The sequence below is a fragment of the Tenebrio molitor genome, chromosome 1, assembly GCF_963966145.1.
Source record: "Tenebrio molitor chromosome 1, icTenMoli1.1, whole genome shotgun sequence".
NCBI classification, from domain to species: Eukaryota; Metazoa; Arthropoda; class Insecta; order Coleoptera; family Tenebrionidae; genus Tenebrio; species Tenebrio molitor.
Genome location: NC_091046.1, coordinates 19,324,245 through 19,459,503, shown reverse-complemented (window position 1 = coordinate 19,459,503; position 135,259 = coordinate 19,324,245). Strand labels below are relative to the sequence as shown.

Genomic DNA, 135,259 nt, shown 5'->3' with positions numbered 1-135,259 from the left:
CTTGCAAAATAAAAGAAACTATTTCACACTCGCCTGGAGAATTGAGACAGTTGTAGATTTAAAGTAGCATCTGCACTTTCTGAGAAGCTATCGACGTGTGTGCAATATAATATCTACTTGTGTAGCAATATTCACTCTCGCCATTCTTTCCAAATATTGCATGTTCAAATTTCCGGATTTTACTAAACGATTTCAACAACCACCTTAACTAAATTTTAAACTTATTAGTAACAGATACAAATTTTCTAAACAATAATAGACAGAAATTACGTTTTCAATTTATTTAACTATAACGTTTTCACCGCAGTAATAAAACGAAATCTAAAATGTGGTTTAAAGTTTAATAGTTGTGGTAACACGCCGCATGACTCCAATAAATAATAGCGCGAAAGGAGGAGCTACGGCAATTATTCTTATATTACAATAACCATAAATAAAATCAAGTGGATACTGGACTCTATCATGGGTGGGCACTATAGCAGACAATTCTTTTAAGTCTTATCATGATATCTTGTCTCCACCCACTACAGATTAACTTGTAACGAATTAGTCAATATTTGTTTATACACGGAATAGAAAGGCTAAGTTAATAGATTTACAAAAATTGTACATTTATAAAATAGGTTTTGCAAAATAAATCAAATACTTCAATAGTATTTGCTGAACATATGATATTCGTACTTAACCAAATAATTGTACTCGTGAATTTTCTGTTAGACAAACAGAAATCACAGTTAAAATAACATTTTATTTATAAAAAAGAAACAATTTGTAATAACATCAAGGAAATTAATGTTTTAGATTTCATTACTTCCATGTCACGTAGAGGTAGGGCCAAAAATTCATGTCCGAAGTAAGATCAAATTCTGATTGTCCTTTAGTCAAAACGTAAATAGATCGAAGTGGTTTTACGCATAGCGGTTATACGAATAGGTACGTCTGTCTCTCTGTGGAATTTTATTTCATTCGTGACAACTTCCGCAAGATGCACCTATGCAAATTTTTCTTAAACGAAAGGTTAATTTCTAATTTGTGATAAAATGTCTTCTTTATTCATTTTGTGCTCTATTTTTATAAAAAAAATATGTACTGTCGCGAGCAATAAATTTTGGTCGTCAATGTCATTTCAAAATTTGGTTAGATTATCACAAATTTAAAAAATTTCCCTGCCTGGTTATGCCCATGTCAACAAAGTGTCAAAAAAAGAGAACAAAATGACAATTACTGTCATACAACATGATGTTAGGTTATGACATTTACGACTGTTCTACAATGGAGCATTTTCGATTGCGTCAAAGAATGACCTTGACGACCAAAATTTATTGCTTACGACTGTACAGTTGCGGACACGGAATTTTAGACGTCAAATTTATATCAATTCAAAAAATGTGCACTTTTGCACATTTTTTTTCCCTTTGTAGTTTGTGCCTTCAAATATAGGCGCACGGAAATGTCATTATTTGATGGACAGTTTCCTAAAAGAAATAAAAATTAACATGCCGAGATATCTCACACCAATTCAAGCTGCTAGAGCCACTGCTAAATTGCATGTCAGTAAAAGTTGTATATTTAAATTAAAACGACGATGGCAACAAAATACAGTACAAAAGCCAGTGCGGGCAGGAGTAGGAAGAGTTTCTAATGTTCAACAAGACAACAATTTGGTGCATTTTGTAATTAAAGACATTAATAATATTACGTAACTACCGTGAAATCGAAAAAAAATAAATTAGAGTTGGTTGTGACCAAAAATTTCAGTTGACAATTCATTAAGATTTCAATTATCAGATGTCAGTCTTAAAAGTTAGGTTAGTGATTTTGAGAACGTTGAAATCTTGATTTTCATAAAGGTGTGCATTATGTGTGACCTGTCGGTTGTAAAGAATTTTTCTAATTTGCTGTTTTAACAAAGCTGTTAACGCATTTATTTTGAATATGTTAATAAACTATTTTGTAATTTGCCTCCATTTTGATTCTCTAATAGACATATTAACGAACGCGACGTCATCCTCTGGGATGTCCTCTAAATCGAGGAAAGTAAACATTTTTATTTAAAAACGGCTTAAAAAGGGCAAATTACAAAAAATAGTATAAAAAACTCATTTCATAAGACCTTGAAGCACTCATTCTTTAAAATAACTCGTGGCTACGCCACTCGTTTTTTAATCTTGAATTCGTGCTTCAAGGCTGGTCTTATGAAACTTGTCTTTTAATATACTATTAACACATCCGAAACCTAGGAAATTTTTTCAGTTGGTAACACACACTAACTCTGGTATTCTTTGCTATTTGCCGCATTTCTGGATAATTCATCTTTAATTGCAATTTCACTTGCGAAAAATGACAATTATGTTTAGTCTAGATTCAAATTTAGAGTTTTACTTTAAGTATTAACCATAACTGTCATAAAATTCCCTAAATTACTAAAATTGATTTTATTTGTAAAAAACGTTTATTTAATATACAAATTAGAAAAAATAGCATAAAAAAAAACTCTTTTTATAAAACATAAGAGCACTCGTCATTTACAGGCACTCCTCCTGCCTGCAACAGTCGTGCTGCAAATCTGACTCGTGCCTTAATATAATATTTTATAAAACTCATGTTTTAATATACTATTTCTCACCTAGTGCAATGAAACAATGAAATTTAAAACTCCCGGGCCTTTATTCAACGGTGAGCACGCAACTTGTTTATAAATCGAAACTAGCGAATTACCGATCCACCGATCAACTTTCAAATGACCTTCGGAAAGTCGGGACATCAATTAAATTGCAGTTATCAGTAATTACTGCATTAATTCGGGAATTGTGCCAGGCCTGTTTTTGAACACGTTGTTTTTCAGGTATGGAAAAACAAACTAATCAAGGCAAGGTGTCGGTAAGTGCCTTGAAAGTACGGAAACTTTTGTTGAAATTCCTCAAAAACTCGAGGTGTCGAATAGGACTATTCGTCGTTCTCAAGTCTGCACTGCACAATGAAAATGTTTTACTCTAAAGTGAGCATATTGTAATAGCAAATTTTAATAGTCAATAATTAATAATGACAATTACTGTTATAATGACATCTGGTTTTATTTTATTTAAATTAAATTTTCACGTGCTGCCAACTGAAACGTATTAATCACGGCCATCTCGATTTTTTTTATTTTCGATCGCACGGTATTATATTTGACTTTTTAAACAAAGCATACATTTTTGTCACTGGACACTGGACAGGTCCGGTTTCAATCTAAAGTCCGACCAACGAACAAGATAACCGTTCACTGTTGAAATGTAAACAGCTGTAAGTTGTAATCGTTTGCTATTCACGTTTTGATAATTTTTATTATATTTAGCAAAAAAGTCCGGTAGTCCGGTGCCGATATGAATTTTACTCCCCGAAAATTGACGCAGATCGCGGCAAACTACCTATGTAGGATCTAGTCCCACCAAAGTCCCGAAAAGTATATGATTAAATTGTGTATGTATCAAAAGTAAAATTTCTGAGTTCCCTACACGAAGAATTATACTCGTAAGTTATTGTAGATTATGTCCATAGAGTTATGTCTGATCGGAGCTTGTGATGCGATGAATTCACCAATTAGACAATAAGAGATATCGAAGATTTACGCTCTGCTATCGTAGTAAAATTTTGGGAAAATTTTATGTGGAAATTTGCAGAAAGTACATCGGATAGATTGAATAGCATTGTAGACTTTATTAATATTATCGAAACTTCAAGTACCAATAACAAGGGAAGTAGAAGATTGTAACTGTAGGTCTTTTTGTGCCTCGCCCAGTTGTCGGCCTCAACTGCGTTTCGACCATCAATCTCTGGGCTAGCCACAAAAAGACTCACTTCAACTCTTAATGATATAATATACTATTATTTGGTTGCCTCGGGACGATGTTAGGCTCATTATTACTTGTGAATACCCCTGTACATTCAAATGTACAGTTGCAGCCGTTGAAAACTCAGACACTTTGACAACGCCAAACTTTTAGCTTTGTAAATGGTATTGAAAGTGACGTTTCTCAAAATGTCACTCAAACATTATCCACATTAATTTCTCTCGCAATGGCTCTTATACTCACACCGTCCCTCAGTCAAACACATTTTTGCAAATCAGATAATTGCGGCATTTCAAAAGTTACGCGCGATTCTGACCTAATATGTCAAATACTGACACTGACTTTATAATCCTTGATGAAAATCCTGTTTACGCTAATCCAATTTCGGAATTTATACAGAGCGTTTAAATCTTTCCTGTCTGAGATTTCAACGGCCGCAACTGTACAGGGTTATTCACGTAAGATTAAGAGCCTGACCGAGTAAAAATTCCACCCACTATTTATAAAGTTATCTCGATAACCTAAATTATCATAATACACATAAAGCGTAAAAAGCTTCTAACGTCAGCCTAGTGAATGTCAAGTTCTGACAGAAAAATACCTCTCTCAACAAAGTATGATTTAATAACAATAATAAGCAATTAAAATCACAAAAAATTACAAAAATCACAAAGTAATGGGTAACTAGGATTATGTCGGTTCTGTCATCGTTGGAAAACATTTTCAAATAATACATATGAACGAAAAATGCAATGACAGATATACTTCGTCCACTACAAAATGCACTAGAATACATCAATTAGAGCATAATTTCAGGGCAAAAATGTTACGGTTTAAAGGATATATTTCAAATTTTACGTGCGCTAGCTACTACTTTCTCTACGTAGAATTTGGTGATTTTTATGTCAACCAATTTCTTGCTGTACAAACTATACCTGTCAAACTAATAGAATACCTATTCTATTATACTTGTATTCTTGATTTAATTTTTAAATACCAAACCACAATGAATGCTTTGTAAAATGTATTTTGGGTAGCACTTACCTAGTTAGGTCTGGGGTTTTTGTACCCATGACTGCTGGATTTATTTTAGTTTTAATGTCTCTTCAATTTTCTGTCTAATGGAATTTACAACCTGTAGTTCAGTATTGATAAAAACTGTTGCATATGTATCAGTTGTGTTTACATTTACATGATCTACTTCTGAATGATAAGATTTCTTCGCGCAGATTTTTGACGTCTTCGATTACCTCGTTTCTTCATTTCTTCTGTTATTTTCCCTAAATTTTTAATCAATTACATCTCATATACGGCTCAGATGGGACGTCAATGAAAATGACGTCCCATCTGAGTTACGCCCGATTTAATCTTATTCTTATCATTCTATTTAACACTTTTCTGCTCCTCACCACTTTTAAATCAATTTCATATTTGCCATGATATAATTTCTTACACAAAACAACAGTTTTAGTGCAATCGAATCGAATTTCATCGAACACGAGTTGCATAAAGACGCGTGTGACACGTTCACTGCCATCATTCTAATTTCTTATCTTACTAGTTTTTTTACATTTTATCTTTTGACAGTGATTGAAGAAAAGTAACTTTATTATAACCAAATCTTAAAAGATTTAAATGGCAACATTGTAAACGGAAGCAGTAAGTATTAGTTAAAGCGTCTGTTTGGCTGGTCTTTTTCTCTTCAAAATCAGTCACTAGTTTTAAAGATAAAATACAGTGTCATAACATTTTGGGGTAACTTTAAAAATGTAAGCAGTAACTGTCGAAGTTAGAAGCAGTAATGTAGAATTAAAATGCAACTGTGCATTTTATTATGTTTAATAAGTTGTTTTCTATCTTTATAAGACCAAATTAGTCATGTGTGCTGCTTGCCGTATAAAATAAAACAAACAATTAAAATGTTATCTTAAATAATGTTTGCAGCCATTGATAACAAATTTCAATGTATTAATTAGTGAGGTCAGTGTTCTGCAATACAATTGAAGAAATTAATATGAAGATTCTCATATTCACTTTTACTTAATAGGATTGGTACCGTTAGCTATGTTTATTGGTTAATTAATAATTCCTTATGATCTCCAAGCAAGCAGAGTTTGTTCATCAAACATAAGAAAAATGCAATACATATTTCCCATGTTTTTGTTGTCCAGTTTAACAAGCTGCCACCAGAATCATTTTATATCACTTTAAATTGTAATATTGTCTTATTCCTCAAAATTACTTTGAAATGTAATTGTGAAGGAAGTAGATGATTACGTTACTAAAAAACGTAATATTAGATCACGAACATAGATATGTCTCGGAGATTCACACGTAGAATTGTACTTAGGTGATTATTTTCCAGAAAAAAATAATAGAAGATTTAAATGTAATCAAGGTCTGTGGGGGAGTTTTTTTTGGAAACATTACAATTTCAAGTAACAAAAAACTATTTTTTTGCTAAGTGCTCTCGTTTTGTGCCATCGTTATTTTGCCTTATTGCCGACATTACTGTTGTGATATGTTCTCCAATTTCAACAATGTCACTGACTACGTGCCAATCTAGATAGCTTTCACAGACTCGATAACCAGACTAACCCAGATTATATTTAGATAGAATCAACGAAAAATCTGCATGCACAAGATTCCCACGCACGATGATGCTTTAACTAAATTGCTTTTTACCCAGAAACGGTAAAATATTTAAATTGTCTCTGTTTCAAACCTAGTAAAATAAAACTGCAAAAAACGTAAGTTCGGTCTTTTCTCCAGAGACGTCACTATTTTGAAAAACATCATTAAGTATATAAAATGTGTCATAAAAACACAATATTTATTATTGTTTACATTAATTTTACCATTTACCTCAACTGGAAACATCTTACTTAAGTCAAAATTAATACAGTTTAACTAATTACATACTAATTAGAGATCAATGTTATAAATTAATACCAGTTAATTTTTTTTTTCAAAACACATTTACTTCTGCAACCATGTATAATAATGTTTCTAATGTTTTGTGCATTTAAATATCGTGCTTCCCGATGTATAATACTGACTCCGAGTTTCAAATGAAATCGTTATGTAATACATTTATAATTAAAAAATTTAGAAAATTTAGTAAAAAATGCGCGTCATACACGGACAAATACGGCGTAATTTTAACATCTTCTCACAGTTTTTTTACAAACTCTTTAAATTTTCATGACATTACCTTATACCAAAAAATAAAAAATATGTGAATATCTTTATGTATACAGTGTATTTCACGAGTGATAATGAGCCTGACGGAATTGAAAACGCAATCCACAATAAGTACATTTGCAAAGTTAACGTGGATATTTATTTTTTGATTTAAAAAACATAAAACATAGTTAGCTGTGCAGTTTCAAATGTCATTCGCTTGGTTAAATGAAACTGAAAAAACGAAGAATTTTTGGGAAAATGTTTATCGTCTGCATAAACGCATAAATACAGAAGCATTTTTAATGCATTGGCCATAAATCAAGATCATGTCTGTTTTCTCAACGTTCGACTACATTTTAATCGTCGGTTTTTAACTTTTTCGTAAATGTCAGTTGTGCCAAATAAAATTATTATTGGAAGCAAAGTCATCGTGAATTCATAATTTCATTTTGCCTTAAACAATACGATATTTAAAATAGCCACGTTAACTTTGGAAATGTATTGTGGGTTACATTTTCAATTCCCCCGGGATCATTATCTCGTGAAACACCCCGTATATATGCTTTTAATTAACATAATACATATACCTATCTATTGAGTAAAAATTACTTTTTTATACATTTAGGCATTTTAAAATTAATTTCTTATAGCCTATGGATTCTCAGTTACAGAGTCATAAAGAAATGAGTAATAAATAATGCAGCTCGCAAATGTCGTAAAGCCTTACCGGTTGCCATCGTGTTGGGTGCTTACATAGCAAAATCATTCATTAACAGCCATAATAGTAAATCACGATAAATACATTTTCTTAGCATAAGAAAGTCAGTAATCCTTCCTGAACATTAACATAGATTATTATAAAATTAAAACTTCGGTGGAATGTTAGTAAAAAACTGCCATAAAATATTAAGTAAAGTATCTTATCATTTACTTTTATCCTTTATTCTCTATGTGTAACGTAAAATAAGCAGAGGATGATAAATTTACCTTTTTGGAGCGAAAGCATAGACTTCAACGCTAAATCTCAATTTCTACAAATATTGCACAGTTCCATCACTAGGTATTTGTATTCATTTTGACGAACATGGAAATGTTTCACTAAATGGGTAATGTAGGTATCTAGTGGATGAAGTGATCCGTATTAGATACAATAATAAAATAAAATTACACAATCCAGTTTCAATCCGTGAACATGTCTGTTTCCTGATTTGTTTGGTTACATTATGTGATTGAAATATACTATACTACTATACTCGCTAAAAATTAATCACATCTTAGTTTCAAGATTTTTTTTATTCGAAAACATACTAATTAATATTGAAATTTTTATTGAGTGCAAATCAAATGGTTAAAATTTAATCTCCTTAAACAGACCAACAAACCGGCAATTTTATTTTGTACTACCACGCTTACGAAATCATTATGCCGTGCTCGTAATCATTTTGTTATAAATATATTCATTTTACACGATTCCTACTTTAATTCTAAATTCAATTCTGAATACTAGACTGTAAATTGTTCAACTGTTCATCAAATCCTACAATTCAATTCCGTTGCATGATTGTGAGGTTCACACAGTGAACCGCTTGGCGTGATCTTTGATATTTTTCACAAAAAATACTAATGAGCTTTTATTTCGTAGTTCAAGTGGGGCACTTCTTATTTGTGTTACACAACAGAATTTCAAAGGAAATTTCATCATCTGTTTAATGTAAAATGAATAGCATTCATAACTTTACGCATTTTAATATAATACATACATACGTACATCACCCTTGAAAATATAAATACCTAAATTTGAAGTAACGTTAAATTAATACATATGGGGCCAGTTTACAGAAACGAAATTAAGTTAATCGTAGTCAAATGCGTGATTACCTGAACACGTGATCAGATTGAACCAATCAAAGTTTCGGATTCATGGGTTAATCGCGCATTAAAATTTAATTCGAATTAAATATTTAGTTCTCTTTCTATAAACTGTCCCATTATGTAAATATTAAATTGTTTTTTCAACATTTATATTCCGTATTGTCACATTTACTATAATTCTAAACGATTATTTTATTTTAATCCAAATTTACAAGAATGATTTGCGTCATAATCTCTGTACAAAAACGGACCATTTAATTTCTTCCTTCTATTGCGTATTCTCGAATTCTAATTTTCATCAAATCTCGAATACTGAGAATTCGAACACCTCAAGTAATTATTTAAATTTGTTAATACACCAATTAATATAGCAAATATGTAGTAAAATCACATCAATATCAAGAATAACACTTTGTTCTCTAAATTTTAAAGATTTTTTAATAACGTTTTACGTTGAGTTATTACTGGGACCTTTTTTAAATTTTGTTTAAATTTTGATTAGACGATATTCGATGTTCGAGTTGTCGTATATGTCAGTCAGGACTCAGGAAACATTACATGTAAAAAAGAATGGAACCTACTCTAACAAAGTAACAACACGTTAAATTTAGTTCATGGCAATAATTTCGTAATTTAGGATTTATAAATTTAAGCGACATCATGCTCCAATTCACAATAATGGCTATTGTGTACAGACCTTGTGATATCCTGTTGAATCACAATAAAATAAAATGATTTAAGGCAAATAATAATAGATGTGAATATTTTTAATTACAGCAGCAACACTTATGGATTCCCTACTAGTTACTACATTTTTACACAAACTAACATTTACATAAATTAGTAGTTTCGAATTTTCTATAGGTACGCGTTTACATTTTTGAAATCACAAAATTCGCTTTAATTACCTAATTGGTATTAACAAAAATATTACTTATATTTTCTTGCACTATTAAACAAAAGAAAAAGTAAAAAAATTAATACACTTGGAGTTGTTTCGATGGTGTCGCGTCGTTAGCATTTACTGCATTTAATTTTCAAGTATCTTACGAGCCGGCAATGAGCGTAAGTGCGGTAGTAATCTCTCTCCTGCAAGTAGGTTCAGTCACCCAGCATTGTTTCCTCTATTTATGATCCTAGACGGGATTTATTGCTCGATCGTTGTCTACGAAGAAGCATCTTCGCATAACAGTTGTTCCGATAATCATCCCTGGTTTATGTACGCGGCGGGCCCCGAAGACCAACCAGCATCCAGAGCAGGAAACGTGCAATTACTAAGCAATGGACAAATTAATTGGTGACTGGTTCGTCGCAATTCAGCAATAAATATTACGGCGACCGGTCCAGAGACATTCAATGCAGATTTATACCCTCAAGCATTATGCACCTCTGCCACCACATGCCATAACTGTTATATTTCGCTCCTGTTCCAGTTAAAGTTCAATGAAAAATATTATAAGGTAAAGAAAATAATTTATAGCTGTTATGAAATAGCCCATCTAATTTCTGTATTTGTTTATTGCGGATGAAAAAGCACATTTTTTTTTTCATTTCAATAAAAATGTGTTAAATATGTACTTAATAATAATATGTTACGTCCAACACTATTTTGTAACTTACAAATATTTTTAAATATCAACCAATTTACATGTGTAGATATGTACAGGGTGCGTCCTAAAAAACGCTACAAGCCATATCTCCGTTATTTATGGTTCGATTTCAATAAAACAAAAACTAGAATAAATCAGTTTAAAAACACAAAATCACAATGTAGATTTTTTTTCCAAAAAGTGATTCAAGGTCAGATGATAGTTAATTTTGTTTTTTCAAATAGATTGGTATATTTTTTTATTCCAATTTTGAAAGATATTATTTTTCTGATCCAACGATATGCCACATACATATTAGAATGCATTTAACAGTAACCGCGAAAATAAATAAATAAAATAGCATTGTTGGAAATTTTTTCTTCGAAAAAAATCAGGTATACAATGGAAAACAATCCTGCTATTCATAGTTTTATTTTTCAAAGAAAAAACGAGCAGAAACAAAAAATAATATGACAGAACGTGTAATAAATATTGCGCTTAGGATATTATATGTAAATATAAGATAATATAAGTTTCAAGATATTAATGTAAGCTTTTGTGTTTTTGCATTTTTGCACCAATGAAAATGAATGAAACAGGAAACAAGCTTGTTTCCTGTTTCAATATGCAAGGAATCACTTTCGCTGGATATACTATAATTTTAATTAATTTAAAGTGAAATATTTAAATTTGTAAATTACTAGCCATTTTTAGCTGGTTTATTTTTCTTTAATTTTCTCTTACTTTAATCAATAATTCCATTATCCGAGGTAACCCCATAGAATATTCACATTAATAATATAGGGCGACCCAACAACTATGAAAGTATGGCAACTATGTACGAAAATGAATGTGGCAACTGTGTGCGTGCATTTGATTTTTTTTATACCATTGCACGTTGACTTGACAATTTTCAAAATTGCGCGACTATGAACTGTCAAAGAAGTCTTAACTCTATCCTACTCACGCAGTTGCCACATAAATTTTCGTACATAATTGCCATACTTATCCACAATCATTTTGAATCACCCAATACATTACTGAGTCCTCGAAACTATGTAATTAATTGGAAAATGATAATGCTTTGACAAGAAAGCCTAACCCCAAATATTATAAAGTCCTCGTCTAGAAATAGTCAATTTTGACAATTTACAATAGGACAGCAAACCGTCTTATATCTACCATAATACCCTCTAACTTTATTGCCCCTTTGTTGTGCAGTGCCGACTCAAAGAAGAGCAAACATCAGGTAAAGTAACAGCCCCTATTTATTTATGGAATTATTTATGGTAGTTATAAGACGATTTTCTCTCCTATTGTAAAATGATTTACAATTTAAGTCAAAATTGACTATTTTTCGACGAGGACTTTACATGATGTACACTGCGCCGCAAAATTATCGCATAAAGTAAAAATGAACCGTAGTTTTTTGTATTTTACTTCTTCTGCGATTTCCTTATGCTGAATCACTTATTTTATCGTATTTCTTTTGTTTAGTAGCAAAAATCGCCATGTTGATAACTTCTAAAGTTGTTTATTATGAAAAGTTTGTATTAGTGTTATTGGTCAATTTCGTAAAGCATTTTGATTGTGGATTTGAGAGACGGTTAGTAAGAAGTTTTGGTTCCTTCAGTCATAAATTTCGAAAATGAATCCCTACGAACGTTTAAGTTGACATACAACAGCCGAACAATGTGCACAAATTGTTGTACTAGCCGAAGACGGTATTAATCAACAAGATATTGCAAATGGTCTTGATCTGCACCAGTCAACGGTATCTAGAGTTTTGCGTCGTTTCCACGAGACAGGAGAATACTCTAGAAGACCTGGACAAGGACGCAGACGAACAACAACAGCTCAACGGGATCGTTTTCTGCTTTTACAGTCGTTGAGACACAGGACTCTGACTGCTCCAGCTTTGCAAGTTATGACTTTAGGAAGATATCAATTCCAAATTAGTGCAAATACTGTTAGAAGAAGACTTGCTGAACACGATTTAAGGCCCAGGATACCAGCAAGGGGCCCACAGTTAACAGCGGCTCACCGAAGAGTACGATTGCTGTTTACCCAAAATCACGTTGATTGGGAATTGGATCAATGGAGGTTAGTAATGTTCTCTGACGAGTCCAGATTTTGCCTGGATCAAAGTGACAGACGTGTCCGGGTGAACCGATGCTCAGGAGAGCGATATGCTCAATGTAACATTATCCCGAAAGTCAATTTTGGAAAAGGTTCCGTTATGATTTGAGCAGGTGTCACTTTCGACGCTCGCACAGAGTTGGTGGTGCTAGAAAGAGGAAACCAAAATGCGGCGACGTACATTACCAATATTCTGGAAACTCATATTGTCCCATTCCGACCATTTATTGGGATGACTTTATTTTTATGCATGATAATGGTCGACCGCACGTTGCGGGAATAGTGCAGCATTATTTCCGTGAGGTCGAAATTGGGCAAATGCAATGGCCAGCAAGGAGTTCAGATCTAAACCTCATCGAGTAATTGTGGGATCCTACAGATAAAAGAGTTAGAAGGTTACCAAATCCACCAACAACTCTTCATCAGCTGTCTTTGGGTCTAACTCAAGTTTGAGAAGAAATTAAGCAAAGAGTTATACAAAACCTCATTTTAAGCATGAGACAATGTTGTGCAGCTGTAATAACGGCACGGTGTGCCAACACGCACTATTAAATGTTAAATTTCTTTGTTTTCTCCGAATTTGAATTTTTTTATTTTTTTGTTTTCTTGATTTCTTTGTTGTGTTCTGATTATTGTAGTGTTTACTTTTATAAATCTACTTCTTTAATACTTTACATTTCGAAATGTTGTAACTGGAAATAAATTTGGCTCAAAAACACGACTTTTGAAATTATGCGTTAATTTTGCGGCGCAGTGTATATTGTCATTCAGCCAGACTCTTACCATACAACATTACAACTCATAGCTGCTCTCTAAAACAAAAGTGCTTGCACTGTATGTATTCACCACCATTTTTGTATATTAATAATCAAACAACAAAATTTTTTACATTATACATATATAGTTAATGATAATGGCTTTTAAAAGCAAAATTAAATTTTACATAGTTTAAAAAAATTGATATACTCGTAGCATAGAATATTGCAGTAAACTATTATTTCACTTTTTACACATTAATTAAAGCGTTGTTAAGTAGATTTTCAGTTCAGAGTTTATGGAACACACCACCATAGACATTGTAACAATCTGCAATCCTTGTCAACATTTCGAACAGCGTGATGTGGAGTGGCTCTGCTTACAATGGTGCAGCAGCATGGATTTGTATGGATGGTGGAAGCGAACAGTGCGACAAGCTGCTGCACTCAGCGGTCTTCGGTACTTCAGGAAACGTGAAGAACGGTGAACAAGCAGGCTGCAGGCTACACTATCACTGCTTCTTGTTTTGGGGACCTTCGATGCCTACTTGTCAGCATTGTCTTTACCAGTTGCCGGCATTCTTTAACTGTTCTATCTAACGGCTTACGTTGTGACACCAAACTGATAATAAAAAAGAATGTATAGTACCGAAGCAAACTGTAATAAGCTTAACATAATATAGGAACACAACGAAATATTTTTGCAAGTATGTAATTTAAAAAAAGAATATTTAATATATAATTTGGTAGCTATTAAAAGGAGGAAAAATAGGTGTCTAAGTATATTCCAGATAAAAAAAAAAATTGAGTGCAAACAATTTTTGGAACCTAAGCTTGTTATCTCATTTGAATAGTTTGTGAGCATCGACAATTAAAATGAATATATGAAATGCCTTTTAAAATTCATGGGACAGCTCTGTCCAAACAAGAAGAATGTTTTATTTCATTCTCGAAGTTCTGCCCTGTAAGCAAGATAAATGTCCTGAATAATTTTGGAATATATACTTTTCTTTGGCATAATTCAGATTTCAGCCGTTTTTATTTGCAGAACATGCAGACAGGAATTGTTTTCTATATATCATGTAGTGGAGTGAAACAGGTATATAATCAGTGGGCCGAGCGTTTAAGATTTCGAAGCAATTTATTTCATCTGCGGTATAAGTACTTTGTAATTTACACACCTTGCTCTATTCGGGTTGAATTTATACGTCAACGAAAGATGTGCAATGCGGCTTTTACGACAGAACTATGCTGCAATTAGACACACTGATCAACTGAAGACACAACGGTATTCCATTCGGATAAAAAAAAACATGTTGATTCAATTAGCAATCAGGGAACGCACGGTAGCTGTCGTGTATTAAAGATTACTTTGTTGAATTTTCCGACAAAACGTTGTACTAAAGTACCACTTTAATTCTTACATTTATTCACAATCTTTAAAAAAATAACACCTGCCACTTTCATAAGACATTCACAGTAGTTGAATGTTCACCAATATTACATGAATCATTTTATTATAATCAATATCAAATAATCTTTAAATTTTATTGTAGTGCATGCTTCTAGGTATAGGTAAGAATAGGCTGTAGATTTTTCTGTAGAAACAAACGCTGCTAAGCAAAACAAAAAGTACATCTTTTGCAAACACAAGAATATTTGTTTTTAAATTGCCGCCCCTCATAATGCGTTTTTTGTAATTTTTAATACATTACTAATAAACAGTCAAATATGAATTATTCTATAGAAGTAGAAGATGCTACAAATTCTGTTTGTGAATAACACAAAACCGTCAAATAAAAATCAACATAATTTATTATTTATTTATAACATACATAACATTTTTGTTTTACAATACAAAAATTTCCGATAATAATGCGGAATCTGGAAAAGTGCCCCGAATGCTTGAAGCGTTTCCACGTTGAATGGCAAGGGAAATCCTCTCAAAAAGGAATTTCTTTGATTATGAACCGCCTGATTCTGCAATAAGTCGCTTTCCGATGACATTAATGAAATCGATGGCTTCTTTGCACCAAGGGCCTTCAAATAATTGAATTATATTTGCTATGTTTGCGTCTGCAAGCCACTTCAGCGGCAAAACCTGAAACTTCAGAAGTTTTCAAAACGTAATTGTCTGCAATATTAGGAGAAGGTATTGCATGTAACCAAGATCCTGATTCTCTGCATTGCAAAGCCTTAAAACGAGCCAAGTCTCTAGGTGAATTAAAGATTAAGTCATTAGCAATTATTCGTTTGATATTGATATTATCCCAATTCTTCTGAAATTGTGGGATTGTTGGTCTTTCGTTCTCATTTTCTACATCCCAGACTGCTAAAGCTTCATCATAATGGTGAATAATAAGCTCATTATCCTTTGAATTTAATAATAGAAAAACAAGCTTTTTAACACTATGAATTGAAGATAGGAAAGCAGGGAGGCAAATATCGGAAATGCGGCGAATTCCCAGTCCACCAAATCTACGAGTAATCGGTAAAGTGAACTGACACCATTGTAAATCAGTTAAACGTAAATTAAGTATTCTTTCTAAAGAAGACTTTAAAGAAGAATCAATTGAATTAACATAATTAGAAAATTTCCAAAATGGAGTTGTTCTTAATAAAATAAAATACTTACCACCCTAGAAATTTTCTTATGATTTACCACCTTAACAACCAACTTTGGCGGGAAACTGACCTGGTAACAGAATTGGTAAACACGCAAAATTTCTCGATCGTGAATAAAGTTATTTTTTGAAATAGTATATTATGCAACAAGATTTATAAACGGCATTTTAGACACGCGTTTTAAGTTAGGCACGAGCGAAGCGTAGCGAAGCGAGTGTTTAATAAACAAGTGTCTAGAGAAGTTTATAAACGAGTTGAATACTATACTTTTTCTACGACCAAATTAACAAATGGAACACACAAACGAAACAAGCAACTTTTTTATTAAACGTTAATTTAAACATACAAACTAAATGAACATACCAAATAGGAATATATATATTTCTCAGGACACAAACTGTTGGTGGCTTCAGGTCCATATTTGAAAAATACAACGAATTATTCCACTGCAATGACGTTTTCTTTCACGCCGGATGCGAAACTGATAAACGTCAAAATAACAACTTGATCTAGAGCTAAATATGTCTAAAAAATTCAAACCGTGTTTAAAGAAACTTCGAGCGTGTTTAATATCCCGAAAACGCCCGAATGGACACCAAGTTGTGACTAATGAACAATCGTTTTTAAAGTGACGTTTTGTACACTATTTGTCAGTGCAAAATGTGACACTTTAGAGAAGGAAGTAGAAAAAATACTTTATCGACACATACTAATTATTATTAGTAGTCTTATCGATTTAAAGAATTAACAAATTTTAAAAATGTAATATGTTTCAGTTTTGAAATTATAACTTTAATAAGCATGTGAAATTTATTAAAATTTTCAATGTTTGTTTGATTCATAATGAAAACTCCTGAGGAAATTTTTTGAAAAAGTACATATTGGCTTAGGAAATACATAATTTGTTATTTCTGTCGTGATTTTTCTATCTTAGAAACTAATTTTAACTGTTGTTAGTGAAAAAACTCTTAATTTAATGAACATTTTTTACAGAAGTCAAGAATTACAAGAAAATTAACCTTTAAACTAGACCCTCGGCACATGAATTTCGTAAAAAATTGTTCTGCAATTTTCAACACGTTAATATGAACCACATTAATTTATATAATTTTATGGCATGAAGATCCTTTATTTTTTTTATAAAACTGATTCAAATTCTCTTTTCCTTCCGTTACAGAAAATGCTCTTGGAAGCCTTTGAGTAAGTAATCGTTATCAGTAAAAGTGTCTGAATATCGCCTACCATCATTTTAATTGACTGATCTCTAGGACACACCTCGACTACTCCCAGTATTATTAGTATGTATTTCAAATTTCAAAATTCTCTACAAGATTTGCTTTGTTCTTTTTCACACCTTTCTCTTTATTTTTGAAACAAGAAACCATGTCCGCAATTGCTGCAACTTCCGGTGAGTCTCCCGTACTGTAGCCCCGTCTTGTTGAAAATACCCCTGAGCATGATTGCTATGAAAATGAAATGAGCGACAATCTTTCGTTGCTAGGTGACGGTTGTTCATTATTAACCCAGGGTTAATGAAAAATTATTAACCGTGGAAGAGAAATTCTACTTCTGGGCTCGGTTCAGAAGTAAATAATGACGCCTTCTGAGACTAGTAATGAAAAAAAAATGTATTAGAAACATGTGACTTTAGCATTAAAAACCACATCAAGAATTTCATTGATTTCAAAATGATGCCAACTGAAATTGTACATATTAAACATAAGTTGAAATATGTATCTACTAATGTCGTCTTGTAATTAAGGACCTACAGTCCTTTGTAGATACTATTAATTTTATTAAATAATTTTGGATATTATAAGTAAATATAGCAAGAAATTCACATTTAAATGCATTACATGCACTTTTACCACTTAAAGAATAGGGTTCAATTTTGAAACTAATTGAACTCTATGACTCGTCATGCTCTTGTCTGATTTAAAAAAAAACAACTTAGCTTTATATTATATTACCGACTTATTGCGGAATCAGGCGATTCAGAATCAAAGGAATTCCTTTTTGAGAGGTTTTCCCTTGCCATTCAACGTGGAAACGCTGCAAGCATTCGGGGCACTTGTCCAGATTCCGCATTATTATCGGAAATTTTTGTATTGTAAAACAAGTTGATTAATCTTTAATACTGAGCTTTAACGTGGTAAGCTTTTAATCAAGACCAACGACCACATTCGAAAAGTATATACCTCCCGGTTGAAAAAGTAAATGAATATCTACTCAGACAATTAAGTGAATATTGACTAAATACACTGCCCCAAAAAAGTTAAGGATATTCTCGATATGTGAATGATAACGCTTGTCTGCACAGGATACGATTGGTTTTGGAAACCTTAGATTTGCAGGAAATTCAACATTTTCAGCTACCTGCACGATCTCCGGACTTCAACCCCATTGAACCCGCCTGAGACCTTGGAAACACTCTCGCAGAATATTTGCCTTATCCAGAGAATATTCGGGAATTGAGTAACTTGTTCCCTATTTTGTGGCAACAGATCACCCAGGAAGAGATTGACAACTTAATTGGTCGTATTAAAGAAGAATTTTATTTAATTTCAAAGGTTTTACTTTTTTTTAGTTCCATTCTGTATTGATTTGACTGAAAATGAATGGAATTACACATGTGTATCGATTATGATCCCTGTTCTTCCTCTCTTGTTCACAAACACCAATATCATTAGCTTTTTTGGGGCAGTGCAGGTATTTAATCTCAGTGATCTATAGTTGCGTGTACTTCATTGATCAATTTATTTTACCACTTTAAATAAATTGAAAATCATGCAACTATACAATTTTTATTAAAAAAAAATAGTATAATGTACAAAAATGCTGTAAACAGTTTGTCGAGATGTAATTTAGTCCAATGATAATAACACGGAATTAATAATTACCAGAATCGTTGTTTTGTTTGTGTATAAAACTTTCTCTTTTGTTGAGATACGTTGTTGTAATAAACTTTTACTAAAGATATTCTTCAGTTCGATTTCAAATAAATCTGATCACGTAAAGTATAATTGCTGAATTTATACAAAAAAGCAAAACACATTGACAGGTAACAAATTGACAAAACAAATTCAAGCTTAAATATAAACCAAGGTTGTCAAGGCGGGCGCATAATTATAATAAAATGAAAAGTTTATATCCATAAAACAAAACCTCTTCGATATAAAATTTCATTACAAAACACTTTTGTAAGCTTCAATTTAAAGAAATTTGAGACTGTCAAAATAAAGAAAGTTTACTGTCACAGACTCAAATATAATACCCTGCTATTTCCAAAATTCTAATTTTAAAACAGTAAAAAACTAGAATTATTGTTACATTATTTTTCCAACATAGGAAAACATCTGACTACCTAATGAAAATTAATTTTCTCCCCTGGTCAAATAGTTATGTAAGGCATATGTGTAGTGGCCACGTCTGGAGGACCTGTGGGTAAGTTAAGTCGATGAGTAATGTCGCCGCTCCTACAGATCGGGCTGAGAGAGCAGAGCAGATCTTGTAGACCACCAGCATCGTCCAGCCAGACATGGCGTATGTCCTCTGACCCCGATACCATTACAAATACCCGAACATATCTCACGCCGTTATGTGCACCGGCTGTCACCTATCGCGCCATCAAACCTTCTAGAATCGGTACCATATAAAGAACAGATCGACCATGTATAATAAAAATTACTATGGTGGAGGTATGCTGAATCCAAAAAACCGAGATAAAAACGACAAATCAACTATGTGCTTACTATGCTTACGATTATTAAAGTTAACATATTGACATTTTTATAAGCAATAAAAAATTAATATGGTTAGAGAAAATGTTATAAGAACTCTAAAGAGAATTGAAAATAACATTTTGCAAGGAATGTAGAAGTTCGTAATCAGAAAAGAATTAAATATGAAACTTTATGAATTAACAAGTTCAATAATGAAAATATTAAATAATAAATAAGTACTTCGATTGAAATGTGTACAAGTGGAACAATAATTTAAACAATCTTTAAATCTTTATTAAACGAATTTCTAATTGAAATTTTCTGTACGTAAAATAGTCATATTTCGTCACACAGTAACACTGCAAGTGGCCTGAATATTCTCCAAACCATTGTGGTGTGTAGATACCAATTTAATCGATTACAACATATTAGAACCAACTGGTATTTGTTATTTTTATTGTTTATTTATTAATATTTCGGATGGCACAACTCTCACCTAAAGACCTAGTAGGTAGGTATTTTTGATGTTTTTATAAACAGGAATCGTAAGAATGAGAAGACATCTGAAAGATGTCAGTGTTTTGAATCTAAGGTGATTCTATAGCTGGAATTTATGTATCAGTAATTAACATTTTTTGATAATGGAAACATAACTCAAATTTTATTTTTTGTGGATGTTGCCTTTTGTGAATATATTTAACACAGTCTATTTATCATGTAAGCAGTGATAATGTAACAGTACCGCTTTAAAAAGAAAAATTAAAAGTGCTACAAAAAATTTGGTTAAAGCGTAATTAATTGCAGAGCAATTTATTATATCTGTATCATTATATAGTGGATAAAGCGAACATCTCGCGAACTGTATAGGTATTTTACGCTTACGGTAACATAATCGCAATTTTCTACAATGACGAATCCACAAGTGCAACGATCGGTGATAATAAATTATATACATCGTCGGTGGTGATATATAGGCAACAGTCCTCAGGAAAGACAGTAATTATCTTTAGAAAGTCAACCACAAATGGTAACGTCGAAGATGCTACATTTAAATTACTGTACCATTTCAGAGAGGTGAAGTCACAATGCACTCGTGACACTTAAATTACCCACTGATTTTTAATTGTGAGTTAACACACAATGTTTATCTGATCGGTTAGTTTTCTTTTTAATTAATATTCTCAACACGTATGGAGAATAATAAAGTTGTGACGTTTCTTCGTTCTATTGGCAATATTGTTGAGTCCACAGTCTAAAATAGTCATATGAATAAGTAATAAATCCGGCGGCGATTTAGACGCAACGGATAAATAAAATGCTTAGTTACCAAATAGTGTAATCCCACTGAATAGAAACTGGCGTACCTATAAAGTACGGTCGAAGGATTATCTTTTATTGCTTTATGAATACGGTAATATATTACAATCAAAGCGATGTGTGTATGTGAGAATAGGCCAGTCCACCTTTGGCTATAATATGTCAATCGAGATGAATCTGTGGTTAAAACAGCTCTCCTTAACTGGACACGCACGTTCTCCGCAACCCGCGATGAATGGAACGAAACGAAAGTGCACACATGCAACCATAAGGAATGAATGATATAAATTGCATATTGGAGATGTGCATCATCCTAGTTAATTGCTTAATCAAGCTTGATCACTTCATTACAAAGCACAATCAGTTCTTCATTTGAATCACGCACGGCTCGAGAAAAAATGACAATTATAATTGATGAACCCGTTTATTATATAAATATTTTTATAGTCTTTTTTTCTAAAATTTAACATCCTTCAGTGTCAGTACGTACCAATTACTCAATAACATGTTAGTCTTTATTCAAGGCTTCTAATAATAATTATCACAGGCCGAGGCTCAGACTAACACATCTTTAAAATATCTCATTAAAATGCGTCATGTAATTGTGGTGGCTACTACACATTTATCTAATAAATACTATGTTATGTAAAGACAATTTATTGAAATCCGTATTTACTGTTAAACTGTTAGCAAGAAAAAAACAAGTGTTATCACAGTCTTTTAATCAGTATCAAACATATCGATATCATAGATACTTCTATTAAAAAAATTTACCTATTTTTAAATTATTCGGAACGGAACTTAGGAAAGAAAAAATTCTTGCAACAAGTAATTTCTGAATTTTTATCATAAAAGTTCCTTATAATTTTTTTATCAGTTGAAAGCTGAAATCGGTGCTTAAACATAACGAAATAAGCGTGTTTATCTCCTTAGTTTTATTATGAAGAGAGAAAGTCAATAAAATGTGAGATTTTCAGCTTTATTGCACTTATAAATTTAACTTTTGACTAAACAGTTAACCAAGGTTTTTATTAATTAATTTAACGATTGTTAGACTGAAGATATTACGAAGGAGTGGTTTCAGTGTTTTTGTTGTTTAACAAGGTTTGATGTACAGTCGATTGCAAAAAGTCGAGTACATTATAAAAAAATAAAAGAATGATTTATACAATGTGTAAAAAATAGGAATTCCGTGCTCTTGATTTTTATGATGTACTCAACTTTTTGCAATCAACTGTACTAAGTTAAAACTTTAGGACTATTTTTAATTATGTTAAAGATAATATTATTGGCATCAACAACTCGACTATATTAAATTCAATAAACAATTTCTACTATAAAAAGTTTCCTATAAGTATTACATATACATATACGAGTATCACTTACATTTATAAATTTTCAAAACAATTCTTACTCTTAAATATTTAGAAATAAAAATGGAAAATCCTAATATTTGCTCAACAATATATTAATGATCTCTCTTATTCTGTCGTTCATAGGTGCTTTAAAAACTAAATTCTTGATTAGTATACAATATAGCGGTGCTGTATTTTTCTAAAAATGCCAAATATCCCAAGAATAATGGTAACATCTTTCTAAAATGTTATTGTTTATTGTTTTATTTAGCTTGTAAGAATCTTTCTGATACTAAATATTTTATGTAACGTAATTTTACTCAAATCAAATAAAATTATTAGTTATTCTAAGAAGGATATTCACAATAATAAAAATAATAAACCTGACTGAATTATCACGCTTTAACAAAAATTTAAAAAAAATGATAAGAACCCATTTATTTTAATCTGGGTATGTAGTTTTTTTTTAGATCTTTAGCTATTTAACAGTAAAATCTAATTCCAAAATGAATATAATTTTTAATGTATTTTCAATTTATTTTAACTTACCGATTTGTTTCGTTATTACCGTAATTGCCATGACAGAATGTAATGCGAGCTCATGAGTTCATTTTTATATAACTACTTGCAGGAGCTATAAATAATCCCGGAATTTTTAATCCGTCTTATTGTAATATACAACAATATGTCGTGCTAGCAAGTGGTCTGAACTCATGTTGAGAATATTACGGTCAATATAATAAAATGACTGCGTTATCGGCCACCGTATAGGCACCTTGTCAAAGTCTCCTTAAGGAATAATAGAGAACATTTATATAACTAATTAAAAACACATGAACGTATTTATTTGCGATCAATTATAATCTTTAATAAAATACTAAACAAAAAAACTTTCCTCTAGGTATATGTGCGATGATAATACCTACTAGTAGATAACTTAATGAGTGACTGTGACTTACATAGTTTCTTTGTTCAAATATGAAAATCAAAATACGAATTTTGCGTTAAAACTGCTAAAAGTATATGGGTCTGAAACTGTTTAACAATTTCTTCTGATAAATTCTTTGGATATTCCGAACGCAAAGTAAAATATCGCGAAGTGGTCGCAATATAGCTAGATCGCAGTTGGCTGGGTTTACAACTTACAGTTAAGGACCTAAAAAAGTGCAAAAATTGAAATCTCTAGTCCTACAGATAACGAAAATATCAGGTTCCCTTAATTTTAAATGAAATACACTAATGTTATCGACTTTTGAGGCCGGAATACGAACCAAAGCTCCACCGCAAAAGCTTATGGTTGTCGTAACACATATGACAAGTGATGATTTTTATCAACACAACAAGTTACCAAGTATTCTAAGGCAGCTGTACATGAGATGACAATTTAGAGTGTGTACGACTCTTTTTTAACGTCAATAATGAATGTGGAATACCTCGCAAGTCAACAATAGAATAATTTGCGAAATGCATGTGGAAAAGTAGATGCCAGGATCCAAAACTATTTTTCTGGAATTATTTGTAGTCGAAAGAATCAATCGGTAATAAATACAACAAATTAAACTAGCTTATATTTTGTTTCTCTCCAGAATGTCCGAGTATACTAATTAAGGTATCTAATATAACTTAAAATTCAATATGAATTTACTACTGAACAGGCTAATGGAGAACAAAAATATTTTCTGTTGTCATTTTTTTTGTAGATAGTAAACATGTTACGTTTGTTTTAAACTTTTCTGAAACAAATAAAATATCTTGGGTTTAGTTTAGAAAGAAATATTATAATATCGGTGCTTTCATTTATGTTTACAAATATGAATAGGAGATAACAATGGTACTCGCAATACCGGGTGGGGCATCGTATACGCGCACGCCAGAAATCGCGACTTCTAATTAAAAAAAATTGGGGAAATTTTATATACCTGACTAATTATTGATAAGGTATATTTGAGAATGTTTTAAATTTTTTTTGTTAATAAATAAGGCCGTAACAGTTTTATTAGTTTTCTGAAATTAACTATTAATTTACCTATAAAGTTTTTACGCTAAATGAATCTGTATCTGCTAGCCCATCAAACCCTGGTGGCACAATTACAAATTTTGACTTGGTTAGCTAAATAATTCGCTTTTTTATTTAAACGTAAACCAGACGGGTGATTTACGGCACAATGGTATAATTTCCCAACAAAGGTATAGCCGACCGTTTTAAACCTTTTTGCCATAAAATTGACAGTTTCCTTTGTCACCTAAATATACGACAGCACAAGTAGCAGGTCATAAATAAAAATGATTTTGAAAGTTGAAATGTAAAACTGCGTTTAATTCAAAATCTAATTGGTATTTTTTCCGTAGATTTCGTAAATAATTATAGGAAGTGAATCTGGGTAGGTTAGTATAAAAATCAGAATTTGACTTTTTGGTTGAAATTTACATTTTAATTTTTTTTGGCTTTGATTGTAAGTGAAAAATTATCAAAAAATTATGAAATGTACCTTACCAATAGTCAGGTAAGTCTGAAAAATTTCGATAATTTTATTTAATTAGAAGTCGCGATTTCTCGCGTGCGCGTATACGATGCCCCACCCGGTATAGTGGACGTTAGCAACATAGACTTAACTGAAAATCTGACATTTTTGCACTTGTGACACAATTAAGCTGAATGTGCAATTTCAGGAAGTAGATTTTTCAAAAATATTATATAAACTAATTATTACCAATTTACTGTTACTAAATATTCTACTTATAATGTTTACTTTCAAAGAAGTGCATAAAATAAACATGTAACATGATTTCATAGATACGTAATTTTAAATTTTTCTTGGCGAATAATAATAATAATGTAATTTTTAATATTTTAATGAAAACATTAAAACTTTATTATCTATCTTTTTGAATTTAGGAAGTATGTTACATAAAGTGTTGAAAAAGTAGTTCTTAACACTTCGAAAGCAATGTATCACACTAATTGCTACAGTATTATTTAGTTACAAATTATGGTATTGAGAATTTCTTTAACACTAGTATTTCACAAAATAGTGGCGATTAATATCCTTAAGGTATCCCGACTATTGGCAGCGGTTGTTCAGACATGGTCACTAACAGCTCGCGTTGAATAGATTACCAATAAAAAGAGCCGTGAATAATAATACGAAGCGCTTTTTTTAATTAAGCGTTTTTCTGGTCGTTTCGCAGATTAAATAATTCATAGCACGTGTTTTAGCTCATGTCTAAACAGATATTCAACGTGCCGAGATGGTAGAAAGGCATCTGGGGACATTATAGTCAGTTTGTTGTCGAAGCACGGTGGTGGTCTAGTGCCAAACATCCATGTATCCAAGTTTTTGTTCTAAATAGCGGTGTCTTGTTAAAACTTTGTCAGTTTATCGGGAAATAATTGTGCAATAGATCAAAGACGGAATTCGATGCGCAGACGAACCGTATGATGCTTTGGCATTTCAATGTCAGACAAAAGTAGTTTCTTTAAGAAAAAATTTTTTTACATGTTTCATCGCCTGAATACTAATTGTAAAAGTTTTGCAACTGCCTCTGGAACAAGAAATTTTTATTGGAACAGATCTTATTAAGGGCCCGTGTATAACAAATAAAATATCTTACAAACCATATTAAATATTTAAATAAATTAAATTGTTTTATACAGGTGCCTCAGAAGTACACCATTTCCTTGAAGGTACATACGTCATTTAGGGATGTGATAGAGTACTGGAAAATATATTTTTTAAATTCTAACCCTCTATACTTATACGCAGTATACCCAATTTAAAAATATGAAAAAGACAACGCTGTAACCTGAAAATTACCTCTACCTAGAAGTAGGTACGTAATATCATTGTATTATTGTATACCTAGGCAACGATTTTGATGAACTTGAGATAATACAACAATCCAACACTTCAACAATAACAGCTTTTTGTTATAATAAATGTTAAAAAATTTTATCATTTGGACGGCGCGGCGCTGGCGCCGGCGCCGGTGAGATAGCGTAGGGAGTATTCGCGCAGCATGTCGGACACATTCATCCAAAATAAAATGCATGTCGGCAGCATATTCATTGAATAGTACATACAGGGTGTCCCAGAACTGGCTCCCCAGAGAAAACAGGCATGTGCCGACAACAAAAAAAAACTCTAAATTGACTAAAATAAATTTTCTGCTAGCTCAAATTACCGAGTTACAAAGTTTTTAATTTCACCAATCCTGGAAGCTCGTCCTCAGGTATTACTAAAAAATCCGATCGGTTGCTAAACAACAACAAAAAATCTCTGATATCGCACAAATCAATAAAATGTTTGGGCAACTGGAATTTTGACGTTTTCCGATATAAAAATTCGTTCACGTTTATCTGTCATCAACATCAAGACTTGACAATTGCAAAATTCGAAATAAAACAATAAAAATGGCGATTCTAAAAAGAACCATTTATTTAAATAGGTAACAATGTTAAAGCAGATGTTCGAAATGACCACCATTCATTTATATGCACAATTGTGCTCTACATAACAAACTTCTTGTAGTAGCGTTAGTTATCATTTCTTCAGTAACTGAAACAAAGCCTCCTGAATTCAAACTCTCAGATCAGCCTCTGAATTTATGGGCCGCCGATAAATGATTCAGATCTGGAGACCTGGCAGGCCAATGATACGGTCCTCCTCGACCGATCCAGCGCTGTGGATATTGGTTATCAAAAATTTCCCGAACGTTTCTGCTAAAATGTTGGAACCAGTCATTTGTGCGATAAGCAAGAGGTACAATTTCAAGTAAATCAGGTAGCTCCGTTCCAATGAATTGAGCATATCTTGCCCCCGTTAATCTTGCGGGGAATTCAAACGGTCCAATCTAGAGCCGGGGATTCGGAATTTTAACAAATGGAAGCATCCACCACGCTTATACTTGCCAAACGATCGCCCAATAGCCCAGTCCACAAATCAACAGAAAACCTATGTTGAAAACCTCTGAGAAATTATTCTCTTGGATTTTCCTCTGCCCAGATATGAAGGTTGTGATAATTGGAACAACCTTACCGGCAAAATAGCGACTCATCAGAAAACAGTATCCGTGACAAGAAGTGTGAAGCATCGTTTTGGTTTATTAACCATAGATAAAAGTCTCGCCTAATTGGATAATCCTCTGGCAGAAGATGTTGTACTCGTGTATAGTGGTATGGATGTCTCCTATTATCAGCTAGAACTCTCTGCACCGAACTCTTGGATAAACCCATTTCACTAGAAACTGTTCGAATACTCGGGGTGCCGTCTTCCTCAAAGACATTCAGTACGGCTTCCTCGTGTTCGACAGTCCTTACATTTCTTGGAGCACCCCTAACTTCTTCTTCGAACTGGCTGCATCTGACCCGTTTCTCGACCCCGAGCGATTAATTTCAGGATTGTTTTGTCTTTGTGGAAATTGTCACGGTACAACCTTACTGCTTCACGTGCATTGTTCCCACATCGCGCAAAAGTAAGAATCATATCTACGTACTCAGAGGAAGAATACATGTTAAATGATACACCTGAATTAAATATCGCAGCGAAATTCTATAACAAATGTCAAACTGACGTAAACAATCATTTTAATAAATGTAGTGGACCAAATCAAATGGACAGAATTATAGAGGTTTACGAATAAAAAGGAAACCTAGGCAACGCAAAATTGCGATTATTCCACCTTAATGATGCTCAACTCTAATTGGTCAACTTCAGAATGTCTTTTCTCGGTTATCATTTGAGATAGGACTTTTTTCTTTAAAATACACGTTAATATATTCGCCCTAAGGCTCCCTTTTTTCTCTGGGGAGCCAGTTCTGGGACACCCTGTATATTAAAGTATAAATGGATATTAAAATCTTTAAAACACGCGCGATTTTTCGGGCACGACGGCGCAGCCGGAGTGTACGAAATAGAGCAAATGTTTTAAAGACCAGTTATTATCCATGAATACTTTACGCTATTTTTTTTTATTGGTACACTTTGAAATAATAAATAGTGGTATTAATATTACAAAAAAAGGAAATAAGAACGTGAATACATTAGTGATGTGACATGAATATACCTTTCGTTGTCATGGAAAATGAAAAAAACTAAAAAATAAAAACAGGGTTGTTGAATATTTGATTAAAGCTTTAGAAACATTTGTTAGTAGTATTTTATTTGACGTTACAAGGTATTCCTGTCAGATAAATCATTAAAAAGTTAACATTTAGGCTTCACGTTTCTCAGGTCCTCTCGGGTTGGAAACTTTAAAAAACGCGCGTTTTTGAAAGTTGGATTTATACACGCTAAGGCGTGCTTTAAATAAGCAAAATAGGTTACCAATAAAAAAAAGTATATATTGTAACTTGACTTTGACGCTTTTTTCAAAACAACAGCTGCCAATAATATAATTTAATATAATTTTTAACCATGAAGTAACAATCCGTCGTTGTAACCTCAGCTAGGTGCACCGACTACGTTGCCGAGTAGTCCCAATAAGTGAAGATTTTATTAATGATTTTAAACCCCAATGAGAGTAGGAATTTTTTCCATTTTTTTATCTCAAAACTCTTCAAAGCGATGAGTTGTACTATTTCGGCCAAAAAATTTCGTCCACCCTGTTCTTTCATTTCACAAAAATTGGGTGTAGTTTAACTTTTATTGTCATTATGATTGATGTTTGCAAATTAAAATTTGAAATTTATTACTGTCACCCATAAGAACATAAACACAATTTGATTGACACATGTCAACATGTGAAGTGAGGTCATTCGTTCCTAAATGCTGCTTTACAGCTTACGTGAGTGGAATGACAGTTGTGGACGAAATTTTTTGTCCGCCATTGTCTGTACTATCGAATTCATGAAAACCTAATACAGCAAAATTTTGTTGGAGTAAATTGGGCTACATGAAAATGTCAAATGTAAACGTCTGTCATTATGACAATTCGAATTTAGCGTGGCTCAATCCAACGTCACACGTATTTAGTTAATTAACATAACTGCGACGTTTTGCTGTCCTAGTTTTTCATGAATTTGATAGTACATAAAATATGTCCAAAATAAATATTTGGTATGAACTAAACTCGTTTACTTCTCAATAATTTTTACCTTGATTGTGGAGTTTTTAAAGTCCCATCTCTCCAAAAATAAAAGATAATGGGCCGTATCACGACACCGTTATTAAAGTTGCCGTTAACTAGAGCCGTGATCAAAGTAAACATAAAACGATATAGATTTATGGAATTATAACCTGCCAGAAAGAGATGAATTCGTCACCAAGGTAATTAGAGTCATGATTAAATTTAATAAGGGTGTCGTGATACGGCCCATTGATTTTTTAAAATATTTTTTATCACTCCATGACACTTCTAGATGACCCACCTTTGAGGAAATGCGATACTTTTGGGACAGCCAGTTTAAATTTCCCAAGTTTTCAATTTCATAATAGTTACAGTTGTCTAAATATAAAATACAACACCCTTTATACAGGTGTCCCCAAAAAAAAGACTAGTCCATAGCTCCCTGATTAATGATTTGGATTTTAATGATCTATACACCAAATTAAATGGTTGTGAATAGGCTATAATGGCCTAGTAAATTCACATACAGCCCCAAGGGCTCCAAGGTAAACTGTCAAAATATTTTTTTTTCAAATGCGAACACGTACTTTTTTTAAGTAACACGAATTTGCAAAGCTTAAAATCTATACAGAATTATTCACGTAAGATGACGAGCCTGACCAAGTTAAAATGCAACTCAAAATACATTTTACAAAGCATACGTTCTGTTTTGGTATTAAAAAAATTTTTGGTTTGAAAGGTATATCTGTCATTGCATTTTTCGTTCATATTTAGTATTTGAAAATGTTTTCGAATGATGATCCTACACCGACATGATCCTACTTACCCATTACTTTTGTGATCTTAATTGCCCATAAACTACTAACCCTCCACCACCCGGCAGCACGGCAATTTTGCCGGTGTACTGTTGCGAGCAAAAAAAAACTGGTCGTCAAAATCATGCTTTGACACAATGGAAAATACTCCATTGTAAAACGGTCGTAAATAACCTATCATCATGTTATATGACATTAATAGTGATGTTTTTCTCATTTTTTTGACACTTTGACAATTGTCTCTAAACACCAAAGATTTCTCATAGCAACGGAGAGCTCTAAATATTTATTTATTTTTGTATTATATGTCTGTGTTATATTATGTGAATTTGGAACAGCTATATCTAAAAGATATGCTTGCTTTTGTTGTTTTTAAAATAATAATGTCTGGTCTGTTATGTTTAATATGAATGTCAGTTAAAACTGTTCGATCAAAATATAATTTGTAATTGTCATTTTCCAAACAACTCTCTGGTTTATAACTATAATGTGGTTCTGTATTCTTTAATAAATTGAATTTAACAGCTAAATTCATGTGTATAATTTTAGCGAATATATCATGCATGACGTTTCTTATATTCGCTTTGAGCCAAAATGGTGCAAGAAGAAATGATGTGTTCAATTGTTTCCCCTTCAGTTCCGCAAATATTTTTTATAATTTCTTGTATTTATATCACGATCTTGTATTGCAAAAATATAAAACCCTCCGTCTCAGGGTGAACATTTGATTTAAGAAATCATGAGAAGCCTGAATATTAATTTCTGGTTGTTCCAATCCTTTAAAATATCTCCCATGTAAAGACTGTTTTATATTTGCCCATTATTGTTATTAAATCATACTTTATTAAGAGAAGTATTTTTCTGTCAGAAATGGTATGGTGAAAATAAAATGTAAAAATGATATTTTTACTTTAAAATTTCTCTTAATTGGGAAGAACTAAATATTGAGTTGAGTTGAGAATGAATATTGGCGCACAGATAATTATTTGAAAGGCTTTAATTATGATGACACTGGAATACAATCTGGAGTCTGGAATATTACAAAAGAAAAAAAAATCATCAAATGTACATACAGGGCAGGTAACGTAAGGCATAGTTCTGAATTTATTTTTACACGCAACCAAAAGTACCAATGACGGTGACCACTTGATACCGTTTATAATGTACTTTAATTTAGTAATCACCGTAGGTATGTAATTTAGCTAAAAATGTCAAAATGACGCTATCCTGTTCTGATTAATGAAATCAAAAATTAAATTCATCGACTGTAATTTTGACATTTTTAGCCAAATTACATATTATCTACGTTGATTACTAAATTAAATCACATTAAATTCAGAAATAAGCCTTATGTGACTTGCCCTGTATTTCATAACAATAAATTAAATAATAAACAAGACTTTTTTAATTTAAATTTAAAAAACCATTGATGGACTTTATATCGTGTTAGCAGTCAAAGTACCTACTTTGTCAATGGCGGAACACAATAAAAATGTTTCTAAATTTCATTTTTAGTTAATACTTGAATGAGTGAGTGATTTTAAAATAGTGACAACTTTTTTTACTACCTACAAGACATTTAACTTGCTTCAAGAAAACGGGCGGACGCCAACCCGGCACTTTATTATACCTAGGTAAAATTTGCAATAAAGTACAACAGGCCATCTCGGCACCGGTAGCCCATGGATAACCGGCCAACTCGGCACCGCGATCAAGCCAACTCGGCACTGTCTACCTGGGACGGTTTAATGCCAGGTTTTATGTTACGCATCCACCTCTATATTTCTATAAGTACTGTTACGTTATAAATTACGCTCCCGAAACTGGGCAACCCTGTTACCGGTTACAAATCCGGAATGTTCAGGGGTATAACGAACAAGTCGTGGCTTCGACTCGGTTTACAATGCGAACCACGAGAAACGCCGACTGAAGCTGAAAAATTGGTGAGAACAGCCCGGAGTACGGGAAATGATACACAATCTTCCAACTAATCGTTTATTCAGATGTCTACAATGAAAATAATGATATAAATGAAAAAGAAAACAACGAAGCCTGACTAGCCTAATGGCGTATACAAATTTCAATAACCTAACTCCTCGGAGGGTCCTCCGGGTCCCAGACGTTCAACAAACGAGTACCGGCAAAACAATAAAAAAAAAATCCTTTCTTTAGCGAAGGAGGAAGGCCGACTGATCCTACGTAACGTCGCTATTCGGCTACGCCGCCCGCATAAGCGGAGAGGTCCTCTAAGTCTTTCTTCGCTCAAAAAAAAAAAATTGAAATCAAGATGTTTTTCTTCGTGAAGAACCACGCGCAAAAAAATATTCGGTGAGCGCGATACACAATTCCTGGCGAGGTCGCTCACGGATTGATAATCGTTCGTGAATATAAAAAACCCGACGGACTTGATAAGGAAATTTTTTCTTAAGTTAGTACAATTATTGAAATCACGCGCCTTATGACAAAACTGGAACTTTAACAGTCGAACAAATTATAAATCCTAAACGCGATATACAAACTAAATGAAACTGATGGAAACTATTCACCCGTCGAAATAATGAGTTGACAATGGAAATTTGACAACAGTTAAATACAAACGCTCAATTAGTTCGACGGAGTGACAAATTATACAACCAAAACTTTGGGAATCCACGGCCTGTGGAAAATGGGGTGTCACCACTGCTCCTGACTTGCTGGAGGGTAGATCCGGCACCTTCCGGTGAGTCCGGGGACGACCTGGACTGTCAGGACTCGACGAGATCCTGATCCGCAAAAGCGTTCGGTCTGGAACCTTCCGTAGTGAAGTCCGTGATCCGCTTGGCGATGTGGGCGGTGGTACTTAGACGAATCGTCTCCAACGACCCTCGTGAACTCCACTACGTCGTCTCGTCGGCCCTGCAAATTCACTCGATCACTGTCCCCTTGACTCTCCCCAGGCACTGACAACACCACCGGCAAAAGGTCGTGAAAATCCCCCGTTCCGTCTCTGGTTCCCCCGATTTATAGCTTCCACCCCCTCTATGCGCAGATTTTTCGGCGGAAGTCCGAGTACGTTTCCGTCGCGATGGATTCTAGAACATTCTAGAAAAATCGCGAAGATTTAAAATCGCGCGGCGATTTAAATCGTAACAGTACTTAAAAATTTTCAAACTGATATTTATACAGTGTGCCCAGGAATTAATTAATTAGTTCCACCAAATGGAACTATATATTAAGAGAAAATATTTTTGATATATGGCAACATTACAAAACATTGTCCGCATCACTGTAAATTAGGTTAAGCAAAAGTCAAAAATAATGAATACCTAAAGATTAAAAAATGTATTTAAAATAAAAGTTGTCACCACTTCCCTGGGCACAATGTATAAAAATACAAAGTTTAAATGAACCAGTCGATTTAAAATAAAATAGTGCGGAGCAAACAAAAATTATGAAGTGTCTATAACGCACCCCTTAAGAACTTAAGTCCAGTTTTTCGAACTCCTAGTGCGAAAAAGCAGTATACCAAAATTGTACCTGCGGTAATAGGGGTGTTATAAGCAATGGTTGATGCGGAAAAGACGCCTGCCCTTCAGGAAATACCCTCTACTAGGGGGCATCATATAGACAGGTAGTGAGTGGGCGCTTAGTGTCGAGTTGGCCTATCTCTTGGAGTGTCTTTGAAAACTACCTGCTTTTTTTGGTGTCGAGTTGGCCGGTCAATGTTTATTGCTTCTAAGGTTTGGTGTCGAGTTGGCCTAGACCCAAGAAAACACAACAAAATCCAAACAATAGATCATGTATTTTTTTTAAAGAAAAGTCAAATAAATGTTTTGTTTTTTAAATGCAATTTAGCATGTAATAAAACATTTAGGGCCAGTTTATAGAAAGAAAATGAAATATTTAATTCGAATTAAATTTTAATGCCCGATTAACCCATGAATCCGAAACTTCGATTGGTCCACTCTGATCACGTGTTCAGTTAATCTCGCATTTGATTACGATTAACTTAATTAAAGTGGACCTTAAAATGTCACTGATATCAGTATTACGAATAGCTTTAAGTCAGACCTAGATGTTTAACAAAAATGAAACTAATTTACATTTAAAAATTTGAAATATAATTCCTTTTAAAAATAACAATCAATTTTATGATGTTCATTAATTTATTTTGAAAATGGTTGCGTAAAATGGTCTGACATTCGTACAGTATCATAATCCTAAAATGACGGTTTTATTTTTCAACGAAATGTTGCAGGTCAGCTTTCAAACGTAAAGTTCAGTATTTTTATGCGAGGCCTGAGATGAGTATTCCTAACATCGCGTGAGCACAGATATGTAGTTGATATAAAAGACATGTTGGTATCGGTCGGTGTGGGCGCAGAACAACTGTAGCGTTCTGCCACCCAAGGTGTTAGGGTCACGCAACACCACTGACCCTTTATTTGGTGTCACTTCACACCCAAAATCGAAGTTTTTATTGAATTTCAAGAATTTACCGGTTATGTAAGTGGAATGCGGATGACATTAAAGTTTACTTATTTATTTTTTATCTACAATTTTACTCTCAAACACTGGAGGGATGCTTTATGTATTTATTACTGTTTACCTTAATATTTTAATCACAAAAATTACTAGTATCTTTTCTTAAACACAAAAAAAGTTTTATGAATACGAAATGTATTTCGATGCATTATTCTTAAAAAAAATCAGTTTCTTTTGTTACTGTTTATTATTGTGTGAGCTCTTCTGACACTTTGTTGATGGCAAAAAATACAGATTGCTATCATGATGTGGATCTAAATATTTTCGAGAAAAAATCTATCAAAAAGAATTATTGTGAACATTTAATATTTTGTATTGAAACTTCAACTTTTGTAACATCAGTTTTAACGTTGATATTAAAAAAAAAAACTCGCTACATTTTTTAACATATACATTTAAACGTATTAAATTGATTCTAGAATTTAATAATTTAATTAAGAATCAGAAAATTTTGCTAAATAAAATGAAGTAAGTACTTAATGAAATTTTTGAATAATAATATTAGGTACCATAAGCTTACTTTTTTCCAATTTTATTTTAGTCTTGAGGAACAGGAACAGAAAAAAATATCGTTTTTGTAAAACATAACATTTTATTTAAAGCAAAAAATATAAAAATTATATAACATTATAAGGCACATTATTACTGGCCGGATACAATTTAATACTTAATAAATCTCCATATTGTATAAGTAATCTAGCTTTTTATACAACATCATTATAAATAAAATGTACAGAAACATAACGCTATATGATTTGTCTACCCATAACTGACCTTTAACATAATATAAATACATACTTCAATAAATATACTATTCACAATGAAGATTTACTGGTTCCTACCAATCAGTTTACAAAAATAATTCTGAAATTGCAGAGATTATCTGTATCAGGTACTAATTTATCATAATATCGTTTCAATTGGTCCTGACATTTGGAATGTTCCTAAATGGAAAACTAAAAGTTGACATTTTTTCATAATACATATTTCTAACAATTAAAAGCAAGTTCTTTAACTTTCAGTCAAACGCAATTATTTATTAGTGGACGCAGTTGACCAACCTGTTTTAATTGCACACCTCTATACTGGATATCGGAACTTGGTGCGGGCGGCACTGTACGAGTAATAAAAACAATTAATCATATTCCCAAAATATGAGAGAATCTTCGTCGTTCTACTGATGCCACTATCGTTGGCAAGATACGTTAAACAACTAATAAAAAGTGGGGTGTCTTTTGGGAATATAATTAATTATTTTTGTTGAATTCAACATACCTATTTAAATTTACTAAAAATATTTTCAGAATTAAAATTGCGTCAGTTTTTCAATAACTTCCATTAAATAAAGAACTTGTTTGAAATCAAATGAGTTATAGTTACATTTACTATAGAAAAATACTCTCTCTACGAAGAAATTATCAAATACATTTTAAATATTATTTTGATATTTACCAAGACAAATAAATATTAACAAATTCCTTTTTATTTAAAGAGTTACTGATAAAGAAACAGAATTTATATTTAATTGAAGCAAATATTTGAAATAAAATTTAAGGTTTTTTTCAAGAAGTAATAACATAATATTCATTGACAAAAATGAATAATTGTCACAGATATAACACAAAAACAAATAAAGTAGTTTAAAATGTATGCAAAGCAGATGGCTGCGTTTTCAACAAATTTTTGTTAACCTTCTTTACAAAAATAAAACCATTAAAATTTAATATGAAGAAAAACTTAAAGTAAATGTAGAATACTGCACCGTTATTGATTTTGTCGTTTAAAATAAATATCAAAATAAGTACAAATACTGGCTTGATATCCATCAGTAGTCGCAACTGATTTACTTGATATATAAAAATAATTTAAATCACAAATTGTCTTCTAAAACTGGCCTTATTCGAGTAACTTCTTTAGTTCATAAAAATAGTTCAAATTCTTGCAAATACGCCGACAAATCTATTTCTACTAATGACTTGCCAAAAAAAAAAATGAAAATCGAAATAAACAACCGACAGAAGTTTTATTTCATGAAAAATTCTTTAAATAATGCAATCAGAAAAACTTTTCAATTTACGATTACTATAACAGTTTCAATCTAAATAAAAATAGATTTGAGTTTCAAGTTTTTAATTTAATATAAATTTTAAAGGAACTATTATTAAGTTACACAAAATAATATAACAAAAAAGTTATAAAATCACAACCTGTATTGATTGGAGATTCAATTAGTAACATCAGTAGTTTGCCTATCTAAAGTCAAGTCTAAAGGCACAGGTTTCAGCGGCTCATCCACACCAACATCTATACAAAGTTCTTGATCACTATCTGACGACGGCAGGGTCGTTCCCAACTGTGGTGATTTCACTGACAAATCAATAGGTTCGACCTGATCAGGGGCAGACGGCGCGCTCATGAGAGGACTCCTTGACCATAGATCTCTCCAAGCCCCAGGATCACTAAAACCTTGTAACGGAGGTAACCACTTAGGAAAACCTCCACTGGGAGAGATCGAAGGAAGTGATGCAGGAGACACCGAAGGCGCATTCACTAGTGCACTAATGAATCTTCGCCGGTCGAAACATTCGCTGTCACTTGCCGGAGACGGTAGTTTTTTTACGGAAAAATAATCACGATCACTGGACGGTTTCAAATAACTAAAGGCACTGGATGAACGGACGTCATCTTCGGGATCGGCTGATGAAGCACCGCTGTCTGATTCTGAACTTTTGGTGTCTCTAGAGACGGCTCTAGTGGCCGAATTGTGAAATAAAGGTGTTAGGTAGGGATGAGGACGAAGCAAATTAGCCGCCGCAGCTATATTGGCTCCAGCTTGCTGCTGTTCCTGTAGGAGGCAGTGAATTTTGAACCAATTTGAACGACGACCGTAGCGAGAGCCACTTTTTGACATGCCTACCAAGAGGCATTTTCGCAGACGACATGCTTTGCACGCAGTTCGATTTTTCTTGTTGATCACACATTCGCCGTTGTTCTTGCACTCCGAAATTGAGCTTATGTTGTTGTACGTCCTCCCAAAGAAAGACTGAAAAATACAAAAAAATAAGAGTTAATTTTATTCATATATTTGTCTATTAAACAGAAACATTCAAAAAGAATATTACCTGTTGGTAAGCAAGTGTTGCTATAGGATTAAACAACTCAATAATTAAACATTTTTTTGGATTGTAAACAATGTTGCAATCAAGGCTGACATTTAAAAGCGTATCTTCTTCAACAAGTAATAAAGTTTATGCAATATTTTTTACCATTATTAAAAAGATGACAAAACGTACCATCAGCACTTTTCTTTTCATTAATTTCGTTAACGTAACGCCGGCGTTTTGAAGCATTAATCTCGATAATTTAAAATTTATAATTGTTAATACATCGTTCATTGTAAGCACATTTTTTTCAATTCTTTATTATAGTATTAACAGCCAATTTAAAAAAATTAATCTTTACAATTTTGCATAAATTAATCCTGTAATATAATTTTTACGTGCCCGAATGTTATACCAGAATGTAAAAAGAACAATTTATGGTTGTCGTTAATTTGGTTGGTCTTCATTAAATTTTTTGATCGTTTAAATAAATTTCTCTCGAAAATAAAAGTAATTGTGCAATTTCCCGGTATTCGCGGCCACACTGGCACACAATTAAACTGTAAAATGTAATAACAATGTTAATTTTATCATATATATTAAATAATAACAAGATGATAGATTTATTAGTTTTAGATTTGAATATTTGAACTAAAATAAAACTTTATTCATTGAATAGTAAATGTAAATACCATACATACATAAACGCATACGTACGCCACGATAACATCTCCACATCATTAGTGAAGGCAGTTGACGTTGGGTAATAATATTTTTAGTAGATATATACTAAAATAAAACTCTTTCTTGCCTATCTAACATGAATGTCTATGTGAGTGGATTCGCATAAGTCACGATGTGCTGACCGAATTAGTCGCTTCTACTTTCTAGACTCAAGAATCTGGACCTAGATCGAAACTAAGCATAGGCAGGTACGTCATGTATTTACCGAGACAGGTGGATGAGTATGAAGAGACCTCTGAAGAAAGGTCATTTTTGCTTTGAAATCTGTATTTGCATTTTTAAGGTGTGTAGCTGAAGGAAGTTGTCTTCTTTCTTGTTACAAGTTGTACGCGGTGAAGTGTTAACATTAACGATGACGTTAACTGGTCTCGAGGGATTGCGTACTTTATAATGTCGACTTAACCACAACACCCTATTCAAATCTTTTTTAACTGAAAATTTCAAACCTATAAAAGTTGCTCTTGTCATTGTCAAAATCAAGTAGCGAACTTGCTCTAGCTCTAAACTTCCGAAATGTACCTGTAATAAAGAGCGATCAAATTATGTAATTTGTAATCGAGTTATCCATGAATCCATGAACTCCACGCTACATGATGACTCGATTACAAATTAATTTGACAGCTAGATATTTTATCAATTACATTTTTCTCAAAACAATTAAATGTTATGTTTTGATGCTGATAAACTATATTTTCTATCTAAAGCAATGAAACCAAGTAGTAAATAGTTACATTATCAAAGATAGATATACGAATTAATTAAACTCAGCGTTACATATGTACAGAAAAATATACAATTTATACATATATACTGTATACATAGTACATAGACGAGAATCGATTTTGAAATAGAAACATGGAGATCAGTTTTATGATGGCAAAACGTGGCTAGATACGTACATTATGAAACCAATATTTAAGCAGTTAAGTGCCAACGACATAAAAGTATGCTAGAATTAAATCAAATTTATTAAACAATCATAAAAATGTATTGGAAACGTGGGTACATTATCGATAATATGGCGCAATAAAATCTGAGTAAAATTATAAAGCATAATGTAAGTCATGTGTAAAGTTTATCTGTAGTGCGCGTTTATCACTCGTAAGCAATGTAAGAATGATTATAATATATCACAGGAAACACATAGTTATAAAATAAATTATAGGACGAGTTTAAAACACAATTTTAGTACATCTAAGATTTTACATTTAATGTCTCTTGTAGCTTACTGCAGCGACCATGAATGTCAGCTTTCCGGATGAATTGTGGCTGAAGATAATTGTCGTTGTAGGACACAAACGCATGCAAGACTTAGATTATCTTAATATACTAAGCTTTTAGCTTTCAATGTTATGATTCATAAAGCAAATGCACAGCCGTTGTAAAACGCTAAATATCTGCGAACACTATCCCACAAGTCATTAGTCTCTTTCCAAAAAACACTAAATGAAAAACTACCTCAAAAAATTCGTTTTCTATTCTTGCTCATCTCACATCCTCTCACTTTTGCCAGTACAAATATTCAACACAGATCAAATGCGACAGATGTCTTTTTACATTTATACACACGCGATTATCAGTTTTAATAAATTAAAAGTACACACTACAAATATAGTAATTATGCAGTTGTATAATACATAATAATAGTGTTAAATCGAAGATAAACTGATTACAAAATCATACAAACTGTTGTAATATCAACGGGGCTGTGGCCCGTATAAGAGCCTGCACAATACGGTTCTTTCACGCCAGTTCCCACGACCCGAACAGAGACGGCTTCATTCTGTTTTGCGTGGGTCAGACGGCAACGACACAAAATACTTTCATTTCCACCTGATCGGTCACAATTATAAAAGTTTTAAGGTCAATTACAACTATTTGAAATAGCAAGCAGATAACAAAAAATGATAGTCTGTTATCTTTGAATCAAACTAAAACCGGAACCTTCCGGATTGCTTCTTCTCTCCTACCATTGTGGACAAGAAATTTAGTCACCTGTAATTTTATTAAGTAATGTTTCTTTATAAAGTTCAATGTGATATTTAACAATAAACAACAAGTAAAGTTATCGAGAACATTAAGATTTTATTTCATTTTTACTGTGTTAATTAATTTAACATTAAATAAGAGAAAGTTAATTTCATAACACTATGAAAATTGTGTTATGCATTTGCTATACATTATATTATTAATGGAATCCTATTTAATTCAAATACTGTATTTTTTACATGCAAACATTAAAAGAAAGACATTTTATAAATTTAAACATCAACATTTGTAAGAAAAATCATAATTTTTTTTTATTTAATTTAAATTAACTAAATCTCTTTAGTTTTACCATTGCTGCAAAAATCCAATGATTATATTTTTTTGTGCTTAAGAAAGTATAGTTTTATTATTTACAGAAGAGTATGTTAAATTTTTGTATACAAAAATTTCTCCAGTCCAAACAAACCTCAGCTTGGAACAAAAGAATAAGGCCAATTTGCTTCAAAATTAAACTTTTTTCATTCGTTTTTTGTTAGTACTTAGTACTTTTAGATCATCCAACGAGTGTTCAAACAAAATGTGCTCAAGCAGACTGTGTTTTCCTCTCTTTTTTCCACAAGCAGGTCGTCTTTTTAATTGGTGTTCTTTGACTTTTTCTTAAGATACATAAGCTTAATTTGATCATCATTTCATTGGAAAATAAACCATTAATTAAAAGTAAAAATAGTAGTTTATTTAACGAGTTTTCACTCACGTTTTCAACTGCTCCACTCATGCCAAAAAAAGCCCAATTTACACACGAAAAAGTTGAGTACAACGTTTTTTTGTTCGACGAGCCCCTTAAAGGCTCCAAATCGCTTAAAAATCTTTAAAATTAGCTTGACGTTTCGTTTTGACAAGTTGTGACATTTATCAAAATCCGTTTACGCAGGAGAAAATTCTCAAATTCTGACAGTGTCGAACAAAAAATGTATTTAAAGTCAAGTAAATACGGTAAATCACGTAGCTGAATAAATGACATTTGGCATCTATCATTTGACAGCTGTTGAAGCTACGTCATAAGTTAACGAAAACAAAAGCAAGTAGTGGGCAACTTGACCACAATTTTTTGCTTTAAAAAGTTTTTGGTTTATAAATAATAACTTTAAATATTTGCGGTAGGCATGTAATTAACTAATTATTCATAAAGTAGATTTATGTCTTATAAAATATTCCGAATAAAATTTAATTTTAATTTCAAGATGAATATCTAATTAACCCTCCCACAAACAATTTGGTAAATAGTAGAATATACTAATTCTTGTTCCATTATCTTCCCACAAATGTTTTCAATAACTATGTTTTTCAGATGTCGCGCAAATTTAATTAAGTTGATGTACCACTCGATAAAAGCTTGCTCTTATAAAACAGACCTTAATCTTTTAACTTTCACTATTTTATTATAGCGTTTAATTGCGCTTCTGGTTCTCAGGATTATTACCCGTAATCTAATCTTTTCTAAACCTTTATCAGGTTAACTATTCTGCTGCAATGCAGAATTTTATTTTTGTGTTACGACCTTATTTTGACTTTTGGTATTGTATATTAAATATTTTGCCGGAAAGAGTAGATACATAAATTTCATTTATAATACATGTAATCGCATAACCAATTATTGGAAATTAATAGTAGATACACTTAATTTTTTGAAATCGTTCAAAAAGTAATAGGTTGTCGTCACGCAAATAGTATCTACTTCAGCAGAGTTGATCTGCTTGTTTGTTACTGCGATCGACTTTCAAATATTAAATGCAATCAATCCTAAAGTCATATTGCAGGGCGTATATTGTTAAAAAGTTAAATAAGTTAACGAAAAAGTCGATACTGGACATAAACAAACAGATATTTAAAAGTCGTCCTTGATCTGGAGTATTCAACAGAACTGGGCTAGAACAGTGATTCATTTCCAATATTCAAATCTAACTTCAAATTTTGTTTTTTTTTCTTAATTGCTTCTTTTGTTAGATTCGTGACCCCGAACATTTGGTATTAGTTATTGTACTAATCTATATTTACTTAATTTAACCTATTTAAGTTAAGTAAATATAAATTTATAAGTAAAGCAGATTGCTCGGCAGTTTTTAAGTACGATTAATTCTCACGTACATCAAACGTGCGTGTTCAGCCAATCAGAAACGTTTGCTTTCATCCAATCAAAAATATTTATTGTGAATAAAATAAAACGTCCTACTACCCTACCATCTGTCAAAAGTGATTAAAATTGCATGCTCCTACTGTCAGATTTTCAAATTCTATTTAATAATTGTATTTTGGAATTAATTCTTGCCAAAAATAACACGACCTAATTTTTTATATGTGATAAATATCCCAATTTTCACTTAAACATGTTTGCTTTAAGCAATTTTACTCGTGATATTTGGGCATTTTTATTCGAAGGTAAAATAACAATACCTAATTTTTTTATCGGATAAATTTTTCAATTTTACGAAAACTTTTTGTTTTGACAATTTTATGAGTTGAATTTGGATATTTTTATTCTGGTTAGGCCCGAGAGCTTCAGTTCGACCTGACCTGACCTAATCTTTGAAAAAAAATGCCCAAATATCAACGAATAAAATTGTCTAAAGCAAAAATGTTTAAGTGAAAATTAGGAAATTTATCAGATATAGGGCCAGTTTACAGAATCGAGATTAAGTTAATCGTAATTAAATGCCAGATTAACTGAACACGTGACCAGATTGAACCAATCGAAGCTTCGGATTCATGGGTTAATCGCGCATTAAAATTTAATTCGAATGAAATGTTTGATTCTCTTTCTATAACCTGCCCCATAAAAAATTAGAAAGTGTTATTTTTGGCAAGATTAATTCCAGAATACAAACTTTAACGTGAATTTATTTATAGTACCTACAGTTATTAAAAACACAATTATTAGAAGTAGCATGCAATTTTAATCACTTTTGACAGATGACAGAGTAGTGGACGTTTTATGCGCGATAAACATTTTTGATTGGATGAAAACAAGCGCTCTGATTGGCTGAACACGCACGTTTGATGTACGTGGGAATTAATCAAAGATTATTAAAAAAGAGGACAGAGGGTACCGAATAGTCTATGTTGACCTGAGCGGCTGTTTATTAGTACTCGTAGAAGTTGTTAAATAATAACCTCCTTATTTTTAATGTAATATAGCGTTAGGTTTCTTTGACGACTATACGTAATTATTTTGCGCCTTCTGCCACTGTTTATGGAATTCAAAGATCGGAGAAGCCATATTATGTGGTACAAATGGATTCTAAAATAGTAGTTTATTTAATGAGTTCGTGTGTAAATTGGGCCTTTTTTGCGCAAGTGGGCCATTTTAAAACGCGTTACTATACCGGGTATCAACCACCAAACCTGGCCATAGGCACATTACACATATTAAAATTATATATGAGTTGCTATGAAACATATTATTGTTTCGTCAAATTTGTCCAATAATTGAGCATAATACTGCTCTGTGATCGTTCTTCCCTTTTCCAAATTTCAAAATTATTTCTACTTTCTACGTTACCTACATCAAAAGTTTCCTGATGGCATTGTTTGTACGGATGATAATTATAGCCGCCAATATGACATTACACAATAATATATTTCATAGCAACTCATATATTATTTTAATATGTGTAATGTGCTAATGTGCCTATGGCCAGGTTTGGTGGTTGATATCCGGTATGTATTTTCAATAAGTCTAACGTAAAGTACGGTGCGATCAATTAAAAAATAAATCGAGTCGGCGTGTTACCTATGGCAACCCATGCTATAGCATAGACTCCAAAGCAAACTCGATTTATTTTTTAAATGATCGCTCGGTATATATGCATTTTTTTTTAGCCATTTTTGGAACAAGGTTGGAAGATTTTTTAAACTATCGAATAGATTTCACAATCCTAAACTGGCGAAAAAGTTGTGAAAAAATATTTTAGTAAACGTGTTTTTTTTGCCACCATCATTTTTAGCAGGCTGAAATGTTACATGACTTTTGTCAGTTTCATTTAAAAAATGAATAGCGAGACCTGCACGAGGCTATGAATAAAAGAGATCATAAATAAATAATAAATTAAAATATAAAACCTAATTTTTGTTCCTATTTCGCCCACTACATTTTTTGTCAAATTATTTACATTAATTAATTTCAACTTTGAAGAGTAAAAACTGCTTTCGGTTCAAACAGCATGGATTACGTAGTATTATTAATGATTTATTACTAAAATAAAAATTAGCGCCAAATCTGCAGCGAATCATAAGTTAACAGGAGGTACAAGTTTTACCATGCAATTCCCTATGGCCACAGTTAAAAAAACGCACTGTATACGTAAGTTGATATTTACGAAAGACAACCAATAAACTAACAATTATATTTATGTGTAGGTACTACCTAAGTACCTAATAAATGAATAATCTAACGTCCAGTAAAATAAATTATTATAATATATGAACTATATATTTCATGTTAAAAATCTGGAAGCCCTCTAAACAAAGAAAAAACTTTTTTGTCAATGAATGTCGTAAAAATGTAATGCCTAGGTGTAGTAACCCCAATTTGAGAGTTATTGGCCAAATATGAAATAAAAAATTAAAGAATAATTAAAGCAAACATTTGAAAATTAGATATGTTCAAATTTGATACTGCACAGTAGATTTCTCTTAGAAAACTAAAATAATAATTTGAAATAAATGCAACTTATTCCTTCTGAAATCTGATTTAATACAATGCAAATCGTCTTTTTAGTTGGTAAGTATGCTCAAAATCGCATTACTGCTTTTTCGCGTTTAATTAATAATTATACAAAACATATAAGTCGAAAAATTACCTTTTGAGAGAGATGCATTTAAAGTTTCCATTGTAATGGAAACGTAGCAACTTCTTCTGGGATTCAATTCTGTCAATTCGTGGAGTAGGCGCTCAAAAATTGATTTTTTTCTATTTTGGTATCATAAGTGAGTCTTTGTCAAACTAAAAGTAGTGTCACAAAGAAATTTTTTGTGAAACTGTTTTTGGCTTTTGAAAATATTAAAGAAAAAGGAAAAGCAAAATGTTTTAATTCGGACAAAATGTAATACAAAGTGTCTACAAAGAACGTATATCAAGAGTCCTGTGGAATTCTGTCGAACTCTGTCGGACCGTTAAAGCCGTCAAATCAGATGTCAACAGTCAAATGTCAAATTATTAAATCAGCGTCACTTGCGAGTTTTGCTTGTGATTTTCTTCAGTTTTTCTATATTTTAATTATGTACTTTTTATCTTAGAACAGTCTATTAAAAAATTAATGGACTTACGAGTACATATTCTATGTTTTTCTATTTGGTACCACAACACGCGACAGAACGGTATCAAATATATTCGAATTCCACAGGACTTTTGATATACGTTCTTGTATAAGCACCTTGTATATAAAAAACCATATCGATTAACATATCGATCGTCACGATGTGATCTGCCATAAAAGCTTTACAGCTCGAGGAGGATTTTGTCATTCACTCTAGTTACAAAGCGTCATTTAAGACGATGACAGAATTCAATTTTAACTTCTTGTACTGACCCGCTAATTAACTGACATTCAGACTGAACTTCGTCATTGCGATTCAAGCTGAACTTAGTCATTGCGGGTATTGATACCAAGTAATAACAAGCAAGTAGATAATTATGTAAAGCAATGATAACACCAAACCCCAGTCCAGATTAACTACTGACCATCCACCACACTACTACTGTTAGTCAACTAATAAATATTATTATTGCCAAACTGTCCAGGAGACTTAAGGACAATAAGACAAGTCTCTATTATAGTTTTTGTATTTATTTTTGAGGAGTTGTTTCATTTCTAAGTATTTAAAATTGAAAATAAGAATTCAGATTCTACAAATCGTTACTGAAACAATCAAAATGCAAATTTTGGATTTTAAACAACCTTTTTAATATCTCCAACAAAAAGCAAAACCTCCCTATTCGCGAGGTTGGATTTACAACTTACAGTTCAATTGAGTACCTACCTCAAAGAATGCTCCTTCCGGTGAAGTTTTGCGATAATAAAAACTCAAATCTCTACTTGTGTAAAAACGAAAATAGCAAATTGTCTCATCTTAAATCCGACACATAGGGTATGCTAATTTATCAAGATTATATCTACGAAAGGCGCATAAAGTTTGACGACAATAATTTCATTGGTTGTTATTTTATGATGTTCGATATTGTGGTTATAAAAAATTTTATGTGCAGAAAGCGTTATACGAGTAGAACACAAATTCTGATATGGTCATCGGATTAGACTCTGTGTGATTATTTTTCATATTCGATGGTGAAAATTCTACTGAAAGGATACTCTTTCCATTATTGAATACCATACATTTTTACTAAACATCGTCATTTCTAAAAACTAATTATTATGGGTTTTTAGATTCAGAAGAAGATTATATTAAATAATAGTAGTTTATTTAACGAGTTCGTGTGTAAATTGGGCCTTTTTTGGTACGAGTAGACCAGTTTAAAACGCAAGTCAAACGAGCGTTTTAAAGGCCCACGAGTTTTTTTGTTCGACGAGCCCCTTAAAGGCTCCAAATTACTTAAAATCTTTCGTTTTGACAAGTTGTGACATTTATCAAAATCCGTTCACACAGGAGAAAATTCCCAAATTCTGACAGTGTCGAACAAAAAATACAATTAAATACAATATGGAAGTTTGACAAACTGCAACGATTTATGTTGTACTGAATAACAGTAGTCACAAACTTTTTTTTGTGCCTGGATTATTTCCTAATTCCTTATCCTCAAAAGTATTAAAAATACAATCATTCGTCCCCACAAACTATGCTTTTGTGACCAGGACTATGATACTCCCAAAGACAAGAAAATTGACCAGTTAGGAAATGACTCTTTTCGATAATGTAATGGGCGTCTAGAAGCCCTATGTACTACCATTATTATTGTTGCATTTGTTTTTTTTTTTACTGTTTGCTACGATGATAGAAGAACCTGTTTAAACTTCCACAATGCATTATTATTAAATTTCCTTGCAATTATACAATTTGGGGAAGAATGCAAGTGGTGTCAACATTTTAGGCCGAAAAGGCCTCGAAAACTTATCGCCCGCAAAACACCCACTTCGATTGCACTATGTAAGGAATTTTATTTTTTCTGTTCCTGTATTATAACGGTTATTTCCTGATTGTTGATTCCTCTAAAGTATAGAAAAATGTACTATTCCCCAAAACCTTGCTTTTGTGTGTATATTAATATACATTTTAATATTTACCTATTTTCAATAACAAAGAAAACTTAAGTTCACTAGTTCATTTTAATTTCAGCCACAATAAATGTTCTCTGACTATGGATACGAAAATATGCAGATTTATTCGTTTTCCGATAATAGTAAATTTCAGAATACATATCACTGTTATTACAAAAGCACAGTTTGTGAAAAATTTTTAAAAATTAAACGTCTGAAAGTGTGAGGCATAGTTTAATCATACCAACAGCGATGATGAAGAGAGGTTTTACTGAAATTCACAAAGTTGTGTGGTAAACCTAGTCACCATTTTTCCCCATTTGAAAATATGATTCTGTAATGTATATTTTTGTTTTTCACAGCTTGTAATTTTTTAACATCTTTTATTTTCTCAGTTGATTTATTTAATTTTTATTGTCAGCGAGTATAAACGCACTAACTGCAAATTCTCGTCGAAGACCTATAGAAATTTAGATATACGTTTGTGTCGTTTGTTTTTCTCCAACCGTCTTAAAAGGAGATACTTCTAATACCGTTTAAATTGATGTTTTTGTAACTATACAAAAAAGTTACGTGTTACACTTTTACCTCCTAGTATTAAAAGTACTTTTAATCCTAGGCTATGAGTTTCGGGCTTTTCATGACATGGGTACCAGTTTTAGTCCTAATAAATAAGAATATAAGTAATAACACTAATAACACAATCTACTATTGTTTGTGCACACACAGATAATAATAGGCAAATTGAATTAAGCGTTTTCAATAATGAAGAAAATATAAAAGTTATTAATGTTGTAAATAGCATGCAAGCTTGACTATTAGTACCTAATTGTACGGAACAATTACAATATATTTGATGCAATGATTTAAAGGTGCGTAATTAGAAAATAATTAGAAAATTTTAATTTAACTTATTGTTTAAGCTAAGTATATTAAATTTTACGATCCAATTTTCGTATCGAAACAACCTGTTTCATGTAAACAGATTACCTGATTTATTACACCCTTTCTCCTAACGACATTGAATAGTAGAATATAATTAAGTCAGATCCTCTCTGTTTATATGTATAGATAGGTATTAGGTATTAATCAAATAACATTCTAAAAAAGTTGATTCTTTCATTCATAACATTATTTTTTAACATCGGATAAGCGTCATTTTGATTGTCGATTTTCTTCGTGTCAGGTATGAATGGCATTGCTCCACTTAAAGCGCTGTGTTAGTCAAGAATTACAGTGAAATATAAATTATTGCTGGGAAGCCGTTAGTGAATGATTAATGGCCGGGAGTTGCATGTGTAATATTTCACGATCGAAAAGCAAGTGCAAGGACTTGGGTTTCTCATGACTCGTGATGTTAAATCGACCACGGATACATGGATACATCATACATTTGTCGTGTTCTGTGTTGGATTCCTCTTCCTCTGCATGTATTATAAAACACGGAATAGTTACAACCTACAAGTTGCAAGATGTTCTGGCAGTCTTCTACATGAGAATACATGAGTCCCGATGATACTCGCCTCTTGATTCACCACTACCGGGCGATCACTAGATATATGTATACCTACTCGTACATACAGCGTGCATGTAGATATGTATTCCTGTACGATTGAAAATGTGATGTCCGGTCCAATACGGAGTTCCAGAGAAGCTGTAATAATTAATGAATAACGAAGCGATAAATAATAGTTAAGAAGAGTCGGCGCAAAAGAAACGAACTTAAGACCCGAATCAACACGCATTAAATCAAATTAACATTTCCAACATGTGCATCTGACTCGAGGCGCGATAGAAACACATATTTTGAAACTCGTTCGGTGAACTATGAAATTGACAGGTTCACCTTTCACGTCAGCGGTACCTTATGTATAGGCGTATTAGTAGTTTACAGTTAATTTTGGCGCACAGCTGAAGATCTGCAAAGAAAGTTTTTTCTTTCATTTTCCATGATTTATCGAAAACCAAAGATTCGTTTCTATTATATTTCCCATGTTAACGATGACGGTGAGAGGTGAGAGTCTAACCTTGGTGACTCGGGTCAAAATGACCGATCCTAAATACCATATTTTTATTAGAAAGGCTTATTTTAATGAACCTCATATTTTCACCAACTTTAAAAACGCACAGGCCAGGATGCCATGTGTCTTAAATATATGTGCTCATTTTGTGTTGTCTGTGATAATAAATTTTCGTGTTTTTTTTTTAAATTTAAATTAATAGTTTTAAAAATGAAGCTAATAAATACATATATGAATCCACAAAGATATTATAATTTTATTAAAAATAGCTGTTCGTTCTAAATTTTCAGATTTTCTAAATCAATAAAACAAATGTGTACTTACTTCTTAGCTTTTATATTTTGATGTTTTTGAAATTTGTAATTAATTGAGCCGTTATTCGTCTGATACAATTCAAACTAAAACAAATTTTATTTATATGCTGTACTCCTATACGGAAACTATCTACATATATCAATTTTTTGTACAATTGATGGCAGTTCATGTAGCTGTTTGTCAATAGCAATACACGACAATTTACTTATCATAAAAAAAACCGTTAAAAGTTTTATAAAGGAAATTTTTATCGTGTAATAAATATTAATTTGTATGTATTATTTTCGTTAGTCTAATATCCAAGAAAAATATCATATTTATACATATTTCAGTTTTCAAAGTTAAGGTAAAAAATTTTAATCATTGGGTAATTAATGAATAATAAAATTTTAATCAAACTTGGTAATTTTAATCAACATCGATTATCAATTATTTTGTACATGTAAATATGTACTGCATAAAAAAGTATAGTTATCCACTTCCCGACTTAATAACAAGTAGTACCATTTAAGTGAAGGCCAGAAATCATCCTAAACATGTTTACGTAAATAAAATCAAACCAAGGCAATAAATTGACTGACAATATTGTGTTCTGCAAAATTCATGTTTAAATTGATTAGTTGGTATAGGTAGATACTTATATAAATAATTTGACGGACATATTGAATTAAAAATTAGAAAAGTTGTTTTTTGAACAAAGATAACACACATTCATGGTCACATTTACTACAATCCTGTGACTAATGTTCAACCTCAAGATAAATATTCAGCCGCATAATAATAATTATTGGTCATCACTTTAAATATTTCTGTTTTATACGATACATTACCATTATATTATACAGCGTTTTCAAATATTTCCACTCAGTTTTTACATGGGTAAATACTTATCTTCAATGTTGTTATTTTGAAGCGAAACATTTTTAGAATAATTTGAATACTGGATAAAATCGAACCAAATTGTCAAAAATCAATTTAAGTTTTTTTTAATGACAGCAAAATGAAAATTCACGTAATATGAAATACGAATGGACAAAGTTGACCGTGATGATGGCGCGTCACTAATTTACGACGACCAATTAAAATTGCATCGTTGTGTTTAACTATCTGATAGCAACCGTTTCGCAGTATACAAAGAAAATTCTTCCTAGATCCGAACACGTAACTAAAGCCCAGAGGATTCGTTAATTTAATACAAGTACAATTAATCTTAATTAGTATCAGTTGTCAACTTAGCAGTGCACTTGACCATTAGAAAGTGAATAATTTCCTACTAGCTTTATAGCGATTTTATTGTGCAATTGTATTCAACTGGTTGCTCCGCGTAGGTGTCTCTTTTTCAACATAACAAAAGGATTGATCTCTGCTTATTATGCATCGCCATAGTTTCTTTCTTATGCACATTATCTAAATTAAAATAAATATAACACTTTCGCTCACGTGATGAATAAGAGTAGATATTTATGAGTCATTAAATCCGCAATTATCGTAAAACATAGGTTTCCAACAAATCTTAGCGATAATTTGATCAATGAAAACCGTTGGCTGACCCCAAAATATGCTCCTTGGATAATTATTCTGTGTAATCTAAATACACTTGTGAAAGATAGAATAATAACACTTGTTTAGTTAGATAGAGATTTATTGACAAAGAAATGTTCTAAATTCTTGATTAGTCTAATTTCACATGGTGTCCTCGTTTCGATAAATATGGTACTACAGGATAATAGCTCCTTTCTACTAAAGTAGCATTGTTTTATTTTTATCGCTTAATAGTGATCGACATTAACAAATTGTTAATATGTTACTCCTTCAACTCACTCCAGAATATTGACAGTAGTGAAACGTACACTGTCATAATTACATTAAAATAACAAAATAATGACGGAATATTATTTATTAGTAAAATTTTAAAATACATACCAATTGAGATATCCTGATAAGTTTACAATAGCGTTTTAATTTTTTTATTTCGAGCAATACTTAGTTCTCGAGAAAAATCAGTCCAAAAATATACGAGGGGATTACTGTACCCCTAGAACCTAGTTTATTTATCTGCACCTCAACAGCAAATTTTTTGCAGGGGTTTTACTTTGGTATGGACTACAAGAAAAAAGCAATCTAGATTCCGTGGATACAATAAGATAACCCTCCTACAAAGTACCTACTGTTTCTTCGCACTGCATTTTCACGGGAACTATTGTTTCAAATACAAAACTAAAAACACTGCTGTAAAAGAAATTCATGGGCCTGTCAAGTGATACGTCCTTTGATACCCATTAGCATTGAAAATTTAAATGCACCCCTATTTTCCAGTTAAAGTTACGTAAACGGAAATAGCCGTATTACATACATACAGGGTGTCTCAGCTAAGTCTTTCCAGCCTAATATCTCGGTTATTTGCCAACGGATTTTTATATAATTTAAAATACAGATATTTTAGACGGCGAAGGTTCAATTAGTAATAATAAAATAACCTCAAGTCAAAAAATGTAATTTTAACACATGCTTCCTTTATCGAAAATTAGGCGCGATTATTATTAGATTGTTAAACATTAAAAAATAGGGGTCTACACAAACAATTAACTAAATCACTCGTCTGATTCAACGAAAAGATTAGATTTTGTTGTTAAAAATTTAAGGTAAAATTTGAAGGTATTTGAGCAGTTACCTTTTGAAACAATTGATGAAAGATTGCCAAGCAACATTTTGTACACCCTTTAAAATCTGTCAAAATTGGGCGCGCTTTATTAGAAACGTCAAATTCTGTAAATTAATTGAAAATACTCTAAGAATAAACTACAATGGCAGAAATTTCAAACTTGTTGAAAAAAGAAACAATTTTTGCCTATGGAGTGTCGTAAGAACTTCAACGACACAGTTCATTTTCTCGTGGAACACTATCCAAATGTAAGCTTTACAAAATGTAAGGTTAAGAGAGTCGTCAATTTATTTGAAGACACAGGAAGCGTACGTGAACTAAATTACCTACTTTGCTAAAATATCCCGATCGTGTTTTAGTCCTTTATGGAAGAATTACAGCATCCAGTATAATAAATTACGTCCAAATGTTGTCTTTAACTTTGTAAATGTTTGTAAAGTTAGCAAGATAAACGTCAAATATGTCACCTGCGTTTGTACGAAAAGGGGTGACCAAAATTCGGCGATAGTGCGCGTTTGTTTCATAGGCGTCTACGTTTTTGCATCTGCAGCTACGTTTAACACAGTTTTGCTTTTTTCTTGCAAACCAGACGTCTTTCTAGGACGAGTTTCTCCCTACAGCATTTTTAATTGACGATCAATTTTTTTATGTAAATTTTAAGTGATTCAACATTTTAAAAAGGCATGTAAAAATTACGTTTTTAAGACTTGGGTAATTGGATTAATGGGATTTTATTCTTCACCGTCTAAAATATCTGCATTTTAAATTTCACAAAAATCCTTTGGAAAATAACAGTTATTAGGCTCGAAAGTCTTAGCTGAGACACCCTGCAAATATACAGGGGGTCTCAAAAATGACGCCCAATCTCCTAAGGGTCTTAAAGAATAGAAGTCTGGGAAGGTAAATCTCAATACAAAATTGGATCGGACCAACAGACCAACAGATTTTGTATAACTTGCTCTTAAATATGGTAATTTCAAAGAGATGTATCTCCTTTATTACCAAATTTTACAGCTGAATTATAAATTACTTTACAATGTTACTTTTTCCAAGACCAAGGTAGTGGAACAACACCGAAGTAATTCTTTTTAGACTAATGACCTACCAAAATACGCTAAAATAACAGTGGCAACATTGACCTCAAAAGAGAATTGGTTTAAGCGTCGTTTTCATGGTGGCTTTACAAGCGTGGCTCGCTCGGCTTGGAAACCGCTCGACCAATGGGAGCACAGCTTTTAAAAAACGCCGCGGCGTGGCTCGGACTTTGCTAGAATAGGAAATATTTCTATTTTTCAAAGCCACGCTCATGCTTTGGAAGCTTGCGCATGCGCTCGAACTCTCAACTACATAATCAAATCAGCTGATGTGACAGTTCAACGCTAGCTCGCTCAATAGCGCATGCGCGTTGGCGTGGCTGTCTTGAAGTAGCAAGTCACCATGAAAATGAAGACGACTCTTCTAAAGCCAAGCTAGCCGAGCGAGCCACGCTTGTAAAGCCACCGTGAAAACGACGCTTTAGTTGATTGTGCATACCAAACCGATGTTGCCAAATTTGCTTATTTTAAAATGTGTATAACTTAGAAAATAGTCAAAGGAAAAAAATTCACAACGAAATTGAACTCAACTCTTCAAATAGTTTAACCCCTCAAGAGATTGGGCGCCATTTTTGAGACACCTGTATTTGACCTGTCCGGTCGTTTTTAGAAAAATTGAGATTAAGTGACACAAAACACGCTAGGGCCACTCTGTAAAATATGCAGATAGCGCCTAGTAAAAGAAGAAGAAAAGACAAAATAATATTAAACATTGCAGAAATTAATAAGAATACATAATAATGGTACCACAAATTGTAAATTTGAAAAATGTGAAACAGTTAGACAATAGATACACATTTTTTATTTCCATGTTAAAATGCTAATGACTTAGATACAAGATGTCAATCTTGTTAACGATTGACGCCGCATTTTAAACGATGGTTGTAGATTTTAAAAATATAATATAATAGTTTAATGGTTATGTGTTATCGCAGTGTGAGGATGACTGATCATTATCAAAATAATAAATTAATTTAAGTTGAACGACGATTAGGTTTTATTATTGTTATAACTTATAAGGAGGTAGACCACAATTTCGACGCGGGTAGTGGTGTCAGTCGTAACGTAGTCGCCACGTATATTATGATAATAGTCCATATAGAAGGCAGGCAACACAAGTGAGTTTCTAATGAGGATTGATTCATAAACAAAAGGAGCGGGGTTAATTACAGACATTAGTGAAAAGGTTGAACTCTACCTGCTGCTCATCACTGCATCACTACAATCGACAGGTGCCATGACATGCAATCATTTAGGATCTACAACTCCGTTATCCAGAAAGGTGAAGAACGATGAAGGAAACGATTCAACAGCATTTAATATTAAATACAATGTATTAGAGACGCTGCGGTAATTACAGGGCAAGCGCGCTAAGCGAAAAATTATGGCGATCCCAGCGAATGATCAAGACGGATTTCGGGTGTTAACAGAAGTTCATCAGGTATCTATCTATTCCCGGAACTAATTCATAAAGCATATGTTTCATTGATGAAAGTGGCCGAATCTACGTTTATGCTAATTTATTCTAATTCACGGTGACATATTCGATACAATCTGTACAATGTTGATAAACATGACATTTCGGAACGTGTTCACGTTACTTAATTACTAGATATAAATTTTCATGTTAATTTAATAATATGTGTACACATGTGTAAACAGTGACGGACCGTCTGACAAGCTCAAATTAATGTTAAGTTGCTATTTCTAAATTGACTGTAATAGACCCCCTGTTATTTCCTCTTAAACTATCATGAGCTAAAGATTTCGACGATGTAGCGGTAAAGTCTGAATTATTAACATCTGTGACCTTTTGACTTTTGCGAACTTGGAAATTCTTATAATTAATCGTTATCGGGTGATCTGTGAAACATAATTTTATCGACTCTGGCTAATAAGGTAAATTTATAGCCAGCAGTATTATTGTTAGCAGCACAAGCCTCTAATATACCAATATGAATAAATCATGATTCTATCTGCAGCTGTAAATTTCTGTTATGATATTCACACAACTATCGCACCAGATACATATTAGCCCGCAAATGTACTTTTATGTATATTTTTAAAATACTGATCGATCACAACGTACTAGGCCATAAAATCTGTTCTCAGCTATTAAATGTTAATTATCTATGTTTTAGGTGGAACTAACAACCAAGTGGAACCATCTGTAATTGTCAGAAGTTGAGCGAAAATCTGTTAATGAAGAAAGACTGGTACCTTAATAAAGTCGGGAACGTGAATTAAATTCTATATGCAGTCCTAACAGTAAGCTTTTCAACAGTGAAAAAAGAATTTTGAATAGTATTTGTCTATAATTTAACAAGGAAATTGATTATGACTGTTGAATGAACTTTAACGGTTAACAATATTTATAAGGAACGTAAAACCATATACAAGTGAGGGAATAATTTAAAGTGTAGTGTTTCCATAATTGCCGTAATTAACACAGCGATATCCGTGAAATATGCCTGTTTTATCGTTATTGAAACGATTATGAACGGAAGACGGCCTTTATGCAGTTGATTCGTCTTGATTTTTAATAGAAGAGATCATGTTGCTCGTTGTAATAAGCAATTACTCAATATATTATCTGTTTGTATGCAAATGATCAGCTTGCATAACTTTGCAATTAAATATATTGCATTCATGGCATATGCTTTTATAAATTGTCTATTGAAACGTACATCTTGGGGTCAATATAGCGTGTTACGAAATCATAATTCAATATTGCTCTGAAATTTATTTATTGTTGTCTGATTATTGATGATATTATGAAAAGTCAAGAAAGCTAATTCGATAACGTTAAATAACTTTGTAAAATGTTTTGCAAGAGAACCTAGGCAACTATTCATTTCTTCATGATTGTGTATGTGTGTTTCAGTGGATCACGTTCTTTTTAAAAGGAAAATTACAATAACCTATAAGACTTTTACATTTTTTTAAATTACGTTCGCACTACGAAATTTACTTTTTAACCACACTTTTGATTATGGACTAATTGTGTTATTTTAATGTTTAATGTTTAATGTGCAGATTGAGAATTTCATTTACGACTATTTTCAAAGTGAAATTGTTTTTAAATATTTTGTACCCAGTAAGTTGTTGCCATTCTGAAAATATATTTTACGTCAACACCAAAAGTATTATTATAAAATAATTTCCAATTTTTAATTATAACTTTGGCGAAATAAAATTTAATAAATAAACAAATCGAATCAATTTAAATGAACTTAACTAGCATACGTGTAATTAAAAAAACGTATTTTTATATCATTATAAAATGTTTTAAACACTTTGTGTCTTATATTTTACATAGAAAAATATGAATTCAAAAATTAAATTTATAGATAGATATCATTTCATTAGACTTGCACATACATAACAGAATGCTCCAAATAGGATAATATCGTTATTGTATTGAACATGATTTAGACGTTTTTCTCAAGTTTGATGATCTGCAGTTTAAAACTGTACTTGCTATACCGAAAGAAATGTAATTTAAATCATCATGAAAGTGATCAAAATTAAGTGCAACAACTAAGAACTAAGAACTAAAATAATCCATGGTCCATGGTCGTATCTCATTGTCTCTATCGTAAATGTTGTCGATTACTGCCATTTTAAAATGTTTATAATTGAAACTTTTGTGAGGGATGTCAAGATCATACAAAAGTTTAAAAATCATTCCTGTTTTTGGATCAACTTGTGAATGAAAAACGTATTACTGGCTGCATTTAAATTTCGTCAGGGTCGGAAAATTATGTGAATCAGTCTGTATACCGGGTGGGGCATCGTATACGCGCACGCAAGAAATCGCGACTTCTAATTAAATAAAATTGTCGAAATTTTATATACCTAACTAATTATTGATAAGGTATACTTGCGAATTTAAAAAAACAAAATTTGTTAATAAATAAGGCCGTAACAGTTTTATTAGTTTTCTGAAATTAACTGTTAATTTACCTATAAAGTTTTTACACTAAATGAATCTGTATCTGATAGCGCATCAAACCCTGGTGGCACAATTACAAATTTTGACTTGGTTAGCTAAATAATTCGCTTTTTTATTTAAATGCAAACCAGACGCGTGATTTATGGCACAATGGAATAATTTCCCAACAAAAGGTATAACCGACCGTTTTAAACCTTTTTGCCATAAAATTGACAGTTTCCACCTAAATTTACAACAGCACAACTAGCAGATCATAAATAAAAATGATTTTGAAAGTTGAAATGTAAAACTGCGTTTAATTCAAAATCTAATTGGTGTTTTTTTCCGCTGATTTCGTAAATAATTATAGGAAGTGAATCTGGGTAGATCAGTATAAAAATTAGAATTTGATTTTTGGTTGAAATTTACATTTTATTTTTTTTTGGCTTTGTTTGTAAGTGAAAAATTATCAAAAAATTATTACATGTACCTTACCAATAGCCAAGTAACTGTGAAAAATTTCGACATTTTTATTTAATTAAAAATTGCAATTTCTCGCGTGCGCGTATACGATGCCCCACCCGGTATTTTATGGTAAAATTTAAAAAATTCTATTTAAAAAATGTCTGATTACAGAGTACAGACTAAATGGGTTTCCATAATAATTGTAAAGACAGAAATATCTGGAAGTGAGTCCAGCTTTGAAAACATATATCTATAACAATAAACTAGTCAAATTCCAATAACCAAAACTAAACTAAAATAAAAAAGCTTTAATAAATATTTAAAAAAACTGAACATGAAAAATCCAGACAAAATTTAAAAGGTCTCTTATTTAACTTTGTATTAGAAAAATTAGAGATTATTTCAAACCGTTACTAAAATTTAATATTGGTACATATTGTTCCTAATAAACCATACACTAATTTGATGTAATTGATTTAATGAAAACGGTATGTTCCACTTGTACAGTAACTACCGATGCCTAATGTAAGTTTTAGACGTGAAAAAACGAACTGAAAAAAGTTGCCTGAAGCTGTAATAACATGTGTTAGGAACGCGAGCATGAATATGAAAATGTTGCATAGTCAAAGCTTGAGATGATCTGCTAACCTATTTCTCAGGCTAACTTTCTTTGGGTGGGTGTACGGTCGTTTATCGGTTTTACACTATTATGTATGATATGTTGTACTGGTAACAAGGACGTAGGCAAGGTATGGGTGTGGAATCTGATTATCTATGACTTAACTCGATATAATATTTTATTTATATACCTATCTGCTCGAAAGGTGAATAATGCGCCATGTTGAGAGCTTTTAATTATACAAAACTAATTTGTATTAGCAGTTTCTTTCGTGAGAACGTAGCACATCGCTACACCCATAAAAGTCCTCATTTTGTCATAAACGTAATGGTATGCGTCTCACAATATCAAGTAGTTAACAACCTTTAATTACCTCTTACCTTAGTTCCGTGTTTAAGTGATCGAACAGGAAAGGGATAAGAGAGCAAAGTTATCTTTCTGAACCACTTTAATCGAAACTTTTATTTTTGAATATGTTTCTGGTTTAAAAGAAAAAAATGCCTTATTGACCATCCATTCTAAAGACCTTACACGAAATTCGTGTTTTCTGTATACAAGAACCGTGACATTTAAATCGCGTAAATAACGTTAGTGTGAATGTCAGAGATGCACCTCTTATCGAATCTTACAAAGGAACCGGTTCGATAATCTAATACGGAATATAGACTCGTGCCGACAACATCTCAAAGAACTATGTAAATTTTACACTTTACTCATTCAAAAAAAAAAAAAAAAAAACATGCTACATTAAGTTCAAACTGACTAAAAGTATTAGTTAATATTTGATGTCAAATAAATTAAGTAAAAGGATGTTATTGATTATGAATTAATTTAGTACAATCAAAACAAATCACAAACGTTGTATGTAATACGTTTTAGCTTTGTAAAAACGAACAGTCATTAACTATAACGGGTGTTTTTTTAAATTTGGCGTCGAAGTAGGCATTGAACTGTCGATTGTGAACGCACTACACAGGTTACGGATCACGGATCAGCTGTTCAAATCTTACGTTTTTACACGAGTGGTGCGCTCTCAATCGACTCTCCAATGCCTACTTCGACGCCAAATTTAAAAAAACACCCTTTACACGCACATGAAATAGTTATTTTTATATTAAGTGCGCGAAGAGAGTGTTTTTTGTGCATGGTCTTTTACGCCGGGACGAAGGTCGAGGCAGTATAAGCCTTTGAATGCACAAAAACATCTTCGCGCACGAAATATAAACAATATTTTTTCTATAAATGATTCAAAAAATTGAAATTAAAAATTCAAATTTTTGAAGGAACTCTGAAGTTTCAATGCAGTGACCATGTTGCTAGGTAACTAATAAAAAACAGTGCGTGAAATGAAAAACAGAAATAGTCGTATGCGTGAAATTGCATTTCACACACTGTTTTGTATGGTTTCTATGGTTTCGATCTTACTAACAATGCAAAAAAAAATACACGTCAGAAAATGACCCACTTCAGGCACAGATAACTATGCGTGAATTTAAATTTTTTGAATCAATTATAGAAAAAGTATTTTTAGACTGATATATTATTATTAACAAAACTATAATACAAAAATTGACGGAGTTAACTTAAATAATGGCTATTTAAAAACAAACTATAAGTATGTACAACTGTAATTTATTACTTAATCAAAATGTTAAATTAGAAATATTAATTTGTTTATATATCCGATCGGGCGATTTTTGCCTACTTATGGACTAGTTTTTAGTGCGTAATTCAGTATATTATAGCCCAGAGCTGTAAAAGTTTTTGCCGCCCTTGTTTATGCCGTTACTACAGTAATATCAATAACTGGCTTATTCCACCTTCCTGATTTTTGTGTCGTTATTTTAAAATTGAATCTACCTAAATTATTATAGAATTCAAAACTTCGACCGGATATAAAATTTTGTATGTACCACGGGCATAATTACGCCCTTAATACATAAATAACTATTATTCTATTTTAGTCAATAATCGTCCTTATACGCCCCCAAATGAGGGCATAAATTGGCCTTTATGGCACAGATCTGTCAAAAATCTGCGAAGCAACGGTTGGTTTAATTATTCAAACAATGGCATCAAACATTATTGTATTAAAGAAAATCATACATTATACAGGGTGTTTTCGAAGTTAAGGCGTTCCTTTTAACATGTGATAGTATGCGTTGTTCTAAAGAGTTTTAGCCAAAATCACCTTAGTAAAATGTGTACAGCAATGAAGATACAATAAGATAATTTTTTTGAAATTGTTGAAACCGGTCCTGCTCAAATTTGCACTGATTTGTTAAAAGTTAGAATTGACAAAAAAAATCAAATGAGCATGGACGTTAATTAAAAGTACTGTCAGAGTTGTCATCTAATTAGTCGGAATGGCTTTCATTACGAAAATAATGACCTCACAAATATGTTGCTAAGGTATGAGCAATGTTATCACGTTATCAGAATGCAGCTGCGGCGTCCAAAGAGTACGCAGAGTGATTTCCAGAAAGACACCAACTTGGGCCACGTCTAGTAGAGCGGAGAAATAGACAGAACCGGACTCAAAATTTTAGAAAACAATAAAAATATACAATCAATTAGCTCCGTTGATACAAACATTTTACTAAGAAGATTTAGGCTAAAATTCTTGAGAATAATGTATAGTACCTCGTGTTACAAGGAACGCCTCAACTTCGAAAACACCCTGTATACACAGTAAGGGTTACTGTGTATACATCAAAATAGCTAACTAAATTTGCATGGACACAATTTTTAGTTGATTTCCTTTAAGGAATACTAAAAATTTGCTTGAATCTTTTAGAAATTGTAAAATAGAATAAAACGTTGTATGTACCACAGGCATAATTGTCGATAATGGCCCTCGGTAATTTAAAAGCCCTCGTTTCTCGGGCTTTAAACATTCCCTCGTGCCATAATCTCCTGATTATGCCCTTAATACATAAATAACAATATCAACACATAATCAACCATAAAAAAATGTAAAAACTTAATAGACTATTATAACATTATCTATTCAATAATAATTTGGTTTATAATGTTTCATTAGTACATAATATTAACAATTAAGTTTTCACCGTACTATACTGTACACACTATAGACACAGTGATACTGTACTGAATAAATCACTAGATACATTTAATATTTATAATATACCTATAGCGTGTCTCAGAACGGCCTGCCCAGAGAAAAATGGAAGTATTTGGGTAAATGTGGTAATCTTAGTTTTAAAGAAAAAAAAAATAATACAACTGCCAATGAAATTATTTTGTACGTAGTAAATTCACTTCTTTCTAATTGCGAGAGAAAAAACATTTTTTCGGCCTCCATCTAGAAAAACTGATTTTCTATTCGTCTAAATCGTCTGAAAAATAGCATTTTCCTGCCTAGACAAGAAAATCGAAACAGGAATTTTTAAAGAAAGATTTTAAGTCCGCAGCACAAAATGCCAATGTCATGTGGAATTTTTGTACAATTTTTAATGTGTGAAATATTAATGTCGGGCAAATTTGTATCCTTTATCATAAGCTTTACATTGTGTATAGCAGTAGAGGTCGAGGGGTATCAAGCGATGGGTTAGGGTACGATTATGTTGGAGCTGCGATGAGCGATATCAGCGGCGATAAGAGCGAAGTAACATTGTTTTTGTAATATCTAGTTGTTAAAGGTGGATATCCGGACTGTTTGTCACCATGTAAACAACCTCATAACGGCCGGAGTCCGTTAAGGGTGTCCGTTATGAGTGGCAGCGGCCGTTATGAATGACCAAATAACTATAGCAACGTAGATCTAAACTTTATTTTTCAACTTTTTTACAATTGGTACAATAATTAATGTTTAATGTTATGGGACACACCTTGAATTAATCGAAATCCGTAAGTCACTAGCAGCTGTAGACGAGATCGAAGATGATGCTTCAGAATTTTAACACCGACACAAGCGCGATTTTCAGGGAATAACGATGACCTCATTTGCTCTGCGGCCATCCGGACATCGGGAATATCTTGATCGCGATTTTTTATTGATTTCAGTCGTTTATTTTCAACGGAAAGTTAAGTGTTGAACAAATCTGACAAACAGCAGCAAATGGAGACAAGATCGAAGATGATGCTTCACTAACACAAGCGCGATTTTGCAGGCAATAACGGTGACCTCACTTCAGGACATCGGGAATATCTTGATTGCGGTTTTTTATTGATTTCATTCACTTATTTTCAACGGAAAGTTAAGCGTTGAACAAATCTGACAAACAACATTGAAACAATTTTTTTTCACAAACAACGGTCGACATGACGACGTCGTCCGCACACTTATTAATCATTCGGTTTTTTCGATGGCGTTGAAAAAAATGTATTTCAAAAAGATAATTGTGAACCAATCGTAGAGATATTACAAAAACTATTGTACAATACACGTCCGTTAGGGCCTTTACAGCCTTGCCAGTATTATTCGACTCGCTCTGCGAGCTCGTCTCACAAAATTTCTGGCTCGGCAGTAAAGGCTATCCTAACGGACTTCTACTGTAAAATACTATTTCAAATGGCAGTTCTGTCTTATCGCCGCTCTTATCGCTCATCGCAGCTCCAACATAATCGTACCCTTAGGAATAACAGAAACGATGACGGTTTTGAATATTTGAGGAATTGGTTGACTTTTGTCATGACTCATAACAGTCGCTTCTTAAATCCTTTATGTTGCCAATGGGAGAAAAATAAATTCCCTATCCAGTAATATTTTAACAAAAATTATTATATTTTGCTTTAAATAAATTGTCGACCGAAAAGGTTTTGTGTATTACACGACTAGAAAATGTTTTACAAGTGCTCGCCTCGGCTGACGTCTCTGCTTCACAAACCGTGCTTGCACTTGCAAAATGGCATTTTCTAGCCTTGTGATAGAAATTTCATAACCCTCCACTATTGTCAATACTCTACCTTCTTTTGAATATAGATTAAATACTATGAGAAAACTAATAGGTAACAAATTGTCAACAATTTATTCATATGCACAAGGTCAAATTGAAATGCATCATAATAATACGTGTTTCACGTAAGAGTACGAGCCTGACGAACTCAAAATGCAACCCAATATTCAATTTTCATGAGTACCTAACTACGTGTAATAAATCATATTTTGACAAAAATTAGTTTGGACACCCCTGAACATTTTTAGATTTCCCTTTCTTCTGACATTTGCGAAAAAGCTTCCCAGTGATTGTGTTAATTAGGAATGTCCAAAACTACAATTTATAATTTTTAATGAATCTAGTTCCCACCGTCAAATAATGTACTTTGAACACAAAGTACATTATTTGCAACAGCATTTAGACTTTGTCAGGCTCGTGCTCATACGTGAAACACGTTCTACCGGGTATCAACCACCAAACCTGGCCATAGGCACATTACACATATTAAAATAATATATGAGTTGCTATGAAATATACATATGAGTATTATTGTGTAATGTTATATTGACAGCTATAATTATCATCCGTACAAACAATGCTATCAGGAAACTTTTGATGTAGGTAACGTAGAAAGTAGAAATACTTTTGAAATTTGGAAAAGGGAAGAACGATCACAGAGCAGTATTATGCTCAATTATTAGGCAAAGGAGAACGCACACTTTATATGTAATTCTAAAGACCACTCAAATGGGAATATTTTGATATCAATCGACGCGTCTTGAAATGACGAATATTTGATATCATTGCGCCAAATGTGTAACTCGATTAATAAAGCGACAAAATCGATAAAACTTGATATATTTTCCAACTGATTTCTGTCAGAACACTTCATAAAACTGTCATTTGTAATTTATGGGGGATTACGGATTCGGCTATTCCCTTTTAAAGGCATTTTACTGGTTCAGTGTCATCTTTGCAATTATTTTTTTTTATATACATCCTACTGTGAACCCTCTTAAGAAATCAATTGCCCCCGTAAATAACTATTTTTATTTATGGAGTCCCAAAACTAACCCGAGAAGGGTATCTACCGCTCTCTTTCCCACTCATATAAAGTAAATGGAAGTTTTTGATTTTCAATTATAGATTGCGGCTTTATTTATAGAGTTAGCGTTTTGGCGCAAGGGTATCAAATATTTGCCATTTCAAGACGCGTCGATTGGTATCAAAATATCCCCATTTGAGTGGTCTTTAGAATTACATATAAAGTGTGCGTTCTCCGAAACAATAATATGTTTCATAGCAACTCATATATTATTTTAATATGTGTAATGTGCCTATGGCCAGGTTTGGTTGTTGATACCCGGTATGTAAACAAGGATATCTTAAATAACTGAATAAACCGAAAATGTGGTTAAACATTTTAAATTCATAAAGTCCAGTTTAACTTAATTTCATTTTCGAACGAAACGGTTCTAGAAGTTCTAATAAATCGAAACATGAACAGTCGCAAAAATGTTTTAAAAACAGAAAGTCACAAAACCTTACTATGAATGAAATAGCCTAAAAATATTTTTTTCGAATTTGCGTCTCTGATAGGTCTATTATTGTATTCAAGTTGGAGTCATTTATGGTTATCTATAAAAGCACTCATGGTTTAATAGATCTCTAAGAAAATTTTTATCAGTGTATTATTGTCATTTACACCAAAAAACTTCCAATATTAACATTCAAACTCTACTTTGTAACATCTGTTGCAGATGTAATTGCATCTGTTACCTTGAATTACCAATTAATACAAAATTCCCTATAATTTGAAAACTTTTTTTTTATTTAAAAATTTAAAAATGGGTACAAATTCGAAAAAATAACATAAAAAAACTCGTTTCATAAGGGCATTGGCGCACTCTCCTACGGCTCGTTTTCTACAGTAAATTAACTGCGTCAAATCAACCCTTATAAAACTTGTTCTTTAATATACTATGGGTCCGATTTCAAGTCATGGTCGCAAATAGATGGTGCAGCGCAAATGTGTAGCTATGTTTGTCCTACACATTAATTACCAATATGCGTCACCTTTCTCTCTTGCGCCGTTACCATGACAACAACTAGTGCGACCGTCGCAAGTCAACTTGAAATCGGCCTCTATAAATACACAGAACCCCAAAAACGTGTAAGAATACTATCAATGCAAATGCGGTACTAGCATCCGCGATAACAAAACTTTTTGCACCTTTTTTACGTTGCACTCGATAACTTTTTATCTTACTATTCCTCCTAACATGAGTGGAGAACACAACTTTTGTGCTTGAACTGTACATGGCATTTCCGCCCTCATGCGGAGGTATAGCGCAAAACTGAATGCACGTGATTTTCACAATTGGTCTGAAGATTCTAGGGTTTTAATAATCTGATGGATTTTGATTTCAGCCTGTAGGCTTGTAGCCTGTAGCAAAAATTTTTCTTGAGACTATATTTTATACAGACTGATTCACATTACTTTCCGAGCCTAACGAAATTTAAATACAGCCAGCAATAACTTTTTCATTCATAACTTGATCCGAAAATATGAATAATCAAAAACTTTTGTATGGTTTGGACATCCCTCACAAAAGTCTCAATGAAAAAAATTTTAAAATGACAGTAATCGATAATATTTCTTTTTATTTAAGAAACTGACTCATCATATATCAATATCATATCGATCCTTTCGTCATTGGAGCACATTTTAATTAACAAAAATTATTTGAAAATTATACAAAATGGAACTGCCAAGTGATTGTCAATAATCCCAGGACTGTCCAGATTTCATAGTAAATAAAGGTATGAAGTTATTACTGGCTACATTAAATTTAAATTTTAAATTTCGTTAGGGTCGTGAAGTTATGTGAATCAGTCTGTATTTTATATATTCCTTTAACAATCTAAATAGTAGTTTATTTAACGAGTTCGTTTGTAAATTGTTTTTTTTTTTTGGCACGAGTGCCAAAAAAGACCCAATTTACACAAAACCGAGTTGAATACAACGTTTTTTTGTTCAGCGAGCCCCTTGAAGGCTCCAAATCGCTTAAAATCTTTAAAATTAGCTTGAGGTTTCGTTCTGACAAGTTGGGACATTTATCAAAATCCGCTCACACAGGAGAAATTTCTCAAATTCTGACAGTGTCGAACAAAAAAATCCCTTTTAAAATATAACGTAGCTGAAATTAAACTTTCATATTTTTAGAGACACTTGAATTGTTGATTTTCGGTTGTTAATAGGAAATTTCCAAATTAATTAAGTGTACTACAAGGTGATTCACCAGTAATAATGAACCTAACAAAATTTGTGATGCAACCAACAATACATGTTCCCCCATAGTTTTTAAGTTTGTGTTTTTATTAATCACTCCACATAATGATTTTGATGTAATGTCGGGCATGTTGACTACATACGTTGAATAAAATACAAATATATATTTTTTAAATCCACATAATACGTGCGAATGTAATGTTGGCTGCATCACAAATTTCGTTAGGATCATTATTACTCGTGAATCACCTGTATTTTGTATTATATTAATCATTATAAATACGAAATACCTGAATAGCTATAATTGAAGTTTATAAATAAAAAATAAGAATATGCCCAAACGTATTTACTAATTTCGAATAATTTAAGAAGACATCGATAACCCAATAGAGAATATTACCCAAGCGGTTCAATAAACAAACGTAATCTGTGATCAGTTTGGAACAAATATCCTTATTGGGTAGACAATAACTCAACGGACTGATCTGTTTCATCTCAGCGCTTTACTAGTGTATCATGGCCAGATCTGATAGATAATGTTGATGGACAGTGTTTACCTCAAGCACGGTAGTGGTTTCAGTACTCAGTCTCGAATCTTCTTGGCGTTATATCATCAACAAAAATATAAAATATAATTAACCTTATTTTACAGATAAAGCTTTAACATCCTGGCGTTCCCTTTGTAAACTCTATTTGGGGATCATTTTTTATTCCTTTTTGTATAACCGAATTTGCCTAATTCTCGCCCAACCAACCCTTTCGCTCATACTGTACTACGTGTAGTACATCAAAATATTTTTTTTTACTACAAATCCATAATATATTGTTCAAATTCTTGTTGTTTGCTAACCCACGATATCTATCCCTAATGTAGTTCAGTTGGTGTCGCCATTTCAGCCTTGGAAGTCGAATGAGAAAATTTAGAGATTGCTGTTTCCCTAATGTCAGGCTACCGTAGACACTTCATAAAATTTTGATTTTTTTTCGGCTGTTGTTTTTGGTTTACAGTTTTGCAATTTTTTTATGGAGTTTTTTGGTATTATTGGAATTCGTAAAAAAAATTATTTTTACATTTACTGTTTATTTCTTCTTTGATGTGTATTTTAACTTTATGCTACAGGTAGTACATTGTGATTCAAGAACTAATATTTTAGCAAACAATCTAATCTAACTTTTTTGATTTTATTTGGCATTTTTGAATTCAGTCGTTTGAAATGGCCACCAAACGTGCTCTTTAGATTTTATTGTGGCTGAAGGGTTGAATTAGGACAGTTTCGTGCGTTCCCATTTCGTGCGCTAATGAAAATTTTCCCGATTCGAGCGTCCTCCCAAGTCTTTATTATACCTGCTGCGAGTGCTGTTTCGTGCGTTGGTCCGCTGACAATGCGGGATACGGTCATGTACCCAATATTTACTTAAGATAGCACATTTTTAATGAAAGACATTATACATATATTTATTTCTCGTATTTACTATGGTTCGCTGTCAAATAATGTTGTCCAAAACTCTTCAAAGTTGGGATTGATTTCGTTCACTTGACTGTAGACTTATTTCTTAGGCTTTTGGTACTTGTTTGATTTCGTTTAGAATAAGGTACAGTTGGTAGCGAAAAAATGGCAAAGGAAAATTTTGCTAATGTAAATTTGGTTTTGTCTATTTGTCGATTAATTGTCTAGTTGACAATATGTACCTATCAAATAATTTTTAAAAATGTCATTAAATTTTGACCATAATTCTAACCTATCTCTCGAAAGAAGGTTTCACACTATGAAAAAATTGTAATTGTTAATTTGATTGTGACAGTTCCCGTTTTTTTGCAACCAACTGTATATACTTTGCCGAAAAAGCTTTATCACAAGCTCCTACTTATTTTATACCTACCTATCTAAAGGGCATTTAAGTGCAAAATAAGTGCGTTTTTCACATTAGACGTGAAGATATTTATAATAACTTTTCCCTCAGCTAGTACCTATTCAGGTACAGATATAAATTGGACTCCATTAGTACCATTGCGGAGAAAGCCCTATAAAGGACGACGCATGAACTGGCACTACCTAAATGTACAGCAAATCCTTAGCGCCCGAAACGGCATCGGCACTAAAACAGGTAGAAACTCAAAAACGCACGAAACGGGAAAAGACGAAAGGGTTGATCTTGGGGAGAAAGCGACGCCGAAAAGACGCAGAAGACCGTCTACCACTCCAGATGCTTCCCCTTCAAGATCTCCCACAGGAACACCACCACCTATCCAGAAAAACAGACCAATTAGTAAAGTTAGGCTGAACGGAATTGGGCACTTCCCTGAATTTGATGACAAGATATCTCATTCCCAAACTCGTTGCAAATTTCCGAAATGCAAAGTTAATAAGACGCTTTATTATCACATGAGCGTGTTTAAAGCACGACGAGCGTAGCGAGAAGTGCTTTAATGGAACGAATGTGATGATACGTCTTATTAAACGAGTGTAATATACATATGCAATATACTATTTTATCTACTTTGCTTTACTAATTCCTGAAATTTCAGCTGCTCAAGTTTTCATATTAGACTAAGGACTTTCGCGTGGGTTGGTAACACAAGAATGTAAGGTTATATTTACTAAATTTACCTCATAGCTTCACTCGTTACCTTGACGCCTGACGTCAAACGGCTGATATTGCCAATATAATAAAAGCTAAAAGTTACCAAAAACAGTTTAATAATATGATTCATTATTAAACTGTTTTCGATATAATTAGGAGCCCATTTGTAACGCAAAGTAGAAAAATTACTATTGTCACCCGCTATTAAGGCTGCCTTACACCAAGGCAACAATAGGCAACATTTTGCCAATTGTTGCCTTGGTGTAAGGCCGCCTTTATAGTTTATACCTATAAATGTACAGCTGGTTGCAAAAAAAACGGAAACTGTCAGAATAAAATTGACACATTTTTACAATTTTTGCATACTGTGAAACCTTCTTATGAGAGATAGGTTAGAATTAACGTCAAAATTCAATGACACTGTTTTAAATTATTTAATAGGTATTGTCAAGTAGACAGTTAATTGACAAATAAACAAAATCAAATTTACATTAGGAAAATTTTCGTTTCCCGATTTTTTTGCAACCAGCTGTATGTACTCTTGTTTCAAAATTTCTTGTCAGTCTCATTTATCAAAACTGACTGGTTACTGTTAGAGTGGAAATTATAGAAATATGCCATTATTCAATTGTAAGCTTTTCTTTATTTTTAGTTTACAATAAAATTATTATTGTATATGTTTTAGATTTGAAGATATGGGGGGTCAAAAGGTGTAGCTTTGATCTCTCTTTGCAAGTCTTACTGCAAAGCCACAGCAGCCCTAGATGTTTGAATCGGAGTGAGATGTCATGGCATTTTTAAAAATACTTTCAACGCTAGTGTCAAACTGTGACATTTTAGGACGCCTATGATTTAAAGTAAAAATCATAATACACTACTCAAAAAATAAAAGTACATAGTCACTTTTTGAACTTCGATATTTTTTTTATATTTTAAGAGGTTTCATTCAAACTTGGAATATGTAAGGAACCATTAATTATTGAACTTATTTTAACAAATTAAGAACAGAGAGACACTTGAGCAACCTTCTACTAACTTTTATGTACTAACATGTGCAAAAATAAAGAGTTTGAAATCAAATTGGATTAAAAAAAGTCTGACAACTTGGCTAATTTGTACCAATTGTGATGTTAAAGGAGAGATAAACTTTGCAAAAGCAATATGCCGGTATTACATTATTATAATAACACGTTTTATTGTGAATATTTTCGCGAAAAAATTTCTCGTTTATCCTAAGTGATAAGAAAGTTATAAATTTATTTGTAAATGGCTGCATGTGCGAGTGACGTCACTACTACCCAAGCATCGCTTCGGCTCCAGCTGCCTTGCCTGCATTTAGTTAGTGCATTTGTAGTCTGAATCTATCTTGTTATGTTAGACATACGGCTCGTTACAGTAATTGTTTATCATATACCTATTGATATTATTTTAATTATGGCTACGCAAAAACCTTATCAATATGAACCAAGATATGAAACTGAAGAAGGCCCTCAAGATATTGATAATACCGAGGCGATGGGTAATAATCGAAAAGAAGGATTAAATTGGTGCAAATGTGGCTGCTGTGTGCTGATGTCTTCAGAGGCTGAATGTCATTGCTGCCAAGATTCAACAATTATTTCAAATAGGATTGAGCCAAATACTACCTGTATTGTTCATCACAGCTCTTTTGAGAACGTGGTTATAAATATTGAGGTTCTCAACACGGCCCGCCATCATATGATATTACACGAGAAGGATGTTATAAAAAAGAAAATTTACATGGAAACCAACAACAGAATCTGGCGGCACGTAGCGTATAAACAATTCGTTTATTGGATTAATTCTTGGGTCACTTTAGGAAAAAATAATAGAAAAGTAATACCATCATGTGTAGTTCATGTGATTAGAGAAACATTTCCTGATGAGGAAAATAATTATACTTACAGGATTTAAGCGGTCTCAGGCTACTAATGGTTTTGAATATTTTGATTAAGAAAATACTTATACCTATAAACACTTTATTGTTATTGTTTTACATAATAAATTGAAGAAAACTCTTTGTACATGTTGATTTTTACAAGATTTTTACCAAGTCACTCTTTGGAAAATCTGGAGAAGTTTGCTTCTGCCGAATCGCCTTCCGGTTTTGGTATATCATAAATATTATCAGGTATATCCAGTGGAAATCTAAGACTATCTCGGAAAGCAGGTATTGTTATCTCTCCTTTCACATACAAACCACTGTATCTACTAAATGCATGCGCCAATCGTCGTAATGGACATATACATTTTTTTTAACCCACTGTTTTGTTGATTTGGAAAAATTCCAATAAGAATGCATTACTTGTCTTTCGCTATTTGCATTAAAATTGTGGTCTAGAACTGCAATTTCAGACCTATAAAGCATTTAATAGTAGGAAAAGTGCAATCGTTTGGGCATGTATTTCAATCGCTTATTATGGTAACTCTCTAAGCTTCCAGTATGACAATAATTTTTTATACGATCTAGGTCTTTCAAGAACGTTTTATCGGTAATAATTTTGTTTAAAATAATATATTCCGGTGAAGTTTTCTGTATCCACTTTGTTGTTTGAATTTTTTCCGCTGTAAATTCACCGTGTGCACATTTTTTGAATATTTTTTTGGTGGAATCATTTTCCCATAAATGCTGATTAGTTATGTGATACAAGATCGAAGTAAATTTTTCAATAAGAAGCTCTCCACTTCCTTCACAACTTTCAGCACACCACCATAAATGGTTTATAATGCTGCATTTCCATGCACCAATCACCTCATATTTTTTTTCGTAGACCTGTAAAACATGAAAATTGTCAAACCACATTGTTTAATGTGGTAATACGTAGATATACATAATAATGTATATGTATGTAGGGTGGAAAGGAATCGCCACCCGCACAAGAGCAGCGCAGGCGCGGACGTCCGAGCTGCGCACTAGTTAGTCGTTCGCCAGCCGCCAAGAAAAAAGCCGGCTATTTTGTTCAAATATTTTCCACAGTTACTGTTTGTTCATTAATATAGTTTTTACAACTTTGAAGTGCGTGTTAACTACCCCACATCCTACAACTTTGGGGGCTCAACCGGGATGGTTGGATAGTTAGTGTGTCGATGGATAAATTAGTGATTTGTGCGATTCATTAATCCAGCCGGTGTCAGCGTCACATACGGACGGCGGCAACGTGGTGAGGCAGCAGTGCTATTTTTAGCGATTCTCCAGCTGGCGGCATTGTGTTTCTTCCAAGAAAACAACGAGGCCAATACTGACGAATTCCAATTTAACGACGGATCAAGACGAAAGACGTGGAATTTTAAAAGTTGACGAACAAAACGGAAGTAAGGTGATCGCTATAAAGGTAACGCACGAAAATAAATAGTGAACGACTCGGACACGACGCATAACATCTGTGACATTCGGTGAACAATTATTGTCGGCAACTAGTGAAAAATGATTGAAAACCTCGGTCAAATTGCATTTATTGCGGACAATATTAAAAAAGCCCCTAAGAAGATAATTCAAGTGTTGCATCAAATAGTTTTCGAACAGTTGGGTGATCGCGACAATCGAAAAAGACTAAGGGAATTTAACGGCTTTAAGTTCGGAGACAGTTCACCTGAGCATAGTGCGAAAATTGTGTACATTACGGCTAATTTCGGTGTAGCTGATCTTGTGTCTGTGGCAAACATTTTAGGCATAGACTACTACGGCGATATCGAAACTTTGACCGAACGAATTTGCTCGTGTCTAATGGACATTGACAAATTGGTGAAGAAGAAAAAGACGACGAAGGCGAAAAAAATGAAGACGACAGAAAAGAAAAACTGTGAAGACGAAGAAAGAGAAGATGACGAAGAAGAAGACGACGACGAAGAAGACGAAGATGACGAAGAAGAGAGCATCAGCGAAGATGATGAAGACGACGATGCATTTTATGACGATACTGAAGAAGACAACGACGAAGAAACGAACAAGAAGACACCGAAGACAAAAGCTCTGAAAAAAAATGTAAACGATGTTAAATGGCGCAAGAAAAAACGAGAAGACGAAACTCAAAGGAAAAAAAGGAACAAATGGGGTGACTCTGAAGAAGAAACCGAAGATGAACAGAAAATCAGAAGAAGAGTAAAGAACGCCAATCGAAAACAAAAGAAAACAGCAGAAAGACGGCAAAACTACGAAGAAAGCGAATCAGAATGTGAAGAATCACCTGTAAGGAGAGAACGTAGAAGACATGTTCGAGGCGAATTTACACCAAGATTTAGCATGAGTTCAAGAGATATAGATGATGCCTTACAGAAGTTTAGTGGCGATGACGGTTATACTATCGCAAAGTTTATTGAAGACTTTGAAGAAACAGCTGAAATTATGGAGTGGACTTCAATTGAAAAATTTGTATACGGGAAAAAGTCACTAAGTGGTACTGCCAGACTATTTCTGCGTTCTGAACATGGAGTTAGGTCATGGAAGATTTTGAAAAAAAGACTATTAGAAGAATTTGGAAAACACACGAACAGCGCAGAAATTCATAAGAAGTTGAGTTCACGGAAGAAAAAATCTGACGAAACCTTTCAGCAGTATTTGTTTAGTATGAAAGAAATTGCAAGCCAGGGGGATGTCGAAGAAAGTGCTTTGATAGATTACGTGGTACAGGGAATTCCAGATGAAGAAACAAATAAGTCAATTCTGTATGGTGCTAAAAGTATTAAACATTTGAAGGAAAAACTTTTAGTATATACAAAATTCAAGAGCAGTCAAGAAAAAAGAAGAGCCGAAGTAAAACCAAAAGATGAAAAGTCTAAACAACCGGCGCCAATGACGACAAAAGATCGATGTTATAACTGTGGCAGAAAGGGACATAAGTCGAAAGAATGTAAAGATAAGTCGAAAGGGACAAAGTGTTTTTCCTGCAACGAATTTGGTCATCTTTCTAACGCTTGCCCGAGTAAACAAGAAGAAAAGAAAGAAGGATCAACTGACAATAAAAATCATAAGAAAGCTTTACGAATTCAAGAACAAGAAGCAGAACTCGATCATGGTATGAATAAACATTTAGAAGTTAACGGAGTGAAAATGATGGCGTTAGTCGATACCGGAAGCGATTTTAACTTGATCACGTTGACGAGTTTTCTTGACCTGGGCGCGCCCAACTTTGAAAGAAAAGAAATTACTTTCACTGGGTTTGGAAAGGGATTGGTGAAAGCCTTAGGACAATTTGAAGCTGTCCTGAAAATTGATCAAGCGTCGTTCAAGACTATTCTACATGTCGTACCTGACGGGGAAATGCCTATAGATATGACTTTGATTGTAGGTAAACCGATTCTAATGCATGTCACTTTGATGGCAAATGCTGAAAAAATAGAAGTCGTTCCAAGACCGAAGTTTAAAGACGAAAAGGACTCTTGTGATGAGCTTCTGACCGAAGAAAACGCGGTCATGTTGCTGCGACCAGAAGAAGAAGAAGAACTGGATATTGGCGGATCAAAGCATAAAGAAGAAATAAAGAAGATGGTCGAAAACTATACTCCTAAAGCAACAAAAAAGACCAACGTGACTATGAAGATAATTGTGCAAGATGAAAAGCCCATTTTCCAGTCTCCCAGGAGGTTATCAATATCTGAAAAGAGAGAAGTCGACGAGTTAATACAGCAGTGGCTCGAAGACGGAATCATAAAGCCTAGCTCGTCAGATTTTGCAAGTCCAATCGTATTGGTAAAAAAGAAGAATGGTGAAACAAGAATTTGCGTTGATTTCCGAAAATTAAACAGCAAAATCATTAAAGACAGGTATCCATTACCCGTTATAGAAGATCAACTCGACAAGCTTTGTAGCTCCAGGGTTTTTACAACCATTGATCTCAAAAATGGATTTTTCCATGTTCCTATAGAAGAATCATGTACGAAGTATACGTCGTTTGTCACACCGTCCGGTCAATATGAATTTTTAAAGGCTCCATTTGGCCTATGCAACTCGCCAGCTGTCTTTCAACGATTCATTAATAATATTTTCCGAGACCTGATTCAGAAAGACTTGGTTCTAGCCTACATGGACGATTTGGTTATACCAGCAGAAAATGAAGAAGAGGCTATAGACAGGCTGAAGACAGTGATGCGAAGAGCTGAAGAATACGGTCTACTTATCAATTGGAAAAAATGCCAATTTTTGAAAAGGAAAATTGAATACTTGGGACATGAAGTTGAAAATGGTGTTATTCGTCCATCGCCGGGAAAAATCGCCGCAGTGACAAAATTTCCGAAACCAACAACTCTTAAGCAAGTTCAAAGTTTTTTGGGGTTAACTGGATACTTCAGAAAGTTTGTCAAGAATTATTCGATTATAGCAAAACCACTCAGCGACTTGTTAAAAGGTGAAAGAAAGTTCAAATTCGGAGAAGAAGAGAAGATGTCGTTTGAAATGTTAAAGCAGAAATTATGTGAAGAACCTGTACTGAAGATCTTCGATTTCGAAAAAGAAACTGAACTCCACACTGACGCAAGCAGGGATGGATACGGAGCAATGCTTGTGCAACGAGATGATGTTGACGGCAAATTTCATCCCGTATACTACATGAGTCGCAAAACAACAGACGCTGAAAAGAAGTATAGCAGTTATGAATTGGAAGTACTAGCTATAATTGAAGCCTTGAAAAAGTTCCGCACGTATTTACTTGGTATAAAGTTCAAAATCAAGACAGATTGTTCAGCTTTTACCATGACCATGAAGAAAAAAGATTTGGTGACCAGAGTGGCACGATGGGCTCTACTTCTCGAAGAATTTGACTACGTGTTAGAACATCGTCCAGGAAATTCCATGAAGCATTGCGACGCTTTGAGCAGGAATCCCATCGTAATGAGCATAAAAAATGCATTTTTAGAAAAGTTATCTCTGGCTCAACAGAACGATGCTCACCTGAAGGTCATAACAGAAGTCCTAAAAATTAAACCATACAAAAATTTTGTGTTTGAGAAGAGTCTACTGTATAAAGATGAAGATGGAACTAAACTTTTGGTCATACCAGAAAAAATGGAAGAAGAAATTATAAAGTCGGCGCATGAAAATGGACATTTTAGCGTTAGAAAAACTAAAGAATTAGTTCAAAGAGAGTATTGGATATCGGGGTTAGAAGAAAAAATCAAGAAAATAGTATCCAATTGTGTGCCTTGTATTTTGGCTGAAAGAAAATCTGGGAAGCAAGAAGGTTTCCTGAACCCTATTGATAAAGGTGACAGACCTTTACAAACTTACCATGTGGATCACTTAGGTCCATTGTCGCAAACCAAGAAAGGATACAAATATATTTTTGCCGTGATAGACGCGTTTACTAAATTTGTTTGGCTATACCCAACGAAAACCACAAACTCAGAAGAAGTAATTCGGCACCTGAAAGATCAGCAAAGTATCTTTGGCAATCCGAAGACTATTATATCAGATCGAGGCGCGGCTTTTACGTCAGCCAAGTTTGAAGAATATTGCGCTGAAGAAAAAATCAAGTTGGTTCACATCACCACAGGTGTTCCTCGAGGAAACGGGCAGATCGAACGAGTCAATCGAACTATAGTTCCATTATTAACGAAACTGTCGATGGATGACAGCGAAAAATGGTATAAGCATTTGAGAAAAGTTCAAGAAGCCCTAAACTCAACTTATCATAGAAGTATCGCGAGGTCGCCTTCTGAACTCTTTTTTGGGGTGACAATCCGAAGAACTGAAGATCTAAAATTGAAGGAAATGATTGAAGAAGAATTCGTCAATCAGTTCATAGAGGATAGGCAAAGTCTCCGGGAAGAGGCGAAGAGGAAGATTGAAGAAATTCAAATTGAAAATTGTCGAACATACAACAAGAAGAGAAAGTCGTCCCTGAAGTACCAAGTTGGTGATTTGGTAGCTATCAAGCGAACTCAGTTTGCTCCTTGTTCAAAGCTTTTGCCAAAATTTCTTGGTCCATACCGGGTTACCAATAGGACGGGAATCGACAGATATGAAGTTGAGAAGATTGGGAACCATGAGGGTCCGAAGAACACCACATCAAGCGCGGATCAGATGAAACCATTCGGGGCGAATGACGGAGAGGATGGCCGAGATGTAGGGTGGAAAGGAATCGCCACCCGCACAAGAGCAGCGCAGGCGCGGACGTCCGAGCTGCGCACTAGTTAGTCGTTCGCCAGCCGCCAAGAAAAAAGCCGGCTATTTTGTTCAAATATTTTCCACAGTTACTGTTTGTTCATTAATATAGTTTTTACAACTTTGAAGTGCGTGTTAACTACCCCACATCCTACATGTACGTATATGCACCATACAGGTACCTACCTTTATTTTTTTTGCTAAACTTTTAGCGAGATGCCATACATCATATTCGTGAACGATATCCTTATAATTCGTTCTCATCAATAAACCGATACCGCGGTGGCGATCGGTGACCAACATTTTGACAGAAACATTATCTTCTATCAAACGACCTAGAACCATATTGCAAGCTTGCTTTTCTAGATCACCAGTGACAATTTTTTTCTGAAGTAGAACAAAATCCACAATTTTGTTGGTATTGACTTCCATTAATGTATAGCAGAGATATTTTGCACAATGACCTGGTGAATCAAATTGGCCGTCACCACAAAGCCGCAAGTCAAAATTTTTATTTTCCTGCAATGTTCCTATGTACTCGTCTCTTTCATTATTCCATGTGTCATGAATTACTGGAGCCACATATTCGTTGATAATTTTGTAATACGTTGTGTGTGAAATAAATTTTAGTTTTAAACATTTGGCAACATTTTGCATTGTTGTATAACTGGAACCTATAATAATGAGATGAATAATAAGCTGCAAATATTTTAGCGTCGATTAACCTGATAGTAACATCGCGCTTGCTAGATTTATGTTGCCCAAAGGTTGTTTCCTAATATAAGGCTGCGATTTCCAGGCATATTTGTGATTATTTTCGCAGATCGAAGTAATGGACAAGGCACTGCCACAATGTCTCTTGTCAATGTTTTTAATAATGGACCCACATTTCTGACATAATTGAAATAACTTGACAATTTCATCCATGTAAACCAAATATACTTCAGAAGTGTAAGAATCCTCGCCGTTTCGATGTTTCGGCTCATTTTTTCCCGCACTAACTCTGATGTTTTCATCATCGATATCATTCTCCGAATCGCTCTGATTCAATTTAGATGTATAACTAGGATCCTTATTATTATTAGTATCATCAATTAGCTGTTCAGTATCTGATGCTGACGTACTCATACTTTCCTGTATCAAAACGGTTTTAAACGTTTCGACACCTAATTCACATTGAATTCCAATATCCGTACAGAGGCTGACATCACTTACGGCAGTTGAAACATCCTCAAACGTTTTTTTTTTCGGGAGTTTTTAATAGTGAATGGAGAAAGTTTTTCCTCACATAATTGGACGTTTTTCGTTTTTTATTAATAGTTCCGGTTCCGGAAGTCGAAGCGGTAGTTCCATCATGTTCTTGCATCTCTTCTTGATGTTTAGGTTTCAATAATAATGTTGGGGTGGCTGTCTTTTTTAGGTGAATTTTATTAACATTCAAAAATCTTTTTTTCAACACGGTTGTCTCATCAAATTCACAGGCGGCAAAATGTTTGGAACAAACACAGGCACTTTTACTAGGATAGAAGTTTTTTCGATTAATTTGTTTAAGCCAAGTCTTGAATCTTTTCGGCGACTTTTCTCTATTGGGAAATTTATGATAACTCACAGTTTTATTATTATCTGGCTTATTATTACACCCAAAGACACAACATTGAGGCATTTTGCTAAAATCAACACTTCGGACACTAGACCCACCCCGGACGTAATAAATATCGAAGCCGACAAGCAGCACTGAAGAAAAGCAAGAAGTCGGCTGGGTAATTATGACGTCAGCGCTGTGATGCCAATATTTAAAAATCTCGTGAACGGCTTTGAATTTTTAAATACGCTTTGGACCTATGAAAATCAGAGTATATAGCGGTAATAACGCGACACTTAAAAAAAATCGATTTTTAAAGTTTATCTCTCCTTTAAATGTGGTGCGGCTTCCTCTTGCCTGCCAAGCGTCGTTGCAGGCTTCGAATAAGCCTTCGCAACCCATCTTGGGGAAAATTGACCCGTTCTTCAACTAAAGCCTATGCCAACTGTTCAGTTGTAATTGGAGGATTTGGACGTCCTCGAACACGTTTCCCTAATTGTTCCCAAACCTGTTCGATTGGATTTATGTCTGCACTGCATGCGGGTCAGTCCATTTTACGGATATTATGATCATCAAGATAATCAGTGACAATGTGAGTAATGTGCTGTCTGGCATTACCTTGCATAAAAACAAAATTTTGATCAACAACATTTGCTCTTGGGATCACTTGACGTTCTCAAATCTCATCAATGTACCTTCGAGCTGTTAGGCCACCATTGCGAAAAAAAACAAGGTCCTTGCGAGTGTTTATTGTTATTCCACACCACACCATTATGGATCCACCACCAAAAGGGACGGTTTCATGCACTGTATTTGACATGAAATGTTCTAAAGCCCTCCTCCAGACTCTTACACCTTCACCATTACCTGACAGAACAAACTTGGACTCATCACTAAACATGACAGGAGTCCAATGACGAAGTTGCCAGTTTAAGTGTTCTCTTTCAAATTCAAATTTCCTTTAACGATGTTGTCTGGTCAATTTGGACAATTTTGCAGAACGTCTTGCTCTCAATGCAGCCTCTCTTAACCTATTGCAGACTGTTTGGTCGCAAATTTTTGTTCCTCTTGTCCTCACTAGATGTTTTTGCAGGTTCCGCGCAATATGTGTGCGATTTCGAAGGGCTTGCAATCGCAGAAAACGCTCATTACCTGCCGTAGTTTTACTTTTTGGACCTGTACCTGTACCTTGTTACGGTACCTGTTTTTCGGTATCGTTTCGAAAGCTTCCACGCAGTTTCCTGCACAACCCCAAGCTGTTTGGCAACATAAAATTGTGAATGTTCTTCTTCGCGTAACGTTACAGCTCTATTAACTTCTGTCGACGTTAATTGCTGAGCCATTGCTTCTTTTAAATGTTAGTGAACTGTCAGAATTATCTAATATTGTTTAAGACTAAAATGGTCCAAAGCCTGTTTAAACATTTCTTCTTAAGTGATTTTTTTCATTTTAGTTTTTGTATTGTTCGAACATTTGAAGCTCTAATTTGATTATACCAAGGAGCATTCGCGTACAATTTTGTAATTACTTTAATAAATGACGGTTCAATAGACACTCCAAGTATGATTCAAATCCCTTAAAATATAAAAAAAAAATATCGAAGTTCAAAAAAGTGACTACTTTTATTTTTTGAGTAGTGTATTAAAAAAAAAGTTCACTTTTGGATGGCCGCGATTGTACATATTTCTTTTTTCTACTGGAGTTTGGCAAACTTTAACATTGTAATACTAATTTGAGTTAGGAAAAGTGAAACATTTCCTACTAAGGTCGGAATAGTAGATTACATACCGAGGTGGGAAGTGTTTCATTCCTGTCGAGAGCTAAGATAGTTTACCAAGGCGTAGCCGAGGTGAACTAATGCTCGAGACAGGAATGAAACACATTCCCACCGAGGTTTGTATACTATTTTATTCGGAATCATTACATTTTTAGCAAATAAACAATTACATAATTTGATGCAGTTTCATTTCTACTGTTTTTCGACTTTCATTAAGTACGCCACTGGAAAAACCTTATAATAGGGTGGAAAGTGGCCTATTACTGACCACGATAGGGAAGTAAAGATTAAAAAAAGGGAATGGTTAACTTTCCGCCCTCGTGTAAGGTTAGGAATGTATATATTACAATACGATTCCGAATAAATAATATTTCAACACTAAAAGTTCAATTTTGGTCGTTTCCTGGGATACGTAATGTAAAAACTGGTATTTAATTGAGAGAAAAGCTTAAACGCCTTCACAATTTTCGCTTTTTAATTTAGAAATAATTAATAGATAAAGAGCTTATATTAATAACATAATTACATAAACATTTTTGTTTTATAATACAAAAATTTCCGATAATATTGCGGAATCTGGAAAAGTGCCCCGAATGCTTGCAGCGTTTCCACGTTGAATGGCAAGGGAAATCCTCTCGAAAAGGAATTTCTTTGATTTTGAATCGCCTGATTCCGCGATAAGTCGGTTTCCGATGACATTAATGAAATCGATGGCTTCTTTGCACCAAGGGCCTAAGGTTTCAAATGCTAAACCTTTAAACACGTAGTTTGACGAAATGATTGAACTATATTTGCTATGTTTGCGTTTGCAAGCCATTTCAGCGGCAAAACCTGAGACTTCAGATGATTTCAATACGTAACTGTCTGCAAGTGTATCTACAACAGTAACGTCCCAAACCAAAGGTTGACCTTTAATCCACGGTACTAAAGTCATCCCATCTGGGCGTTTTCCGTCATCCCGAGACAGTCCGTTTGGTTCTAAAATTGAATTCACATGAATTGAAGTTAAAGACCGATTGATAATGGAATTAATTTCAGTGTGTCTTGAAAATCTACCACTGCTTTTGAAACAACTTAGACCGTGGGTGCCAATTTCGTCAACTTTCGCATTGCACTTGCAATAATAGAACATTAAAAATATCCAAATTTTACGTATTTTCCAAACTCCAGTAGAAAAAATCATGTGTGCAATACGTAGGAAATCCATTTTTTCCGTACACGGCATGTTTTTGATTTCGACTATCATCTCGGATCAACAATCCCATGCCTAATACGGAAAAAAATTGAATTTCCTAACTTATTGCACAAATAGCTATTTTCACATTATAATTCATTTATTACTTTTCACTGCATTTCTGGATATGGATTAAAATATTTAGGGCCAGTTTACAGAAGCGAAATTAAGTTAATCGCAATCAAATGCTAAATTAAGAGAACACGTGATCAGATTCAACCATCGAAGTTTCGGATTCATGGGTTAATCGCACATTAAAATTTAATTCAAATTAAATATTTAATTTTCTTTCTATAAACTGGCCCTTAGTATCCTATCGTTAATTAAGGGGTTTACTTTCATATTCACACCTCTAGTGCAATGGTGTCGTATATGTATCTACTTTCATCAAGCAAACTAATACTTAGTAACTTTTTTAGAAAAATAAATAGTAAAAAGTCAGCTTCCATGCCAATTATTTACAGTTGTTGGTAAAATATTGTCACAATACCCACATTTTCACCACATTCGTCTAACATTGCAAATTACTTTGTTATGTATATGGCAAGAGACTTACGTTGTTATTAAACCCACGCTTCAGACTATATCAACGATTATACGAACAGAATTATATTAAGTTCAAACAGTGTATCAGGATTAAACAATAAATAATACCCTATTAATATTAATGTATTCCACAAGTTCTTATTCGATAATACGATTACGCTTACAGAGGCCGACTGTGAACTGACTTACAGGTTCACCCATAATATTGCTAATCAGCTAAAGTACTTATACATAATATATCCAGCCATCTCTACTGAAGATTCTATTTTATTTTAACTTTTAACTATTTCGTTAAAAACGCAACATAAAAACATATTAATTTTGAAAGTCACCTAATAAAACTTTGCAAATACTAGGGAACAGACTTTTTCACTAAATCACTCAGCCATATTCAGAAAGCTAATTAAGGATGACATTTGTCGAAATTAAAGACATAATAAAGATATAGGAAATACGTTGCCGTCAGCAAATTAAATGAATTCTTCTACAAAAATGTATCTAGAATAATATAAACGGTTGGTAGAAGTGGACATATGATCTAGATCTAAGTACAAGGTGTCTAACAATGAGACGAAACTATTAGATATAAACGAGCGATTTTTAAATTCCTTTAAAGAAGAGCCACCTGTGGTTACGGCAACGTTACCGGACTTTTACCGGTTCCTATATTTTATTGTGCAAAAACCAGTATCGTCATATGGGATAAATCATACATCTTCAAAGAGATGCCTGGTCAACGACTTCTAAAATTATTGGGCTTTTAGTAAATAATACTTTCAGTGGGAGTTCGCAATTTGAAATATGCGTCGTATTTGATATTTATGAGTTAATACAATATCATGGTCAGTATACGCGTTTAGCCGTTATTTATTGAGTAATCCTCCTAAAGTTGAATCAATCACGACCAAGACGAGTGTTAATTGCGATGCCTTTGAACCCACAGGACGTCGACGTAGTGTCGTGTTTTATGGCTTTATGGCCGTTCGGTTGCGTCACGGATATTAATAATTGTTTCCGTGGTCGCCCGCATACTTAATTTATAATCCAGCGGTTCAGAATTGGGAGCGGTCATTAACGATACATTGTTGATATGTGGGAGAATTACCAATTATAATTGAACTTGCACATTCCAAAATAAAAACGTGGCACACGTTTGTTTATCATTTACTTACGAATATTTACTTGCCAATCGTCGGTGGTTGAGTCTATTGTTACCCACATTCTTATGTTTATTCAACAAGTTTTCATAAATTAAATTTGTATACCAAAATATTGGAGTCCATTCCCAAGACCGCTTTCACTGTTTTTAAGTGACAGTCTGCTCTGTTAGATGAGACATTTTACTGTCTCGACAAAAGGTGAGATCATCTGCCCACTATCAAATTTTACCAATCTTTCACAGAAGTGACAAATCATTCGTTGTATATCCCAAAGCTTACCTACTTCAATTGTGAAAATATCCCACTCACATCTAAATGGTTGTGTTCAACAAGTTTAATTTTGATAATGTTAACATTAGATGTAGATACTGTGGGATTTTATTTTCGAACATCTAGTTTATTTTTAATATGTACATACATATGAGTATATGAAAACAGTAGGATCCTGTATTGATAAGAGAAGTTTAAAAGTGTTAGCAAGTTTATTTTAAAAGTTGAATAAATTATTAATTAAATACATAATTAATAAAATATCAAAATAAATATTCTTTTTTTAAATTCGCTGTATCATTTTTTAAAACAAAAATAAACGTTAAGATCATGATATTAATGTTAAAGCTACCACTTTTTGAATAAAACAGTAGTAAGTGTACCTTTGTATTTTTGAATTTGTAAAAACATCACGTACGCATTTAAACAAAAACAAATGAGATGTGTTACCCTTTATTTTTACTGTTTTTCATACATTAAAAGAAAGAAAATAGAAAGAAGAAAAAGAAAATCATTATGAAATTTACAAACAAGCAATTACTCAAGAAAATTATTTAACGATAAATTAAATTCGCATTTTCCTTAAAAGTACACTTCTGTTCACGGAAAAAACATACAAATCTTGAGAGATTTTTGCGATTTTTTGGTTGTGTAAATTTACTTGATATTTGTTTCCATGTTTACGCATACCTATTAAGTCATTAGGTAAGAATTTACAAACGAATTTTGATTTCAGAACCAACAATAAACCTTGAAAATAAAGAATAATACCTATAATGTTGATAATAGTAACATTAAGAGGGGGCATGAAGTACACTTTTACTGACTGAAATCGAATTATTTCAATTACCTGCCACTGACATTGGCAGTGACATCAGGTAATGGTAAATCTGATTTACACATGCAAAATGTAAGTATGCTTTTTCACTGAACAAAAGTGTACATAAATATGTAATATGAATCTACATATTCAGAAAAAATAAAATTTATATAAGTTTGTCTACATGCTCAAATGAATGTATAAATTCTAACTGTCTGCAACTAATTTGATCAAACTGTAACATTCTCAGTCAGTAAAAAGTTCTTAAAAAATTAGTAATCCTGGAATTCCTGACAATTTTTTGCAAAATTTCTCAGTAGTTTTTCACGTAAGAAATAGCTGCGTTCATTTATTTTTTGCCCAATAAACTCTTCATAATTATTTACTAAGAGAAGAAAACTGGTGACTTCAATGCTGGAATAAATCACAAGACTAAGACATATTATAGTTTTCCATATATTTTGTAGTAATTGCATCGTCACAAACACATTGTTAATAGAGTTAACGGCTTTGATTTTTATACAGATACTACTATAATTAGTAATACACTTGCAAAACGCATAAAAACAAATTAATTTAAGCATTTTCACAACACAAAAATATTAGTGCAAATCGATATAAAATGTCGTAACAACAACCTCATTTTTGCCGTTACAAAATTCAGATAGTACTTAAAATTATTTTGGAACAAAAATAACATAATCCAGATCACTTTTAGAATACTAATTTGTACGTAACATGAATAATAAAACAATATTAGCAATACATTTTTGCAGAGAAAATTTATAATTTCGCAACTACCTGTTTTAAACAGCTCCAGCAATAACAACGCATTGATTGCTATTAATGAATTAATAATAACACATTAAGGCCCACCTTCGCTATGACCAGTTGGACAATTTCACAAATGGTGGACAAACTAATATCTTCAAAATTAATGGAAGAGTATTACTTTGAATACTTTGGATCTAAATTGTCAATCAGAAGCAACAAGCTAAGTGAAATATAGTACTTCTATTATATTGAACTACCTACCTAAAACAGTGTAAAGAAGAAGTATGTTATGATCTTAAGGAAACAAAACCACAAAATAAAGCAATTTGTATATTCCTCAGTACCATTGAAAATCATTTGAAGGAATCAGACATCCAAAAATATCTTGTCTGTATTTACAACAATTTTTGTAAAGCGATTAGGCTAACGTAATTCTTATTAATAAAGCAGCTAACACTACTTTGATTATTAATAAATTAATAAATTATAAATAAAAAACAACAGGATCAGTACTTGACTCTGTTTTGAATAAAAACGACAACATTGCTGCAATAATTCTTGAGAGTAAGAAATTGTTTTGAGTAAATCTGTTTAATTTTCATATATAATATACCAAAGGACAGATATATTGCCGGAAATTTTTTCGAGCAGCCCTGACACACGAGTGTTTGTAGCAAGAAAATTACACGAGGGCGCCAGCCCGAGGGTAATTTTGAGCGACAAACACGAGTGTTGGACAGCAAGAAAAAATTTCCGGCGATATATATCTGTCCCGAGGTATATTCGAAAGAGAATCGCCCGAAAAATCTTTTCCCTAGGTAAATTATATCGGAAATTTTCCCTAGGGAAAATTTCCGCTTAATTAAATTGTGATTGGTTGCTATTCAAACAATTCGTAGTTGTGATTTGTCAATATAAATCATGTGACATTTGAGGGCGATTCTCACCAAAACAATGGCACTAACATTACTTTTTTTAAATCCTTCTTCAACTGAATATAAAAAGGTACAAATTTGTACAAAAAAAAATTTGTCGTCTTGTTTTAATTAATACCTCCTAACAGGGTTATCACAGAATCCTAAAAAAAAAACGTGCATACAATGAGAGGGCACCACACATTAAATTTACCACAAAAAAATTTCAAATTATTCTTTAGTTTCTGTTTTATACGACTGACCTGTTTTAGCTGACTCATGCCGCATTTATCAGCGAGGAAGAAAACTACAAAGTGCGTAACGTAGAATATTATAAATATTTTACCTTTATTTGTGAAAATGAATTTATTTTGCATTTAATATACGTTAATGATATATAGGTATATTATTTCCAAAGTCGTCAATACGTTTTTATGGAACAAATTGTATAAATAATGGTTCACACAATGTTAAACAATGCAATAATAGGCATATATTACCTTTATTTTAATTTACAATATTTTAAGATTTTAACCAACGATTTTTTATTTCCAAAATATGAAATAAAACAGTAAAAGAAAAGCAACCAAAAATTTATTGTGTATGTACTTGTTTTTTTTTTTTATAAATCTTTCAGGTTGATTTTGTTGTAATGTTGAGGATTGGTTAACAAATTTAAAGCAACATTGCTCATTAGAAGAAACTTAACGAAACACACTTTTCAGTTCAATGTATTTTAGAATGGGAAACCTTCGAATAATAAATAAACCAGTTAAAGAAGATGATCGATAAAAAGTTCAAAATACGAAACAAAACGTTGTTCTTTTTGTTGTTAATTAAATCACCATCTGTTCCAGCTGTATTATTTTACTGTCATCTTTATGACTTCAGTTGAGTGTATTTTAATTATACTACGTGCTTAAAACACCTTGTTGGTGTTGATTATTATTAAAATATACTTCGTGAAGATGACAGTATAATTCGCTATTCTAGAAACCGGTAGTGATTTAATTATGTTAATTATAACAGCAGTAAGAGGGTGTTAAAATTTTTACACATTTATTAAATATTGCCGCAGTTTAAATCCTCTATTTTATAAAATTAATCTGCATCATATTGCATCTATTGCATCTTTTGCATTTTCAACTGCATTTTTATCGAATAAACAAATTAATTGATTGTATTAATATATTCATCATTAATTAATTATATATGTATATATACAAGGTGTATCTGAAATACGTTGTTAATTTTAATCTGTGGAAGAACTCCCCAATTAATGAAATTTTCTATACTTATAACATTTTGCAAATTTCGCAAAAGTTTTCCAAGATTTTTTACCCCCAATTTTTATCAAACGAGTAACATTTTTAACAAGTCTCAGTTTCTATCACTACCGAAAATTTTCGCCCTTACCCATGGGCGGGTGTACGTACATCTTCATGGCTAATTTATTCTAAATTTTAAATCAATTTGTAACGCTTTTTCGTAAAAAATTCAAATAGAAAAAACGTTTCATTTAACAAGCTCTACTACGTGTTAAAATTACCACACCCATTTTGGATACACCCTGTATATATATTATATATTTCATATACATATCATTTCATAAACAGTGCTAACCTTGCATCCCTCGCAGGTAAAGGCACCAAAGTGGAATCCCGCCGCTGGCTCTCCGCAAACCTTGCACAGCTGGTTCATCTGAAATTTGCACATTCTAATTACTAATTTTAACATCATTTAGCCACTCGTGTAAAGATAAATTACGCAAATACATAAAATGTCATTCCCAGAACGGGAACTATTATCCGCATAGCGTTCTGCTAATAACCGAACAAATCACATTTATTATTAAACACGTTACATATTCATAATGCTTCTTGAGCAGTCCGGTTAATTTTAACATATGAATCATTCTTTATTTAACTGAATATTTACAACATATTACATTACCTGCACAAACGACACCTTGTCAAATATCTGCTCGATCGTCATGAAAATTTAAATTCTATTTCGTCATAAATTTTATTTACCCATCTGTTCAATGTTCTTCGTTAACAATGATATTCAAGTATCTATCTGCAACAAATTGATCTTAGGAATCATATGGCATTTTTCATCAATTAAAATTAGGGTTGATTAAGTCAGCTGAGGTTTTCACAAGCACCTCAAGGGTGACAGAGATTTATGATACCACTGTCGGTTGTATTAGTAACGTTATAATTTTACTGAAATTTTCACCATGTCCTGAGTATATCTGATTAACATTATTTACTTTAATGGTTAACATGTCCTTCAGAAAACAAAATGACAGATCTTATTCAGCAGAAAATTTTTAAAGGTGCCAATAGGTACACTTTGTAGTTTTAAAAACGAGTTACGGATTTATTTAAAATTCAAGTGAATAATCACAATGTCTAACAATAAGACAAATACTCCAACAATTTAAACGCTGTGTCTAGGAACATTTTACCTGTTCAATAGAATTCAGCTGCTAATTTTAAAATAATCTGATATCCACACACAGTCTTTCATTGCACGGATGAAAATTAAATATACCTACGTCGAATAATAAGTGAAAGTGTGGTTTTTACCTTCAACCGAGCAAATATTTATTTATTATTTGTTCGAGAGAACCTGTCATTAACAATTTCATTTAATAACGACACAACAGTGATTCAGCTGCAAAAAGAATTAGTAGCAGCTCGATGAACTTCCCCTTAGGCTTAAGAAAATACTAGCATCTGTAGTTTCTCTTCGATCATAATAATGTGCTAATAGGAGAAGTAGCATCTTCTAATTATAATGTAAATAAATTTATGTGTAGTAAGATTTAGTAAGAAAAAAACCAATTCAGTAAGTTTAATTTCTACATTTAACACACATTGCAGTAATTTCTCAATAAGTACTTAATTTACATAAAATTGTATTTATTACAATATATTGAACAATTAGTGCAAAAGACTTAATGTATAATCTTTTTCGATGCATTTTTAGAAATACCTACTTAATCAGATGGAAATTATAGAAATCATTCCGTAAATTAACGTTTTATAACTAGACACATATTTCGGGAAATATTTACCCAACCTCGTGATAACAAATTACAGGTCTTCACAATCACAAATAAATTCTTTCGTTTTGAAATTACTTTCTCTTATATCAAACTGTTTTTGTTGCTCAAGGCAACATATAATAAAAAACATTTTCATATTACTTAAGATTGTTTATTAATGCATTAACTAAATATCTTCAAACAAAAAGTCGTTATAAACATTGGTGACAATAACTTGTAAAATATCGACTCGTATTAACAAAGTTGGAGAGGCATATAAGAACAAATTAGTTTAATCGGATTAAGGTCTGGATGATCTAAGAACAACATCCCCGTTTGCTTCTACAATAAAATCAAATCTATATTTTACATATTTCTTTTTTTAATTTTTTATAATGTCATGCATCTGGGGTTTTAACATATTCGCGTTAAAACAGATGTTCTTTTCTAACAACCAAGCAATCATATCCGCTTCTTTCGAGCACTTGTGGGAGCACGGTTTTCTAGAACAATGTGATATGGAGCATTGTCTAATACAAATATTGAGGACTAAGGCTGGTAATCGTATTCGAATTATTCGATTATTCGAATAGCTGACTATGTAAAATTCGAATAAGTGTAAATTCTAATATTCGAATATTCGAATAAATGAATAAATATTCAAGTGACTATTCGAATACCAAAATCCAAGAAAGTTCTAGCCTCATTAGGAGGACGAAAGTAATGCAGGTAATAACTTTTTTGAACTCACTAACTTCAAAATGACATTTCGCAAACGCAACAGTTCACCGCGAACGTAGATTTCACGGACTAGTGCTTCAAAATCATCCAAAAAGCCTTGGCCTGTTTGAGCATTCTGAAAATAATTTGACTTGATAATAATAAAATTTGGTTGACAAAACGTCATTTCTCCAATGTGGATGTTGAAAATATCGAAAGAATGAAAATAAATCGCTATTAATTCGATTGACACATAGAGACAAGCGCCATCTATTCACGAAATTGGAAACAATTGGGTAGTAATTTAAAAATGCTAATGTTCGTTTCAAAAAATATTGTACAAACCTCGATGCGCGAAGACGTATTCGACACATTCGCGCAAATAAAGCACTGGTTTCTTCGTCGCTTGTGCCTCAAATAATGCGCTCATGTGCGAAAAATGTCTTCTCGCACTCTACTCGGTTCATAAATAACAATTCTAGCAAACACGTTTCAAAATTTTCTCAATACATCTTGTTGTGGTAGTCGCTAATTTTCGTACCTGATTTCAATATTAGCTTGCAATTGGGAAGCAATCCCATTTCTTCGCCAACATGTATGATATTAATAATTAAACGTGACCCCTTTAAAATATTAATAAATAAGCCATTTCTACTGCTGTCACTCCAAGATCTTGATTGCGTATGTCCTCTGTGCATCCATGTAGATAATGGCCTTGTTTTTAGCTCTTTATTTCCAATTTTTTGTGTTACTGTTACTCTTTTCAATTAAAATTTGCCTATTATTGTTTGTGCCCCGCCACTGAAATCCCAAATCTTTTAATATTAATTTCAATGAAGAATGAATGAAGAATCTTTAATGACAGATTGTGTTTAATGGTAGGGCGCTGAGTGCAAAAATATCATTCATTTTTGGTTATCAAAATATGAAGGCAATAAATATAATTATCATAAGTGATAACTAGACGTGATAAAATAAAACCGTGTAATTTTAGAAACATCAAAAATCAAAATCATTGTAAACCTGTGTTATCAATGTTTGCATCAAAACTGAAATAATATAATATAATTTTGAACAATTTCAAAATTAAGATATTTTCAAAATACACGGCCTTGAAACTTTCTCCCTCCCGCACAACCAAACCTGCGCTCAACATTTGCTTTTACCAACTAAGGGCGTCCCGACTGTCTATCTAACTTGGTTGTTATGACAACAAGAAAACAAGCTCAAACTTATCACTTATTTGGTACATAATAAAGGGTGTTTCTTTTACTTTGGCGTCGAAGTTGGCGTTGAAGAGTCGATTGTGAATGAACCACTCGCATTAAAAACACTGATTTTGCAAACTGCAGATTAAAAACACAAACAATGGAAAAAGTGAGACTAAATTTAAACCGCTGATGGACAACTTGTCTTAAAAAAAGACGGACTTTTCAAACTGCATATTAAAAACACGCAAAAAATGAGGTTAGATTTAAACAGCTGATCAGTTTTAATCTGGTGGTGCACTCACAATAGACTCTTCAACGCCAGCTTCGACGCCAAGTTTAAAAAAAACACCCGTTATTTAATATCGAACGATCAAATTAATTTGTACCTAATCGAGTCAGCCATGAATCAGAAATCGTATGTCATTACTTGAACTCCACCCTCCAATAAACACAGCGTAAAACAGGTTAGGTCTTGACAGTTGAAATCTTTAAAATGACGTAACTTTAGATCTCATAATATTCATATCAAAAGACATGCGGATTCAAATCCATAGATGACTCGATTACAAATTAATTTGATCGCTCCTTGTATTGTTAAAATAAAATACAATTTAACTTGCCAAAAAAAAAAAAATACAAATAATACAAGTAGTGGTGATCAATGAACAAGCATTCATGATAAAAGTGTACCTAATTGAGAAACAGAAATTTTGAAAATGGTGAATGGAATTATTATGCCGAACCTCGCTAGCAGGCATTTAAAGGTTGCTTTTCAAATGTAGGTACAAAATGCTTTTTACAAGACACTTGATCACATTTAGAGAATCGGGCACCATTCAGCAGAAGAAAGGCAGTGACAAGAACCATCTTTAATGATACTAAAGATGAAGATGAAGATACTTGAGATATCTTTTGCAATAATTCAGTTTGTACGATAAAACTCGTCGCAGTATTGTCAAAAAAGCTTTGAAGTTGTACCTCCATAAAGTTTAAGTGTACCAGGAGTTATTGCCATCTGATTTTGATAAGCATGTGGTATACTGTCAACGGTTCCATTTAACAGAATATGTAAATTCCTAAATAATACAAATATGAAATATGTCAATGTAAGTGCCGAAAAGTCATACTAGACGGTGGAAATACCTTTGCATCCCATCAAAATTGATATCTGGTGTGCTTTATCACGCAGAAGGTTAATTGGGCCCATATTTTTGCATCATACAATTAATGGTGAAAGATAATGAAATATGATACTGGAACCGTTCATAAACCAAATATACGCTAACAAGACAACTACTGTAGGTTACGTCCAACAAAATGAAGCAACAGTACGGATACTCAGGAATGTATAGTCCTACAGAAACTCTAGTGGAATTCGACTTTGGTTGTAAATTTATGTTTGTCACTTGAAGAATAGAATTTTATGCTGCAGCAATAATCCTACTGATAAATGCTAATGAGGTTCGTCCGTTTGAGGTTCGCAACGTTAGCTTCAGGCAGGGATGTTACAGGTAGTGGTAATTGTTGTTGTTAAATTTACAACCAAACGCGAATTCCACTAGAGTTTCTGTAGGACTATAATCAAATAATCAAAGAAAGCCAAAATTGAAAAACGAAAGGCTTTGTGCTTGGAAGCCAGGAAAGGCAGTTTAAATTAAATTAAATTAAAACAAAAAAAAAACTTTCAGCGTGTTGTTAAAATGTTTCTAACCTCAGATTACTAATAAAAAAGGAAAACTTCGCTGCCTAAAATATGTCATACATTCAAATAAAATTTCTCATACATTCCAAGCAGCAAACCCCAAAAATAAACATAAACACCGTTCAAGTTATTTTGGCATAATGGGAAGTCCTAATTTATTTTTTTAACGTTGAACACGCTGTTTAATTTCCGCCAATGAAGTGCCTGACATGCAGACCTATCAAAATGAACATAACATGTTCCAAATTTCCCGCGATGTCCGAGTATTCTTCTATTGCAAACTAGTAAAACTGACAACAATTCAGTAGACATTGACGCTATTTATAATCAGAAAATTAAAAAAACATAACCTAATTCAACAGACAGCTTCAGGTACTACCAAATTAAATGCAAAATTTTCATAGCCTCCCATTATGCCAAAACAACGTGAATGCCTTTTATATGAAAATTGACCTCAGTTGAAATCAAAACTGATATGAATTCTACATCGAGTGAATCGGCTTTTGTATACGCCATAATCAAAAAGTAGACACAACTTCAACCTATTAGAACTGAAAATGAAAGTTCGTAAGATAGCTGGAACTTCACTTAGCAGCTGTAAAACAAGTGACGTGTTTGCAGATTGTGAACTAAAACACGTCAAATTGTAAACCAAATTTTGAACAATTTACGAAAAATATACCTACCCAATTTCTTGACTCCATTTATTGCAACCACTAATGAAATGTGGATATATTAAATAAGTCATGGCATCAGTTTTCTGCGGTTTCAAAAAAATAATCATGATTGAGTATTTCTTAAAGGATGAGCTTATTACAAAAGAATATCGTGCTAGTCGACTAAAAATTTACGAAAGAAGATCTAAGATGGCCACGAAGAAAGTATTGTTTCACCATACAACTCATTTTACACGTCGAAAATTTCCATGGCAAAACGTGAAAGTAATTAAATGTTTAAGACACTTACTTAAAAACAGTTTAACCAAATATTATAAGTCTGGGGCGTATAAAATGTATATAATTTTCAAATACATACATATAAGTTCCACCTATGTTTTAACTGACTGTTTACACCTATTATTACAATGTCATTTAAAAACCCAAAATGAAAACCTAAAGATGTTAATATCATTTTGAAACCCTTGGATTGGAATTTAAAAATGAAGCAAGCAAACTAAATTTCACAGTTACTAAATGAGCTTGCGACTTTTCATCAGTGATTATGGATGTAAATAATATCAGTTTTAATACAAACTATTAACGTATTTCTCTCTGTCCAACACCATAGTGTCACTAAAGGATTAGAACAAATTGCACTGTTTGCCGTGATATATAGTCATCATTTCAGAAATTTATTTTAGTTTGCATGTCCCGACAAGTCTCTAGTTTCACCCTCATAAATTATAGATTACATTTCAACACTGTAAACTCACGACATTGAACTTGAAGCTTTTCTGAACATACGAATTTTAATGTCAATAAAAATAGTATAAAAAATCACGAATTCTATATATTTAAATGTATATTTCAATTCTCATATATTTCTTGCATGTATCTCTGATTATTTTTCAATTTCGTTTTATGCCAGTAAAACTTTAAAACTATAGTTTACTGAAAGATGCAACTTTTTACGTTTCAATATAAATTCCAGTTTTACAATTCTGATCATATTGGATACAAAACAGTAATAAGGGAAATCTAGGAAATAAAATAAGGACTATGGAAAACAAGACTTTTCATCTTTATTTGTTGTTCATATTGTATAACCTAGCTGCACAATGTTTTAAAGAATATCTAATCTAAATGAATTTTTAATAAAAGAATTTTTTCAAACTCGTTTCTTTAAATACCGATAGAGAATCCAAACACGTTTCCTGTGCAACAAATTCAATCGTATTATTTAAGGAACCGCTCTTGATCACAATCGAAAGCTTGGTTTTAAAAAGTGACACACTCATTTATCTATGATTGGAAGTGAATAATGTGAAACACTGCATAATAATGAATTAAATTCCATATAGGAGCTGTTTTTAAAAGTATTACTGCCATAATCAATAGACTATTTCAGACACCAATGTACTTAAATAGTAATGATGGCATATGGACAAGACTTCATCAAGATGGCCAGCGGTAAAATGGTAACTATTCGTAGCATGACCATTAGAGATCCACAAGACGCGACTTGAAACGTCACTAAATGAGTCGCTTAAAGCCTTTAATGTGCAGATTCGCTAGCTTTGAAGCCTTCTAACTCTTTAAAGTACAAATACAAATACAAATCAAAAACTGGTATTCATTTTTTAACATGCCTCAACAATTCCTAAGAGATGGATGTTGATATAAGAAAGTAAAATGCACGGGGAATCGTATTTTTTTAAATATACATTTTTAAAATTCATATCGGATCAAAGAAGAAAAGTAACTCAAAGTTATGGATAGCCATAAAATATTAGAGGTTAATTAATTTGCATCACTGAGGCCACCATTAAATATGAACGGAGAGATAGTAGCGACGTTATAATTTAAAAAACAATAAAAGCAAGATATATTCGTTCCTAAACACTAAAAATGCTATTAATTCTTTAGCTTTCATACCTAAATCATGTCTTAAATACATATTTTGTTATTATACGTATCCAATAAACTTCTCTCATAAGTCAGTATGGTATTTTTTATGTGATGAATAGAATACAAAAAATATTTTTCTGGTCCGTTTAAGAGATATAAAATGTAAATTTTAGTTAAAACCAATTTATGAAAGCATGTTTACACATTAAAAATTAGCAGTTTATGGTTATTACATTCTACGTACGTTAAATAATTTACAGAGACATTTATTGGAAGGCTTCTATTTACGAAATATTGCAATAAGATGTTGATGTGTAGAGCAGAATCCATAAAATATTCCACTTCTGAATTATTCCTTTTTTCAATAACTAGTTAATGTACGGAAACCTGTTTAGAGTTTAGACCGTTTATTCTGTTTTATGAAAACCAAATATAAAAACATTTAAATCAAATATCTTCCAAATACCTACCATATAAATATGAAGTTAGTTTCAATAAACTTTATTTTTTTGTAATAGTAAATTGGAGAATTATTATTGAACCAATATTAAACCTTAAAAATATCACACGATTATATGAATATAACAATAAATAAACAATATAATCTATCAAAAAATAAACAAGTATCTTGTAAAATAACGAAGACAACTATTTATTTTTATAATGAATCCATGATTTTCTTTGAAATGTTTTTGGCTTTTCGTACACAAATTCAATACCGGAAAAAATAGTAACGGGTGACTATTAAAATTTTCACTTGGAGTTGGCTTTGAACGAGTTTTTATTTTTTCTGTTACTTTAGACACACGCAAGAACGAACGACAAATGTCAGTCAGTACAATTGAAACATAACCAAATTAAGAGAAAAAACATTTATTGAAATGTCAAACTTGTCGGTGTCTAAGGTGCAACGGAAAACAAAGAATGATTCATAGCCAACCCTAAGTGAAAATTTTAATAGTCACCCGTTATAATTGTATCGAGCGATCAAATTAATTTGTAATCGAGTCATCCATGGATTTGAATCCGTATGTCTTTGCGATTAATATGTAGAGATCTAACCTGTGTTTCAAGCTGTGTTTATTGGAGCGTGGAGTTCAAGTAACGACATACGATTTCGAATTCATGGATAATTTATAACAAAAGCTCGAAAAGTGTAAAAACGCGACTACGTCTCATTTTTTAAAACCTTTCCTCGAATCTGTTATATTTCACTTACCAACTTGCTTGCGTAATATACTATTACTTATATCAAAATCAACTGGATCAATAGTAATACACATTAATCACTTTTGTGATTTATAAATAAACTTTTCCAAAAACTAGTTTTGCTTTACCTATCTTATAGATGTCATGCTTTATTTACACTGACGAATTAAAGCAAACTAGTAAAACTGAGACATCCTTAAATTTTACGAAAAATCAGATCTGTTAGGAGCAACAAATCAAAGAATATTAAAAAATATTTACTATTCGCGAGAAAATTGTTTTTCGGAACTCATCCAATACATATTATATCGGGTGTTCCTTAAAATTTCTCCCCAAAATTGCCGTTGAAGAATCGATTGTGAACGCATAACGGAATACGATCACGGATCAGCTGTCAAGTGCTGCGTTCACAATCGACTCTTCTGCGCCAATTTTGATGAGAAATTTAAATGAACACCCGATACGTAGACATATCTGAGAACTAAAAAATATTTAAGGATCTTCGAAATCGTTTTATTTTTTATAAGAATTCACAAAGAAAATCTAAGCACATTGTATGTTATGCATTAAATGTACTGAAATTGATGCAAGAATGTTTTAGCAATGTCCTTATTTGTAGTTAAAATTTAAGTCAATTCTTAATATCTACAATTTAAACGTAAAATGTTGCAAGAAAACATTCGATGATACAGAATCATGAATAACCATTTACCTGGTTATTTGGTAAACTAAATATGTAGAGGAATAGTGAACATCCAAAAAATTTGAGACATATTAATCAATAACTTAATATTCCTATCTACATGACATGTAAGTTTCAGTCGTCATTGACTTACTGGTTTTATTGTTAGTCAACAATATGAGAGATATTTTTGCATAATACTTGAGGAAAAAATCAAAAATTATATATTGAGTAATAGTTTATATTAATCTTAACTTGAGGAAATTTTGGAAACTGACTTTTTTTGTGTGTGGGTTAATAGTTTGTCCTGCGAGAGATTGGTTGACATAAAAGTCACTAAATTATACGTAGAGAAAGGAGTAGCTAGCGCACCTAAAATTTGAAATATATCCTTCAAGCAGTAACAGTTTTGCTCTGAAATTAATTAGAGCATTCTAATTAATGTACATATTCTAGTGCATTTTGTAGTGTTGGGTTAATTTAATACAATTTACAATCTCCCAATCTCTGGCTGGACGAAGTTTATCTGTGTTTAGTGTGTATTCTAATCCTTTGTACAACTTTTTTTATTCTTTCTTACAGTAAACTATTTCTATTCTATTCTGAGTAAACTAGAATATACAAAAAATACAATTTTTATTATGTTGATTATTATCAATCAACAATCATTCTCGACCAACACAGGGTTTGGTAATTAATAGACCTTTCAACTAATACTGAACCTAGAACATTTTTGTTAAAACTTATTTTGATCATGATATAAGTAAGTGTTAAGAAATAACATTAACAAGTCACCCTAAAGAAATTGTATTAATAGCAAAAAGGTTGGTCATGACGATTATCAAGACCTGACGAGCATATTTTAAATGATATGATCCACATCTTGTAATGATTATTCCAAACATGTCTGACGAAGTTAAGCTCGTGCTGACTCAGATTTTGACATAATTTTTTTTAACTATTTTTATAGAAATTGTTTTATTGCTTCATAAGGTTCCCAAGGTGTATGCTAAAAATAAAAATCAGTAACGTGAATAAATAGGCGTAACAAACTTTTTGTTCTTCAGAATAAATTTATTCCCAACAAAATAATTTTTAATCATTCTACGACAGCCAGAGGACTGCGTACATGAAAAAGGTTGTATAAACAATTTTAGAGTTATTAAAGTTATTTGTCAAAAGTTCTCTTGACCACGTAATTACAAACTAAAGACTTCGATTACCAGTTTTTTACAACTCGAGTTATGTAGGTATCTTAAAAGATGCAATTCCTAAAGTTTTACAGTTGTATAAAAATTCAAATTTCTATTCCTAAAAATAAAAATATCCAACTGTCTTCATCTCAAATCCGACAGACTATAGTATTACGTATATGAAATTTGAATATGTTGAATTAATGAAACATTTTCAATGGTTTTTCGGTTTCAAAACTTAAAAACAATAACACATTTCAAAATGGTTTAAATTATGATCAAAATGCAATGTTTTCACCGACTTGAGTCTGTTATCGTTACGGCATTTATATTAAAAACTACTTTTACTCTTATCTGTAATATTTTTACAGGCATATATACTTGTATTTACTCGTTTAATTCTTTTGCAAAGCCACGAAAGCATATAAATGGAAAGTGTCGTTTACTAAACAAAACAATGAGCTTTTAAAGTCTTAATAATAATCAATTCTCTTTATACGACAGGTTTAGAAGATAAATAACTTTAGCGTCATAAGTTCTTGTCAAAAAAGTGCACTTGAAAAAAATGTCTTATCTAAATAAAAACTTAACTATATCGTTATTACTTTTTAATTTTAAATGGTAAGATTCAGGAATGAAGTTAATGTATATTGCGAATGGATAGTAACTATTTGAAACCTAACTTATAAGATTGAGTTTTAGTGTAGTCAAAGCTATTAATACAAATTTCCAAAACAATGAACGTTCAAAACAAATTTGCTAGGAAATATCATTTTACATCAAAAAGATAGGTGACTTTTACCTACAGTTATGCAAATCCTGCGTCAGAATCCATAAAGCTAAAGAACTAACCTTTCTGTAACGATATGTGGATCAGGCAGCGCGGCATTCCGAACTTCACAGATCGCGATTCATCTCATCAGCGAGCAGCAGGTAAGTCGCACACACAGGTACTGATCAGCTTCTCTACACCTGTACCACAACTATAGTTCTAATTCAACATAGTACCGCAAGTGGTCGCTACCTGCCAGCGCTTCCCCTCTATTTCCCCCTCAAAACCTTTAAACAACACCTACCTGTACATTTATTGGAGCCGCTTTAATTCCCTTCACTATTTCAACTAATCGTGGCAAGAAGGAGGATCGAGAAACGCCCCAAGGAGTAGTGATAAATTTATCACGTGCATTTGTTGCTATTTAGAATTTTTGCAAAATGATCCCACTATTATCCCAATTGTGTAATTGTTCATTCGTTTTATTTATTATGAATTTTACCCAAGATACTTTCAGTATTATTTTACTGCTGAGATTCAACTTCTTTAATATTGAATTCGATTTTAATTCAAACTAATTAATCATTTTTTATGCATTATGTTAAATCATAAAACAAAGGTAGGTATATATCCATGTTGGATGACAAATTCCGTCCGGAACTCTAGATCCTGTATCGCGACGATTCATATTTCAACTGAAATGGGTTAATTATTATTAACCGTTAATAATATTTATTACATTTTCAACCCGGGAGGCAAACACCCGACCTTTATAGTGTACATTCTTTTAAATCAAATAAATCCCCCGTCCTAAAAATTCTCTTACATCTTTGACCATTCCCGAAATTCTGACAGTACCTATAACATCCTGTTACATCCTTATAAATCAAATGAATGTATAGATCTTCATATACTCGTGTTATGTTTACTTGGTTTAAGGAACACTTACGCCCGTTTGCACTGCATTGGATTAAGCATAACATATGTTAAGAACATCTTTCATTGAAACTTACCTACATTTATTTTGAAAAACGTGCATTTTTAAAAATAAATAATAAATAATAAATCAATAAAATCAAGTTGCTGTCAGCTAGAGCATTTGTTACGCAAAGAATTTGACAAGGACACGCTGTTTCCGTACCTCGAATGGAGTTTAGATCTGATATATACCTAGCATGTCGGTCATTTCTTCGAAGGTATTCATTTTTACTCACGATTAGCTCTAGCTGACAGGTCTCACAAAGCAACTTGATTTTATTCGCTTTTTCATTAAAATGTCTCAATTATTATTTATTAAACATTTTTATTTCATCAAAACTTTTCAAAAAACAAATAATATTTTTATAGAGCAATGTTTAGAAAAATAGTGACTTTAAAAATAAGCAATGAAAAACATATGTCACAATTTAAAATAAGAAAGTTAAATGTCACCCCACTTAAACTGCTTCTTTAAAAAATAAATATTATATGGCAGTTCACAGTTTCTTAAACGCCTTTTCATTTGATATATCGCTTATTGAAATCGGAAAAGAAATAAAGTTGCTAGAGCTTTAAAAAAAAAAATTGGGTCACCCTGTATAAAGAGTCTTATCAAAAAATGCTATTCTAATTTGCCAAATCATAACCATTTTTTTAACAATCATGGTTATGAAGATTGTTATACAGGTGTCCCCAAAAAAGAAGACGAGTCCATAACTCCGTTATTTATCGGAAGATTTTAATTATCTGTACACCAAATTGAATGGTTGTTAATAGGCTACAAAATGGCCGAATAAATTCGAGTATAGCCCCATGGGGTTCAAGGATAAACTGTCAAAATATTTTTTTCAAATGGGATTACACATTTTTTTTAGTAATTCTGATAGAGATTTTTATTCTGAAAATAACAATGTATCACAAGTGTACACTTAAATACCAAAAATTTACAAAAAAAAATGTAAAGAAATGCTATCGTGTGTTCCAATAAAAACTCACTCGCAGTAAGCCATGACTATAGAGATAGATAGACTGGTCATGTCGATTTTAGGATCATTGGAAGTAGTTCATTTGTTACTTACAAATTTTCATCATATTGTGAGTTGTGACAGATAACCTATAAATTTACTTTAGTAGTTCATTTCACATCTGGTACTAGAGGTATTTTCATATTTAGTGGCGGAAACAAAAGACTGAGAAATGTCACAAAAATGTATTGTCAGTGTCAAATTTCTCATAAACGCCGTAAAAAGGAATGTCTAGGTAAATTTAAATTTTCGCTAAATAGATTGAAAAAACAAATTCTAAGGAAACCAATTTTTGTCAGTGCTTCAAAAGGAAAAGTTATTCTCATATAATCAAACGTATTACAAATTTTGTCTCTAGTTCGACGATGAATAACTTTCTTATTGGCAATTTGCTGCATTTCTGTCGAAATCACGAACGTCTTTGAGAAATTTGACACTGACAATACAAATTTGTGACATTTCTCAGTCTTTTGTTTCCGCCATGAAATATGAGAACATCTCTAAGACATACTTCACTTTTGTCATGGCTTGCTGCGAGTGAGTTTTTTGTGGAACACACGATACTATCGTCTATGTTCCATTTTGCGCTAAACATTGGTGGCATATTTGTGCAATCCTACATGTTATTATTTGTCATTTGTTTTTCCAGCTACCTTAATTTGGTTATTACATTATAACGCAATGCATTTTGATAGCTTTTCGCTTGGTGCTCGTCATTTATTTCAAAAGTTAGTGTTATTTTCTTTTATGTGAAGTTATACTTGTGATACATTGTTGTTTTCAGAATTAAAATCTCTATCAGAATTACTTAAAAAAATATGTAATCCCATTTAAAAAAAAATATTTTGATAGTTTAGTCTTGAAGCCCTTGGAGCTATACATGAATTTATTAAGCCATTTTGTAGCCTATTAACAACCATTTAATTTGGTGTATACATAATTAAAATCCTCCGATAAATAAGGGAGCTATGGACTCGTCTTTTTTTTTTGGGGACATCCTATATAAACGTGCGACAAATCATCTTGCTAATTTGAAAGATGGACTTGATTGCAGAAATTTTTTTTTTAATTTTCAACATAACGTGGAAAATGCTGAAAATAATTGAATAATATGCACTCTTTTTGGTATTACGAAGATCTGTTGTGCTTTCAAGGCTGGGTTGAGATTAGAATATAAATAGATAAGAAAATAATGGATAATAATAAATATGGTCCTTCTCCAACGTTTGGACCATAATTTCCATTTGCTGGAAATTAGTCTTCTTGTTCCTTTTTTTAACGTTAGCAGAAGAAAGGCAAGAATCAATTACCTAGGAGAGCTTTCGTGTTAAAAATCGATCATTTCAGAGCTCTCGTGGAATTACAACCGATAATTTCGCAATTATTTGTGACAGATGGCTTTGATTTGCAACTTGCAAAACTTATGCTATTATCTGATTTTGTTAGTGCTGTCAAAACGTACAGCGAAGAAGTACTATGGCAGCCAAAAAATTTTAGCCGTCACTATCTTGACATTCATGTAAATTGTAAATAAACCTTTAGGAACCGTAACCCCACTTTCGATTCCTGTCATTTTGACATGCATATTGTTATTCTGACAATCAATTTAAACTGTTTAAAGCTCAGATATTCCAAAAATCCGATATGAATGAACAAAATTAGAGCAGTCGGACATACGAGTAGACAACCTGAGGTGTAGTAGAAAATTACAAAATAATTTCGAGTTTTGAAATTTACCGCTCAAAAAATACCAATCATAATTAAGACGGTAATCATACTGACAATAAAGTATGGTTTACAATTTTTTTTTTTTTTTAAGGAACAGAAATTGACGGCTAAAATTTTTTGGCCGTCATAGTTGTTAGTGTATATAATCTCGATCCCCGCGCCGCCCCTGGTGTATTGTCGACCAAACAGTGTCCGGTTACACCGACCGAAACGATGACGTTGCGCATGTGCGGTCGGAGATCGATGACTGAAGAAGTCGACCATAATTGTAACGCCGTACGCCATCTTGTCTTTTGTCTCACGTGTGTCTTGTATCTGTTCATTAATGTAGTGTAGTCTGTAGTAGAATTAAATATACTCCTGTTGCTCCCGGTGCACTGCGTTTTACTCGAACACCGCTAACAGGTTATGGGACCAGGCCAGTGAACGCAAAAATTTCGTTGCTTTGTAGTCCGTCTCCGCCAAACGATACGATGGGTTCAAATCAGTTGACGAGGATAGAAACCCTAAACAAGGAGAACTACGACACGTGGAAGATGCAGATGGAAGCATTGCTGATCAAAAATGACGCGTGGAGTTACGTGAACGGGGCAACGGTGAAACCAGCGGTGGTAGTCGGCGACGTCGAATCAGAAGCTGCTGCACAACAATGGGTGAGGAACGACAGTAAAGCTAAATCCGACATCATACTGGCGATCAACCCCTCTGAGCTGAAGCAGATAAAAGGATGTGGGTCATCGAGAGAAGTCTGGCTCAAGCTCGAGGGTATATACCAGTCGAAGGGACCTGCGAGGAAGGCCACGTTACTGAAACAGCTGACACTTCAGCGCATGGAGGAATCCGGTGATGTGCGAGAACACATCGATATGTTCTTCGATGCGGTCGACAAACTCCAGGAGATGGAAGTTGAAATCAACCGAGATTTGTTAGCGATCATGTTGCTGTATAGCTTGCCTGACAGCTTTGAGAATTTCAGGTGTGCCATTGAGTCGCGGGACCACCTCCCGACACCTGATGTCCTTCGTGTGAAAATAATCGAAGAGAGTAATGCCAGGAAAACTGCAGCGAGAGGAGCTTCTCAAAATGCATTGTTCAGTAACCATAAAGCAAATTGGCGAAAGAAGAACGTGAAGAAGACTGAAAAAACGACGAACGGCGAGAACTCGAAATCCGGTACCAAGAACGACTATGGAAATTTCAAATATCGGTGCTACAAGTGCAAAGAAATCGGACATAAAGCAGCTGACTGCAAGAACAAAGACTTCCGTGCCTCCGCGAAAAGTGCAGAAGATACTTGCCTGAGCGTATCTGAATGTCATCTGACCAGTTCGAACAAGAGAAACACGTGGTGTCTGGACAGTGGTGCAACTTCTCATCTGTGCAATGATGAAAGAGCCTTCTCCGAAATGAAGTCTGAACCTGGAAAGTTAAATCTCGCAAATAATGGCTCTACAAATATCACTGCCCAAGGAAAAGCAATGTTCACCGCCGATGTGTTTGGTGAGTCGAAAAACATTTCTTTGAGTAAGACTTTGCTTGTTCCAGACCTACGTACGAACTTGCTATCTGTGGGAAAAATCACCGAAAAGGGTTGTGAGGTCATATTTAAAAGAGACAACGCATTCGTAGTCGGTAACGACGGTAGCGTAAAGCTGGTTGCTGACAGGATTGGCGAATTATATTACGCGCGCGAACGAAACAAAGAGAGATCAACGGGATCGGTTTTCGCAGCGGGACTTCCCTGTACCAAGACGTTCGAGGTGTGGCACAGGCGATTAGGACATCTAAACGCGAGAGACATGTCCGAAGCCATAAGCAAAGGGACCGTGCTTGGATTGGACGTTTTAAAGCCCATGAACTTCGCGAGAGACTCCATTGAGTGTGAGGTGTGTCTTCAGGGGAAGATGGTACGCACACCCTTCCCGAAACGGTCTGACAGAACGAGCGAATTGCTGGAACTGATACATTCGGATGTTTGCGGGCCGATGCGTGTTGAGTCGATGAGTAAAGCACGATACTTCATCGAGTTCATAGATGATTGTTCCAGATGGACTGTTGTTCGTTTCCTCAGGTCGAAAAGCGAAGCGATTGAAGCCACAAAAGAGTTCATCACTATGGTCGAAAATCAACAGGGCAAGAAAATAAAAACGTTTCAAACTGATAACGGTGGAGAGTACACCAGTGAACAGTTCGACAACCTTCTGAAGGGACTTGGAATAACCCGACGATTCACCATTCCGCATAATCCTGAACAAAATGGGATTGCCGAAAGAAAGAATCGAACTTTATTAGACATGGCTCGTTGTCTGATGTTGCAGTCGGGTCTTCCACCCAGTTTTTGGGCCGAAGCGGTCAACACGGCGAACTACATTAGAAATCGATGCCCATCCAAGAGTATCGGTGGCAGAACACCCTATGAAGTGTGGACTGGCAAGAAACCTAATATTAGTCACTTTAGGGAATTCGGATGTCGTGTATTCCGCCTGGACAGACAACCCAACAGAGGAAAATTCGACTCTCGGGCAAAGGAAGGTGTATTCCTGGGCTACTCAGAAGAAAGCAAGGGATATCGAGTGTGGATGCCTAATGAAAGAAAGGTCGAAATCACACGAAACGTGAAATTCCTAGAAGGTACTGAGAAAAAGGCTGAGATCTTCACTGAATTTGTGCCAGATGATCTGTTCAAAGGCGAAACAGACGAAGTGGAGTCGCCTAGGTACGTGGGTATCGAAATGCGATCAGCTGAAGAAGTCGAAAACCCAGAAGAAGAGGTGCAGGATGAAATAGAGGAAGAGCCCGTAGTCAGAAGAGAAAGAGGTAGACCTAGGCTTGTTAGAACAGGAGCGAGGGGAAGACCTCGAAAAGTCTGCAGATTTCAGGAAGCAGGAACTGCCGAAATAGAGGAAGAGGCCTTTATATCTGAAATTCCTGCAAGAATAGCAATGAATTCACCAGAAGTCGACGAGTGGTATGACGCGATGGCCGTTGAAATTAGGTCCATCATCAAGAACAATACCTGGAAACTTGTCAAACGTCCTGATGATCGTGAAGTCATAGGCAGTCGAATCGTACTGAGAAATAAATACAACGCGAACGGTACATTAGAAAGAAGAAAGGCTCGACTAGTGGCTCAGGGGTTTAGCCAACGACCTGGAGTTCATTTCAAAGAAACCTTCGCACCGGTTGCGCGACTGAGTTCAATTCGACTTTTAGCCTCTATAGCAGCTCAATACGATATGAACATAAGACAGTTCGATGTAACTTGTGCATATCTGAATGGAGAACTAGAGGAAGAGATATTCATGGAACCTCCGAAATACCTGTTGCAAGTGCTCGAGATGATCCAATCTGAAGAAGATAGAGAAGTAGGAGACAAGGCTAGGAAGATGCTCAAGCAACTACGAGAGGGTGACCATGTTTGTTTGCTGAAAAAATCCTTGTATGGCCTACGTCAGGCTGGTCGGAGTTGGTACGCCAAACTGGATGGCATACTGAGGAGATTCGGAGCGGTTCCCACCAAGGCCGACCCCTGTGTTTACCAAATCGGGACTGGTGAAGAGTCAACCCTGATAGCTATCTACGTTGACGACATCATCGTCGCTTCGCGTGACCCAAGGATGGCCGATAGGTTGTTTAGTTGTCTATCTCAGAAATTCGAGACCAGTGACCTCGGCGAGATTGGTTACTGCCTAGGTATGGAATTTAACAGGACTCTCGGTGCGATTAACATACTTCAGACGGGTTATATCAACGAGTTGTTGAAGAGATTTGGAATGTTCGACTCAAAACCGGTCTGTGCACCGTTGGATCCTGGAATGAAGTTATTGAAGAGTGAAGAACCTCCCGACGAGAATTTGCCTTACCGTGAGTTGGTCGGAGCTCTGACGTACTTGTCAACCGCTACCAGACCTGACATCAGTTTTGCTGTCAGTTACCTGGGACAGTTTAATAATTGCTATGGAAAGCCTCATTGGACTGCCGCCAAGCGAGTACTTCGTTACCTCAAAGGCACAACGAAGCTTGGGCTGACCTTTTTTAAGAAATCCCAGTTCTTGGAAGGCTTCGTAGATGCGGACTGGGGAAATTGCCCCAACGACAGAAAATCGTTCACCGGGTATGTCTTTACGTTGGGGGGTGGACCTGTTTCGTGGGATGCGAGAAAACAAAAGACTGTCGCATTATCGTCCACCGAGGCTGAGTACATGGGACTGGCCGAAGCCACCAAGGAAGCTTCGTATCTCCGGTCTTTTCTCATCGAGTTGGGCCTGGATCACTTGTCCTCCGTTGTTGTATATGAAGACAACTTGGGTGCCTTGAAGCTTGCTGCGAACCCTACGTTCCACAACAGGAGCAAACACATCGATATAAAGTATCACTTTATCAGAGACGCTGTCAAAGAGAAGATCCTTAGTCTCAGTCATGTTTCGTCTACGGAGATGGTGGCCGACGTCCTTACCAAGGGGCTTCCTGGATCTCGACACCAACGTTGTGTGCGCGAACTTGGCTTGTGTCGCGCCGCAGAAACTTATCGCGACTAGTGTTTATTACGAGTTGGCCGGCGTTCGCGAGGGGAAGTGTTAGTGTATATAATCTCGATCCCCGCGCCGCCCCTGGTGTATTGTCGACCAAACAGTGTCCGGTTACACCGACCGAAACGATGACGTTGCGCATGTGCGGTCGGAGATCGATGACTGAAGAAGTCGACCATAATTGTAACGCCGTACGCCATCTTGTCTTTTGTCTCACGTGTGTCTTGTATCTGTTCATTAATGTAGTGTAGTCTGTAGTAGAATTAAATATACTCCTGTTGCTCCCGGTGCACTGCGTTTTACTCGAACACCGCTAACAATAGTACCTACCATATAATGAACAAAAAAGAAAAAAGGGGCGTTTATGAAAAATAAAATATTTGAGAAAGTACCGCATAAGTTAATGAAATTGTGACGTGTCAGTTTTGACATTTGCGTGATTTTAAATTTAAAGAATGAATTTGACAAAATCCTGCAATTTTCATCCTCTTGAATAATATCCATTATTATACGCTCATTGAAGAATGTAGTATTATTTTAGTTTAGTTAGTTTAGTTTATTCTAAGAAAAACCCAAATGTCATTATGAGTAGGTAATAATATATTACATACCGAGGCGGAAAGTATTCCATTCCTGTCGAGAGAACAATAGTTTACCGAGAGGCTTGCCCTCGAGGTGAACTAGTTTTGGAGACACAGGAATGGTACTTTCGCCGAGGTTTGTATACTATCGCGCGTTCAAATGAAATCCTGGGCTGGGAAGACGTTGGAAACCGTCAATTGTTGTGCTTTTTTAAAGCGTAGATTAATTGGAGCATGTTGACAGCTAACCTAAAATTTAGAGCCAAAAAATTTTTCTGTTTTTCTTTCTTTGCAAAGCAAATATCTAAGGGCACCCTTTGCTGAAAACAAACATGTTCAATTATGTCCGGATTAAACATAAACAAATGTAATAGTGTCAAACGGCGGGAAATTCAAACTTTACACTGTTCTAAACGGTTTAATTTTTCCAACGCCTACTCAGCCCAGGATTTCATTTGAACGCCCGATATTTTATTCACAATCAATCGTTTAATAAAACAAGCAACATTATACATAATAGTAAAAAATAAATAAAAACCAACCTCCATAATACACTGAACTCCAAAATTAACGCATCACTTTGATTTTTTTAATTAAAAAAGCAAGTTTTGAAATATTTAAAAAAATATGTCAACAACAATAACAGCTGAACCATGGGAAATATTTTCAACACATTTTCTTACAAAAAAGAGCACATAAATGCAAAAAAATACAAAAATTCGAAAAGGTAACATCACGAGTAAAAATGAGAAATCAAAAAAAAAACATCGAAATTTAAAGATTATTTTCCTGAAATCTTGTCTTGTCCCCTCTAGCGTTAATTGTAGCTCAATAACGTAGTATATATGTAGTATATATGTAGTACATATAACGTAGTCGGAGAGCAGTGAGAAACAGAAACCCTTCCCTAATGCTTATTAACCAAGTATTGGTTCTGGTGAGGTGTTGTGATCCGTTTTCGGCCTTGTTTCCGGCTCCTTGTGTGCCGTCCAGTCTCCCGATGTCTTCTTAGAACTTTAGATACGGTAGATTGGTTCATACCAAAGTGATATGCTATAGTCCTCCGACTCTCTTAATTCTGGGCTAACAAAACCACTTGCACGGACTTTTTAAATGCGAAGTTGTTCCTAACATCACCCATATTAAAAGTAAATGAAGATTGATGTCAATACTGATTAAATTTTTCAACTGTTACTAAAAAATTATTTTCGAGTAAATTTAAAAATTGAGCAAAAACGATATTTTTGCTCATTTTTGTACACAGTGGCTGGAAATTTTATTTACTCTTGTAGAATGATCTATGTTTTTCCTCTATTTTCAGTGTGTATAACAATTTTTTGCTTTAAAGTAAAACTTTTCAAAAAAACCACAAAAATACAAGTGATGCGTTAATTTTGGAGGTCAGTGTATTATCGTTTATTTCGGCAAAATATTTAAACTTAGTAGGCGGGCACGATTGAGATTGTATTAAATTTTAGTTCACAAAAGTCAAACAACAAAATATGCGATAGTGAAATAGAGTGTAACCCTCCCCCGAATTGCGGGAATCCGCACACCAATTAACACTCAATCTCTTAACTAAGAAAAACAAATTAGGGTACCTACCGAAAAAGCGTACAGAGATTTTCACGATTAGTGCGACAGTAGCGCCCCCACAGGTCAGTTATGGGTTTCATTACTGACCGATTACGAGTCATTACTGATTCCTTTTTTCACTATAACTGATCGGTTGATGTGTACGCGTGTAATCGCTCACTTTCCAACTTTAAGGGGTTCGAAATGCTGTACGTTATTAACCGATTGTGAATAAACAGATTTTTAAGGTAGCTCGGTGGCCGCGTGGCTGTCGGAGACAGTGCTCCGAGGTCGAGGTCCCGGCGCTAGTGGGTTCGAATCTCACCGAAGGGGGAGGATTTTTTCCAAGGAAGGCACCTCCCCCGGGCCATGGATGTCTTTCAGGGGCTGTAGGGTGGTGGAAGGAAGAACGACACTCTTCCGACACCACCGCGAGGTCAGCAGGGTTCAAATCCCAGGCCGGATGGGCCTCCCATGGATGTTGTGTTGTGTTGTCCAGAAAGGAGAAGAGGAGGTGGGCGTGGGTGGCCGGGTAAAGTACCCCTGAGCCCTGCCGCACATAAGGAAAAAAAGAGAGGAAAAACAAGCCGACCGCAAGGTACCTGATAGGCCACTAGTGGTGAAAGGGGAAAGGCCATTTAAAAAAAATAAATAAACAGATTTATTTGTTATAAATACATACCTAATGTTAAACTTATGACATTAATTTGAATATCGTATGCCGTACCTTACGGTAAAGTTTAATGTAAAATGTTTGTACTTTTATGATAATTTCGCTGGTATAATGTCAAAGTTGCAATAGCCACATTTATTGCATTCACCAAGTTCGAGGAAATAGGTTCTTGGTCTATATCGTTTATATCGTCTATATTTTCGCAGTGGTAATAAAAGTATGACAGAAATAAAAAATAACTGCAACCTACTATTTTTGTATAAATATATAATATTTATTATTTTTTCTTGCTTATTAATTGTCTTATGATAATAATAATTAATAGTAGCTACAACGCTGTACAATATTTGTGTCGCTACTCCATGCTATGCTTCCATAAGAACGGAAATTAAAGACGCATTTATATCAAAAGGCTGATTTTTTAAATCATGGCGCTATTGTAACCCAGTGTATCGTAAATAATTATTACGAGAATCGCCCTCAAATATCACATGATTTATGTTGACAAATTGTGATTTGTTTGAATAGCAACCAATCACAATTTAATTAAGCGGAAAATTTCTGATATTATTGACCTAGGGAAAAAAAAATTCGGGCGATCCTCTTCCGAATATACCTCGGGACAGATATATATCACTAAAAAATTTTTCTTGCAGTCCAACACTCGTGTTTGTCGCTCAAAATTACCCTCGGGCTGGCGCCCTCGTGTAATTTTCGTGCTACAAACACTCGTGTGTGAGGACTGCTCGAAAAAATTTCCGGCAATATATCTGTCCCTTGGTATATCATATATGAAAATTTTCACTAGTGAAAATTGCTGCGTAAATTTTCGCTATTTATTGACGAATTGCTATACGAGTATAACAACCTTTTTTAAATCACAAACTACTATTCAGGTATTTCTTTCATAGAATTTTTCAGTCTTCGCTCGGTGAATTGTTATGCCGAATACAAACTCGTGGGTACGAACTTGCCGGAAATTTTCTCCTCAGACCATTCGTATTTGTTTCTTAAGATAATAATTTGTCGCCGAAACAAATACTCGTATCTGAGATCGAAAATTTCCGGCAATTTCGTACCCACTCGTTGTATTACGTATGAGAAAACAGGAAGATTTGAATGTTTGTTTAATTTTCGTGGCCAGGGTCACGTTGCACAATCATTTTATTAGAAGTAATAATAATAGTCTTGTAACTTGTAACTAGTAAAATTATGTTGCACAATCTCATCTATCGTTATTTCAAGTTACAAGTTGTAAAATGCAAAATATGAATGTATTTTACGCTAGTTTTATTAGTACAAAGTGTCTATAAAAGAACATATATCAAGAGTCCTATGGAATTGTGCGGCTCTATATTTTTTTTGGCCGAACTATGTCAAGCCGTTGAAGCCGGCAAATTAGATGTCAAATGACAAATGTCAAATTATTAATTAAATATTAGCGCCAATTGTGAGTTCGGCATCTTAGTTGTTTTGCTTGTGATTTTCTTCAACAGTCTTTATCAAAACTAAAACGTTTTTTCGCATAAGTGTGACCTGTGAATACCAAAAACAAGTTACGAAGTAGGAAGGTACTATGGCGGACAATAAATTTAGGCCGACAAATTTCTGACATTTCAAAAAAGTCAATGCAAGCGACCATTTATTGTCATTATGACTGATGTGTCAGTTTGTCAGACTGAAGGTTTTCAAGCTGTTTGGCGCTTCCTTCGCCTTTCTCGTAACTTACAGATCATGACGCACTAGCATAACTGATTTGTATAGTATTTTCAACCAAGGAAGTCCGATATGTTGTAAAGCCATCAAGGAGGCGCAAATTCCCATAAGCTGAATTTTGAAAACGTTGTATACCTTATATTTTTAACAATAGAGTCCACTTTTCGTTGCTACAGAACTTACGAAGCGACTGCAGTTGGAGTTTGGCCGTCGTGGGTGGGGTTGAAGCCAGGTACAGTTAATTTCAAAATTATAGAGTACACCTCATTTTCTACAGTGTGAATTGCACTTACATTTTTTGTCAATGATCAATGTCAATTTTGACAAACAAAATGCAAAATCTAACCAAAAACGTGAAAGTGCTCATTCTTTCTAAATTAGAAGAAGGGCGTTCGATCCAGAGGGTAGCCCAGTATTATAACATCACGAAGAGCACCGTGCAGAAGATAAAACAGACAATATTATGGTGTTCTAAAACATCAGTGACATTTTATGTTGTCAAACTTACCTAACCTATGTAAAAAATATGACGCTCAAATTTCAAAAAGGCATCTTTACATGTGGAAAAAATTGTAATCAATCGACTTCTTGATTTTTGAGGTGTACTCTATAATTTTGAAATTAACTGTACATTAGAAAGCTCCCCGGGTTATTTCAGAGGTACCCAACAGTAGATTACGTTGAAGTTTAAAAATTAAAATTTAAAGCAACTTTAATATACTGGGTGCCCCACCTATTCGTTACACTAAATGTGGCAACATTTAAAAACATTCTATGCATCCCAATAGTCGCAAAATATTTCATTTTTGTTGTATCCATGGAAATGAGAGGGAAAATTCAAAGCCGTGTTGCCGTACGCTGTTTGAGGTAAAACGAACATAAAACTACTACTTGGAAATGCTGGAAATAATGGAGAAAATAATTGCAAACCTGATCACAATCGTTCAAAATTATTAGACCACTGGCTAGTAAAAGACAGATAGTCAAAATCTTTTTTATTATTTAAAATAAATGAGATCAAAGCTGCACCTTTTGGGCCCCCATATCTTCAAATCTAAGAGGTATAGAATTTTTAAATTATTTTTCTCGTTATTTTCTAACATGAATTGACATTGCCTCATTGAGTTGTTCCGCGAATTTTGGGGCACCCAGTAGACTTTATTTGAATTTTATAAAAATTAATGAAATTAATTTTCATCGTCGGAGTCCGAATAACACTCGTCGGAGTCTTCTTCTTCCAATGATATAATAAGCGGTCTTACTTCATCCAGTATCACTTCTTTTTTATATGCTTCTACAATTAGTTTTTCAACATGACAAACACAGTTAGACCAAACTTCTGGTGTTATTTGACCTTGAGAGGAAAATCCAACGTGAATGGACTTTATACAGTGTGGAAACTACTTATGGAATAAATTCAGTAGTTTCAAAACTAATGATAATTGTCGAAATCGCTGAAACAGGTCAATTTTTATTTCTCACAATGCTTATTTTAAGTTACTTCACTTGTTCATGACATCATCCATTTTTGAGTTATGACGTCATCACCAATTTTTTTAAATGACAACCCTCACTTTTTTCTCCTGTTTCCGATAGACCTTCCTACTACCTAAACGATGAATGAAAAACATTGGTACCTTACATAACAATTTTTTTGATAAAATGACAAATTTTACTTCAAAAGTTTAATTTAATTTTTAATGTAAAAATTTTAATTGACCTTAAACAAAAGCAAACAAAGATCTAAGGTTAACAATAAAATGTAACGCAAATGTTGAAATTGTCCCCCGCCATCTATTTGGCACTCACCGACACTTTGTACACTGCGCTCAATAATGTCACGGCTGATTTGTTTCATTTCAGCCCAAATTCTCTAGCGTAAATCTTCTAAATTGTTTGGTCTATTAAAATAAATCTTCTATTTTAAATAAACCCATACAAAAAAAATTTTACGTTAAAAATTAAATTGAATTTTGTGAAGTAAAATTTGTCATTTTCTCAAAAAAATTGTTATGTAAAGTACCAATTTTTTTCATTCATCGTTTAGCTAGTATAAAGGTCTATCAGAAAGAGAAGAAAAAAGTGGGAGTTGTCATTAAAAAAAAATGAGTGTGACGTCGTAGCTCATAAACGGATGACGTCATGAACAAGTGAAGCTACTTAAAATAAGCATTATCATAAATAAAAATTGACCTGTTTCAGCGTTATTGACAAATGTCATTAGTTTTGAAATTACTGAATTTATTCCATAAGTAGTTTCCACACTGTATATGTACTATCACGGCCAAAATACTTTGGTCGTCAATGTGACATAAATGACATTCAATTGTAAAGCAAACTTTTGGAATTTTAACCTTATTTTTTACTAGTGTCAAAATTATTTTAATGTATCAGTGTCATACGGGTGGGGTAAATCCCAGCTGCGGAGGCAGGGTTCAAAAGCAAAAGATCAACATGGTCGCGGTTTAGACAACCTTCAGAAGCAAGTAAGACGATTCTATATTTATCAAAAACTGAAGGTGCCATATTTTTGACAACAATAATTTGAAATTGTTATGTATATTGACATTAATACTTGATTTACATTTGAAGTGTCAAAAAGTGACGACCAAAGTATTTTGGCCGCGATAGTACTATGGCGGACAATAAATTTAGGCCGGCCTGTCATTGGCTTGACATCAAAATGTGAAGCTGGCATTATGTTCAACTAACCTCATTTTCGATTTTTGTCATTTTTGTCATCGTGACAGCAATAATCAAAATTAAAATTGGGAAAGAAGCGTGCATCACAGAGAAGTGCTACTACAAATCAGTTATGCTAGTGGGTCATGATCTATAAGTTACGAAAAGGGCGAAGGAAACGCCAAACAGCTTCAAAACCTTCAGTTTGACAAACTGACACATCAGTCATAATGACAATAAATGGTCGCTTGCATTGACTTTTTTGAAATGTCAGAAATTTGCCGGTCTAAATTTATTGTCCGCCGTAGTACTACATATCCATAAATAACAAATATTGCTGTTAGATTAAAAAAAAACATTTTTGTTTTGGAACTTCTGTCTTTTAAACTTCTGAGATATTCATGACCACTTTTCCCATAAGGATCGACTGTATTGAATTATAGATTTTACAACCAATGGCTGTAAGGTCGACTTTTGTTTATCACTGTTCTAATGGAAACCCGAACCCATCTCCACCCTCCACCCTGATTAGTCCTTTTGGTGTTTTGACACTTTAACAACTGACCAGACTTCCTAGTTTGAAAATACTATAGTAGCACTTCTCTCTGGTGCACACTTCTTTTCCCAATTTTAATTTTGATTATCGCTGTCACGATGACAAGAATGACAAAAATCGAAAATGGGGTTAGTTGAACATAATGCCAGCTTCACATTTTGATGTCAACTCAATGACAGGCCGGCCTAAATTTATTGTCCGCCATAGTACGACATTTATTTTCGTACGTTTACAGTAAGTAATAAGCAATCTTTTCAGTAAACCGCAATGGTTTTATCGCTAGAGCAAAACACCTTCATTATGATGTCGTATTACCGAAATGGTACCCTGCAGAATGGAGAGTGGGCTTATTCTAATAAACGCTTGCAAGGAAGAATTTTTCGGAAAATTTCCAAATGATAACATGCGGAAGCAAATTTAATTCCACATGTTAGAAGGATTGTGGATAGATTTGTGGCAATTAGAAGTATCGAAAAAGACCGCCAGTGAATGACGAAATTGTTGAAGATTTACGCCAACGAATGGAACAAAACTCAAAAAAATCCCTTAGGAAGTTATCACTTCAGACTGATGTACCACTCTCCACTTGTCAGAAAATTGTTAGAAAAAAACCCGATGGCATCCTATAAAGGTTGGAGTATGGATTGCTGCCTCACCAAGAAGTTTAATTGCTTTTATTGTAAAAATCAAAGAACCTGTCATTAATGAAGTTACATAACCTCTGTTTTTCTATTTGGTACCACAATATGCGACAAAGCGGCAAAAATCAAATATATTCGAATTCCGCTGGACTCTTGATATATGTTCTTTTATAGACACTCTGTAGCTGTTGCACAATGTCAGACACAAATCAATTAATAAATTAGTTTATTTTTCACTCTAGTATAATTGCATGATAACTCCTAGGATACGAAATACGTAAACATGTCCGTAACAACCGGGGAATAATACAGGGCGTAATAAGAATAAGCGGGCGTAATGAATTCATAACGCCCTCATCAATTCTAAATTGCAAAGATGCCGATTTTTTTTTAAGAACACGTATAGTGAAAAATAAAATCTTGTATGCACCACTGCGTCACCGAATGATTACGCCCATCGAACGATATTCATCTCTCGGGCTAAAGCCCTCGAGCTGGATTCATCGTTCTCCGGGCGTAATCATCGTTGTAACGCCCTTGGTGCATAAATAGCTATTTGTAGTTTTTAATGTCAAATTTTCACAAACAAAACGTCGTTAATAAATGTAGACGACTTATTTTACGAAGCAGTGAAGACGAAGCATTTATAAACCAAAGAAGGCAGCGTAGGTGTAAAATTTTTCGCCTTCGAATTAATTTTTCATTTGAATAAAGGGTATAATTTTAGAACGGTTTAAAATGCCCGCAGAAAAAATGAAATTTTTGTTGGAACAAATAGGTTACAGGCTTCGACATAAATAACTAATAGCGGAAGACGTGGGGCTCTTACGGTCTTAGGGCTAAATAACAATAATGTATAGCTCTACATTGGTATTGGTTTGAAAGTGGTATCCAATATCATACCATTTCTACTAGGCATGGGTTAAATAAAGCAACAGTATGTCGTGCTATAAAAAAATGGCCAGAAAATATTGAAGAGGAAATTTGAAATTTTTATGGAATTGCTAATTTCCCTCATGTATGTGAGGTTGTGGATATTATTTTATACCTATATTTATTTATTTTGTTTAAAACGCATAATTTCAACTTACATTGGTCGTCGCGTTGACCCATCTTTAAAATTTTGGCTTGCCCACACGTTAATCGAAAATCTTTGTTGGAAACCACGTTCTCGGATTTGGTGTGGATTTTCTTCTGACCAGATGGATGTGGGTATTATGGGAATTGAAAACTCCATCTCGAGTAAATCCTGCTTCATCTGTGGTTAAGACGATGCTTAAAAAATTGTGTTCTTCGTCGATTTTTTTAAGAAGCCATTGACAAAATGCAATTCGACGTGGTGGATCTTCTGGTTTTAAGTGTTGGACACGTTGAAGATGATAAGGATGTAATCCTTGTTCGTGCAGCGTTCTCCAAATTGTGAAACTGGAAACACCCATTCGTAATGCAAGTCGTCCGCAACTAACATTCGGTTCTTCCTCAACAGCTTGCAGAATTTCAGGCTCCAAGTCCAAGACACGCCGAGATCTTGAACGGCCTCGATTTCGGTTGACAGGACTAAAAGTACCATAATACGGTGTTACTGTCAGCAGCTTGGAGGGAATTCAGAGACGTTTCCTCAAGTAGGTATTTGTCTTACGTCTTCAACGGGGTTTATCCGTGTCGGGGGTGCCCCCACGGTGAGCTGCTGCAGAGCTTTGAAATTCAAAGTCTCTCGCTCAAGAGAAAGATAAATTCGGCCTTATTTTTGTACCACCTTGTCCGTGGCCGTATGGACTGTCCTGACTTGCTGGGTAAGTTGTCGGTGCGTGTTCCGAGGCCCAACCTGAGGAATGTCAGTACGTTCGTGGTTCCAACACCGAGAACCAATCTGCTGAGAAGGTCGCCTTTGTTCCATGCCGTTTCGAACTTCTCGCAGATGGAGCATGAAGCTGACATTTTTGTCTGCCGAGCGTCTGACATCAGGAAGGCCTACGATGCGGTTGAGTTCTCTGAATGTTATACTCAATTTCATATAAATGTGCATCTAAGCAAGCAATGAAAATCTGATTTTCTGTTGGTAGTAAAGCTAAAGCTAGTGACTTTCAAAGTTGCTTGCTCTGCGCGAACCCGATTTGACTAATTTTTTAGTTTTTGTCCATTTTAACATTGCTGATTTCAAAAGCAATGTTACGTCTCTTTACTGATTGAATTAAAGTAATTCTTATTTGTTTTTGTCTTTGTATTTTTACCAAGTAAAGATTTATTGGACATGACCTTCATAAATGTGACTTTTGTAATGTAACTAAATTAAAGGTGCTTTTACAAATGCACAGCTCACTTGATGAACATTTATATGAAATCAATTATAGTTAGTTTCGTCTGTCTTCGCTTCAATTGGCTTTTTCAAATTTTTATTTTTTTTCCTCTTTTTCTATTTTACATTTCTCATTTCTTCTCATTGTGTAGTGTTTGTTACCTATTCTTTATTTTTTTGCATTTCAGCTGACTCTATTAATGGGCTCTGCCTGTTGAGTCAGTCATTACCACAATAATAAAAACTTGGCGACCAGGAAATCTCTCCATGTACAAACGCCTGGCTGCACCAGCATTCGATAAAGCTTCCCCGTAGATCAGCACCGGATTAGTGTACTGCACCATTTTTGACGATAATTACGGGAAATTCACTTTCGAATAAATTGTAAACACGGCCGCATGCAGGTGAAGGACGTGACTAAATTGTGTCAGTAAGTTTTTGCAAGACCTATCCGCCTAGGTTTTTGCCGTATTTACTTTTTTGCGTTAACCTTTTTCGTACGAAGCCGCTGTTCTTCCACCGTGCCATCCATAAACGACTCGATGACACGGAATACGGTGAAAATAAATTTAAGTATAAATTTGAGTTTTCGAAAAAATGGTAAATAGAATAGTTATTTGTATCACAAGACCAGAAACTGCACGTTTGCGAGCATGAGTACGGTTTGCAATACGAGTCGATAGACGAGTATTGTAAGTACGAATGCTCGCAAAACAGTTTCTAGACGTGTGATACACAAAAATTTTCGTGCCGACTTCTGCGGATTTTTGTTAAATGGAAGTTAAAGCACTTGTTTTAATAATTGGTATTAGGGACTTTTTTTGTGTTGGCAATACTTACATTTAAACATTTAAATTTTAAAATCAACATCGCTTCTTGTTTCCTGACATTTATTAAATTTAATTAATTTGTTTTGTTTTTGACATTTTCCTGAAACATTTGTTGTTATAAATACACCAGCCCATATTCAAGAAGTGGCTCGAAACGTAATTTTAATTAATTAATTTTAGTTAAATATTGCTTTTTTGTAGTTTGTACGTTGTTATAAATAGAAAAATATTTTTAACGAGCCATCCACAGAACAAACATTGACGTTTCATAGAATTCTGATAACAAATGCCAACCGAAACCACCGATGACAACTCAAAATCCCTACTTTTAGCCGGACTAGGCCGGCAATGCATGTGTTTCTGGACGATTTCGAGATCTGTAATTTACCAAATTCCGGCCGGAGGCACGAAAAAGTAATTTGTTTTGATGAGTGCTATCACCGGTTAAATTTTCTTAACGCATTTCAATAACACGCTGTATTTGGTATTTAGATGATGGAACCTTAGCTGATTACCCAGAAGTAGTTTTGTCGGACTTTAAGAAAGTTATCAATTTATCCAGAAAAATTGGTCTTGAATTAAACTTTAACAAATACGAGATCTTTAGCTGTTCTGGAGACACAGATTTAAAAGTCATAAAGGAATTTCAAAATTTAGCACCAAGTATTAAAATTTGTGACCGAGGAAGTTTATCTCTTTTAGGCTCTCCAATCTTTCACCAAGGCTTCAAAAACACTGTCGAAAAAACTATAATTACAGTTGAAAAGCTTGTAAATAAAGCTGAATTTCTTAGCAGACACGTGGCTTATACTTTAATCAACTGTCTTTTTATACCAAAATTTAATTTTTTATTAAGAACTCCATTTTGGAAATTTTCTAATTATGTTAATTCAATTGATTCTTCTTTAAAGTCTTCTTTAGAAAGAATACTTAATTATGTTTAACTGATTTACAATGGTGTCAGTCCACTTTATCGATTAGATTTGGTGGACTGGGAATTCGCCGCATTTCCGATATTTGCCTCCTTGCTTTCCTATCTTCAGTTCACGGTGTTAAAAGGATAATGAGCTTATTATTCACCATTATGATGAAGCTTTAGCAGTCTGGAATGTAGAAAATGAGAATGAAATACCAACAATTCCACAATTTCAGAAGAATTGGGATAATATCAATATCAAACGAATAATTGCCAATGTCTTAATATTTAATTCACCTAGAGACTTGGCTCGTTTTAAGGCTTTGCAATGCAGAGAATCAGGATCTTGGTTACATGCAATACCTTCTCCTAATCTTGGTACTTTTTTAGATAACACTTCCTTCGAAGTTTGTATGGGTTTAAGATTGGATTGTAATATTTGTACACCTCATATTTGCAAATGCAATGCGAAAGTTGACCAAAGTGGGAATTCATGGCCTAAGTTGTTCCAAAAGCAGTGGTAGATTTTCAAGACACACTGAAATTAATTGTATTATCAACCGGTCTTTGACTTATATTCATGTTAATTCAACTTTAGAACCAAACGAACTGTCTCGGGATGACGGAAAACGCCCAGATGGGATGACTTTAGTACCGTGGATTAAAGGTCAACCTTTGGTTTGGGACGTTACTGTTGTAGATACACTTGCAGACAGTTACGTATTGAAAACATCTGAAGTCTCAAGTTTGCCGCTGAAATGGCTTGCAAACGCAAACATAGCAAATATACTTGTAGTTCAATTATTTCGTCAAACTACATATTTAAAGGTTTAGCCTTTGAAACCTTAGGCCCTTGGTGCAAAGAAACCATCGATTTCATTAATGTCATGGGAAACCGACTTATCGCGGAATCAGGCGATTCAAAATCAAAGAAATTCCTTTTTGAGAGTACATATTTCCCTTGCCATTCAATGTGGAAACGCTGCAAGCATTCGGGGCATTTTTCCAGATTCCGCATTATTATCGGAAATTTTTGTATTGCAAATAAAAAATGTTATGTAATTAAAAAAAGATCAATATTTAAAAAAATCTTTATTTTAAAGAGTTCTATTGGTGATTAAGGATGAACTGGAGTAACATTGAAAAATGGCGAAAATTGCTTAAAATTGGTACAATAGTCCTTTCATCCATTCTGAAGTACTGTGCCAAATTTAAAAAAATTTGATCGAGGAATTTTAAAGTTATTACCTTTTAAAGTTTCGGGATATTTTACCCGTGTTCTTATGAGAAATTGAGCAATGGTCGCATAAAAAGTGATAAAAAACATATTTCAAAATGGCCAATTTTTCTTAAATTTTTCACACATAAAGTATCGATATCGTAGAATTTTCTATGAATTTACAAAAAAAGTTGGTCGAGGATTTTCCATGTAATCGCTAATTATATGTGGAAAAACACGGTTTTTGAGGTTATGTATCTGTTTTAATTTCAATAAAAGTGAACAAAATGCATATAATTGACGTCGGTATGCAACATTACACTCATATCGCACGTTTTACAACAGTTACGTTAAGAACTTTAACAGAAATCAATGAAAATTAAAATTTAGTATGCTTCTGTTTACTTTCACGTACAGTCTTAGTCAAAAGATTGTAAAATCACATGTTGTAAGTAATTATCTAAATATCAAGAAAATAAACACAAAATATACTTGCAACTCATTACAATTCGTTTCCAAAAATTAAAAACTTTTTTTTTAAATATTGATTTCTCGTAATAAACATTTCATAGCATTATAAGAATTCCGCAACTTTTTGCTGAGATTGTTACTCCAGTTCATCCTTAAATTTAATACGTGGACTTCCATAACACCCTGTATACAATCTGCAGATATTTTAACCTGGGGTACAGTCGTTGACCAAAATAAAATGGGACAAAGTAAATTTCGATTATGTAATTCGATATTTTTGTGAAATCCATCTCTCAGGAAACAAGTATCAAAAATTAAAAAAAAAAATCTGTTGGCATTTATTTTAATTTATTCATGGATATCAGTTTGAGAATAAAACGTTTTAATTTACAATCGCAAATCCATGTTCGCTTTCCTACCTCAGAGAACCAAATACAAATAACAAGTTTATCGACAGTTTTCAAAAACTCACAATCATTTAATTGAACATGGTGACAGTGACAAGGTGACAAATAAAAAAACACAACTTAACTTTTTGTAGATCAATCGTCAAGTCAAATCAAGTTGTAATCTGAGACACATACTACTGCGGTCAAAAATAACTGGGACAGTGTGTTACTGTAGACACTTCCAAACTCATTCAAATTCAATATGTTTGGAAGTGTCTACAGTATCAGTAACGTGCTGTCCCAGTTATTTTTGACCGCAATAGTACGTCCCAGTTATATTATAATTCAGAATAAGTGGCATCTCGGTAGGCCTTGGAAATTCAAATTTACGTTGGCAGCAAGACCCTTGCTAATAATACCCTAGTTTCGATGCTGTTGGTAACCTTCGCTTTTAATTTGGCCTTGATATTATCATTGGAATCGTTTTGTGTTTATTTTCTTGTTATAAGTATTTGGAATTTCCTTGTTTCATTTATGAAAAGTGTCTGGGGGTTATCTCTGCTGTGGGTGAAAACCATGTCAAAATTATGTAACGCATAACCTCAGAATAAAGTAATGACGGTTTCACATGTTTACTAAATTTTTTGACATAACATAAAGCACACTTTAGAGAATCAACGCCTACCGCGATGCCACTTGTTCTGAATTATATTATACACTATTACACAAATCTTTGAATTGTGAAACTGTCTAAGGTAACACTTTGTCCTATTTTATTTTGGTCAACGACTGTACTATGGCGGCCAAAAAATTTTGGCCGTCACTTTCTTGACATTCAAGTAAAGTGTAAATAAACCTTTAGGAACCGTAACCCCACTTCCGATTCTTGTCATTTTGACATGCATATTGTTATTCTGTCAATCAATTTAAAATGTTTAAAACTCAGATATTCCAAAAATCCGGCATGAATGAACAAAATTAGAGCAGTCGTACATAAGTAACCTGAGGTAAACGTTCTGTGTAGTAGAAAATCAATGGTAGATATAACAAGCAAATTGCAAACATTTTCAGAAGGTGTGACTCAACTAAGGAAGAAAAAGACAGACCAAGATTTCATACTGTAGTCCAATCATAAATTTTTGAGCCCAAATTTCAGTAGTAATATAAAATATATTAACTGTAAATAAAGTAATATAATAAGTAAATAAAAAAATAAATAAAAAATAATTTACATAATTATTTGTAACTACTTTTTTCAAAACAAATTTAAAGAAAGAAACTTCAACGAAAAATAACATACTTAAGCCTAACTAACTGCAACTAGTATTTGGTCATAGCACCGTTGACCTCTATAACCCGCTCTAATCGTCTTGGCATAGAAAGGCTCAAATTTCGGTGATAATCTTGGGGTAAGGCATGCCATCATTAGTAATCGCAGTCAGAAGTTCGTCGCTGTTTTGAAATACTACCCGCTGTCGAGTTAAATTTTGTACTAAAAGTCCCCACATGTTCTCGATGGGATTCAAGTCTGGACTGCGACTCGGCCAATCAAGAACGTTTATATTGTTATTCCTAAACCATGATTCTACCCTATGCGCCGTATGGATGGAACAGTTATCTTGTTGGAAAGTAAAGTTTAAATTTGGAAAGGTTCTTGACACAGAGGGGAGCATTACGTTTTCCAGAATACTAATATAAACGTCACTGGTTAACCGATTTTCTACATGTAGCATTACCCCAGGATTATCTGCCGAAATCCAAGCCCACATGTTGACAGAAAATCGTCCGCTCCGTTGAGTAGTCTGCACATATCTTTCGTCGTAAGTCGAATTTCTTGGCCTATACACCCTTAGGCGTCCATTAGGGCAGGACTGGAACACCTTCTCATCGGAAAATACTACACTACTCCAAAAGGCTTCATCTCGAGCAAGGTGTTCCAAAGCAAACCCTATTCTTGCTTCTTTATGACGGGGTGTAAGGCCAATTTTTCGTGCCGACGCACGGTTCCGTAGTTCACTTGGCCTTAAGCGTGGACGAACAGTTCTAATAGAACCAGGAAATAAGGTAGTATTTGCTGCATTAACCGCAGTGGTAAAAGGACTGCCACGTTAAGCAGTGCCTCGTCCTGGTCGCCGACTGACACTGGATGTCTTCCTGAGCCTGGACGTCTTTCTACCGTGCCAGTTTGTCTCCATTTATGCAGTATTGCTGACACGGTACTTCTGGGTATTTCAAGCTCTGTTGAAATTTGCCCATGGGACAAGCCGTACTGGGCAAGAGTTACCACCTTATTATGTAGAGATATTGGGGGCATTTTCAATAAAATTTTGACATATGACAAAATAATTTCGAGTTTTGAAATCTAATGACAATAAAGTATGGATTACAATTATTTTTTTTGAAATGTCAGAAAATGACGGCCAAAATTTTTTGGCCGCAATAGTACCTAATACAGTCGCGATCAATAAATTTTGGACACTACAGTCTATTCCATTTAAGTATGCAGTATAGAATAGCACAGGGACTATTTTCCCGTCGTTGATTGGTCAAAATGAGAGAAAAGTTTACACCAAGGCAATGCTCGATTTTTGATAACCACTGTCAAATTTTGATATTAAATCGATTTTTTGATTAATAGTGTCAAACTTATCGAGTTTTTGTATCTACCGCATCATAAAACTATCATTTTGTTATTAGAATACGGTTGGCTTAAAAAAAAAACGGGAACTGTCAGATAAAGTTCTGTCAGATTTTATTAAATCGTCAGTGTGAAACGTTCTCCATTCGAAGCGACATCTACTGCATTCTTAACTAGCGCGGACTTACAACTGAATACAAAGATTTTGCGGAGTGCGACTACTGCTTAGAAGGTATACTGTGTCTATAGTGTCATCGTGCTGTCATACATTCTAAAACGACCTTTATGTATTAATAACCTTAATTTTGATTGTGTCAATTTTGAAAATGTGAATGTCAGATTTACCGACAAAACCTTCAAGAAGTTTTAAAAATCAGACAAATAAACTCCATCCATTTTCAATATACACTACTAAATCTAGTGATTTTAGTAACTTTTGTGGTGTAATAGGATACAAGTTTTTTCTACTGTAAATGCAATGTCACAGATCGTCCTCTGCGCTGATCGTAATAACAAGTGAGGTACTAGAGTGCGTTTCAACGAGAGGTACACGTCTATAAACTTGCGTAGAAATATGTTTCGGTCTACGATGGCGTGGCTTATAGTCCTACAGAAACTCTAGTGGAATTCGACTTTGGTTGTAAATTTACCAACAACAACAGAAGAATAAGATTTTATTATCAAGTAATAACCTTTGTCATAAATACAACTACCACTACCTGTAACATCCCTGTTTGAAGCGAACATTGCGAACCCCAAACTGACAACCCTCATTAGCATTTATTAGTAGGATTATTGCTGCAGCATAAAATTCTATTTTTCAAGTGACCAGGGGCGGCTTCTCCGGGTAGGCAGGGGAGGCAGTGCCTCACCAAATACTTTACTAACCAAAATCTTTTTTAATAGATAATTTTTGATTTTTTTTAGTATAAAAATATTTTTATGTTTGTATACTTTTATTTTGTATCTACATTGAATTAATTATTATCGAAGAATAACTGTTGCATGTGTTAATTTGATTATGTATTTTGTATTTGGCGCGTTTTGCATTCGGCCCCTTCGCTTCGGACTGCAGAGCCCAGAGCGTAGACTTATTCAGAGCGTTCAGCGTACCGTAGAGGCACCGTAGACTATGCCACTTCATTTTTCCGCCTAAGCTGTGTGGTTGGTGGAATAAAGAACTGAATACCATCAACCCGTCATACACTGTTATTGGTTACTGCGTGTTAGTAAAGTGCAACTCGAGGCTATGCCTCGGTAGTTTTGTCATTTTCATTGTAGTCGTAAAATTTTATTTTATATTATGATTATTGTGACTATGAGCGATTAACGGACACAATGGTTGTGTCGAAAAGGTTGGGAAGCGCGCGGGCGTGAATCATGCGTTCCTTCAGCTCGACCTCGAACAGAAGTTGAAATTTAATGTTGTTGTTGTTAAACATTGCGGTTTAGTTAGGTTATGCAGGCTTAGTGATGGTAAGTAGGTAAGTAGCAATTTAATAAAAATGATCTCAATGGCAAGTACCAGTCAAGAACAAGAAGCGGTTGTCGTTCCTGTTAACGTCGATCTCGATTTTTTGATAAATAAATGCCGGTCTTGTAAACTTTCCTACGAAGATAAGTTTTATGTAGATTAAACAGTTAAAGAGACCTTGTCCTGATGTAACTGATCTAAGTAAAACTTTGGTAACTACTGGTAAACAGAATAGTGCATTTACTAATTCGTGGTAGGTACGGAAAATATGATTGGCTTGTTGGCAGTAAATTACTTAAAAAACTTTTTTTTTTATTCTATTCGTGACTAATAATGAGACAGTGTGGACAAAAACAGGGTATTCTGATTTGAACGATTTAGGGCGTGCATTAGAGAAGCACAATAAGAGTAAAGAGCATATTGCTTTTGCTTGTAAATTCGTTCTTTTTTTTAGAAAAGTTTAGATAAGAATAGCGTACGGGAAAATCGTGAAATTATCAAGTCTAATTTATATTGCAATTTTTTTGTGCCAGCAAGAGTTGTCGTTTATTTTCCATAATAAACCCAATGCATGATATTGTTTTCTTAATGTTACTGTCATTTTCAAAACGTCCAGGTTAGGGAAAAGTGGAGCATCTTGAAATTACGTCTCACCTTTGTAATAATAAGCATTATATCCATCACCACCGTTTAACTGGTGCAAGGTCAAAAAAAAAAATAACGCGAAAAAACTGACCAAAAAAATTGCTAGTGCCTACCCGGTTTTGATCTTGACGAGCCGCTACTGCAAGTGACAAACATAAATTTACGACCAAAGTCGGGTTCCACTAGAGTTTCTGTAGGACTATACCTAGACAGTAGCGGCGTTAGTTTGTACTGTCCAAGGAATTTTCTAATTTCATTTCAACAGCTGATTTTTCGCCATTTTGTCGCAAATCACAGTCAGGTTATTGTTCTTCACCGTCTTCTCTTTTATGTGATACAACTTGATTTCTAATCCCGGTTGTGAAAATCTGATATTTCCTGTGTTGTGAAAGTAAAAACAAAAATAAAACTGGACTACGACAATGCACTCGATTTTGGGTCGCCCTTCCCCTACATCTGGCGCATCTCGGTAGCCACGCCTGTGTACCTCTCGTTGAAATGCACTCTATATCTTTAGAAGGTAGCGCCATTCCGCTCCACAATTTTTTGACTGGAAATTAAAAGAGATGGCAATATCGATAAATCCTGTGAGTGTGACAAAGATAGAATCTGTCTGACTCGATACAAACATCCCTTAAAATTGTGTATACTTCTATCTTTGTCACACTTACGGGATTTAGCAATAATGTCCTCTCTTTTAATTTCCCGTCAAAAAATTGTGGAGCGGAATGGCGCTTCCTTCTAAAGATATAGTACCTTAATAACAAGTCGTGCCAATCGCTCAAAACTCTGCGACCGGAAAAAAGACAAAATATCAGTAGATGTCACCACCTCGCGTGTTATGGCATAGACAAAATAAGAACATATAGAACGCAAACTCCCTATACATTTTTTGGGCACAAAGCGTTTACCGCCATCTCTTATCCTGGTGAGGGTGCAAAATCACAGCCTACTGGATGAGTTTACCTTTCCTTTGATTTTTTTTTATCATCGCAAATTTTCACAACAAATTAAAACGCCAGCAATACTTTCGATATTTTATTTTCAACCGTTTTTGATACAGTTCTGCTTCATTTTTATAAATATTATTCCTAAATGTTACCGTTCTCGTATCCTACCACTTAAAATTAAATTTTACCCCTTAATGTAAATGTGGTTAAATGAATTACGAGTATTTTACCAATAATTTCATCTTCAATTTTATTTTTAAGTGAACGAAAAATTAACATTAGGTACTGTTACGTTATAAATTACGCTCCCGAAACTGGGCAACCCTGTTACCGGTTACAAATCCGGAATGTTCAGGGGTATAACGAACAAGTCGTGGCTTCGACTCGGTTTACAATGCGACCACGAGAAACGCCGACTGAAGCTAAAAAATTGGTGAAAACAGCCCGGAGTACGGGAAATTATACACAATCTTCCAACTAATCGTTTATTCAGATTTCAACAATGAAAATAATGATATAAATGAAAAAGAAAACAACGAAGCCTGACTAGCCTTATGGCGTGTACAAAATTGAATAACCCTAACTCCTCGGAGGGTCCTCCGGGTCCCAGATATTCAACGAACGAGTACCGGCGAAACAGTAAAAAAAATTCCCTTCTTTAGCGAAGGAGGAAGGCCGACTGGTCCTACGTAACGTCGCTATTCGGCTACGCCGCCCGCATAAGCGGGGAGGTCCTCCAAGTCTTCCTTCGCTCCAAAAAAAAATTGAAGTTAAGATGTTTTTCTCCGGTACGGACCGGTGAAGAACCACGCGCAAAAAAAATGTTCGGTGAGCGCGATACACAATTCCTGGCGAGGTCACTCACGGATTGATAATCGTTCGTGAATATAAAAACCCGACGGACTTGATAAGGAAATTTTTTCTTAAGTTAGTACGATTAATGAAATGTCGCGCCTTATGACAAAACTGCAACTTTAACAGTGGAACAAATTATAAATCCTAAACGCGATATACAAATTAAAGGAATTTGATAGAACTTTTCATCCGTCGAAATAATGAGTGACAATGGAAATTTGACTATAGTTAAATACAAACGCTCAATTAGTTCGACGGAGTGACAAAATAACACCCGAAACTTTGGGAAGCCACGGCCTGTGGAAAATGGGGTGTCACCACTGCTCCTGACTTGCTGGAGGGTAGATCCGGCACCTTCCGGTGAGTCCGGGGACGACCTGGACTGACAGGACCCGACGAGATCCTGATCCGCAAAAGCGTTCGGTCTGGAACCTTCCGTAGTGAAGTCCGTGATCCGCTTGGCGATGTGGGCGGTGGTACTTAGACGAATCGTCTCCAACGGCCCTCGTGAACTCCACTACGTCGTCTCGTCGGCCCTGCAAATTCACTCGATCACTGTCCCCTTGACTCTCCCCAGGCACTCACAACACTCCCGGCAAAAGGTCGTGAAAAATCCCCCGTTCTGTCTCTGGTTCCCCCGATTTATAGCTTCCACCCCCTCTGTGCGCAGATTTTTCGGCGGAAGTCCGAGTACGTTTCCGTCGCGATGGATTCTAGAACATTCTAGAAAAATCGCGAAGATTTACCATCGCGCGGCGATTTAAATCGTAACAGTACTTATGTTTGAATTACCGTTAAAATTTTGCTTTTAATATTATCGGCCGAAATTATGTTACTGAATATAATTTTGAAAATATCATGAATCTTATTATCATTTTTTACAAACTCTAAAAAACTCACACTTGCCACTTTCTGCTAAATTTTAGTATACATCCAAAAATCCTTCCAATGTTTTCATTCAATTTTTTTTATGGAAGGAAGTACTGTTTTTTTAATTCAAAAATTTTTCCAAAGTAGGTACATATTGCGTAAGTGTAGGACTGCTTCCTGCCAACATTTTGTGTGCCCCGGATTTTTGTAAACTCCACAAGCAAGAGGTTTCTCGCAACGTGGGCGAAATGTCCCTCCCTCCAGATTATTATCAAAGAGTTTGTCAAAAAAGTTATTGTTTTTGCAGTTCCCAAGTCTTCATCATTTAGGTTTGTTCTACCTATTAGTTAAAATATATATTAGATTATTAACAACAATTGTCATTAGAAATTACCACAGTTAACTAATAGCGTGATAGTTGAATTAATCATGATTATGACGATTCAAAACTTGAGTTGCATAGGACATTTTTTGGATCTTATCTGCATGTCCGTAATTTTGTGGAGGGCTCTTAATTCGCCCCACGCTGAATCATAAAGATAAACCTTCACTATATAGTCCAATTTCACACTTAAAATTTCTTCGTTTACTTTCCAAACCAAATCTTTTGTTATCCTATAATTTCTAATTCCTTTAATAAGATGAGGTGTATCAAATAATGGTGTAATCTCTTGGTTGAAGTATTATTTTTCTTTTAATTTGTTGATTGTTTTCTATACAAATTTTGCTTGATTCTCTCAACAACAAATTTAGCAATTTTAGCAGCGGTACTACATTATATGTGAACGTGAGACAGCCTCATTTTGAATTACAAGATAGTGACATAAAGATTGACACTGCTTTGACTGATTTTTAGATTATTGAGATTAATTTGATTTTAAAGTTTTGACTTTTTAAAACATTTGCGCCCTCTTGCGGTGTGGTGAGGGTGCGCTAAACAATTTTCCAAAAATGTATTAGGGACTTTTCATTCTATAGTATTTTATTTTCTCTATGTGTTATGGGAAACTGTAATAGTATTACAGAAATTACCACGACCTGCTGTATTATAACCACTGACCTCTATAACATGGACTGCGTGTGCAGTGGTCCCTGCCACAGTAAAAGTGAAGCTACAAAGTCGGCCATCTTTGTAGTCTCACATTGGAAACTTTTAGTTTTACACCAAAATACTGTTGGCAGCAGATTTAGTGACATCATTCTGTCACTCGTTCTGTTGAGTTCCCTGATTTCTTATTTGTGATTTTATTCGTGATTTCTGTAAGTTTGGTCACAAAAACATGGTTGAGTTATATTTAAATCGTCTCCATCAACGAGCACGATCACATCTGTCAACGTCAAATGTCAGTGAAAAGCAGGACAGGATTCAGTTAACTAGGGACAAAAAGAAAGTTACTAAAAATTGAGACTAGCAATATGGCCGACTTTCTGCTTCAGTTTTGAAACATAGCATCCTCGGTCCATGTTATAGAGGTCAGTGATTATAACCGGCCTGTTCAAAAGTGTAATTTGAGTGATCCCCGCAGAGCGCTAGTGTACGGGCGCTTTTTGGGGATATTATTCATCTTAAGTTTTTGTCACCCAGAGTTTTTCTCGTTCAAATCACATTCGAATTTAAAATCAAAAACACAAAAATACGATTATATTCAGTATTGTTTTAGAAAGAAAATATGAACTTACTGTGCTCAATCTTAACTCTAAAATCATGTCTAAACCTATTTTTCCACATTTTTATTCTTCAGAAGCGCCCGTACTGTGGCGCCCTCATCGGCGAAAATTGGCTCTTTCTCGGAAACATTTTCGCAATGCTTTTTTAATGAAATGAACAGGCCGGTTATTATACAGCAGGTCGTGGTTCATGCTATTATAAAAATGAGCCTTTGATGGTAAACGTCAAATTCGCCTGTCAACTCTGTCAACAGCTGACAACCGGAAATGCGTTTAGATTACAGTGGTACTAAAATCATGTAAATTTTCATTGTTACCAACAAATTCAGTCATTCTTGATCACGTTATACCGGGTGATCAAGAATGACTGTTTAAGTTAGCATTACAATTAAGAACATTTTTGCATTCGGCTGTTTACAACACTGCAACCGGATATGTTTTGTGGGTTTATTTGACGTAGCATTAATATGTAACGACAAAATGATAGGTTATGAGAGTAAAAATTACCGACAGAAAGAAATCAAAGTCGGAATTCGGAATAATAATCAAAAAATTAACTAAAAGAAATTCTCGAAGTGCTCCCCATTTTGCTCTAAACATAAATGAACTCTTCTCTCAACGATTCACCAGCATGTTTAATTTAATTTGAAATGTCAAATTTCACTTGTCACTGATACGGTTGTCAGTGTGAAGCCCACAGGTGAAGCCGTCAACAACCGGAAGTTACTCCAGTTGTACCATTTAAAAATAAAATTCTGAATTACCAACTTAAACAGTCCTTCTTGATCACCCCGTACTTGTACAGTTGGCTTCAAAAAAAACGGGAACTGAAATTTGACCTAATGTGAATTGGAAATTAAATTTGTCAATTTATGTCAATTTGTGTCTGTTTGACAGTAGTATTTCTGACACATAAGTGCAGTTTTTTAACTTAAATTCTAAAAAGCCGTTTCAAACTATAAAAATTTAATAAAATCTGACAGAACTTTTTCTGACAGTTCCCGTTTTTTTTAAGCCAACCGTAACAGGTAGGTACTCGTTTTGACATTCTTGACTCGGCTCCTAACGTCGCCTCGTCCATAATGTCTAACTCGTACTGTTACAAGTAACCTACCGGACTTATAACGTAAATTACTATTCTGATAATAATTATTAATCTTAATCAAATTATTTTGTTTGATGCGACGATCCGAGTTCTCATTTTTCAACGATTGCTATGAAAATCGTCTACGTTAACCAATGAAATCAACGAAAATCTTTCGTTGCTAAGTAACGGCTGTTTATTATTGACCTTGGTTAATAATAATTTTCCCTAGGGACCTAGGGAGAGAAATTATACTTTTGGGGTTGGTTCGAGATTCAATAATGACGCCTTCTGAGACTAGTAGTGAAAAAAAGTATTTTGCTGAACTTGATCAAATTCACAAAGCCTATGGCAGAGTTCCGTCTATTTAAGTAATTATTGTTGTTTTAGTTTCGTCTGTTTGAATTAATAATGAATAAAGTTATAATTGATTTCATATAAATGTTCATCAAGTGAGCTGTGCATTCGTAAAAGCACCTTTAATTTAGTTACATTACAAAAGTCACATTTATGAAGGTCATGTCCAATAAATCTTTACTTGGTAAAAATACAAAGACAAAAACAAATAAGAATTACTTTAATTTAATCAGTAAAAGGACGTAACATTGCTTTTGAAATCAGCAATGTTAAAATGGACAAAAACTAAAAAATTAGTCAAATCGGGTTCGCGCAGAGCAAGCAACTTTGAAAGTTAAAGTCACTAGCTTTAGCTTTACTACCAACAGAAAATCAGATTTTCATGGCTTGCTTAGATGCACATTTATATGAAACTGAGTATAGATATTGTCTTCATTTGTTGATTATTGTTGAAATGTCACTATGGCAATATTACCCTACAGCATAACTGTACTAGTACAGTTATGACTCACCTATTTATACCATCCAACTTTTGTGAATGTAAACCAAGGCTTACTATACTGAAACCGGTAAATAGAATTTACACTATTATTAAAGTCCAGTCCGTTGGATTTTCTTTTCAAGGTCAAATAATTTAATTTTTTGGCTCTGTAATTAGTATGTTTTGTAAATAGTAGTGACATGCAGCTAATCAACATAATGCGACTAAGCAATGCTCAATCTAACGTGAACGGTGTTTAGCTGCATGTCACTATTTACAAAACATAATTACAGAGCCAAAAAATTAAATTATTTAACCTTGAAAAGGAAAATCCAACGTGAATGGACTTTAGAGATTTTTGTGACTTGAAATTTTACGTGTCAAACCAGAGGTGTCAAACAGATTAACTTAACATTACGCCAAATTATGTGAGATGGAAATATTCGTCGCAACCGTTGTCGTTACCTTATTTATATCGAAAACCTTAGTTTGAAAAGAGTCATAAAGTGGTACTAGAGAGGGAATGCTCCGTCCCGACTAATACTGGCTCCATGAACTATACTTTTAAATGTATGACAGTATTCTTTTAGTAAAAAAGTAAAAAAATAAAAGTTTGTTATAGTGAGTCTATCGATATTTTAAAACGACCTTTTGATTCCTCGAGTAGTTTATTGTCCGCTTAACGAGGGTTGTCGTAAAAGTGGTGAGTAACCGATGCTCAATAATCCGCAGGTACAGTCTTGAACATTGGAGAGTTTTTGTTACAGAGTAGGTAAATAATCCCATAGTAATGAGACCATCGTAAACGACTCAAAATGTTAACTGGTGTTTAAAAAGTCGTTTTAAAATATCCATAGAGGCACTATAGGACATGTCAAATTTAAATTTGCGTCTGTAGGTAGAAAATGAAATGAAACATTATCATTCGAACTGGTCGAGTTACTAGACTTTATACAACACAGGTGGCATTTTAAAAAAATTAAATAATAAATATTTTATCTAATCCCCTGGGAGAAATGACACTTATCCCACTCATTTGAGTGGAATAAGGAACTTCATTACCACGCATTTCATTACTCCACTCAGTGGGATAAGTAAGTTATTATTCAACGGAGTGGTGTAATGAAACTGGCGGAAATAAATAAGATTTACCTTTGTTTTTTAAATTCGGAGCGGTCTTAGATAAAATTTTGTACATAACACGTGGGCTAAAGCATTTTACAGGAAACTCGTGTGATTACAGATGAACTCGGGCTAACGCCCTCGTTATCTGCAATCTTCATACTCGAATCCTGTAATATTGCTTTTATCCCACTAATTGTGTAAATAACTATTACATTATT

At 33.7% G+C, this 135,259-nt stretch overlaps 1 protein-coding gene and 1 long non-coding RNA gene across 7 annotated transcripts; both read right to left on the bottom strand.

Annotated features, from left to right (window-relative positions):
• Nucleotides 1-35,375: 35,375 nt before the first annotated feature.
• LOC138125835 (protein embryonic gonad-like) lies at nucleotides 35,376-100,321 on the bottom strand. Of its 6 annotated transcripts, XM_069041393.1 has the most exons (4): nucleotides 100,170-100,304; nucleotides 89,019-89,057; nucleotides 88,602-88,682; nucleotides 35,376-37,840 (listed from the first exon to the last, which is right to left on the bottom strand). In XM_069041393.1, the coding sequence occupies exons 3-4, from the start codon at nucleotides 88,677-88,679 to the stop codon at nucleotides 37,022-37,024; spliced, it is 897 nt and encodes a 298-aa protein (XP_068897494.1). In that variant the 5' UTR covers nucleotides 88,680-88,682; nucleotides 89,019-89,057; nucleotides 100,170-100,304; the 3' UTR covers nucleotides 35,376-37,021. The 6 variants fall into 6 exon arrangements, with proteins under 6 accessions (XP_068897494.1, XP_068897484.1, XP_068897497.1 ...); XM_069041383.1 differs by lacking the exon at nucleotides 89,019-89,057 and having other exon boundaries at nucleotides 88,602-88,679; nucleotides 100,170-100,321; XM_069041396.1 differs by lacking the exon at nucleotides 89,019-89,057 and having other exon boundaries at nucleotides 88,602-88,679; nucleotides 100,124-100,304.
• A 28,355-nt stretch (nucleotides 100,322-128,676) lies between these two features.
• Nucleotides 128,677-131,257, bottom strand: LOC138141153 (uncharacterized). The gene is made up of 2 exons (XR_011163023.1): nucleotides 130,721-131,257; nucleotides 128,677-130,666 (listed from the first exon to the last, which is right to left on the bottom strand). It is a non-coding gene; the product is annotated as an uncharacterized lncRNA (long non-coding RNA).
• Nucleotides 131,258-135,259: the final 4,002 nt, after the last annotated feature.

Coding starts and splice junctions, on each gene's coding strand:
- LOC138125835 (XM_069041374.1), bottom strand. CDS start 88,973: ATGACGATCGAGCAGATATTTGACAAGGTGTCGTTTGTGCAG. Junction 88,680..88,931: donor ACAAGGTGTCGTTTGTGCAG/GTAATGTAATAT, acceptor TGCAAATTTCAG/ATGAACCAGCTGTGCAAGGT. Junction 37,841..88,601: donor TTACCTGCGAGGGATGCAAG/GTTAGCACTGTT, acceptor TGTATTTTTCAG/TCTTTCTTTGGGAGGACGTA.